Source organism: Sinohyriopsis cumingii, chromosome 9 (assembly GCF_028554795.1).
Source record: "Sinohyriopsis cumingii isolate HCF-2022 chromosome 9, ASM2855479v2, whole genome shotgun sequence".
Classification (NCBI taxonomy): domain Eukaryota; kingdom Metazoa; phylum Mollusca; class Bivalvia; order Unionida; family Unionidae; genus Sinohyriopsis; species Sinohyriopsis cumingii.
In genome coordinates, this window is record NC_142969.1 from 109,616,686 (window position 1) to 109,760,864 (window position 144,179).

General features: G+C 38.7%; 1 protein-coding gene across 3 annotated transcripts; it reads right to left on the reverse strand.

The window, feature by feature from the left end:
• Window positions 1-23,107: 23,107 nt before the first annotated feature.
• Window positions 23,108-98,608, reverse strand: LOC149792459 (uncharacterized). Of its 3 annotated transcripts, XR_016423571.1 has the most exons (4): window positions 97,468-98,608; window positions 78,988-79,113; window positions 77,944-78,117; window positions 26,699-26,834 (listed from the first exon to the last, which is right to left on the reverse strand). XR_016423571.1 is itself a non-coding variant. In XM_089971042.1 (2 exons), exons 1-2 carry the CDS (start codon window positions 98,450-98,452, stop codon window positions 26,617-26,619), a joined length of 1,203 nt encoding a protein of 400 aa, XP_089827168.1. In that variant the 5' UTR covers window positions 98,453-98,600; the 3' UTR covers window positions 23,108-26,616. The 3 variants fall into 3 exon arrangements, 1 of the variants encoding a protein (XP_089827168.1); XR_016423572.1 differs by lacking the exon at window positions 77,944-78,117 and having other exon boundaries at window positions 26,711-26,834; XM_089971042.1 differs by lacking the exons at window positions 77,944-78,117; window positions 78,988-79,113 and having other exon boundaries at window positions 23,108-26,834; window positions 97,468-98,600.
• Between the last annotated feature and the right edge of the window lie 45,571 nt (window positions 98,609-144,179).

Consider the following 144,179-nt stretch of genomic DNA (forward strand, 5'->3'; position numbering starts at 1 on the left):
TGATGTTTCCTTTGTGCCGTACTTGTGCCGAAACGTGCAACCAAGATCAACCTTGCCAGCACACCCAGGAAGAACGCGCCTTGACGGGGACGTGGGTCAGCGTAGAATTGTTCAAAGCTCTGGACATGGGATATCAACTGTTAGAAGTGTACGAAATTTGTCACTTTCCCAAGACACAACAATACCACAAAGGTGACCCCACGCAGAAAGGCATTTTCGCAGACTACGTGGATGCCTTTTTGAAACTGAAACAAGAAGCCAGCGGCTATCCTTCCTGGTGTCACACTCCCCAAGACCAAAAGACATTCAAAGAGAAATACTGGGCACAAGAAGGCATCTCTTTAGATCACATCGAGAAAAACGAAGGCAAGCGATCGTTTGCCAAAGTGATGTTAAATTGCTTGTGGGGAAAAATGGCACAACGACCGTGTTTACTCAAGACGGAATATTTGACCCAAACTTTCCGCTATTTCCAGATGATTCACGACAGAACCAAATTCATGAAACACGTGGACGTCGTTCGCGAGAATTTGATCTTGGTCAATTACGAAGAAGATCTGGACTTTGTACAAGACAACCCCTTTGGAAATGTCATTATTGCGGCTTACGTGACAGCTCATGCTCGCTTAAAATTGTACGAAGCTTTAGAACTGTTAGGGGAACGTGTCCTGTACTTTGACACGGACAGTTGCATTTACATCCATCACCCGAGTCAACAGCACCCTGACATCGAAGGAGACCGTTTAGGAGCCTGGACAGACGAGCATCCCGACGACAAGATTCTAAGTTTCGTCAGTGGTGGTCCCAAAAATTACGGCTACGAATACCGGGACAAACAAGGAGAAGTGCACACGACGTGTAAAGTGAAAGGATTAACTCTGAATTATCGTACCAGTCGTGTGGTCAACTTTGGGGTATTGAAAGAAGCCTTGCAGTCTAGAGAAGATGAACACTTTAAAGTGATCACCTATCAACCGAACAAGATTGTACGTTTAACCACTCACCACATCGTCAGTCGACCCTTGGAAAAAGTCTATCAAATCGTGTACCAGAAGCGAGTGCGACTTCCCAATCATTTTACCTTACCGTATGGACATGTCGGTATAAAACATTGGCTGTTAGAGGATAGCCACCAGAAGGATGACTTCACCACAGCAAGAATCCAGTGAGAACTCCAAGCTCAAACCCTACCATTTTCCGGTCTTCTTACCTGACTATTGTGATTGTGCCCGTCGATTGGACACGTTTCAAGCATGGCCTACGGATAGGGAAGGATTACCTTCTTCGCATGTTTTAGCTAGAACAGGATTTGTCTACTTGGGACCTGAGACTGGATTGGGATACGAAGTACAGTGTTTCGCTTGCGGACTGAAGTTACGAATGGATCTATGTATCTATAAAGATTCAGCTATTCTGGAACATACTCGATGGTCTCCGCACTGCCCCTACCTTTCTATGGCCTTTCCACCCATCACACTACGGTACAATTATGATGGTACCTTAGAGACGGTACCTTCCAAAACTAGACACAAAAAAGGAACGATGTACCAGCCTGAGACTGCATTGCGACTAGTATGAAAAGGGTTATGGTCAAGATCGATAGTTCATTGTGACTACCAAGACCAAGCGAACAGGATGAATACTTTCAGAGAAACACAAAACAAGTTTAGACAGGCACAATTCAAGTTTGGGGCTTCTGAAGTGGAATTTGATTGTGAGCCTTGCGATGGGAACGATGCTGTACGTTGTGACCTTAGCGATGCCGTAAAGCATCATGGGAACTTTGTTCTCACTACCCCTATAAAGGAGAGTGATGCTGTCGTGTCAAACCTGAGGGATGCGAAAGCGATGCCGCTCGTCCTCTTGGACACTTTACTGGGTTTCGTTTTAAAGGTGAATGTTTACCTTCACGTCTACCTCCCTACGGATGTCATCCAGCCCTGAGCAAACTCCTGTCCATGTCACCCAACCCTCATCGAAACGAACCTGTGAAAGACGAATATTCGTTTCCTGTGCGTTTGTCGGAATGCTGCGACTTTGAAAATCGTCTTCAATCGTTCAAAGGAAAATGGCCTAAGTATCTGGGAGGACCGACCCCCGAAGAATTAGCCAGAGCCGGATTTTTCTACTTGGGCGAAGGGGATAAAGTCAAGTGCTTCACTTGCGCTGTGTCACTTCACCACTGGGAACCGCAAGATTCGGCCTACCTAAAACATGCTCGTTGGTCACCGAATTGTCATTACTTACCCTTCGTGGGACCGAGACATTGATGGAACTTACCATGTCGTTGAAGAAGAAACCAGATTGGTTAGGAATCAAATGTTGGACATCACTGAGACCAGTATTTAAACTTCATTTCAAAAACGATATTGAATCATTACTTAAAGAACTGCAAGAGAAGATTTACAAGGAAGTTTGGCAGGGACTTGCCAGAGTGAAATCTCAATGGGTCACTGTAGAACGTTTGTGTCGAGAAATTCATAAGAGGAAAGTGAAAAAAGTCAACCAGTGTGTTAGATTTCTTTGGGTCAAGTGTTCATTCGTCTTATTATATTACTCTAGACCGTTTACATCAAAAGAGTTCAGTGAGATTCTTGGACGTTACCCTGAATGGCAGTGGTCAGAAATTACTTACTATGTGGATTACTTTTGCTCTAGGAGAAGATTGTGAATTGTACGGACTGACCTATTCATGCATACTTTACAAGAGAACATTCGTGCTTTGCCTGTGGAGTTGAGAGAACGCATTTACCGAGAACTGATGAAAATACAAGTGAAACGCAAACGCAAAGTTATTCATCCGTTTTTAAATTATGCTCTGTTCCAAAGTATAAGAAGACTGATTATGAGTGGATATTACATCAGGCACAAAGGTAAACGAGGCTATTGGCCACCACCCAAGGATTCCAAAAACAGTGTATATACTTATGGATACTTTACAAGAGAACATTTTGGGCTTGCCTGTGGAGTTGAGAGAACGCATTTACCGAGAGCTGGTCAAAATACAAGTCAAACGTAAAGAACAGTTGCATCCGTTACGTCACCGGTGTTTGAACCACTGGTACCTGAATGGTATAAAAGAACTGATTCGTCAGAAATTGTTTCAGTGGACAGACCTTGTTCAACACTTTCAGTTAGTGAATGAACTAAATGTTCGTAATTTTGGTTACTTCGAGATTCACCTAGAGCAACGTATTGAGGAAGACGTGTTAAAGGATTACCAACATATTTTACATGGAATCTGCTTAGCGGAAGATGAAACATCTAAACAAACTCTGAAGTGTAGGTTACAGTATGCAAGATTTAGATTCCCTACTGGAGAACAAAGATGTCTAGTTAGAAAGTACCTTTATTGCTTCCGAAATAAAGAGACTATAAAATCAGGAATCCATGCCACGGCTTATGTAACAAGTGATTGAACAGATTCCGTAGAAGGAACTCAATGACCATATTCAAACCGTAGATCATTACCATCAATTATTACAAGAACTGTATCCATTCAGTATGTGTCGACGCATAGCATGTGTCTTAGTGACTTGTTTTCTGGGATTTCGTTTACCAGCCGATTCCTTGTGGACTCTTTACGAACAGTACTTAAAACTCAAATGTCCTTAAATGGTCACGAGAGACTCCTTTTGCTCAAAGCCTTAGGTTTTCATCTGGATACTTCTCGACCTCTACGGGAAAAAAAGATTCGCCAACTTTTAGCTACCCAAGACGTGTATGACGATGTGTCTGTAGCTTGTGACTTACACTCCCACTGGACAGATGTCCATGACTGGAAAAATGGGGGTTTTGAGGCTTGGACCCAAGAAGTGGCCCAGTATGCACGAGAGTTGTTCAAGGAAAAAAGTTACTTTTCAACCTGTGTTAGTGACAGTGCCAGAAGAACCCGTCACCCAGGACAGGACTGTCGTGGACATGCCTGAAAGACCCTTTCGGGAGGACACTTGTGTGACCTTAACCCCTATAGAACTGGTCAGAACATTACCCAAAACATGTTGTACAGACACTTGTGTTTATTCCACGTTAATGGTTTTGATGTGCCTTTTATCGTTGTACTTAAGCGTTTGGTTTTTATGTATTTTTGTCTTTCGTGTTCATGTTTAAAACATTCAATAAACGTGTTCTGAAAAAGTATATAAACTCTTGTCTTGTGTGTTTTCGTGTCACAAGTGACATTCCTAACACTATGGCTACCTCTGCTGTCTCTGTTCCCTCTTCCTCCACTGTCAAAGTCATCGACGAACACTTAGATCGTGCCAGTTGGGAGGCTTTGTATCTTCGCCATCCCTCTAACATGCTCATTGCTGGACCTTAGCGGTTCAGGCAAAACCGAATTCGTCAAACGTTTGATCGAGCATAAACATCATTTGATCGATCGACCACCTCAGCGCATCGTGTGGTGTTACAAAGAGTGGCAATCGGGTTACAGCCTCTTGCGAGAAAGTCAAGGCGATTCCATCGTGTTTGAGGAAGGCATTCCTAAAGAAGACGACGGCATCGTCTCTGACTCCCGTCAAACCCATTTGGTCATTTTCGATGACATGTTAGGAGAAGACGAAGAAGAAATTAAACTGTGGTTCACGCGCAAAGGGCATCATCGTAATGCCAGTGTCGTTTACTTCACCCAAAATTTGTTTCAACAAAGTAAAGCCCATCGCACCATCAGTCTCAATGCGCATTACGTGGTCTTGTTTAAAAGCCCTCGAGATAAATCGCAAGTGCAAGTTTTAGCCAAACAGTTAGGAACGTCTTGGCTGGCTCAGGCGTACGACGATGTCACTCAAACTCCACACGCCTATTTACTCGTCGATTTGAAACCTACGACCCCCGATGATTTGCGATTTCGTACCCAATTGTTTCATCACTGGGGCCAAGACGGAGGGCCTGTCCTGTACACGTCTCCGTCCTCGACTTAACTTCACTCAACAAAAAAATCTATAAAACCTCAGACACTTTTCGTCTGTCTCACACAGTTTGAAGATGACGTCCATTCAGTCGCATCTTCCCGTCAAATTGATTCGTGCCTTGTATGGCATCAGTCGAGAAAAAAATCCACTAATACGAGCTCGTGTCCTAGAAGTTAGTCTCAAAGAAGTCTTACGATGGTTCACGGTGACTGCACGTCAATTACTGCAAGGGATCATTCAGATTCCTCATCAAATCAAACGCTTTTTTGATCGAAACAAAGTCGCTTTGACCCAACTGGCCGATCCTCGCATCGACACTCAAACCAAAAAACAAATCATTTTGAAACCTGGAGGGAGCGGTACTCTAGGAGGGGTCATCATTCGCTCGCTCTTAAGATGGGATCCTAATGCCCCCAAACTTCTCCCCAAGAAAAAAGTCAAACCAAGCTCCAAGAAGAAGAAGAAAAAGACCAGGTCCTCAAAGAGACCCCTGTCTGCAAGAACTTCTCCAGTGACGGGACCCTCCTCTTACCAGACACCACCCCGGAAAAAGAAAAGAAGCCCCCAGAAAAAGAAGCAGAGATAAAGTCCCCAGAAAAGTCCACAGAAGAAAACTATTCGCAAGAGAGGCACTTCAGCCAGGACGCAACCTTACACTCGCAAACCACGCCCTGCCACGGCGGTAACCGCATCTTCGTCAACCTCAAGTTCATCCACTTCCCCGTTGATGACACCAAGAACTGAAGAGTACTTGGAGACGTTGATCACACCAAGAACTTCTCCGTTGATGACCCCAAGAACTTCCCCAGTGGCAGGACCCTCCAATTTAGTGGCAATGGCTGCTGCTCACAAAGTACCTGCTCCCAAAATCAAAGTTCAAGAAAGATCGGGCATGTTACAAAGTTTACTGGATTTGTCCAAGGAAGAACTGGCTCGATTTAGTCCGTTGCGTACCCCTGCACGACGTGTCATGCCTGTCCTGAAGTTGATACGACGTCAAGACAATCAGTGGCGACGCGTTCCAGTATAAAAAAGGTGTGTGACCAAGTACGGTATCAGTGTTTTGGTACTCCTGAAGATGTCACCCTCCAGAAAACATCCCTATTCTAAACAACCCGAAGGAAAGAAAAGGAAAGGACTGCCACCACGTTTAGTCAAACATGGGGACATGTTATCTGTCCTGTCCAAAGCTTCTCCACCCCTACGAAAAAAACTCATTCAAACAGCCTCCAAAGAGGTCATCGATACCGTGTGCGAATGTTGTTTGAACGTCTTGAAAGGCACGATCCCTTTGTCCAAACACCAGAAACAATGCTTAGGCAAACATCATCACGTTCTTCGCCAAATGGTTCAAAAGAAAATCCCCCTTCATCAAAAGAAGAAGATGTTGGTCCAACGTGGAGGAATTTTACCCCTCTTGTTAGGCCCCATACTGAAAGGAGTCTTGGGAACCATGTTGGGAGGACTGATGGGGGCAAGATTAAAAGACCCTCTGAAGTCCCAAGATCTCAGAATCGACCCCTGACAACCCCATGGAAGGACGAAAACTAGCTTTAGTGCCTTACAAACGATGGATGGAATACCATCGTTGGCAAGAACAACGCACCCCGCATTTACCTCCCAATCCCCATTTGAGCGAAATGTCCCAGTTACAACACGAATTGCAGTCCTTGATGGATCGCCAAGATTTGTCCGAAACAGAAAAATCGCAAAAGTACGGTCAACTCTTGCAACGACTGCAACTCTTTCACCAGAAAGCTTTAGACGAAACAGCTCTTCCCACTCTGAAAGATTTTAAGACCTTGATGAAAAGTCCAGCACCATCACCAGTACCACTACCATCACTACCAGTGACCAAGACAGAAAAAGGAGAAGAAGAAGAAGGGTTTCAAACTCCACCAGAAAAAGTACGCAAGTTAACAACACCACCTACCTCCAGAATTGGATGGATTAAAAAGATGATGACCGCCCCTTCTTCATCAGAAGAGGAAAAGAAGGTGAAGACAGAAGTGAAACAAGAAAAAATATCCCCTGTTCAGACATCCTCCTCCTCCTCCTCCACACCTATTGCCGGTCGCACACTCAAAGCATTACAATCCAGGAAAATACCCCAAGAGAAAAAGAGTAGCATCTTCCAAGAGTGGGTGCCTTATTAATAAACCAGAAAAAATGGAGAAGGTGTTAGCCATCATTTACTACGATCCCTCCCATCCTGCAGGTCACGCAGGAGTTCAAAAAATGTATCGTGGTACCAAAACGCGACTGAAAAGTATCCGTTTACCTCAAGTTCAACGATGGTTACAAGAACAAGCTACGTATACTTTACACAAACCCATTCGACGCAAGTTTTCCAGACGTCGCACCCGAGTGGAAGGCATCCATCATCAATGGCAAGCCGATTTAGTCGATGTCTCTCATTTGGCCAGCTACAATCGCGGCTAGAAATATTTGTTTTGTGTCATTGACGTCTTTTCCAAATTTGCTTGGGTCGTACCCTTGACTTCCAAATCGAGCAGTGAGTTAGTGCGAGCCCTGCAACGAGTGTTGAAACGAAGCGGTCGTCACCCTCTTCGATGGCAAACGGACAAAGGCACCGAATTTCTGAACCAAGCTTTCCAAAAAGAATTAAAGAAACGTGACATTCATTTTTTTACCACCGAGAATCCCGAAACCAAAGCCAGCATCGTGGAACGTTTTCAACGCACTTTGAAAGAACGCATGTGGAAATATTTTACGCATCACCACACTCTGAAGTACATCGACATCTTACCGCACCTGGTGCAAGCGTACAACCAATCTTACCATCGAAACATCGGACATGCCCCGCAAGAAATGACTCCCGAGAACGAAGTGCTGGTGTTTGAGTGCCTGTTTGGTACGTCCCCGACGAGGGCTGCCCCCAAGAAAAGTGGAGTGTTCACCGTAGGAGATTGGGTGCGCATTGGCAAAACCAAACGCACTTTCGACAAAGGTTACTTACCTAACTGGACTACCGAATTGTTTCGTGTCACTGGACGAGTGCATGGCCGTCATCCTGCCGTCTATAAATTGGAAGACATGAACGGAGAAGTGCTCAAAGGAACCTTTTACTTACCCGAGTTACAACGTGTCACCAAAAGAAGAAGACGACGTGTACGACATCGAAAGCATTCTCGAACGCAGAACCCGTAAAGTGGGCAAACGACGTGTCAAAGAAGTCAAAGTACGTTGGAAAGGATATCCACCCAGTTTTGATTCTTGGATCGACGCTTCGCAAGTCATCGACTATAAAAAGAAGTGACCATCATGCCCTTTCACACAGACGCAGCTACGTCGACCACTCCTTCACCTAGTTCTTCTCTGCAAGATTTACAAAAACAACCTTTGTGGGTGTGGTGTGGAGAACGTGTGCCTAAAACGCAAATTGTCTTTTTCTGCCAAATCTTCGTGGTGTATTGTGTCATCGGGGCAGCCATCGCCAATTTAAGTTTGCAACAAGGAGACAAACAATTGTGGACCATTTTATTGAGCAGCTGCATCGGTTACCTGCTTCCCAATCCCTCCCTGAAATTCTCCTCGAACGGGAACAACGGGAACCTTGTGTCCAGTACCAGTATCAGTCACCACTCCAATAACAACAACAACAATCCCATTTTGGGCGGAGACACTCCTCTGACGTCCAGTAACCCCTCGGACAGCCACAGAACTCTGGAATTATGAGTCACCAAAACCAATTTTACTTAACCTTACCCAGTGACAGTTCCATGGAGGTGTTTCCCAAGAACACGTTGTGCTGTTACACGGCCAAATTACCTCAGACCATCCCATTAGATCACGAAGCCCTCGCCAATTTAAGTTTGCAACAAGGAGACAAACAATTGTGGACCATTTTATTGAGCAGCTGCATCGGTTACCTGCTTCCCAATCCCTCCCTGAAATTCTCCTCGAACGGGAACAACGGGAACCTTGTGTCCAGTACCAGTATCAGTCACCACTCCAATAACAACAACAACAATCCCATTTTGGGCGGAGACACTCCTCTGACGTCCAGTAACCCCTCGGACAGCCACAGAACTCTGGAATTATGAGTCACCAAAACCAATTTTACTTAACCTTACCCAGTGACAGTTCCATGGAGGTGTTTCCCAAGAACACGTTGTGCTGTTACACGGCCAAATTACCTCAGACCATCCCATTAGATCACGAAGCCCATTGGGAAGTGGCTTTAGTAGAAATCATTCACCCGACCCAAGTCCTCAATGTCCTTCCCAATCAAAACTTTTTTGATATGGAAGTTCATGACGAGCAAGTGCAACAGTACTTGGATACCCATGGCAAATATAACATAAAAACCCCTGGCACACAAAATCAAAAGTACACCACCTATCACTTGTTGATTTCCCCAGGCTACTATTTTAGTGGTCAACATTTGGTGAGCACAATAGCCTCCAGGTTTAATGTCGTGTTTCTGAAAGCTTTGGAAAGTGTCAAAAAAAGTCTTACCCTGGAATACCACAAATCAGCTCGTCGCTTCTTGATGAAATTTGACGAGAGTAAAATCGTGTCCATTTTATTTTGTCCTGAATTGTTTGACATGTTGGGCGGAGACATGGACATGAGAATGGCCATGCTCAAGAAAAACGAATTACCAATCATTTACGACAACGAGTCTTTTAGCAAGTTATTTCGTTCCCCGGTAGAACTGAACCAAGGACTGAATTTGATGTTTGTGTACTCCGATGTGGTGGAGTACAACGTGGTGGGACACACCTCTGTGCCGTTACTGTGTGTCATTCCTTTCAAAGTGGATTCTGCCACGACCGCTGACGAGGAAGGTGGAAACACTTACCATGTTCACCGCGAATTTGTACATCCTCACTATTTGCCTGTCAGTAAGTTGTATTTGGACACGGTCAACATTGCTATAAAAGGAGATCTGGGACAAAATATTCCATTCACCAAAGGAAAAGTCACGGTGAAACTCCATTTTCGAAAACGGTTCTCTCACGACTCGTAAGTCATGTATCCAGTGTACCGAGGGGTTGCTCGACAGCGAGGACACGGTTCAGGAGATATGCTGAAATCGGCCTTTCCTTCGGTGGCCCCGGTGTTGAAACCGATGGTGACACGCGGATTGCACGCCTTGAAAGATGCGGCATTGACGCAAGGCAAAGAATTTCTCCAAAATGTCATCATTGACAAACAAAACCCCAAAGAAGCTTTCTTGAGGGCAGGCAAAAATGTCTTGCTGCAAACGAGCAAAGACCTTTTGGGCCGACGGGAAACACCTATAATTGCCCTGCACGCTACCGAGTCAGGCATTCAGCAAGGACAAGGCAGAAAGAGACGATGAAGAAAACACCCTTTCACCAGACTTTACACGTCTAAAGCTAGAAAGGCAAAGAAAAGAAGAACCGTCCGAGACTTAGACGTTTTCGATTATTGAGACACAGAAAAAATGATGCACCGAGAGTCTTGCGCCTGTTCCAAGTCGGAACTGGATCTGTTTGTCATGCCCCCCACCATGATGACGATGCAAGAATCCCAATGGGTGGAATTTCACCCCGTCTCGTCTTTGACGGATTCCGCTCCCATCGAGTTTGAAATCAAAGGACAGCCCGAAGATTACATCGATCTGAATAGCAGTTACTTGTACTTGAAAGTGAAAGTAATCAAAACGGACAACACCAATCCAGGAGGCGATGCTAGAGTACGTCCTGTCAACAATTTCATGCATTCCTTGTTCAACGAAGTAGACTTGTACTTGAATAACAAATTGGTTAGCAGCAACATGGGTACTTACTCGTATCGTGCCTACTTGGAAAATCTCTTGACGTACGGAAAAGAAGCCAAGAATACTCATCTGCATGCTTGCGTGGTATGGAAACCTGACACGGAAGGTGTAGGCACGTTTATCGACACAGCCCTAACAGAAGATGACAATCCTCACAATGTGGGGTTTAACGACCGTCGTAAGAAAATTCTGCAAGGGCGAAGTTTAGAATTGATGGATCGTTTGCATTTGGACATGTGGTTACAAGAAACGTATTTGCTGAACGGGGTGGATATCCGTCTGAGACTGAATCGTAGCAGTGCCGCTTTCCATTTGATGGCCCATGCCAATGAATACAAAACTATCATTCAAGAAGCGCGACTTTACGTGCGTCGTGTGGAAGTGTTACCCAAAGTGGGAAACGACGTCAGTCAGACGTTGAGCAGAACGACCGCCAAGTATCCGATACGACGCGTATAAGTGAAAACGTTCACCATTCCTGCTGGACAGCGATCCATGATCGAAGATCATCTGTTCCAAGGACAGTTACCCAAACGTTTGATTGTTGGTATCGTCAGAAATTCAGCCTTCAACGGAATGTACAACGAAAACCCTTTTGAGTTTCAACATTTTGGCGTGTTCAAGATTGAAGTCAGTCGTGATGGCAAGACCTTGTGTACCCGACCCTTTGAACCTAACTTTGGTGCCGCGAAGAATTACTTGAGATCGTACTTGTCCCTGTACGAAGCCACGGGACAGTTAGGAACCAACACCAGTCACGGTATTCCGTACGACGATTATGCAGGAGGCTATGCTTTGTGGAGTTTTGATTTCACTCCAGACCAAGGCAGCGACGAGGGACATTTCCACCCTATAAAATCGGGTCAGATTCGTGTGGAAATTCAGTTTGCAAACCGAGACCCTGATGTAACAGTGAACGTCCTCCTGTATGCAGAATTCGACAATACCATAGAAATCAACAGTTTGAGAGAAGTCATTCTAGACTATTAGAAGCTATGGAAGACTGTTATCCCTCTTTACCTAGTGGAGAAACTTTAGAGATGGATGTAAGGAGACTGTGGAAGAAGAAGTTATCATGATGAAGTCAAGATGGCCAGAACAAGAAGCCCATTTAGTCTCCTGTTTTGCCAAACACTTGGTCGAAAAAATGACGGAATTGATCAAGAAAGATTGCTATGGATGTCAAAACGATCATCCCAGTCAAATTCAACACGATAAATGCCTGATGCTGAGTCAAGAAGAAAAATTCAACAAGTATCTGGACGAAGCTTGGAGTCTCATCTCGGACGAAGTCGTGTTGCATCAGTGGTATAAAGACTTGCGTGAACATTCTTGTCCACCATTAACCACTCAAGAGATCCATCGTATCGAAGCTCTCGTGAATCAGAGTGGGGAGACGAAGCGAAGAAACGGTTATTTGTCAGATATTTTCAAGCAAAAAGTCAGGATCGAATTGATCACTTATTATTACCTGTGAAGAAAAAAAAAAAAACACACAAAACATGCATACCTGGAAACTTTATTACCTTTTGAACCACAGCTCGTACACGGCTTCTTAGAATCCTGTCGTCTGTGCTAAAGATGAACTCCCTCATCGTAAACCTCAAGACCATCTAGCTCATGTGATCAACACGGACGACAGTCATCTCCCAGGAACCCAATGGGTAGCCGTCTACTTTCCTCAAGAAGGATGTGTGGAATATTTAGATTCGTATGGATTGCCTCCTTTGGAAGACGATATCATTGACTTTATGAGAAGAAATGCTCAGACCACCCGATTCAATAATGTGAAATTACAAGGCACAGATTCCTTGGTGTGTGGACAATATTGCGTGTATTTTCTGCATCATCGCAGCCTGGGTTATTCCTTAGAACACTTAGTGACTCATTTTGATCCTCGTTCTTCTTCTAGAAACGATGTGAAAGTAGATCAATGGTTTTGTGACCATTATGCTTATCTTTTGTCTCAAGCTAGGAAACGTAGTGTCCATCAATGGCCTAATAACTTCCAACAGTGGAAATCACAATTTCATTCACAACGTTGTCAGCCTTGTCCAAAATAATGTGTTAGTTGGAAAAAAAAATGTTTGTGTTTTGAAAAAAATGTTTGATGTTATATTGTTAAAAATGTTAGAGTTGTTTGTTAGTGTTAAGTGATTTTGAATAAAAAAATTGTTGTTTTGAAAAAAAAAGCCTTTGTCTTTTGTTTGGCTATAAGAATTTTGATTCATGCTCTTTGACCTTACTATCCCTCTCATGGCACTCATTGAACGTTCCGGCTCGAAAACCGTGGAGGGATGTTTTCCTTCGCGTCCGCGGTTTGACTTTAAAGCCGGGGGTAGCCTCCAGTCTAACCATCCATTGTCGACTCATCCTCCTACGAAGATGTGCTCCAGACTAGCTAAGCTAAACGAAGCCTACATGAATTTGCATAGGGTCAGACACAGTCTGATACCGAAGCCAGAAGAGATAGAGAATGTGAGAATGTTAAAAGTCACTGAAGACCTGATAGAAGAGCTTTTCAGAGAAGAAATGAACAGGGAGAAAGAAGAATGGACAGAGAAGTACAGACTTCAGAAACAACAGAGAGAGTGTCAACAGGAACAACAGCGGCAGCAACCTGACAGAGGCTTTGTCGATTGTCGTATCGACACCAAAGAGTTCTTCTTCTCTTTCCGAAGAAGCAGACCTATCGTCAGAAAGTCTATCGTCAGAGGACGTCGCATTCTTAGAAACTAAAAGATTGCCATAGCAAACAAAAAAAAAAAACAGCCCTTTTCAGGGCTACCCAATACTCTAGAAAAGAAATAACAATCGATTTACCAATGTGTGTATGTAGAGTAGTGTGAATATAAACACTGACTCTTTTGTGGTGTGAGTGTATGTGTTTGTGTGGATAGTAGATTATGATAATGTTGTTTTGTTTTTTTTTTTGCTGTTTGACGTGCGTGGAGAGTAGATTTGGGGTTTGATTGCTTTGCGTATGTGGATAGTATATTATTTGTTTAATTAAATGTTTTTAGAATAGTTATAGGTAGTATAAAAAAGTCAGTGAGTGTTTCTTTTAGGTCCGCGCGTTGTTTGGTCATGATCTAGGTAATATAACTTTTGTTTTAGGGGATGATTTCCTTCACGTCCGCGCTTTCACTATAAATTAAAAATCGCTCGGCAGTCTAGCTACCCTTGTTGATTGATCAAGAGAATGAACACCAGACTAGCAAAACTGCTTGAACTTCATGTACACCTGGAATATGCCAGGCGTATAGTGAATGAGCTGGCTGCAGAGGCCATAGTAGAAGAGGCAAGGATAAAGAAAGAAGAGGAGGAGAGAAGACAGAGAGAAGAGGAGGAAAATAATATAGGAGAGAGGATGACTTACAAGATACCAGAGACAGAGGATTGGGGTGCTGAAGCCAATCATCCCGCCTCTGCACTCCCAAGAAAAAAAGTAAAAGGAGACTGGGGAAGAAGATGTGTGTGTGGTGCCAGGCCTGGAAGGTGCCATCATTAACCAGGTGTCACTGGAGTTCAAAAAACAAACAGCCCTTTTCAGGGCTACCCAATACTCTAGAAAAGAAATAGTAATCGATTTGCCAATGTGTGTATGTAGAGTAGTGTGAATATAAACACTGACTCTTTTTTCTTGTGTTTGTGTGTTTGTGTGTTTGTAAGCGCTCACGTACGTTTGTGTGGATAGTAGATTATTGGGCTTTGTAAGTGATCACGTATGTTTGTGTGGTTAGTAGATTTGGGTTTCATTTTAATGCTTTGAGTGTGTGAATAGTAGATTTGGGTTTTGTTTATTGCTGCTTCACGTATGTGGATAGTAGATAATATGAAATGAGAAAAGTAGGGGATGTTTTCCTTCACGTCCGCGCGTTGTTTGGTTATGATCTAGGTAATATAACTTTTCTCTTAGGGGATGTTTTCCATCACGTCCGCGCTTTTCGTATAAGAACCCACAAAGTTCGTCGTTCGCACCATTCTAAGGAATAAAGAAAAGAAGATGGAAGTGTCCCAACTGTTTAATGATTTAAGGCATGTTTATTTTTGGATGGTGGATGGTGAATATGGAGTTGAAAGGATTGAAAGAGATTGGAGGTTAAGAACAAGTCTGCACTACGTGAACGAACTAAAATTAGCCAGGGAGATGATAGAGGGATTAATTGAAGAAGAAATGAAGAGATTGAGAGGGCTGATGAATCCCCCTTATGTCAGAGTGGGGACAATAAAAGTGGCCATGGAGAAGGTAAAAGAAGTAAGAAGGTTCTTGGAAGAGAAAGAAAAAAGGTCAGAGTGGCCCTTTGTCAAAAGGAGTGTTGAACAATTGAAAAAAGGGGAAGAAAAGATGAGAAAGGTGATAGATGAAGAAGTGGAGAAAATAAAGGACAGGTGGGCAAAAGATAGAAAAGAAGAAGAAAATAGAAAGAAAAAGGAAGAACTAGAGAAACTAAACGCTAACTGGATGAAAATCCAACAGAAGTTCCGAGCCATGGGTCACCCGGACTGGATACCGGAAACAGAAAAGAAGAAGAAGAAAGGAATGATGGAAAGAATAAGGGGATGGATAAAGAAGTTAAGGAGTTAGAAGAAGAAGAAGAAGAAGAAGAAGAAGAAGAAGAAGAAACCCAAAGGCCCTTTTCAGGGCCACCCACATTTCTCTAAAAGAGATAGACTTTCAATTGCCTACCCTATTTTTTATTTTTTTTTTGTTTAAAAAAAATAGAGACCCCTCCCTGTTTCAATTTTCGTATGTTCCATTTCCATACACCCATCAGGTCGGGACCTTATTAAAATAGGGTCCCGACCCTGTTCCATTTTCCCTTGTCGCTCAACAGACCCAAGATTTTTTTTTTCCATGTTCAATTCCCCTTGAGGCTAGAGTTGCCCATGATTTTTTCCCCATGTTCAATTCCCCTTGAGGCTAGAGTTGCCCATGATTTTTTCCCATGTTAAATTTCCCTTGAGGCTAGGTTTGCCCATGATTTTTTCCCATGTTAAATTTCTATTGAGGCTAGGTTTGCCGAAGGGGTCCTGTAATGCTAATTTCCATTGAGGCTAGGGTGCCCCACTTCACTACTGGTAATCCACATTCTATATTAATAGGTATCCCATATTCTATATTAATAGGTATCCCACATTATATATTAATAGGTATCCCACATTATATATTAATAGGTATCCCACATTCTATATTAATAGGTATCCCACATTCTATATTAATAGGTATCCCACATTATATATTAATAGGTATCCCACATTCTATATTAATAGGTATCCCACATTATATATTAATAGGTATCCCACATTCTATATTAATAGGTATCCCACATTCTATATTAATAGGTATCCCATATTCTATATTAATAGGTATCCCACATTCTATATTAATAGGTATCCCACATTCTATATTAATAGGTATCCCACATTCTAGAGTAATAAGTTAACATCTACTTTACCTTAGCTCAATATACTTTATGATTTTCAGTGTCTCCTGGAATTGAACAAGAGGCCATTAACGTTTGTTTTAGCGTATACGACTAATTCTGACGCAAAGAGCTTTTTCATTACTATAATTGCTCGAGTAATAATTCATAAACAATTCAAGACAATATCAATAAGCACTAACGTATACTATATGCAAGCTTATTTGGAGAATGCGTTGTTTGGCAAGCAGACATGCCGGTGATGTCAATAATTAATCAGGTATTTCAACTGCTTGGCTTGGTGACTAATTTTGATATTGTCAGAATGTTATACAGTGAATGTTATATTATGAGACCATCCTTTCTTCGCTAGGTTGACTCTTCGTTTTCAGGACAAAAATGCTAATCCTGCATGTGCAGTGTGGTATGTCGTCTAATCAGAGGAGGGAATCTTGTAATGGGGATTAAATGGTGCAGCATTGTGTGCCCACTCATCAGCAGGTGGATTCCTGAGAGAGGTACCTAGTAAGATTGTTGTTGTTGTTGTTGTGGGATTTAAGGCCATTTTTCAGCTCAAGATAGGTTATGTATGGCGGCCAGTATTAATGGTGGCGGAAGAACCCGGGAAAACCCCTGGAAGAACCACCGACCCACGAGAAGCTACTGGCAAGCTTTCTCACAAACCCACATTGGCCGAATCCGAGACTCGAACCCACGCTTACAGAGGTGAGATGGCAGTGATCCGTAACGGAGAGCACTTTAGACCACTCGGCCACTTGGGGCCCCACCTCGTAAGAAAAAGAATCACTTCATATGAATGACATCAACTGCATGCTTTTTTTTAGTAAGTCAATGCGTGGTTTTGAATAAGTCTGCTCGTGAAATCGATGTCCTCCATTTTGAAACATTTTTGAAATTATAACGGTGGAATTATTTAAAGAGTGTTTATGTTTGATATTTGCACGAACTAACATAAATAGGAATTATTCTGAGCAATGGGTTATGAGAGGGCAAAATATCAATTATGACCTTTATATAGCGGTGTCATAAACCATCTTCGCTAGCAAAGATTCCGATATGATAACCCTATCTACACTTTGACGGATCGAACAGGTATCTTGATGCTTTGTCCCAGGGACATCTATTTGTTTTCATAAGTTGACTTCCTTCGTATATAATGCCAACTAACCAATAGCGTGATGCATCGTACATCGGCAGAAAATTGTGGAGGCACTCAATCTAAAAAGGGTACTTTGTAGCAAAGATGCACATAGACTGCATACAGTTACCCAATGTAGAACAAATGCAACGTGGTATCATTTAAAAGAACGTTGTAAAGGCTATAGAAAGAAAAAAAACGTTCGGCAGAATTCTGACTTCTTCTTAATGGGCTTATGAATGGTCCAGTTTCAAGGTCATCCTCAGTACAATGAATGTTCACGTTCCATGGTATAAGACCGGTTTGAAACGTTCACCCATCACCCACACTTACAAAATAATGTGTAGAAGTTATGTTATGGACCTAACATTTTATAAACAGCCATGATTGCAATGATAAGCTGGATGGTAAAATATTTGTTGATAGCAATTTTTTCCACAAGATAAACCAATATAAATTGAGTGTACGATGCAGCCAAGACTTCATGCCTACCGCATTCTGAGATTATACATACACAACAAGATATTTTATAAGTGAAAAGAACATGGTTTTATGGGGGGGGGGGGGGGGTTAACATACAAATTTGTGAATTATTACTCGAGCAACACGGGTTCGTCATGGGAAATGTTGTAGTTTATTTTCGAATCTGAAGCCACAAAAAGACTAATTATTTCATTATTGTCCACATCTTTGTTATTGCAACCTCAACACTTGAAACAGATACGTCAACTCAGAAAATAGTTAATTTCCCATTTTTCTATGGTTGCTACGGAACTGTACGAGATTTGGAATGTCCACGGAACTTTCCTATAAAGACGTTCTAAAAATAGAACAAGAACTAAAAGGTTATCACACACATCTTATATATTAACTTGTAACTGTATTCTTCTTTGCTGCCCATGGAAAAGTGAGGTGGTTTTGCTCAGCATTTAAATGTCTCATTAAACCAATGCACTGCTTGTATCATCGTAACATCTTCATAACTCAAATCGCACAGCCATATTACAATGGAATCATCGTATGATAGCAGGGTCTTATCGATAAATTATTAAGTAAATTCGCACAATAATTTCGTTGTTCCTCTGCCAAGAGCCTATCAAAATACGAGTATAAATAATGTCTTTTTAATCTTCTATACTTTTTATACCAAATATTTTTTGTCACAAATAACAGAAAGCGTTCCTAAATACCTACTTACGGTGTAGTTCGGACAACTTTATCGTTTTGTTTCAGCCAGTAATTTATATGGTATAATCATTTATGGCTTTTAAGTTCCTGATCGTTTCGCTTTGTTTCTCCGTTCAGATCTCTCCGAAACTGTTACACATATTATTTCAAAGCGCTAAAAGGATACAGAGGATACGTTACTTCTCTGTCTCATAGGTATACATCTCACTCTTAGTAATATGCTACACTGGTTTTATAGAATGTTGAATATATTAGGTTTTGATGCTTGTACATCTGCTCTTTCTCTTTTTGCATTGTTTAAACGGTACTAAAAAAAGGTTCGGTATCCTGAGCATCGAAAATATTTGTTTTATACTCTCGAAAATCTATTTTAAGTCATTTTTGTTTGCTTTCAGTACCACTCTGTTCAGCGGTTGACAATTTGTTTCCTTCACGTCTTAATATATTTCCCTTATTGTCCTCAAATGTCAAGCTCATTTCAGTATCAACTTGTTTTGCATTCAAATCTATATCATATGTATCAATCTGTTTACCGGACCTATTCTACGGCTCTTGTTCATGTTTAAGTAATATAGAATGTCTTGACAGTATGACCTCTATTGTCTCTAATTTCGCCTCGTTGTCTAGATGAAAATCAAAGCCCTACATCTCTCTTTTGCTTTCCATGGAAGACATCTTACAGGTATACCATGAGTGTCTTGCATTTACATATTTTTATTTTATTCCTCTATTCAGTGTGTTAATTATTCCACTCTGTAATACTCTGTATTGATCATTAACATTGAAACAAGTCGGAGAAAACATTTTAACAGTATAGACTCTAGTAAATACAATAACAAACATTCAAGTAATTGTGATGCCGTTCATCTGATTAAGGAAAATGCATCTTTAGCATCAACAACCCATGCATTCTAACTGTATCAGTATATACATTCTTTGGCAAATGAATATAAGCAATTTCGGATTGTAGTTGGTAATATACACCGAGCAACTATTGCTCGGAGTTAGGAGAATTTTATAGTTGTCTACCACTACCAAGCATAGAACATACAAACATTCTTCACTGTTCCCATGTTTAGTCATTCTCCACCTTAATATTTTTTCATAAATATTTCTAGATTGTAATGTCCATGAGGAAAAGCAGTCATTGTTTCTCAGTTCATTGCAATATCCAAAGATAAACCTTAAAAATATTTTGCAGTAAATTCAATAATTTACTATTTCTCTTAATCAGTTTCATTTTAATCCATTTCTTGTGGGGGGCGGGGGAGAGATCTCGAATTGAGAGACCGTTGTTCGCAAAACATTAGAGGAGTTATTTCTTTAGGAAAATTGGTTGCTGGCAATAGAACTTTCCGTTTGTATAGCGGAACTTCCAACAGCAAAGAGTTGTGCCGAAGGCACATATTTCAGCTGCAAAATTTGTTTGCTTTAACCTATGTCTTTTAAAAGTATTTCTCTCTTAATTGTATTACCTTCGACGAGCTGTTTTATTTCTACGTAAAAAACTACGTACGTAACAATGGGACTCCGCAGCCTTGGATCTCTGCCCTCTATGTGAAAAACTACGTACGTAACAATGGGACTCAGCAGTCTTGGATCTCTGCCTTCTACGTGAAAAACTACATACGTAACAATGGGACTCAGCAGCCTTGGATCTCTGCCTTCTACGTGAAAAACTACGTACGTAACAATGGGACTCCGCAGTCTTGGATCTCTGCCTTCTACATGAAAAACTACGTACGTAACAATGGGACTCCGCAGTCTTGGATCTCTGCCTTGATTTAATGTCTCATCTTAATTTTTTTATATATCTCTAACTATTATGCTCGTCACGAAAAAAATACTCGTCTCTTGGTTGATTGTATTGTCCCTGATGGCACTGCTCATCGTGTCGTTCACATAGTTCAAGTTACTAATTTAAAAATTTGGTCGCGTTTTAAACATTGACTGTAAATCATTTCTCCTTAATGGCTTTTGCAATGATACGTAGGAGAGTTAAGCAAACGTTAAATGAACCAGTCCCGCTAAACCAAATCACAGCCTCCGCCCATTTTTAAACTGTGTCTTCATTTCTAACGAATATATAGTGTTCGATCTTTTTGAACAAACATTTTAATCTCGTTATCTTTAATGTTATTTATTTTCTTTTAATTTATTTTATTGAGGGGAGGGATGGATATCTGAAGCTGGTTCTATTGTATATATATATATATATATATATATATATATATATATATATATATATATATATATATATATATATATATATATATTGTATAGCCTCCACCATAGGTAGTGGCAGAGTAGGCTGTTGCATTAGGTTGTTATAGATTTAACGCCATTTTTCAGTTCATGATAAATGGCAGACAGTATCTTTGGTGGAGGAAAAATAGGGGTAAGAACCACTCGACCCAAGGGAAGCTTCTGGCAAGCTATCTCACATACCCACGTTGGCCGACTAGACTAGAACTCACGTGGAATGAGGTGAGACGTCAGTGATCTGTAAAGGTAAGCGCCTGTGACAACTCGGCCACCTAAGGCCCTGGCAGTGTAGGAAATGACTCGACCACCCAAGGCCCTGGCAGTGTAGAAAATGATTCAGCCACCCAAGGCCATGGCAGCGTAGGAAATGACTCGGTCACCCAAGGCCCTGGCAGTGTAGGAAATAATTCAGCCACCCAAGGTCATGGCAGCGTAGGAAATATCCAGCCACCCAAGGCCCTAGCAGCGTAGGAAATGACTCGGCCACGCAAGGCCCTGGCAGTGTAGGAAATGATTCGGCCACCCAAGGCCCTGGCAACGTAGGAAATGATTCGGCCACCTATGACCCTGAGTGTGTAGGAATAAAAGATCGATGGCGCACGTCATGCTTTTTTTCGATCATTTATCTTACAAAAAATGTTATTGATATAGAGGAAAGAGACATCTTAGACTGTGCTAGATGTGCACCGAATGTACAAAGATTCTATGTACATGTTCCAGAGGAGAGGTGTTCGTTGGTTATATTGTCTATGGACAAGATGTGTGTCTTGGACAAATCATACATTTAAATATATGTTTTCAGTTTTTTCCCAATTGTAAAACGATGCATCATATCACTACAATCTGACGAGAACATGCTTTTCACAGTTCTTACTATGTCTTAAAACTTGTATTCAACTTTGTTACCAAGTAATATAAAGTAGGGGTGAAACGATAGACCTGTGCAGAGTATAGATACATTCACGATCTACCGCATACGATACATTATCGATACACTTATGCAGAGTATCGATACGATTCACGATCCACCGCCTACGATACATTATCGATACACCTATGCTGATTATCGATACGATTCATGATCCACTGCATACGATACCGTTTCGATACACACATGAACTTGAAAGTCTTTCCACATTTAGAAGGTTTGTCAATTGGTAGGTGTTTCCATTTTAGGGTTGTTGTTGTTGTGGGGTTTAACGCCATTTTTCAGCACGATAGGCTATACATGGCGGCCAGTATTAATGGTGGAGGAAGAACCCGGAAAACCCCGAAAAGAACCACCGACCCACGAGAAGCTACAAGCTTTCTCACATGCCCACATTGGCTGAATCTTAGACTCGAACCGCTGCAGACAGAGGTGAGATGGCAGTGATCCGTAACGAAGAGCGCTTTAGACCACTCGGCCACTCGGGGCCCCCTCCATTTTAGGTCTGTCACTGGTACGTGATTCCGTCATTAGATGGTCTATCAATGGTACGTGTTTCCATTGTTATAAGGGCTGTCAATGGAAGGTGATTCCATCTTTAGAAGGTCTGTCGATAGTGACAGCGAAATCGGATAACAGATTTTTATCACATTCGATATGATCACCAAATCATATGAAGTCTTCTGGTAAAACTCCATGACAATATGCCCTTCCATTAAGAAGAAGCAGCGATTACAAAATTTAAAACATGACCGCTGTGGCGGCAGATCAGACAGTTTAATTTAGAACCAACAAGATATCACAAGAAACCCCTTGTTAATATACGCATCCATTCAGGAGTAGTGATAACAAGATTTTCAAAATGGCCACTGTGACAACCATATTGGATGTTCGATCAGCTCCATTTTCATATACATTAACCAGACTATATTCATTAATATGCACAAAACAGGGTTCTTCAGTGATACATGGCACTAAAGAAATGTGTGCGATGTACATGTAAATGAACTCCAGTGATACATGGCACTGAAAAAATGTGTGTAATGTACATGTAAATGAACTTCAGGGATACATGGCACTAAAGAAATGTGTGTAATGTACATGTAAATGAACTTCAGTGATACATGGCACTAACGAAATGTGTGTAATGTACATGTAAATGAACTTCAGTGATACACGGCACTGAAGAAATGTGTGTAATGTACATGTAAATGAACTTCAGTGATACATGGCACTAACGAAATGTGTGTAATGTACATGTAAATGAACTTCAGTGATACACGGCACTGAAGAAATGTGTGTAATGTACATGTAAATGAACTTCAGTAATACACGGCACTAAAGAAATGTGTGTAATGTATGTGTAAATGAACTTCAGTGATACACGGAACTAAAGAAATGTGTGTAATGTACATGTAAATGAACTTCAGTGATACATGGCACTAACGAAATGTGTGTGATGTACATGTAAATGAACGGAAACTTTATTAACATCCATGAACATAAAAAATTACATGTAAACAAATGTTTCATACACGCTCAAATAACTTAAGCAAAGAATTTATCACTGCATGCATACAAAGACTACCGTCAACTGGAAATGAGTATTTATGGAGCAATGAACCTTACAATACGTTCTGCAAATTACAGACTTTGATAATAATGTGTAGTTTTCAAAACAGTTTGACACTGGAATGTATCTTTCAACGTACAAAAAACATTTATTCAGTTTCCCGTCATATATAACGGATAATTCATATGTACATTTATACGAAGTAAAATGTGTAAATTTAATGAAATATAAAAATGCATAAAAGAAAATTAAACTACAAAGTTAAACGATTGCTTATTCATTTAACGTAATTATACATTGCAAAAGTCCTAACAGCTGTACATTTTCTTCATCACATGTTGCGACTTTTACAAAGGACTAATACATGCAGATATAGATTATATGTGTACACTGGTAACTATCTCGTAATACTGTCAATTTTCTCCAGAACAGAACCCACACAATTTTAAAAGTGGTGGTGTGGGTGGGATGGTAAGGGAAGAGCCAGCACCACCCTCTACGTCCTCCCTTAATCAAAATTGAGTGTAAAGAGTCCGAAAGGTTACCATGAGGTATTGTTGGGGTGGGGTGGGGTTTCTATTTTCTGTTAGACGGTTACGTTTATGCCTTGCAAATCCTTAAAATGAAATAGTTTCGTGAGGTGTTGCTCTACAGAGGGTTCTGTTTAACAAACCTTCACCTATTTCTTTAGCATTCGCTCCGCACGCAACTAATGCCTTAATGCCGGAAACACTAACATTGCAATGATGACCCGAGAAAAGAAAAACAAATCGTCATCACACCAACTTTACTAGTTGATATACGAAAAGGGGGGGGGGGGGGAAGCAGACACGCCCGAAATATAAATAATGAGGTATTTAAAAAGTTTAGTCCAATGATTATTATCGAATGGACATGATGATCACGTTGTAGTCATTGCATCAGGACATCCCTAAATAGTTTAATGTTGAAACATGGTAGCCTGTAGTGATGGGGTACTAATGGTAAATCTTTAATGAATACATGCAAGATGCTTATGTCCTTTTATCTAGACGATGGACTCTCATGATAGGACAGAAGGGTAACTCTGTTCTGAATATGTGCTTGAAACAATGTACACCCTCTCATGCGGGTGGGGCCCTCGTGATGGTTACTAAATGTTAACCCTATACTTACATCATGGCACGTCTTTTAATCAGTGGTGGGTGGGTACACCAGAAAAAGTATCTCATAAAACATGGGACACTGCATATAGATGATATCTGTTACAAGTTTATGAGCTTCTGTGTACATGTGTAAAATACTGTTGCCTTTTTCTTGACAGAAATAACTATTTATTTATATTATTATTATAAAATTATAATATATTATGATAACTATTTATTATTACTATTATTATTATAAAATAATTATGTTTTTCTTCACAGAAGTTTGGCTAAGAAATGTTTTGGTCAATTATGCTTAGTAATAAAACAAAAAAAACTATTTTTGGTGTCAGAAGCTTGGTTTCCTCCAAAAACAAATAGTCTATAAATATACATATATTTACTTTGTTGATATTAAGATTTAAACGTGGCAGAATAAAACACTTCTTTTTAACAGTTTCTATTTCCTCCGAATTTAAACGAACGAAGAAACGGACCAACGCACGAACAAGGCACGATAGTCACCAGAAAATACATTTTAAAAATTGAAATCAAACAGATCTCTGTGACCACAGCTGAAACAGCCGCATACACTCCATTATAAGTCAATTCCAACTGCACAGACCCAGATCTGAAACTGTCTAATCTGGATCTGGGTCTGTGCAGTTTTCTTGGAATAATTAGTAGAATAAACACAGAATTTAATCGTCTGGATCATTATGCAACTGCCGATCATGTTTTAAATTTTTTGCAGTTATATTCAACTTAAAAGCGAGTACAACGGTAGTAAGTGTGTGTGTGATTTGGATTTTTAACGTAGCTTTCAGTGATATCGCTACGATGTCTGCAGTGTGACAGTTTATAGTGATATCTAGCACTGGGGCATCATGCCGCAGACATGTAATATGCTGTCCGACCCAGTCACATTATCGTGACACCAGGCCGACCAGTCCTAACACTAACCTCTTAATGCTGAGCGCCAAGCGACGCAGCTGTTAGTACCAATTTTGTTAAGTCTTTGGTATGACTCGGCCGGGGATCAAACCCACGACCTCTGTAAAGAGAGAGAGAGAGAGAGAGAGAGAGAGAGAGAGAGAGAGAGAGAGAGAGGGGGGGGGGGAGGGAGAGAGGGGGGAGGGAGAGAGAGAGAGAGAACAGGAAACACAAAAAATTATACTAGATTTGTGTTTGGATAACATATATGCCACCACCTACTACAAAACAAAAACTCGACGTAAAAACCGTTAGAAAATTTAAGAAGTTGAAAACGTATTATAATTTCTTCAAAGTATATCAGTCACCTACATACAAACACATGGACGATTACCAACATGCATTTCTCTTCATCGAGTTATTTTTATTTGAGTGGAACAAATTTACAAGTGTCGTTAAGAAATTTTCATAATGCCCCGAAACGACAAGATCATCTAAATATAGATACACATAACCCTACCAAAATGTAATCTCGAGTGGGTGTTACGTAAACGTGCTAACATTGTTTTTGTAAATGAATTCTAAGTCCACAAATGTAAGAAAAAATATTGTATAAAATTATTATATAATAAAAAGAATGTAATGGCTACAAAACCTAACCAGGCCATCTACGTGTTTACAAATAAGCCAACTTATATTATTTGTCTTCCTTGAGTGGTTTTTCTTAATCGTGCCAATAGTTGTTTTGTGGAAAAAGCAGGGAAAGCAAATTGAAAAATAGGTATAATTTTTTTAAGTTAAATTGAAACAATATCATGGCCCGACAACCTAATCAGATCGTCTAGATATGGATACAAATATTCCAACAATTTTTCTCCAAGATTGGTTGGTTTCGCACAATCTTGCTAACAAGATTGTAGGTAGGATGTATGGAAGGACACGACCAATAGATGATGCCTAGAAATTGACAACGAGCACATAGATGAGTTTGAAATGAAACAAAAATATGGGCAACGACCCTAAATGATCGAATATCTAAAATATTTACGACAAAATGGACAATAGAAAAATAGAAATTTGCATTGTAATGGAGAATGAGTACTATACATGTATATAATAAATAAACAAAGTTTTGCTTCAGCAGAAAAGAAGCACATTATTGTTTTTACAACGTCACCCTTTTAACTGTACCAATTACAACTTGGCTGCACTATATCCAGGAGTCGGTGCATGTAGTCATCGCTCATGCGCGAAATTAAATGAGAAAGTTTCGCTGCCATTTTGAGCCCATCAAATGGAATCGTCCTCTTAATGAACGTGGTTTGATTCCTGATCTATTTCATCCAGGGCCATATAAACCCAGACCGTGAAGAACGCCGTTGTGATTCGGAATCCATCACATTTCCGTCCACGTCAATCTTGACCGGGTTCTCTGGCAGGTCTTCGTATTCGGGTTTCCATTTCAGCAGGAGAGGATCCTGCTTTTGTTCGTCTGACGTCGCCTTGTAGTGCAAACCAGGCTCTTTCCAGTTGATAGCCAGTCCCTGGTGATCTGCAAAGAAAAATACAAACTCGTTACTAATAATAGTAATACTAATAGTCAGCTAGTCATTTACATACCACTACGCACAAAACGATAATTCAGGTGGCCTAAATGGTTAGAGAGTCCGCCTCGGATGCGGGAGGTCGCCGGTTCGCGCCGCGGCCGAGATATACTAAAGACAAAAATGGTAACATCAACTGCCTCGCCTGATATTAAAAGGTTGGTGTTAGGACTAGTCGGTCTGGTGTCTGGATAATGTTACTCGGTGGGACATGCCACGATTATGCGGCATGACGTCCCAGTACTAGACATCCCTATAAACTGCCACAATGCAGACATCGTTGAAATAGGACTTACATTGCTAAAAATCCAACAAAAAAACCACGTTGTACTAAAACGCGGTAGAAGGTCAAGTAGAGTACCAGTCCCGAAACGATTGCCAGTTAAAATTTTGATCAAGAACCATTCTTGAGGAAAAAACATGATGGCACGGAAGATTACTGGCGTGATTGGCACATGAGTGTTCAACTTACTAGTACCTGGTGTGCTAACAGGAAACACATGATAAACCAAAAGGTTACTGGCGTGATTGACACACGTATGTTCAACTTATTAGCACCTGCTAAGTACAGTGTTTCGCTTTAACCTCATTTGCGCTTCAGAGACCCCGGATTTTTAATCTGACCCCCAGTTTTGATACTAAAGTTTGTTTTTTACTCAGTCTGACCCCAGTTTTGGCAACAAGGAGATTCATGGCTCACAGTCTTGCATCCCTGGGGGGATACACTGAGTACACGGTAAGTAAATTGAAAATCTGCAATCTTCAGAAGTCTGCACATGCGTATTTTAATCTTATTCCTAATGCAAGATCACTTCGTGATCAATGCGTTTTATTCTTCTGGAAGCTTCCAGGTAAAATACTAATTAAGTTCAAAACCAGAATACTTGAGTTCAAAACCAGAAAACAAGATTCTAAAAAAAACATAATAAAAAAGAATATATAATTGTCACAAAACTTCACTGAAAGAAAATAAACTATTTCTGAACGAGACCATACGCTCAAGAGATAAAATTAAATAAACAGATGTAACCGAAACAAAATATACATGTAAAAATTGAACTTTGTACAAACACGCCATTATATATACCGTAATGATGACTAATTTGTGTCTTAGTTTAAAAGCAAAATAAAATACTAATTTTCTAATAGTATATACAAAGTCATAGCACATAAAACGATGCAATGTTATAAGAATGTCATTAATAATATCAATGTACCACTCACTTGTCTATTTTTTTAATGTTTTTCTAATTTCATGGTGTTTGTTTTTGTAATAATATTATTATATGTTTTTTTATCTTATAGGTGTTGTCTGATGTTGTAAAGCGCTTAGAGCTTCTAAAGATTATGCGCTATACAAAGTCCTCATTATTATTATTATTATTATTATTATTATTATTATTATTCTGCATATTTTTCATATTCTGACACAAGCTGTACACATGTTTTCTCAATTCTGCATACATTTTACATACTAGTAGAAAAGGTACAAATTTCTTTCTCAGTTCTGTATAGGCTATCTTCTCTCTTCAATATCACATCACACAGTACACATTCAATATTCTGTTCCTGTAAAACATGCGACTGGAAAACGATCAGGTATTATATTGCTAACTTTCATGGAACATGTAGCTGGAAAGCGATCAGATTATGTTCCAGTCAAACATGCGACTGGAAAACGACCAGGTATTATATTACAAACTTGCATAGAACATGTAGCTGGAAAACGATCAGGTACTATTCCTGTTAAAAATCGAAGAATGTTCTGCACGTCACCGTCATTCGTTAATCATCGAAAGCCACTGAAGCCAATCCGCTACGCTCCTTTACCATTCCTGGCTGCCTGTGCGGAGATCTCGTTGTTCATGGGTTCACAATAACAAATATACGTCATCAACAGTACAATTTAACAATCTGCTACACATCAATGAAGTCTTATTCGTTAATCATCGAAAGCCACTGAAGCCAATCCGCTACGCTCCTTTACCATCCTTGGCTGCCTGTGCGGAGATCTCGTTGTTCATGGGGTCACAAATAACAAAGATACGTCATCAACAGTACAATTTAACAATCTCCTACACATCAATGAAGGTCTCCGTTTAATCAATCGTGTTTGAAAGAGAAATCCTGATTGACTTATTCAAACAGCGACAAAGCTCATACTGGGCCACAATGGATACAAGATTTTACTCGCCCTCGCAGTGTTTGGTTAAATAGTTTAATACATATTCGTGTGAAACGAGAAAATATCTTTTCTGGCAGCAAACTGTGATAAAACAAAAGTACAGCGTATTTTCTCCCGTAGCTTGCGAGGATGTCACACGATTAAGTAAACATTTTCTTCCATTTGCCATTCACGCAACTCCTCAGCTCCCCATCTGGCTCCCCCTTTACAACCCTACGCTCTCGACCGTTTGAAAATATGGTTACCATGTGTAGAAAACTGTTAATAAATTTGATCCAATTCAAAACCACATTAACCAAGTGTAGAAAACTGCTAATAAATTTAAGCCAATTCAAAACCACATTATCAAGTGTAGAAAACTGTTAATAAATTTGAGCCAAATCAAAACCACAATCTATCTCCATTTACTCTGCAAATTTTAAACTAGTAATCAAACAGGTGTTTAAGCAGGGGATGGACTATACTGGATGATGGACTATAATGGAGGATAGACTATAATGGAGGATGGACTATCCGTTGTTTTCACGTGAGGTCACAAAACGTGTGTACTTCCATATCAGCCATTTTGAGACCCTAGCCCCGCAACCGGCACCAATAACATTGTTCCTCTAGCATAATTACGAATGCAAGTCGCAATTTTGTGTGCAAAAATATAATAATACATCACATTATGTTGTGCATGTCAACCGCATGAGACCGAATGCGTGACGTTCCTACTTGCTTTCTTCAAGTAAAACATTTAAATTTCAACCATCATTGTTATTCCTTTATAAACGAATAGATCGATCGATAAACAAACGCATAAACAAATGGATACATAAACAAGTAGAAACATGTAATGATTTTCAGTCTTCATGGGCTGAAATCAATCATTTGGTTATCGTTCAATTTAAAAAGCAAATTGTAAAAGTATAATTTCATATTTCTAAAAGCATTTCAGGAATACTTCGTTTTGACATTCGACACAAAGTCATGTTCCGTTAGGTATGTGTTTCGTTTGAATACACTGAAGATGAAACTTCTTTAAACGGTTATCGCTTTCATTCGATATCATCCTACGGCCATCATCTCCATCACAAATATAATATTTGACCATACTAATTAAATTGGTTTGTCAACTGTCTCTGGCACAAACACCTGTTGTTGTGAAAAGTATTTGTACATAAAAGTTCTGACATAAAACACATGCTATGAAATTTTAATTCAGAACTGATATTTGCATCTCGAAAATCATCGTCTGGAAATGCTTTCTCAAGTTGACAAGCTTAGGGATATGACACGACACACTTTTTAAAAATGTCAATATTGTCTGTTTTCAAAAATAAAAAAAATGATTGCATTTTTATTTGATAGCAATATACACGCTAATGGTTCAAATTCACTATTCTGTCTTTCGATATAAGCAAGGGAACTTCCAGCTTTATTTTTATTTTCGTGCTATAGGGTACTTAATTTGAAGTATAATCTATGTATCGTTTCGATGAAGTAAATGTCCTTATCGACAGTTAAATCAGATTATTATCTTGAATATGCATGATGACTAATGTTGACAAAGGTTTTGTTAGGGACTCAAAATGGCGGCGAAAGGTGCGCGCGCGTTGCATTGTGGGTATTTGCGTACTCATTCGTGACGTCTGTGAAAACAACCCATAATCTGAATCATAACTGTTTATTAGTAAATGTAAACAACATGTCAGGGCATGAAAATTATCCAATTAATAATCAGTAAATGTTGTCATTAAGGCCACTGAGAACATCAATCATATTTATTTATAAAACATCAGTGTCATTAACAGTAAAATCGAAACCAGGTGGACCTACATGCATACGAAAAATACCATTATCCCAAGCAGTAGTCTGTTAGAATAACAAACACATAACTCCCACGCATTGTAAATATGTACTTTACTTCATCACGAAATGTCTTGTTTATAGGCACTGCCAGACAACCCGCGTTATGAATATGTATTTAATTACTCGTATTTCATTTGAGTATTGACAGAGATATTGCTGCAAATCCGAGTTAAGTTACTGCGGAAAAACATTGTGTCGTCCATGGCTTATGTATACGCATGCCAAGCGAGATAGTAATATATGTTACATATTGCAACCTGAGTATAATAAATTTGTCTCGGTAATCATAATGAACATTAAAACGTAAATCTGCGCGTTTGTTCATCCAAATTTATTTACCAGTAGGAGAACGTACACTGCAGCATTCCTTGTATTACTTGCATTCCACTAAATATCTCGTCTTCACTACATCACAGGCATACAATTTATTTGTCAAGTCAGTCCTAAACGTCTCGTCCTTGTTCAAATCATCCAGGAAAAAAGATTGTTTCGCTTGCCTCTTAACTTAGCCGAAAGGATACCTGTTACTCTCATCCGGGTACCTTTCAAAATTGCTAACTTTGCACATCCTTACTGGTATGTCCCTTAAAATGAGGTAATCTCAATAATAATATATTCTCCTTTGATCCGGTGATCTATTACACCTCTACACCAGATTCAACACGTTTTTTTTTTAAAAGACGTACATATCCATGCTTCCCCCTTCCTTCCTTATCCTTCAAGATATTAAATAAAATAAAATCAATTCTTCTGGGCTGATTTTCAAGACTGTCAACTTTATCCTCCAAAAGGGGCCCTGAGTGTCCGAGAGGTCTAAATCCCTAGTGTCTGACAGGTCTAAATCCTGGGTGGCCGAGAGGTCTAAATCATGGGTGGCCGACAGGTCTCAATCCCGGGTGGCGGAGTGGTCTAATGCGCTTGCCTTTACAGATCACACACACATCTCATCTAGGTCCGCGTGAGTTCGAGTCTCGGCTCTACCAACATGGGTATATGAGAAAGCTTACCAATAGCTTTCCGTGCGTTGGAGGTTCTTCCCGAGTACCTCCTCCACCAAATAAACTTGCTGCCTTGTATAAGCCAGCCAATCATCTCCTGAAAAATGGCGTTAAAACTCAGAAAAACAACCACTATCCTTAGATCAGAAGCCTAAACTTTCTCTTTTATTGAGGTCATCTGTATCTCATTAAAAAATATATAGGCGAATTTTATGAAACGTAAGGCATTAGCTCAATGCGAAATGGCTCATCGTGCCTCAAGGTGAAATGACTATCATGCTTCAATGTTAACATACTATCATGCTTCAATGTGAAATGACTACCATGTTTCAACGCGAACTATCATGCTTCAATGCGAAATGACTATCATGCTTCAATGCGAATAGACTATCATGCTTCAATGTGAACATACTATCATGCTTCAATGTGAAATGACTACCATGTTTCAACGCGAACTATCATGCTTCAATGCGAACTATCATGCTTCAATGCGAAATGGCTATCATGCTACAATGCGAAATGACTATCATGCTTCAACGCGAACTACCATGCTTCAACGCGAACTGTCATGCTTCAATGCGAAATGACTATCATGCTTCAATGTGAACAGACTATCATGCTTCAATGTGAACAGACTATCATGCTTCAATGCGAATAGACTATCATGCTTCAATGCGAAATGACTATCATGCTTCAATGTGAACATACTATCATGCTTCAATGTGAAATGACTACCATGTTTCAACGCGAACTATCATGCTTCAATGCGAACTATCATGCTTCAATGCGAAATGGCTATCATGCTTCAATGCGAAATGACTATCATGCTTCAACGCGTACTACCATGCTTCAACGCGAACTGCCATGCTTCAATGCGAAATGACTATCATGCTTCAATGTGAACAGACTATCATGCTTTAATGCGAATAGACTATCATGCTTCAATGCGAAATGGCTATCATGCTTAAATGCGAACTATCATGCTTCAACGCGAAATGGCTCATCGTGCCTCAAGGTGAAATGACTACAATGCTTCAATACGAAATGACTACCATGTTTCAAAGCGATCTCTCATGCTTCAATGCGAAATGACGATCATGTTTCAAAGCGGTCTATCATGCTTCAATGCGAAATGACTACCATGTTTCAAAGTTATCTATCATGCTTCAATGCGAAATGACGATCATGCTTTATTGACTATCATGCCTCAAGGTGAAATGACTACAATGCTTCACTACGAAATGACTATCACGCTACAATGCTAACTACTATCATGCTTCAATGAAAATTTTCATCTGTCAATGCGAACTACCAAGCTTCAATGTGAAATGACTACCATGCTTCAATGCGAAATGACTACCATCCTTCAATGCGAAATGACTGCAATGCTTCAATGCGAAATGACTACCATATTTCAATGCGAAATGACTATCATGCTTAAAATCTTAATTAAAGGATATTAACAAATACAATAATGCTAGCATATGGAGCCCACAATCAAATCACTGATATAAAACAAGTAACACTGACCTTAAGGCCAAAAGGTTGTGGGACCCTATCGTAGAATGGCTTATCTTCGCTTCCTAATGATACATACAAAAATTAGTAACAGGGGATCTAGAAAACATAAGAGGGGCCACAAGTAGCCGAGTGGTCTAACGCGCTCTTCGTTACGGATCACTGCCATCTCACCTCTGTCTGCGTGGGTTAGAGTCTCGGGTTCAGCCAATGTGGGTATGTTAGAAAGCTTGTCAGTAGCTTCTCGTGGGTCGGTGGTTCTTTCTGGGGTTTTCCCGGTTCTTCCTCCACCATTAATACTGGCCGCCATGTATAGCCTATCGTGTGCTGAAATATGGAGTTAAACCCCAAAACAACAACAACAACAAAAAGAAAACATAAGCAAATGAAATAGCAAAAATAATTAACCGAAAACACTAATGCAAAGTTTATGTTACTACGTCCTTGACACAAGTTGAAAGGGGCAAGCGAGCATGTCCTAAATTCATAATGATTCGTCATCTTAAGCATAAAATCGGGTGGTGGTGGTGGTGATATTGTTGTTATTAGGAAATACGAGCTGTAATCTTGACCGAAATTAAATGTTGCAAAATGATTTACGATAGGTTCTTAATGACTCATCTCAAATACGAACAAAAAACATCAATGGCTTTAGAAAATGTAAGAAAGAGCACAAATAAATACACGAACCAAAATTTTATATGACTGTAGGGGGCAGGGAGAGTGTCGTACAATGAATTGTCTGGTTGCAAAATGATTAGCGTCAAGTATAAGCAAAATATATAAAAGGCTTTAGGTTGTTGTTGTGGGCTTAATATCATTTTTGAGCATCAGTCAGGCTATAAATGGCGGCCAGTATAAATGATGGAAGAAGAACCAAGGAAAGCTACTGGCAAGCTTTCTTACATATCTACATAGGCCGACCCCTAGACTCGAACCCAGGCAGACTGAGGTAAGATGGCAGCGATCGTTAAGACGGGCGCTTTAGACCACTCAGCTACCCAGGGCCCCTCAAGAGCTTGAGGAAATGTATGTAAATGAACAACGTCAACCAATAACCGTAACACAAAGTGCTGACGCTGATGCTACCGCCAGCAACATGCCTGATATGTCTGACTTTTCCAATAATAGTAATGAATATGCTAATGAAATAAAGGAGATAAATGTCTTCTACGATAAGGTCAGTTGTCCTATCCGATTCAACTGAGAGTTGATTAGTCAAGTCCTTTGTGTGGCACCATATCCAGTACCTCGTATTCAAGTCCATATCTAGTAGCTCGCATTCACTAAAATCCAGCTGTGAACACGAACATCGTCAGTATGATCGTTAAGGCGAGCGCTTTAGACCACTGAGCTACCTAAGGCCCCTCAAGAGCTTGAGGAAATGTATGTACATGAACAACGTCAACCAATAACCGCAACAAATTGCTGACTACACAAAAAACTCAGCTGTGAACACGAACACCATCAGTATGATGTTCAGATCAGCTAACCCTTCCCTCCTCGTACCACTGAACAAGAGACCCCTGAAAAGACTGATGCTGAACTGCTTGAAAAGAGTATCCAGGAATCCAACACCGTTTCTTCTTTATAGCTGCCGGGTGTTTATACAATCTCTGATATTTTTCAGCGGTAAGCGAGTAAGCATATTTTCAATATGGCCTCTGTGACCGAAATACTGGATAAAAGATCGGCACCATTTTCATCTTGGACCAACTAGACATCAGTCTTTTTGCCAGAACCCTTTGTCAATAAGCGATTTTCAAAACAGTCACCATATTGTATGTAAAATCAGCAGTATTTTCATTCAGAACTGAATACTAGTTGACGTTAGAAGACTTTGTTTGTAAAATTCAACTATGATATGACCGTCCATTCCAGATGAGTAACGATAACAGTATTTTCAACACGGCACTTCGGTAGCCATATTGGAAGTCGGATTGACTTTCATCTAGGCCCGACAAGACTACATCAAGTCTTCTGGTTAAAACCGCACGTCTATATGACATTCTGTTGAAGAGGAGCAGCAACAACAAGGCTGCATTGGCGGACATATTTGATGTTAGATCGGCACCATTTTCAAGTAGGACAATCTATCTAGAAGAAGAAGAGATAATATTTTTAATATGACGCCATATTGGAGGTAAGGTCGGCACCATTTTCATGTAGGACAATTTATCTAGGAGAAGAAGTGATACTATTTTTAATATGACCATAATGGGACGCCATATTGGAGGTAAGGTCGGCACCATTTTCGTGTAGGACAATCTATCTAGGAGAACAAGAGATAATATTTTTTAAAAAGACCATAATGGACGACCTATTGGAGGTAAGGTCAGCACTATTTTCATTACTGACCAACTAGAAATCACCAGATCTTTTCTGGTAAAACCCCATTATCCATGTAACCGTCCATCTAGGAGTTGTAGGGATAACATTTTCAAGACTGATGCAGTGGTGGCTATACTGGATGTCATTTTGAACCACCAATTAGGCGTCTAAAAAACGTGAAATAAAACTGAAAAAATTCCAGCTTTGTCTCCGTTGAAGAATGTAGTGTCTGTAAATGGCACCAATTCCGGTAAATTTAACGGTAAGATCACAAGCAAATTAGTCTGCAATTCGTGAATGTCACACGAGACGTGCACAAATTTACCGGAATGTGACAATCACAAATTTGGAGATATGGCATTCATGAATTTACCGCCGACTCAGCTTGTAATGCATTTACTGATTACACCGGTAACATTAACGCCGTTAAAAAGGTCACACCAGGAAATTGTGACATTCACTGGCAGTACATCATTTAAAGTATCAAGATACCATCACAATGCCCTGTAATTTCATTACATATCATAAACATCTATGACACTGAAAAAGACAGACAAAAACTAGAAGATAAGTGGCCTGCATTACTCAAACGATACTGTCAATTTCATTTCCGTAACTCACTGTGATCAAGGCAAAATCCGCTTCTCAATTTCAAGCGAGAGACTGATGCCAGATTTAGTTAAAATTGTACAATTATAATGAGTTAGCTGTTTCATTGTTTTTATCACTTGTCGCTACCTTTGCTGACAGTTAAGTACACAAAAATAAAAAATACGCCATTTTGTCAATCGTGGTGTGACTGCGCTTGGACGAGAAGTTCAATCAAACCGTGAAGGAGCGCATCTAATTATCGCTCTTGGATTGTTACGATGTGACAGCATCTACCATTACAGTTTTTTTTAAAATGAATTCCAATACAAACGTTGTTTTCTGGAGATCTCAAATAGTTCAAATGATGAGATGAAATGAATTCGTTCAAAATTCCCCAAGCACTCAATAAGTAGTAGTAATGGGTACTTTGGTAGCAAGTAATGCTTGTCAAAAACATCGAACAGAAAAGATCGATACAATATACTATAGTGATATATATTATTTGTTTACAGCTGAATTCAAATGAATTAACTGTTGACTGAATCTGCAAAAAAGTACCTTTTTAAAAAAATCTCCTGCCTATCAAAGAATCGTGCATGGCATGTAGCATAGTACTGAGCAGTACTGGACCACACATTTAAAACAAATAATCTAATTTTCTCGAACACTGTCACAAGAACATTCGAATTCAGCTTAAAAAGTTACCAGACAAAATATATGGCGCAGACTCACCGATGATGGATCGGAGGATATATTTCACAAACTAAAACATAAAACGTACTGGACCTCAGACGAAATTGTTAATTGCACATAAAACAAGAACTGATCGTCCAGTTTAGCAACGTAGACAATCAGCAAACAATAATTCGAATCGCTGTTATCTGACACAATATAATACTTATCTTTGAAGCTGAACTTTACTGACAGCAATTGTAACTATCTGTGAAATTACAGTTGTAGAATAGATACTAAATGTTACATAATCGTCCAAGTACTGACAATGCTGCTTTCAGAGTCACCGATAAATTTAACATTTACCAGCGACTCCTCATGCGATTCTTTCGTTGTTGCTTGTGACAATCTACCAGCGTTTGTGAGATAAATTCTCTATGTCAATCGGAACGCACTCGGTCAGTAAAGTCGAGACAAAACATCGGATGTAATGTGTCACCGTCATGAACTGTATTCTGAACGACTTTGGTTCACGCTGAACTTTATGGCGGCGAAAGCAGTCACAATCGGAACAAAATCGTCCTTACAGTCGCAACATGTGGTGCACATCGCCCGAGGTTAATCAATAACCACATCAAACTGATGTGTATTCCTACAACCACTGCTGATGTTATTTCACCATCTGACGGAAATCTCTACGCGATGTTCAGAAAGCAAACGGCTTATCTGTCAATCCATATGGCCTGTAGCTTCGGACAGCTTCGGCCTGACAAAAAGGCGATTTCTAAAACAGAGGAAACTAAATCTAGTTGTTTCAAAAACTTTAATAACGAACACTCGTCGTTGGTGTTCATTAGAATTCACAAATTGTGTTGGAACTGCATTATGTATAAATAGTAAAGATGTTGTTGGACATTTTATACAGCTGTTGCTTTGAATCATTTCACTATCTGAACTCCTATGTCATAATGCATCAAACTATGTTATAATAAAAGCATACATACGTTATTCTCGTATTTGTTTTCATAAAAATTTATCCCTGCAATAATCGGAGAAATCTACACTCTGATACATTACGATTGAAACGGGAACGCCTGAAGGTTTACTATTATTTTTATTTTTTATATTATTTTTGGGGAGATATTTTTTTTTTTGGGGGGGGGGGACATGTATTAAGTTTTATAGATATAGACCAAAACATGTTTCGAGGTCCCTCTTCCGTATGTGCGGGCGCCCATGGATTAAAACGGCCTCTGCTTCACGTTTGTTGCTCCGCGCTTGCGCATCATGGTAGTAGTTAAATTTAATGGCTCTAGGTATAATGATACCTGTACACCTGTCTACCTGTTCTCTCAAACGTCACATTTCCAATATTTTCAAACAATAAAAAAAAGACTTGTACTCAGTGCACGTGAAGTATACGCAATAAACAATCCGATCCATTATCTTGAAATAAATTCGAGAAGAGTTCTAGCTGGTTGTATCCAATGAATTGGCGCGCGAATTTAACTCGCAGCCTACCTGTGATGTTTCCCAAATATAGAACAAGGTAAAAGACTGAAAGCTGTCCTCTTACAATAAACAACACAACGTGTTATCATTAGGTTATGCCACTGTGGCCAATGTACACTTGTGTTGACGATGTTCTACTTAGTGGTGATGACAGTGATTTGGATTTATAATAACTTGTTATGAATGTTTCACGTTTACTAGCACGATTGTTAGAGCACCTGATAACATCATCCTCTGAACTGAATTGCTTGTGTCGTTTGTTTCTAGCGCAAATCTCTCTCTCTCTCTCTCTCTCTCCTGAAAGAGCTAATGTAATTTTCCTATGGCGCATTTTATTTCATATTGTTGCCACGATGAAAACTCGATATATTTATTTACTTGTAAATTTGGAGCACCGTGCAAAATAATATGCATATCATCTCGACTGTTTTTAAGCCAATGCATTCAATCCTGATGTTCCTTGGTCAAACTGAAAGACTATAACGTATGACGGACAGCTCAATCCGATAAGTGGGCTCTTCACACTGGAAACATAAACCGTCTTAAGGACCGATCATTTAATTTTCGGTACGAAGGGGGCTAATAATTTTGGAAGAAACATTTCATTCTTCTGGTTTGAGAAATAATAATAATAACAATAATAATACTAATAATAATAATGCACAAATCACCTGTCTGTTGAAAAACATTTCCAGGTACAAGAAAAAATGACCTGGTTTGAAGAAAAAAACTAGAACCCCCCACAACAAAATTTAAATGGTCGGCCCTTGGTGTGGTTGATAAGACAGGGATAAATGAATTGCACAAAAAATAAGGAAATATACCCGTGTGTAAAATATCTTGCAGGCACCAACATTATCATGCTCCAGATTTCATGTTCCAACAGGAAGTAGAAACAAATATTATGGTCGCCACATGTAGTAGCAATGATGATAACGAAACTTTCATGTCAATAAATCAGGAATTACTGATAATTAATATATTGATATTATTATTATATCAAGACTTTACTGTTCGAGTCAATTATTTTATGATATTTTTCCCACTGTAAGCAAGTCTCGGATTTACTTTCCGTCTGAATATTTTTCCAGTAATGTTAGACCAAAATATTTTTGTCTAATTTACGAAGGCAGATCTGTTTCAATTACGCGTTGTTGCTTCCTTTTAACATTTTTATGCCAGGCAAACTCTGCCGACGACAATCATTGCATCTTCTCATTTGAGAGACAAAATGGGTCATGCGAAGGACAAAATATGTACATCTTTACCCAAGAGGCATTCCCATCTACCACCAAACCCCACCCTAACACGAAACCACTCCTTAACAAATGATTTGGAACGTGTATACTTTTGACACTTCATTTACAGCCCCAAGATGTGGAAGCAAACAGAGAAATATTTCCTCTGGCATTATCTCACGATGCGTGGGGAAACTTGATTACGAATTATGTTGTTCAATTCCACCCGTTCATGTACGAGACGAAAGTATGATAGATGGCGCACAAAAACAACTGTACAGACATGGGGGAATAGATGGTTGGACGGTCGGAAGTTTCCAAATACGCTTAAAGCCTCCACAAGAAATAATCAGTGTAGATGCAACTCATTCCATTTCGTATCGATCTTAAAATATTCCCCACCCACAACCGACTCACTCCAAGCGGAAGTTGGAACACTTCTAATCATTTAATCTGACAAGTGATGAATCAAATTGCTCATTTTCTACAATTGTGATCTGATCTATAATTACTGATCTGATGTACGTTTATTGATATGATAAATTATTATTGATATGATATATTATTATTGATATGATCTATTATTATTATTGATATGATCTATATGCTCTGATTGCATATCTTCATAAAAAATTAATGCAGATTCTCATGAGGGTTCTTACTGCAAATGGGTGACATTTGAATCTTCGCAAAAATACATTTTAACTATCCTTACAAGAGGCAATCTTTTAACCTGAAAATGCTTCAAATTGAAGAAATGTGATGCGGCTCTGCAATTCATAATAAAATGTGCATTTTGATCGCGATACACACGTTTAACGAGTCTTTTAAAGGACGATTACCATTCTATTATTATTGGGGGGGGGGTTACTTTTGAGGCACACATACTTCCTTGATTTCCTTGATAGAAGTGTGCGACAAAGTAAAATTGTTTGCCACAAGCCTGTCAGAAAATTAGTTCGACAATATGATGCTACAATCACTACACGACCATATAACTTTGTTACGAGTCTATGCTCTTAAAATAAGTAACAGAACAGAGTGAAGACAACAAGCTTTGCAAAATTTAACAAATAATTTATATCCCTAGGATACAAAGTGAAAAATGAAGAACAAAATGAACTTAAGGTTTTACGAATTAAATCCAAAAATAATCCAAAAATTATATAAAAAAACACAAGTCCTATTAATGAAAAGTTCTAAGTGAATCTCCGTTCAAATCCTGATGAAAATCCAAGATTGAAGGCGACGACGCCTGTAATAGTCAGCGTTGTACTTATGTGTCTCATATAAATACAAATTCCGCAAATCAGATTGTCCCGGCTTGAGTTTTTTTTTTTGTTTCATCATTTATAACCTGGAAGAGTAATTTTCGTCACCAAAATATCAAGGACCAATGTTAGTTTGATTTATTTTTGTTTGTCGTATTTTTTATTCTCATTACTGAACCAGTTCTGTTTCTATTTAAGTTGTTATTAATATTTAATATGATTTTTGATTTGTTTGTTTTTAATATTTTTATTTTGTATCTTTTTCATTTTCATTGATGAAACAAACAAACAAAACTAAGGCAGGCTGAAAATATAAACATAATGAAAACGAATGGAAGACATTTTATTTGCTTAAACACTCGAGGAAGATCGCAGTAATTAGTGTGCTTACATCTTACTGTATTTACCTGTGTTCTGATTACATATAATATCTGAAATTTATAAAATAGACGCAATTCTTGTCTTACCGTTTCATAGACAAAATATAATGGAGTCTTAAAACAATATATTCAAGGATGTCAGACAATATCAATACACAATATCAACACACAATATCAATACACAATATCAAACATATGAAACTGAAATTTTCGACATAGCAAATGGAACTTCCAACTAACACTGTTTAACTCGACAGACAACTCCTAAAACTTTTACATAGAAAGTATCACTTTTAACCACCGTTGTGTACTTGGATAGACACAGTCTAAGAACCCAACATATGAAAGGAATACCTTCAGTACAAACAATTTGATTCAACATGTGACTGGAAGAAGACCAATACGGAAAGCCAGTCAAGGGACCGGTTGACTGGAAGTTGTTGTTGTTGTGGGGTTTAACGCCATTTTTCAGGACACGATAAGCTATGCATGGTGGCCAGTATTAATGGCGGAAGAAGAACCCGGGGAAAACCTCAGAAAGAACCACCGACCCACGAGAAGCTACTGGCAAGCTTTCCCACATACCAACATTGGCCGAATCCAAGACTCGACCCCACGCAGACAGGGGTGAGATGGCAGTGATCCGTAACGGAGAGCGTTTTAGACCACTCGGCCACTCGGGGCCTCATGTTGACTGGAGGAAGACCAGTATGGAAAGCCAGTTAAGGGATCGGGTTGACTGGAAAAAGACCAATATGGAAGACACCAGTGCATGACACTGTGATGTTTGTCACGTGCATTGTATGCAAGGATTATTGTTTATGAAAAATGTAACGTTCGCTGCATATTGACTAGTCTTCGTAAAACAAGATAATTACACTGCAATAGCTCAATACTAACTTTATGCCGTGATCAGCTGCGCGTATATTACAATACCAAATTGCATATTTTGTCTCAAATAAATACATATTCCGCAAAATATTGTCCATGAACATTTAAATAACACTTTATTGGGTTATTAATTTATAAATGTTCACTCACTGCGTACTATATCTGGCAATACCACACACGCTGTTTCTCAACTGGACCTTTATAAGTCTCATTTGTTCAGGTCGAGTGGTATTGTCACTTCTGCACGTTTCACGAAACAGTACCCGCCCAAGATTTTCTAACTTTTTTATTTTTTATTTTTATTTTTTTTTACGTACGACATTCGTATGTAATTACAGACGTTTCACAAACGATTTTTTAGGTATCCTTTATTTTGTAAGTTTTCCATACATTTTTACATAACTTTACGGCAAGCACCAGGAAGGCTTAAGTGCAAAGTGTTTTCAGGTATATTTTTGGAGAGCGAATCATCGTTATTTTGAGATGCGAGCTGACATTCCAATATATACCGTATATGTACAGTGTGTGCGTGTGCGTGATTAGGAATTTTAACGTAGTTTTAACAATTGTTCAGTCATATCGCTACGACGTCTTAAGTGTGGCAGTTTAAATGGATGTCTAACACTGGGGCATCATGCCGCAGACATGTATCATGATGTCCATCCCAGTCACATTATCCTGACACAATTAGTGCCATTTTTAGTAAGTCTTTGGTATGACTCGGCCTGGGTTCGAACTCAAGACCTTCCGCTTCCGAGGCGGACGGTCTAACCACTAGGCCACCGGAACAGTCCGTATACGTATATAGTCTTTATCTAACAAAGCTATTTTTTAATATATTTGTCAACGTCCTGTATAAAACAAAATATGCAAACGTTAGTATGTGTATAATACATTTTACTTTGATGATTAACCTGAAATATTAAAAAGTCAGACAAACAAATCATCAATTTAAATAAAATTCTGTCCAGCGAAATTCTTTATGGTAACATCATCATAAGGCAAGACAATCATCAACATCATCACCATCATCAGATGGAATTAATAAATGTCTTTAATTGTTTTAATAATGGTTAACAACAAGCATCCTTCCTTTCATGCAGTACTTAGCTAAAACCTAAAACAAGAACCAATATAAAGGAACAACATGCGTTATTCAAGAATATTTAAAACGAAAAGTTTTTATAAAAAAAATATCTTGGCATTATCCACAATATCTGTACAAGTGTCTATCACACAAATTTAATTGTCATTTAATTCTAATTTCTATCGAGAGACTAATATAATATTCCTCCTAGTTTATTACGAGTCCGTGGTGAGATCAATAAACTATTCCCACCTGTATATGTTTCTACTGCCATTGAAATCGCGTATTTTGAATAATAATTCGTCAAAACTACAATCATTTTAATTAAAAAACATTGCTGCATCTATTCAAACATCACAATAAACTGCCATGCTGTATACAGCGAAGCAATATGACTAAAATTGTTAAAGCCAAGATAAAAAGTTTTTATTCCCCCCTCCCCAACCCCCCCAAATATGTATCTAAAGTTTAAGTCATGTGATTATTCAGAATTTTCAATACAGTGGATACAATAAATAGGCAGATAAAAATAAACCCTTATTATCGAATTGTATTTCTTTGCATCAAAGAAACATTATTTCTGAAAAACCTTTCTTTCTATTATTTAGTTAAACAATATTAGTCAGATACAGTGAATTACTTAAATGAATCATGTTTTGATAAAACTTATGGTGTGTGAGCATAAATATATACATATTTTGAGACGATCTCCGATCTAAATAAATTGATCAAATATCACGTTCCACTGTAAGCAATATACATTTTTAATTAAAGATTTTAGGAGCCAATAACCATGGAGGGGATGTTAAATAACGAATGTAATCTGTTGCATTTCTTCATGTTTTGGTCTTATAATCAAATAACTGAAGCAATGTGAAATTAAAACACACACTAAAAAACAACACTATATTATCAGTAGTGCAGAGACTGTCAAACAAGTTCTAAAGGTTGTATAGCTGACGTAAAGGATTGCAACATGCTCGCCTGGTTTTTCACTGGAAACGACGGTATGATGACCTTCACTTACGTTGATGTATTTGAAGGAAATTTATGTCGATAGGAATGGTGCAGTGATTATATAACTATAGATAAAGATAAAATGGCATATCCGTTTCCTTCATGTAAGTTGACTTGTGGTTATTTGTCGACTTGTAACTCGACAATCTCTCTCTCTCTCTCTCTCTCTCTCTCTCTCTCTCTCTCTCTTACTCTCTCTCTTCCTCTCTGTCTCACACACACACACACACACACACACACACACAAACACACACACATTTTTCTGACTAAGCAGACAAGGCAGCTGCATAACGCGGAACTATTCAGGGACGGCAGATTTCACAGTATGAAGAGCTAGCTTGATTTGCTTTTTTAAAAAAGTGTTTTTATTTTGTAAATAAAAAACCTCTAGGATAATATTTGGTACAGGCATACAGCTCTTTAAAAGCTCTAGTTTTAAGGCTTTATTTAGGTCAAGGGGGTGGGGTGCGGAAACTCTGACAGTGCCTAGGGGCGGCAAAATCATAAACCTGTCACAACAAACACATACACACGCACGCACGCAGAGGCACCCTACCTTCTTTAGTCAGAAATAATTCCTATGTCATTTAATATGACCAATAGGTAAAGGCATCTTTACACGACATTTTTTGTTTGGGAGGTGTTGTGTTGTGTTGTTATTGTCGTTCTCGTCGTCGCCGTATCTTGCTGGTGATCTATTACACTTTACCGCACTCTTATATACATACAAAGCAGCAACGTACGCAAAAGTATTTCTTAAACGTGCGAATAGCTCTTACGTATACATCCTTATGAATTCGTGAAAGGTGACCAAGGCATATTACATGTAAAGAAAAGAAGAAAAACAAGAGACCGGGGGGGGGGGGATTTGGGATCGCTAACTGGATGAACACTCTGCATGAGAGCCAAATACAAGAGCAGTTGGTCAAGATATTTGGTTCAGTATGACGGAAGGTTTCAATATAAATTTGTCCACAAGATGTTGAGGTTCTATATGCAACCGTTTCAAGATTTCTATTTAATTTGGATCTTTCGTAGTGTAGTATAATTTGGTCTGTACATTAAGGTCTTTATTTCGTTATGCTTTCTGTCAGAGTTGGTCAAATTTCGTTGCGCGGTTTTCGAGGATCACTTGTTTCAATCTGATTAAAATCAGATATCCAATGTCCTATGTGAAGATCTGTAAGCGACCGCTTAGGGGTTATGTCCTGGCGACCTTTGGATTAGCCAATAAAATTTCAGCAGCTTTCAGAAATCTGGAAGTAAGTCAAATCGTTCAACACACATCGATGCTCTTCAGCCTTACTGCTCAGTCTCCCAAAAGCGTAGATATGACTTCAGAATTATGTGATTGGTTGATAAAGTTTGCGATTATGACAATAACATAGGTCATCAGAATATGACCCTTAGCCAGTCGTTGTCAGATCTTCACAATAGACAGTGGAGCTAGCCAAGGTTCCGAAAACCCTATCTAAACCTTGGCGGATCGAACAGCTATATAGGTGCTTTGTCCTAGCGACATCTATTGGATTTCATGTGTTGCCTCCATTAGTATGTAATGCCAAATAACCAACAGCGTGGTGCATTGTACATCGGACGAAAATGGCGGTGGAATATGACCTAAAGAGGATAATTTGTAAGTTTAACATCAAACGTATGACTGTGTACAAGAGAGAAGCCATTACAGGTGTATTTGAGTGAAAGGTATTTGTGCAAACGCGGACCGGTACTGGACATTTTCTTATTCATCAGTCCATTCAAATAGTGTTCTCCACTTGTTTCGATCAAGTAGGAATAGTGTTCAAATTTGAACAACTTAATTTTGACTGGATACTGTGGCTTGCCGCCGCATCGAATGAAATTCACAGACTTGGCTAGCGAAGATGGTTTTAATCAGATTGCAGTTGTTTAAAAAAAAATTATATTTTTAGTAACGGATATTTTGCTACTTGGCTGTCTCTTCTGTATAAAGACGAAAGCTTTTCTTTCGCCAGGATGACATCTCTCAATTTGATCAATAACGCTCCGAAGTTTTTGAGAAGAACAGATTATAGGATCCGCTCAAAGTGGTGGTTGACAACACCAATCCCCCCTCCCTCAGATCACTCCGGTGGCGTAGTGTTTAGAGCGTCTGTCCCGGAAACTGGAGGTCGTGGGTTCGAAATCCGGCCGACTCGTACCAAAGACTTACAAATGGTACTAACAGCTGCATCGCTAGACACTCGGCATTAAGAAGGTCAATGTTAGGTCTGGTCGGCCTGCTGTCGGGATAATGTGAACAAGTGGGACATCATGCTACACGTCTGCTGCGTGATGCCCCAGTGCTAGACATCACTTTAAACTGCCGCATTACAGATGTCGTAGCGATATGGCTGGACAACTGTATAAGCTATGTTAAAAATCTAAATCACACACACACACTCCCCCTCCCTCATAAAACACCAATTCCCTCTCCCTCATATAGTAACAGTTATAAATGGATCTTAATGCATCCTGCCTAAAAGTTTATGCTACTATTATTTCGAGAGAACAACCTGGTCCCGATCTTCTGTCTTGCATAAATTTTCGCTATGGCAATAGCCTACATTTAAATAGAAACCCAATTTCTGCCCTCTATATGTATGAAATCACTGCATTCTTGTCATAGTCAAATCATCGTCCCGTTGTCCCTAAACCCAATACAACAAGCCAATTATTTCAGAAAAAAAAAATGGATGGATGGATGGATCAATGGATGGATGGATGGACGGACGTACTGACGGACGGATGGATGGATGGTATGTATGCAAGGTATGCATGTATGCACGTGTTATGTATATTTAATTTGTATTGTTAGTTGTCTTTTGCCCAAGATTCTGTCAAAAATCAAGGTAATGGTGTACCTGACAAATGACGCTTATTGTGTGTGTGCGTGTGTTTTGCATTTATAAAGTAGCTTTAAAAAATTTCAATCAAATCGCTACGATGTCTGCGGTGTCTGTCTGCGTGGGTTCGAGTCTCGGATTCGACCAATGTGGGTATGTGAGAAAGCTTGTCATTAGCTTCTCGTGTGTCGGTGGTTCTTTCCGGGGTTTACCGGGTTCTTCCTCCACCATTAATACTAGCTGCCATGTATAGCTTATCCTGTGCTGAACAATGGGGTTAAACCCTACAACAACAACAATGTCCGCGGTGACAGTTTATAGTGATGTCCCACCCATTCACATTATCCTGACACCAGGCCAACCAGTCCTAACACTAACCTCTTAAAGCTGAGCGCCAAGCGAGGCAGATGTTAGTAACATTTTTGTAAGTCTTTGGTATGACTCCGCTAGGGAACCCACGACCTCCCGCATCCGAGGCAGACGTTCTAACCGCTAGGCCACCGGAGCGGTCCACTTATTTTGTAAAAAGCATTATATACAGCAAATATCCCATATATAAGCAGACGTTGTTATCGCATGTCGCCTATTCGTAGCCTCTAATTTGAATACCAAATAATGGTTCTGTTCTATTAAAGCGCCGTTAAAACTAACAAACTGTTGGACACGCTTAACCTTCGGCATAAATAAACGTGCATAATTCGTACACTTGCAAGAAATGACAGCATTGACTGTGTTGTGCCCGGCATGTTGCAAAGAGCGGTAGGCATTATACTGACTGTATACAAAAGATCGGAATTTAATTTCGGGTCAAGTATGTACGGTCGAGTATTAATGTCATTGCCAGAAAAATGTCGTTATTTCGAACTGAATATTACTTAAATCAACAAACGTTGTATTGCCCATGAAACACCCACTATACGAAACACATTCACATACACATAGGCACGCACACACATAATCCAGTGAGTACTGACATCAACTGAAGTTATTCCACATTAAACACTTTGCCGGAAAGGATGCAAATTTATGTCGATCTATGAAGGCATCAATAACTTCTGGACAGAGAACAATTAGATTTATGGGGACAGGTGCTTGTTAAATCGCTATACTGCAATGATTTCTAATGTCTGTGTCGGTAGAGGAAGTGATTTTTAATCAAGCCTTCGTTTACTTAGCCGTTAGACGACTAGAAAGGGGACGTTTATCTTCGATTTTATATCGGAAATGTCAGATTTGAAATTTTCCAGATCTGTTATTTGGAATTATATAAGTCATGCTGACCGCAATTTTGGTGCCTTCTTTTAGGTAACTCTATTTAATCCTGATTGGTTATGCTAAATTAGGGGCGTAGTTTATACATGAAATTTCTTGGGATTAAATTCCTCATCGAAATAAATCCAGTCAGCAATCTTCCTGCAAGAGTGAAAATATAAGGGACTCCGAGAATGAATTTGTAAGAAATCCTCTCGTAAAACATTGGTCAAAAGGACCGGATGTCTAAAAAGTCAACGGACACAATCTTGGCGGTAAAAGCGAACGAAGCTTGAAAGCACAATGTATTTGCTTCAATTTCATGTAGTTCGTTGATACCAACATAATGACTTGCTTGAATTGAATTGTTTATATTTGCAGGAATTTGTGTGTTTAAATCCGTAGATCAGCTCTCTTGAAATGAGTGTAACTGTGTTTGAGTTAATATATCTGAATCCGTACAATGATCTTCTTTATCTACGTTTGATGAATTGTTTGAATTTGTCGTTTTGATTGTTATAGGTATATAAGAACATCATGCATTACTTTAGTAGATATGAGTTACGAGAAACCGTGTGAATTCACCGAGCTTAGTGGATTTCACGTATGCTAAAGAATGTGTGTAATCGCTGAAAATTCATTTGTGTAATTGAGACGAGAGCGGAGCCGTTATGTCTCATGTAATGTTAATGGGAATCATTAATGAAATAGTCAATAGGAAGTATTAATCTTGTGAACTATGTTTGTTTATGGTCTGCCATGTTTATCCTGACCAGACAGCCTTTGATCTGTTCGAATTCCGATGGAACGATATCCGACATAACGAGAGGGGGAGTAATAATTTGTTCCCAGTAGAACAACTGACATAATATTAAAGTTGCTTCTGTTTTATAGGGGAAGTATCTACTTGCGTATCCATCTACCCACACAAAGTCTGAGGGCTAAAATGAGGCGAGACAGTAGGGAGGTTGGAGAAGAAAAAAGTAAAAGGACCTAGAGGAACAACCACAGTGAAGTTGGAGTGTACCGGAATCAGCAGGTTACACGTTGTCCAAGGCAACGACTTCGATCGCTCACTCGATTGTATGAACTAAGTCTATCATTTAAAACAGATCGGCTATTTATATAAATATAGTTGTGTTTGAAATTCGGTGAAAGATTTATTCCAAAAAGTAGTGTATCTTCCTAATGTAATGTTTTATCCCATCTGTTTGAGTAACTGATTAAATTTTTTTTTTTTTTCAAGAACGGGGGCTCATGTCATTCTGTTCTATACATCTGCTCAGATCTCTGTTTATTCCATCTATAATTTCACACTTTATTTTAATATTTACTCGATCCGGGCAACAACAATTCCGAGGGCTATCACCCTCTAGAAAACGATAGTCAAAGAAAACGGACACCTGGTAGGAAGATATGACAGCATAATACCACACCATCAGTAGCAACCCCTACTGTGGCTATACGAACAGATTCCTCCTTTCAAGTGAACTTCTCTCTCTCTCTCTCTCTCTCTCTCTCTCTCTCTCTCTCTCTATATATATATATATATATATATATATATATATATATATATATATATATAAACAAAATGTTGTCTTTTCTAAACCCGGCGTCGGTGTATATTGTTGTATTATATGAACCAGAACCAGAATCACCGCTCCGGAAGCGGGAGGTCGTGGGTTTGATCCCCGGCCGAGTCATATACCAAAGACTTACAAAAATGGTACTAACAGCTGCCTCGCTTGACTGGGTGGGACATCATGCTACATGTCTGCGGCATGATGCCCCAGTGCTAGACATCACTATAAACTGTCACACTGCAGACATCGTAGCAATATGACTAAAAAAACTTTTAAAACATAAAACCAGAATCAACGTCTGTTTAAACTATTTTTAAAATCATTTTATTTAGTTTTTGTTTATTTGTTACTTGGCCCAATACAAAGCCGAGTCATATCTTCCGTGTTTGCATACTGAAGATAAAACATACATTGAGGATATCTACCTTTTGAGTAGATATAAGTAATTATTTCACGAGTGACAATACAAAATGTTTCCTCTTCACAAGTGAAATATTTCCTTACCTCTACTGAAAAGAATTGATTATTTATCTTTTATTAGATATTTTAAGGCAAAACTACTCGATCTGCATGGATAACTTATCCATGCTAATTGCGATTAGCAAAGCGATGAAAAAAGTCGAACAGTTTTTCCATAAATGTAAGGACAGCGATCTTGCGCAAATTTAGCTTGATCATACATTTAACTGTATTTAACTGTGTGTATCTAACTGTGTATATTTAACTGTGTGTATCTGTGTATTTAACTGTGTATTTTGTAAAATTATTTACTATTTTCAAAAGAAATTGAACATATCTTTTTTTTAAGCTGATACATTTCTTGTGCGGATTGACACAGAGAGTTGTTGGGGTTGGGAAAAACTAGAAATATCAGAGCGGATATCTGAGTGCAACATCTTTCAAACAAAACATTTTAATGAGTGCTATTTCACTTGTGTGGATTATGATCATTTATTTTGTTAATTTTTACATTCAAACATCAATGTTTGGTCTTGACAAGCTTGCATTTAGTTCGGGAACCGATGCTGCACCGGAATTCCGAATGTCACTTATATCATCAAGGTCAAGGACAGATTTTTCCATGTTTTCAAATATGACAGATTTTTCCATGTTTTTAAATATGACAGATTTTTCCATGTTTTTAAACATCTTTATGATTGTGCTGAAAGTTAAAATCCACATTTAAACAATTTACTACTATATTTAATCAAGATTTTTTTTCCTAACAGAATATGTCCGTTTGTGGTCGAGTGAAACAGGAATACTTTAATGTACTGGTGATAAAGAATATCGATTACCATCAGGCTAGGTTACAAAATCTGCAACATTCATGTATAAACTAATTTCGAAATGAGCTAATGCTCCAAGCATACTTTTTGCAATTCTTAATGGCGGTTCAGAATTGGTTACAGGGACTGTATACTTTACACATTTTAAGATCTGCTCATCCCGATGTACGTGTGTATATAGGAGAGAGAGAGAGAGAGAGAGAGAGAGAGATGGAAATACAGATTTGAATAGGATGCTGAAGGGCAGAAATATTTCCTAAATGGTAGTTCCTAAAGTAATACAATAAATGTGGCAAAATATGTTTTTGCTCATTGATATGTTTCGATATCTCATTATGAAATATAATAAAAAGAGATAACAAACCCGGCACAACCCTCTATACCTTTTACAACCCTTTATACCTTTTACAACCCTTTATACCTTTTACAACCCTTTATACCTTTTACAACCCTTTATACCTTTTACAACCCTTTATACATTTTGATATCCAAAGCCACAGTTTAAAACACAAGTTAAACACCGATTATTATTTGGGTCAAAATAACTGCTAATTTTTACAATCACTCCATGTGGAAAAAGTAAATTTTGAATTCATGTATGTACATATGATGTCCGTATGCATGGATGCGCGTAGTTTAACAACAAGCCAACTCAATCCTGGCTATGTACCGCCCATTAAAAGTAAATTCACACAAATATAAAGGGAAATATTGCTGAAACCGTTTGGAAGATAAACGATTCCAAATAAAAACAAAATATTTACTCCTACTAGATAAGTAGCAAAATGTGCGTGAAATATAATACACGGGTAAAAAAAAACAGCCCCGTAAAATGGCAAAATACCTCCGCCCTTAACAATGTTTGATTATATAGGGCCAATATATTATGATATATATAGATCGCACTCTTTTCTAAAGTCCAAGATATTCTTTTGCGGTGCACACATGGGCAAATCTGACCAAGAAGCCCTTAACTGGGACCACTTGTGATTGTATGTGTGTGTGTATGTGTTGGGGGAGGTGACCAAAGAGTAATACTCGTTCATGCGCATGCGTACCATATATATATATATATATGGTACGCATGCGCATAATGATAACTAACAAGGTATGTGGTGTAAATGTAGCAACGAGCATACGGACGGATACACGATATGTACTAAGGACACCAGAATGTTTAGAAGACGGACGGATTGACGGACCTACATGCTATGGGTGGTCAAAACATACATGTACAATTAGGGATTATATATAGATTTAGTTGGTTTCTATCCTACTTAGAAACGAATAAGCTAACACGATTTTCCATGCCTTGTTAAATGAAGGGAACGCGTGACAGTCAACTTAGTGTAAGAACGTTGACTAATTGAACATCTTTAATCAAGAGAAATACACGAGAATCCAATTATCAAGAGAAATACACGACAACCCAATTATCAAGAGAAATACACGACAACCCAATTATCAAGAGAAATACACGATAGCCCAATTATCAAGAGAAACACACGACAACCCAATTATCAAGAGAAATACACGACAACCCAATTATCAAGAGAAATACACGACAGCCCAATTATCAAGAGAAACACACGACAACCCAATTATCAAGAGAAATACACGACAACCCAATTATCAAGAGAAATACACGACAATCCAATTATCAAGAGAAATACACGAAAATCCAATTATGTTGCAAACAGGTTCTTCAAAATTATTCCGTTCATCAAGTCGACAGTTAAACGTAGGCGTTACAGTAATGATAACCAGTGGGTTTCAACTTCCACCTACTGTTCATCAACGTAGCTTTCAATATCGCAACCTTACACTGAAGTTTATGTCCACACTCAGATTATTCCACCATATTGTTCCATATAAAACTACAAATAACTACTGCTAAAGCGTATACATTGTACTTAATTCTGTCTCTCTTGATTATAGAATGGTACATTAGTAATCACTAACAGATACGAATATTTAAACTGACACAAGAATTGAATTGATTTACATCTGCTCTCCGTCTGCATTTACAGAATTTGTTTCAAAATACATGTAGCTTAAAAATGTTCAGGCTTTGAAAATTTTGAGTGCTTTTTTGGAGGGGGGATATGAATTGTTCAAGTGGCATTTTATTAAATATTTATATCCATTAGGAATTACAATAATGTCATCTACCAGATACTAGTTAGGGGCCCCGAGTGACCGAGTGGTATCACTGCCATCTCACCTCTGTCTGCCTGGGTTCGAGTCCATGGCTCGGCTAGCGTGGGTACGTGGGAAAGCCTGCCAATAGCTTCTCGTCGGTCGGTGTTTCTTCCTCCACCAGTTATACTGGCCGCCATGTATATACCTTTTTCAGGAAGTCGAATCTTGGTTTTTCCACGCCAATATTAAACGCATGCGCAATCAACGTAGGGCAACTTTTAAGTAATTGTTATGAACATAGTGTATGTTCGTGAAGAAAGTTTCAATCAAATTTGTAAAGGTTTGAGATCTTTACACCCTTCACAGAAATAGTGTTTAAAAATCACGAGTACATAGTTCAGTAACCTGAATAAAACAACAGAAAGTAGACATAAGCACAATAAGCATCAGAGAGGACCATGGAGTTAGCAAACTAAGGAGAGAGAGAGAGAGAGAGAGAGAGTAAACTTCTTAGCCAATTCAATTTATCATAAGCAGTTTTGGGATTCACATTCATTCCCATTTAATTTATTAACTAAATGGCACATTTTTGAGGAATCTGCTTAGTATGTTTTTCCTGTTTCAATTATTGTATCTTTTAATAATATTTTTTTTAATTTATTTTTTCAATTGAATATTTGATGGAACTATTCGAGGCATTTGTCGTCTTCTATGATGAAAGTTCTATTCATGTAATAAGTGTAGGTCACTGGAGTTGCCCTACGTCACATGCGCATGACCGTACCGGATGCGGCTATGGGATAGGTTTGGCCAGCTAAAAATAGTATCTGAAAATGATCTCTAGCCTATTTTGTGCTGAAAAATGGCGTTAACCCCTAGAACAACAACCAGATACTAGTTCGAATCACATACCATGTATATATACTTCTGCAAAGCCGAGCTGAAGTTACATGGCCAAAATACATTGTCTAATTGTAGCATGTGGGCACCGTCATTATACACGCCGATATCCGTGACACGTAAGCCCTGTCCGCATTGTTTTTAATCTGTACAGGAACTAAATGCCTCAAGCAACGACAAGCGAAAGTAAAGACTGTGTAGAGCGTGCCAGCCATTAAGGCACAATACAATTAACTAGGAACAGTCAAAATACACCGTGCCATCGAAGTTTCGAGTCGCTGCCACCAGATTCAGATCTGTTTGCGCTTCGCAGGTTGTACACAGTATGTGTTCAATTAGAATTCAATAAGAATTACAGCCGACTATTCGTCTTTAAATTTTATTTTAATTTCAAATTCTGATTCTGACTTTTCTTTTAGCACCATTATAGTATCCCTTTTTCTCTCAAAGTGTCCTTGTTGAATATCATGCGTCAGTAATGGGTGCATTTTGAAATCGACTGTAGCGTTTGTAAGCTGTGGGAATGACTGTCAGTCGCCTGCAAGTGAGGCGCCATAATGAGAACGAAAGACGTTGATTGTTTGCAGAAACGCGCCGTTAGCTGTAGTTGAATTTACTCGATTTTATCAAACATTGCAAATACAATAACAGTCTGGAGTCTAAAACTGTACTTCAACACATATGCATAGCTGACGCTAGTTTATTTACAAATATTACGATACTTGATGGTTATAACAACAGTATTGAAATATACATGTAAGTCATACGAAATTGTAATGGCCAAGAACAATAAACGAAGTCGGAGCTCACTCTTCCTCTCTCTCTCCCTCTGCTATGTACAACGCTAAAATAAAAAAAAAAAAAAACCACAGCGCCAGGAAAAATATGAATTCTATATTTGTTTACGATTTTAATTCTTGATGTCATTATTATTTGACGATGAAGCGCAATATGATTAAAATCAGATACTCCTGTCCTGCTTGAAGATCTGACAGCGACTGCGTAGGGATCATGTTCCGGTGACTTTTGAATTAGCCAATTGAAATACAGCTTTCATAAGTTTGAAAGCGAATCAAATCGTTCGGCAGTCATCGATGCAATCTGATTAAAAGTAGATCTCCACTGTTATACACGAAGATTTGACAGCGACCGCTTAGGGGCCATATTCTGGTAACCTATGTTATTACCGTAACCGTTAATTTTATCAACCAATCCGATGACATCATATATCTTCGCGTTTGGAGACTTGGCTGTGTGGATGAAGAGCATGAGTGTGTACCGAAACTGCTCATATCACATAATTAACCTGATCAATTTGTCATTTTGATAAAATTTGCACTTTTCTCAATTTGATTCACACTCTTGTTTTGCGGGACCAGCCCTCTCATACACTAGCGGAAACGCATACCGCAACTAGAAGTTCCCACAATTGCAATCACATTCAACAGAAATCCCATTTACGCATATACTTAATGTTTATTTATGATAAGTAGTTAGTGAAAAGTATTTTTCATTATCTCTATACGGGTATTAAGCACGAAAGACTCGTAATGCCTGAAGTTATAAACTTTGGCGGATTAATACATAGATCAGACGAAACGAAGTAAAATGTAAACAAGCAAGTATTTCATAAATGTTGTGCAATTCTGTTTGCTACTATCAGTACAAACCGTACCTTATTCTTTCAATATGGAAAGTTTCATAGCAATCGGATCACATGTGTGAGTGTATTATGAGACAGTTAAGGGGCCGTGTTTACTAGAGGGAGACAAATATGGTAGTCCCCATTATCTAACCGCGTGCATTGTACTCAAGGACCAATGTATATGAAAAATGTAACGCTCCTTGCATCATGATTAATCTTTATGCAACAAGATAATTACGATACAATAATTCAATCCCATTTATGTGGTCTATTGTGCGTTATGTACAATATTAAATTGCCCATTTCAGTGTCAACATAAATACTGCCCCTGCACATTTAAATGAGTTATCTACTAAACGTGACATCACACTATACCACACCAATCTGTATTACCAATAGCCCTTAAGTCAAACATGGGTAGTAATTACGAAAATATCTGCGTGTTATTGTGTTATTATGATTTTTTTACGTAGCTTTAACAATTTTTCAGTCATATCGCTACGATGTCTGCAGTGTGGCAGTTTATATTGCTGTCTAGCACTGGGGCATCATGCCGCAGACATGTAGCATGATGTCCCACCCAGTCACATTATCCTAACACCAGGTCGACCAGTCCTAACACTAACCTCTTAATGCTGAGTGCCAAGCGAGGCAGATGTTGGTACCATTTTTGTAAGTCTTTGGTATGACTCGGCCGGGGATCGAATCCACGACTCCCGCATGAGAGGTGGACGCTCTAACCACTAAGCCACCGGAGCGTTGGGGGTGGGGGTGGTAATGCCAATGTTAAGATGTGATATTTGTGGTCAATGCTTGATTAGAGGAACATTATTTGTAGTAGACGCGTTAGAACTTAAGATGACAACGACAGTTGTCTAGAAGTCCTTGGAAATACGGGAACACAAGGGACTTCCAACCCAGAACTCACGCGTATCTCTCTCTCTCTCTCTCTCTCTCTCTCTCTCTCACACACACACGCACGCACACACACACACACACAGAGTCAATGTATACAAAACCAAAACAGTTTTCTGAAATAATTTCTTTTTAAATTATTTTTTCAGATAAGGAAAGGTAATGATGTGAATTACATTAAATATTTATTACATGCCACAGGATCATGTACGTCAGCAAACATAGGGCATTCGACAAGTGCATACAACGTGTGACCATCTCTTGTTAGTATACTGTAAACTAATTACGATATATGTATACGTTGCTTTATCTCATGGAATACAAGCGGAAGAAGCGTCGTGTGGAATTAATCAAGAGTCCCACAATGAGTCCGATTATCAAATATGAGAAAATATAATGGAATTGGAATTCAAGATAACACAATTTTTTTTCCTTAAAATATAGAATCTATGATATTCTTCAGCAATAACAAGACTTTCAAAGTAGCTGCAGTCGTATAATACTGGACGTCAGCTTGGGACTATTTTCATTAAGAATAAAGAAGACATCATTAAAAGTCTTTTGGTGAAAACCCCGTGTCATAATGATCATCCATTCAGGGGGAGCAGTGACAACAAGAGGTTTAAGACAGACTTTTGGTGAAAACACATTCAGGGGGAGCAGTGACAACAAGAGGTTTAAGACAGACTTTTGGTGAAAACCCATTCAGGGGGAGCAGTGACACCAAGAGGTTTAAGACAGACTTTTGGTGAAAACCCCGTGTCATAATGATCATCCATTCAGGGGGAGCAGTGACAACAAGAGGTTTAAGACAGTCGTCGTGGCAACCGTACTACATCTCAGATCAGCACCAGTTTCATTTACGACCACATGGGTATTATAAGATTTTTGGCGAAAAACCCTACATCAATATGACTTTCTGTTCAAATAGGGTTGTTCTAACACAAAGTTTTAACATGGCTTGGCGGCCATATTGAATCTCAGATTGTCACAATTTGTGTTAAGGACCAGCTAGAGTCAGAGGTGGGCAAACTTTCCAGTGCAAGTGCCGCATACACAAATTTACACCTTGTCGCGGGCCGCATAGTTCATTAAGTAAAATAATTAATATTTGAAATTGCAAAAACAAAAGGGTTTTCTGAATAACACCTAATTAATTTTCAGTTGTTAATATGTTGTTAATATCTGAAAACTTAAACTTCAAAAGAAGCACATTTAGTTGATAAACAGAGTAATATAAACTGAGTCAGTGCGAATGATGACTTGTTCCTAGGCCGCATGAAAACCCTTGGCGGGCCGCATGAAAGCCCTTGGCGGGCCGCATGCGGCCCGCGGGCCGTAGTTTGCCCACCACTGAGCTAGACACTAAGCTAGATCCTGTATTTCAAACCCCATCCTTATTCCTTCATCAGGAGTAGTGAAAATATTTTCCAGATGGCTGCTATACCGACCGTATTGGATGCTAGATCGGCGCCATTTTGATTTTGGGTTCCACTAGAGATCATAAGAGGTTATTCAGTGTAAATCACATGTTGGAATGACGATACTTTGCAGAGTAGCGACAAGATTTTCAGTATAATGCCATTGCGGCCACAACGGACTTCAGATAGGCACCAATTGTCATTTAGGGCCAACAAGACATCCTGAAAGAAAGATCTAGTGAAACCCTTATTTTAAAATGACCATCCATTCTGAAGGAGCAGTGATAAAATTTGCAAGCTGCAGCGTCCATACTGTACGTCAGATAAGCATGGTCTTCATTTAGGAAAATCTAATCATCGTTGCAAATATCTTACACAATCTCCCGTGTTTCATGGGATGAATGCATGTAGCGATACTAATTGTTCTAACGGACGGACGACAAAAAACATGTCATCCTGTAAGCACTAATGACCTTTGACCAGTACAGCTAACACAAAGGAGTTGCTATATGAAACATCTGTACCTAAAAAGCATATAATTAAAAAAATAATAAAAAAAACACATTAGAAATATTACTTTATAACAAAGGTAAGACTTCCAAAATGAGAGAACTTTTCGTTCGGTTGTATTGTAATTCATTGATCCAGCAGGCAGTGCGATGGTACTCTGAACTTGAGTGTCTGTGGTTTTGCAGTGTAAATGTCAAGTGTACTCATGAATGCATGGATCAATACGTAACAGATGAAAATATTTCATCGGTTTATAAAGTCAACGAATTGTTCCAGGCAGAATATTTCAAATTACTCATTATAGTGCATTTCTTGTTCAATTCATTTAACTCGTGATTTGATGTGTGTGTGCGTGTGTGTGTGTGTGTGTCTGTGAGAGAGAGAGAGAGAGAGAGAGAGAGAGAGAGAGAGAGCGTTGAATTACATGACCTAAGGAACTGAAACTTTATAATGAGCCAAAGTCGCATATGATTTCTGTATCAAAAGGATTAGCTGAAAACCCACAGATATAGCCGTAAAATTTGAAATGACGATAGAAGGTAGGGTTGTTATTGCATGTTGATTTACAACTTGTCAAATATAAGATTTGATAATAAAAAATATGATGTGCAGATCGCTGAAAGGTCCATCCAACCGCCCCTAAGTCAATAGCCGCAAAAAGCAAGCACAAGTGTATAAAATGCACAATCATGTGTTGCGGACAGATTTGTCTGGAACAATTCCTTGATTTTATGAACCGATGAGATCAGACTCAAAACCGTCCATTCGTTTCTGGGCTGATTTATGGAACTACTGTATGCTTCAATCGTACATGACTGATTTAGTCTGGAATATTTCGCACCTTACATCGTAAAGGAAACAAGGTCAGTCATTGCATTTACTGTAATAAGTCTGACCTCTGGTATCTCGAATGTAAAGCAGTTATATTATTTCTAGTTTATTTCGAGCGAGGAAATGCGAGCGGAGACCGAAGGGTGCGACAGATTTCGTTAAGTACTTCATGTATTAATAATAAATATAATGATGACGATGATTACTGCCACTGTTTATTATTTTGTAGCACTAACATATCTACCATCTATCTTGGGGCCCCGAGTGGCCGAGTGGTCTAAAGCGCTCTCCGTCACGGATCACTGCCATCTCACCTCTGTCTGTGTGGGTTCAAGTCTCGGGCTCGACCAATGTGGATATGTGAGAAAACTTGCCGGTAGCTTCTCGTGGGCCAGTGGTTCTTTCCGGGGTTTTACCGTGGTCTTCCTCCACCATTAATACTGGCCGCCAGCCTATCTTGAGCTGAAAAAATGGCGTTAAACCCTATAACAACAACAACCATCTATCTTCATGTGAGTTTGGTTATCCCATCTTTAGTTTAGCTGGTACCTTAATATCAAGAATTATCTTTCTTGATATCATTCATTTCCAATAAACATATCACAATCTGACAGTTCTATCCAGTGTTACACAGAAGTGATATAATATATCACTAAAACTGCTTGTAAAAGCTGACAGATAAGCACTTACTAGTGCAGAGTACAATAATAAGCATGTCCTTAAGGTCTACATTGGGGCCCCGAGTGGCCGAGTGGTCTAAAGCGCTCTCCGTTACGGATCACTGCCATCTCACCTCTGTCTGCGTAGGTTCGAGTCTCGGATTCGGCCAATATGGGTATGTGAGAAAGCTTGCCAGTAGCTTCTCGAGGGTCGGTGGTTCTTTCCGGGGATTTCCTGGGTTCTTCCTCCACCATTAATACTGGCCGCCATGTATAGCCTATCTTGTGCTGAAAAATGGCGTTAAACCCTACAACAACAACAACAACAACAAGGTCTACATTACCTTGAAGTCATGGGGCCCCGAGTGGCCGAGTGGTCTAAAGCGCTCTCCGTTACGGATCACTGCCATCTCACCTCTGTCTGCGTGGGTTCGAGTCTCGGATTCAGCCAATGTGGGTATGTGAGAAAGCTTGCCAGTAGCTTCTCGTGGGTCGGTGGTTCTTTCCGGGGTTTTCCCTAGTTCTTCCTCCACCATTAATACTGGCCGCCATGTATAGCCTATCGTGTGCTGAAAAATGGCGTTAAACCCCTACAACAACAACAACAACCTTGAAGTCATTACACAATGTAGTCATACGCCTTCCAATGATTATATCAAAACCTATGCAATATAATTAATTGTAACTGACAGAAATACCCTGATTACATTATTGGAATTACAAAAGATACAAATGTTTAATTAACTACTAAAAGAACAAACAACTGAATTGTTTTTCATTTCATTAAGTTGACAAAAATGACAACGTTCAAAATATTAGATACATCTGTGGGTTTTCAGCTTATCCTTCACGGGAAGATACTGGTAAGCTTTCTCAGGTATGCACATTATTAACCCAGCCCGAAACTCGAATCCACGCAGACAGAAGTGAGATGGTAGTAATCTGGAACGGTGAGCGCTTTAGACCACTCGGGGCCCTACTGATTAGTTTTGAATTGAGCCCTCAAAAACCCATTTGCAAATTTGAGGTTACTCACTTGTAACATGGTGTGAAGACATATCTGGACATGAACTGTACGTTTACAAGGACTTTTTAGGACTACGTATCATAATTAGGCTATTGGGACTTGCTGAGTTATTGGCTAAAGAGTTGAAGAGAAATAAACTGCATATAAACAAATAAAAAAGAGCAAGCGTTCAATATTTTAGAAAATGAATTTAAACGTCACAAGCAAATATCAGATACATCGCTATCAAATTTGAGAGAACATAAAAATATTTAATCATGTTGGAATTAAAAATAAAACAAAAGATGACGAAATCGTAGAGGGTATATAAGTCTATTGATCGCCAAGAAGAAACAAACGAGTCCTTCGATGTGACGGACGCTTACTGGGCGAAAAATGTTTCCAGGAATTCAAGATAAGACCGTTCCTTTCTTTTAAGTGTCGAGTGTTGAAACCATCTCTGATATTCTTTTCCGATAACAAGATTTTAAATTCAGCTGATGTGCTGCGCATATTGGATGCAACTTAATACCAGTTTCATTTAGGACAAAGCAGACATCATTACAAGTCTTCTGGTGAAAACCCCAATTCATAATGAGCATCCATTCCGAGGGAGCAGTGGCTACAAGATTTGTAAGACAGTCGCTGTGGCAGATATATACTGGGTATACAACTAGCACCATTTTCCTTCCGGAACAGCTCGGCATCTGAAACGTCTATAGGTGAAAAGCTTATGTTGATACAGCCATCCATTTGGGAGCGGAGTAGAGATAACGTAATTTTTTCAAGATATGACATGCCAGTCCAAAGAAGTAGCAATTACAAGATTTTCGAGATGGCTGCTGTGAGAGCCATACTGAACGTCAGATTGGCACCATTTTCTTTAGGACCAACTGGACATCATAAGAAATATTTTGGTGAAAAACGTCAATCTTCGCTTTGTGCTCGTTTAGATTTGTGATAAAAACATTCTTAAGATGACGGCCATATTGGAAGTCATATCGGCACCATTTGTACTTAAGAACTAGACATCATAAGAAGTGTTCAAGTGAAAACCTGTTTTGTTTTGACCATCCATGTAGGGTGAACAGCGATAAAAAGACTATCCAGATGCCGCTGTGGCGGTCACATTGAACATCGATCAGATCGGCACCACTTTCATTTAGGACAAACTAGACATCACCAGAAATCTTTTAGTGAGAATCCTCTATTGATGAGGAGTAGCAATGACAGTTTTAAAGACGGCTGCCTTATTTGATATCCAAGCATCCGTCTTCATCTAGAACCAACTAGACCATGGGATGAATGTGTGTGTAAAGTGTCGAGTAATAGTCCAAACAGTTTAGGAGTAGCCATAACATACTTATGATAACGGACAGACGGACAGACGAACGACAAGCCATTCAATAAGCTCTACTGGACTATGACCAGTTGAGCCAGCAACAACACAAAGAACCCCCAAACCCCACCCCCCAACAAAACAGCAACAGTAGGTGTGTACCTGCAATACTGCTACTACTTCTCTGTGGTATTTTGTGTATACATTTTTCCAAGCCACGTATCAATTTGCCAAAAGAGAAATTTATTTATTTAAGAGTTTTGATTATCACAGATCAACTAAATTTAGAAAGCATCAGTAAAAATGTTTTTATGCTGAACAGGTGCATCAGTAACTTAAATCCCTGCCATCGTCCCCCTTCCCGCTCACTCCAAGAAGATTCAATGGTTGGTTCCCTACAGGTGTTGAAACGGGAATAAAAACACAAGGCCCACGTGAGCCTGATATCGACCGCCTGGCTCACGTCTTAACGACAACACCAATTAACAATTACAATTTTGTCCAAATTAAGGCTAGTTTTGTGTAGGCTGTAGATGAAAAACATTTGATTACAAAGCCTACTAATAGGCAATTTGTTTAACGGTTTGGATAAGGAAACACTTCGTTTAAAATGACAAATGAGTCCTGTGCAAATCACACCGGAAACATTTATTGTAGTTAAAGTTCTCAACATGTTTGTTGAATAAAAAAAAAGAAAGAAGCAAATGACTATTATGTCCATGAACAAAAAAGAAGCAAATGACTATTTTGTCCACGAACAAAAAAGAAGGAAATGACTATTTTGTCCACGAACAAAAAAGAAGCAAGTGACTATTTTGTCCACGAACAAAAACGAAGCAATTGATTATTTTGTCCATGATAAACCAAACATTCAATAGTTTTATTTGATATCGAAGTCCTACAAAATACATATAAAAGACTTGTTATCGTCCATTTGACTGAAATCTATGATACTAAATTACTTTTTAACAGCAGTATCGGAAATGGATTTCTGAGACATCTATGTTGTACAGGTTGTTTTAAAAAATTAACTTTTTTATTAAAAACAAAATAATGGTTTTGCAAGCAGTGTGCCGCAAAGGTCAGACAAGACATAAGTGTCCGGTCAGTCATCCGTCCGTATTTCTCACTGCCGACCATAGCACTCCCCCCCCCACCGTGATAACGATATTAATGTTGTTGTTTTTTTTAAATCACATACAAATATATACTAAATAAAAAGACCTGCTTACCCTAAGTTTAAAAGCAGTAAAAGTGGAAACATTTTTTGTTGTCTAAGCGGTGAAGCAGCTGTGAGAAAATGTAAAATGCATGTATTCTGTACCTGAATTTCTCTTTACATTGGTTTTTGAAAATCAGCACGAGGTCGTGATATCGCCCACCTGATTTTCATACTTGACATAGGACTATTCAAGCAGGCTTATGTAGTATTTTAAGAATAAATCATGGAAACTATCTTCCAAACCTTATATCGTGTAGACTGTACCCATATTACTATATTCTTATGAAACTTTGTTCCAAGGATAAAGGTATATTCAATACTTGTTACATACTCTTTTAATCTTACATGCCTGATATGGCCTTCGGTTTCAATTTGTGATTCCCCATCGCACACGTAAAATTTCAAAATCGCAGAACTGCTGTTATAACTTGAAATATTAAATAACAGTCCACTTGTAAAATATTGGGAACGATTTATACAGTCGAAATCATTCATAAATGCACGTTTGGGAGTTAAAGAATGCAGCCATATTGGGTGAAAATAACCATATTTGCCGCTGGGGATTATGGGAGAGTCCAGTAAGTAGCGACGAAACGTTTGTGTGCATTTCTGATATCTAGGCTGAGATCTTGTAGTTGAGGTGGAAAACAATACTGTGATGTTTTTTATTTGGATTTTTAACGTAGATTTAACAATTGTCCAGTCATATCGCTACGTTATATGCAGTGTTGTAGTTTATAGCGATGGGACATCTTTCCACAGACAAGTAGCATCGTGTCCCACGCAGTCACATGATCCTGACATCAGGCCAACCAGTTCTAACACTAACCTCTTTATGATGAGTGCCAAGCGAGGTAGCTGCTGATACAATTATCTTTATAAGTCTTTTAGTATGACTTGGCCAGGGTTCGAACCCGCGACCTCCCGCATAGGATATTGTGGACAGAATGTTTGACAATGAGTTCTCATAGGAGTTAGTGTACAAGATGACATCGAACAAGAGAACGAGAGTGAGTGGGTGAGGTTACACTGCCGCTGAAATATTGTCGTGAAATTTAAAGCAAAAATCATATGAAGTAAGAAAAACCCGGTGATTCATGTAAAAGATTCAAGGCATGGATAGAAATGCCACCCCAAACCCCCTTCCTGGAGAAATGTCAAGTCCGGATCATTTTTTTTTTTGGGTGTTTTTTTTGTTGTTTGTTTACATTCTACAATGTAAATCACATTTTAAAAAAAAACAAACTTAGCTGAAGTCCATTTCAGCCGCTGAGTTTCAAAAATAGGTTCTGCGGAATTATATATTTTAAAGAAGCAAGTTGAAGTAGAGGCACTTACAATTCAAAATTACTGAGGAATAGCATTTGTTAGTAGATCTGAAGATAAAACTGACAAACATCTGCAATATATAGAAAGACGAATCACAGAGAGTAGCATCTGTTTTCATTGAGATATATCAGATTTACATCCTGTTGCGATTTTTTTTCAACACTGGGGCACCTGAAGGGAACTGTATATTTACTCAATTCTTGCGACTGTTGGAGTAGAAAATAGAAGAAAACAGACCAATATTTGCAGCATTGTTTAGAATTTTCTCTTTAAAATATATCCAAATAAATATTAAAAATATCCAAATAAATATTATAAATATAGTCCGCATAATAGAGATAGAATCAGAGATTTCTTAAAATATATGCTTAAATTACTACTTTAAGTTTAACGCATCAGTAATTTCTTGTACTGAATGAAAACATAAAAACAGAGTTTGAATGAATAAAAAAGAATAAAATTTAATGTATTTAATTACTGTGAAATTTTGCCCTGATATATGCTTGGAAGTAAAGTGTCTATTTAGTAAGTAGAGCGTAAGAAAAAATGTCACTTTACTGATTACAACATACGTTCCATTCGAGAGGTAAGGAAAAAAATACAACTGGTCGTGATTAGCAGATTAAATCCATTATTATGTCACATAAAACATTTTAAAAAATGTAAAGCTAAAGAGTAAATCCATATCTGTAATTCAGATATGCCAATGACGCAACTGTACAGAATATATCGAGGCCTAACCACGATAACGTCCCTGTGAGATCCTTCACAAAACGCCAAATGCCAAGCTCATTTTTTTTCCAAGTTTGCATTAAAAACTTTTAAAAGAACGTTTGCTTCAAAGGGGGTTATGCAACACGTAAAAAAACACATAAGTGTTTTGAACCGATTCGGAGTAAAGAACTCGTTTGATATCTCGTATGAACATACGTTTCGGACTGACGACCTCGAAATTCAAACTCGTTCTTTCTGCCTACGGGGAACAAAATGCATATGTAGTTTTGTATACGTATAGTTGCTCGCTTATAATCATGCCATCAAAGATCGTGACGATTATCCCCCCTCCCGAAATAAAAAACAACCCGCAAATCATGTATGATCAGATACTGTACTTACACGAGATTTTGGTGATTTAAGCCTATTTGCCAAGTTTGATCAAAACTGGATCAGAAATACAGTACCTGGAGTAGTAGAAAGCATAGTTAATCACACACGAGATCCCGCGAATTGTCGAACTTATACGAGATTTTGATTATATAATCTATAGTTTTGATGTTTCTATCAACCGGTAAAATGCAAGATCATCTCATCAGCACGATCCAAGATCTTGATGATACAAGCCCACATTTAAAGTTTGATCAAAATCGATTCAGAAATCTGGGGTCCTGAGTGGTAACAATCTCAACCAATCAGAAACAACATCACCACATTAAATATGCGTGCATCTCCATCATTATATAACTTGTCTAATATATTGCGATATAAGCATATATTCTAGGTCCGATCAAAATGTTCATATGGATAACCTCCAGTGGCAACACGTTTAGCCAATCAACTGCAAGTCCAGCTCATCTGTATGCGTGGATTTCCCACATTATGGAACTCGCGCGAAATCTTGATCATACAAGCAGGTTTCAATACGTGACAGAACAGGTGCTCCTTATTATATTCTACGACAGCTTCTATAAAGACTGATTGATCATGTGAGAGAGAGAGAGAGAGAGAGAGAGCTAGCTTGCATTATGTGAGAAAGCTTATCTTCTTAAATAAAATGAAGGTCCATTTGATACTATCAAGCACATTTACATAAAATATAAGGGTGCAGTGAATGACTCACTCTGTACCTATATAAGGATTACGGTATTTGACATAAAGTACAAGTCACTAGACTATATTTTAATTAGAGTGTTAAATGTTTCTGAACACACGCCCACATGTAAATGCCTTATTTGGGCAAATAATAAATATAAAATTTTGGCATTTTAGCACTTTAAATCTATGTATTGTTAGTTTATCTTATCTAGGCATTATATGTACAGGAGTGTGCTGACGCCACACACACACACTCACGCACGCAAGCACACACACACACACACATACATACATGCCTACATACATACATACATACATACATACATACATACATACAATCAGACCCCCATATTCTCGAAACTTACCGAGCAAGAAATTCAAGTTCCATGTTCCAAAACATACAGTTTGTAAATTTAATTAGGACACAACTAAAATCACATAAGTCAATTTGTTTACAAACTTAGATCTTAATGTTACAAGTTCACATTTAAAGTTTGATCAAAATCGATTCAGAAATATGAGGTCCTGAGTGGCAACCAATCAGAAATAACATCACCACATTAAATATGCGTGCATCTCCATCATCATATAACTCGTCTAATATATATATATATATATATATATATATATATATATATATATATATATATATATATAGAGAGAGAGAGAGAGAGAGAGAGAGAGAGAGAGAGAGAGAGAACTAGCTTGCATTATGTGAGAAAGCTTATTTTCTTAAATAAAATGAAGGTCCATTTGATACTATCAAGCACATTTACATAAAATATAAGGGTGCAGTAAATGACTCTGTACCTATATAAGGATTACGGTGTTCGACATAAAGTACAAGTCACTAGACAATAGTTCAGTTAGAGTGTTAAATGTTTCTGAAGACACGACCACAGGTAAATGCCTTATTTGGGCATATAATAAATAGAACATTTTGGCACTTTAGCACTTTAAATCTTTGTATTGTTAGTTTATCTTAACTAGGCATTATATGTACAGGATTGTGCTGACGCCACACACACACACACACATACATACATGCCTACATACATACATACAATCAGACCCCCATATTCTCGAAACTTACCGAGCAAGAAATTCAAGTTCCATGTTCCAAAACATACAGTTTGTAAATTTAATTAGGACACAACTAAAATCACGTAAGTCAAATTGTTTTCAAACTTAAGTCTCTATCAGACTGCCAAATTTTGATGACGTATGGGCATCCCATACATGAAAATTAATTTATGGGTCTTTACAATGCTGGAGTTTCTTTTTCAAAAAGTTTCGAAAACAGTGCCAGTACTGCAAAATATGGATTTAAACCTGGCGACCGCCTGAAGGATAACGACTGTTTACATGTCAGCCAAAGGAAGTTAAACTTAAAAACACCCGGATGTAAATACCATCATTTAGTTAAAGCAGTTTCCTTAATCCTCGCGTGACTATCATACAAGATGAGCTAAAATCTAGTCAAGACCTGCACCAGTGATTATTGCCGATGGGTATCGCTCGTTTATCTTTTATTTTTATTTTCTTTATAAAATACACACATAAACCAGGCATGTGTAACCTAAGCGACCTGGTTTTAAACAATTATACTGAAAAAATCAGCATTAGACCCGCACCCTGCAGGTAAATGAATTTACCTGATCTAAACCGTTAAGGAAACACCTCGTGTGCAAAAAACTATACATGTATACGGATGTGACTGGTGTAAAGCAAGCAATGCATACCTTTGCGAGTTGTAAAATGTTCGTACGGAAGCAACAACCCAATATTACCTATATCTATTTCACCTGATCGGACTTAAAACCCCTCCCAACTGATAGTCTACAGTAACTATTATAAACAATACATGCTGGAAATACATTCAGATTCAAGTGGCTCCTTTTACAAGTACATTTTATTTGGAAATCTTTTATCATTACATCTAAACTTGTGATCATTTTAAAATTTGAAATCTGAACTTTTATTTGGTACGTCATGGCCAGTATTGTGAAAATATAATGTGAAACCACCAACCTGCCTACTGTGACAGAACATAAAAAAGCGGTATCAAACTGATAAATACTGCTCCGGTGGCCTAAGTGGTTAGAGCGTCTGCCTCGGATGCCGGTGGTCGCGGATTCGATCCTAGTCATATCAGAGACTTATAAAAATGGTACTAGCAGTTGTATCGCTTGGAGCTCAGCATTACGAGGTTAGTGTTTGGTCTGGTCGGCCTGGTGTCAGGATAATGTGACTGAATGGGACATGATACTACATATCTGTGTATGATGCCCCAGTGCTAGACATCACTATAAACTGCCACACTGCAGACATCGTAGCGATATTGAAATACTGTTAAAGCTATCTTAAAAATGGGAAGGTATTAAGCTGATAATGAACAAATTAAAGCCGCGGGTGACCAAGTGGTCTAAGGCCTCTGGTGACAGAGTGGTATAAGGCCCCAGTTTACCGAGTGGTCTAAGGCCCCAGGTGACCGGGCCGTCTAAGGCGCTTGCCTCTTCACATTTCACCACTGTCCGCGGGATTTTGTGTCTCGCCATGACCAGCTTGGATATGTGAGACACCTTGTCAGCAGTTCCGGATTCTTCCTCCAACAAATATACTGGCCGCCATGTATATCGTGTACTGAAAAATGGCGTTAAGAACAAACTTCAACATCATTGTTTATGAAATCTGCTTTACAAGTTATCATCGTTGTCCTCCTCTTGAACATACAGCCTGGCAAACTGTACAGGCTTCCAGCAATTCACAGGCTTCCATTGGTGAATGTCACAGGCTTCCAGCAATTCACAGGCTTCCATTGGTGAATGTCACAGGCTTCTAGCAAACCTAGGAGTGACGGACAGCAGTACACACTTCATGCATTCATGATTAACCGCAATCACACGAAAAGCATTATAATTATTTAATTCCTATACCCATTTACAATAAACCGATAACATGCCGAGCGTAACCTATCACAATGTATAGTCATTCATGTGGAAATTTTACCGTTGGAAGAAAATAAAAAAAATAAAAACAACCTTTATACCTACTTCCAACTGCATTGGTCACACGGGCCTTGGAAAATGGGTAGGTTGTTGTATTGTATATAGGTCAAGCAGTTGATGAATCAATGTGTTCATCAACATAAATACTTATGTTACCAATGCATAAAACGTAGGCCGTAGTGACCTCATTTGGTTATAAGGACGTTTCATTAACAGAACCATGCAATTAGTTTCATGACTGAAACAGCATCAAAGAAATGAACTTTCAACACAAAATGTGAACAAAGCCACTCAGCTAGAAATAAAGATCCCATTGACGAACTTGCCAAGATGCATTCACAAAAAACCTTCACAATTCGAAGTAGGTTAGTATTCATTTAACATACCAAAAACTGAGTGGCCATTAGCAATACAACATTCTGAACCAAAGCAAGTAAACGATGGAAAATAGGCCACAATGAGCCAGTTTTATTCTAAGAGTATTAGTAACTGAAACGAACATCACTGTCAATTTCATGATTACGGCATGAACAATAATGAGAAATGAACATAAAACACCAACTTGAAGCAAAGTTGGTGAAACATAAAATATAGTCGGTTTTGATCTACCGCTGAACTAAGGGAATAGTGCCAATACAACTCCATCGTTCATGATTTTTATATGCACAATGCATGCTTAAAATCGTCGTGATCTTGAGCTAAATACAATAACATAAACAACGCCAGTATATTGTCAAATATAGGTCACACTGATCTTAGGGTCGTACTCAGATTATGTATAAAAGCACTAAGTTTGAGGTGTACAGCAACTACTGGAAAAATGTCTCACTGAACCAAGGTTGGTGAAAAGAAAATGCTTATCACAGTGACCTATTTTTAATATAAGAGTGCAGTATATACCAAGACGCACCTTCCCACAATGGTTCATTGTTCCATGTATATCATTATTAAACAGTAGATAAAACACCAATGTGGTCCTGAGTACAATGCGAAAACAAGCCAGTAAAATGTTAAACATAGTTGACAAAGACGTTCTTTTCATGCAAGGGTATGGTACTAACATGAATACATATGTTTGTCTAGTTCGATTATTCTGGCACAAACAGTACTTGGGACTGAAACCAAGGCAGCGAATCATGGAAAATGGGTCATGGTGGCCTACTTCTGTGATGAAGGTGTAGTACTCATCAACATACATACCCTCAACAAATTGCACTAATCTTAGTATAACGTACGTGTACAGGGTGCTAAAATAAACTTTGGTTCTGATTTATTGTTGCTGTTGTTATTGTTATTGTGGGCTTTAACGTAATTTTTCAGCACACGATATGCTATACATGGCGGCCATTATTAATGGTGGAGGAAGAACCAGGGAAAACCCAGGAGAGAACCACCGACCCACGAGAAGCTACTGGCAAGCTTTCTCACATACACACATTGGCCGAATCCGAGATTCGAACCCATGCAGACAGAGGCGAGATGACGGTGATCCGAAACGGAGATCGTCTTAGACCACTCAGCCACTCGTCCCCCCCCTCCCCAATCCCAATCATATTTAGCACTGAGTATGTGGTTCTGATTTAAATTCCCAAAACTTAATATAAGCCCGTAAAATATGAAATGTAGGTCACATTTACTTTCTTTTGCCGTGCGAGTATGGTACTAATGGAGATGCATAAAATTGTCGATTTTGACTATCGTAGCATGAATGTAAGGCAGGAATATAGGGCACAGTGACCTACTTTTACGATGAAAGTGTATAACCTATCAAAATGCGTTCCCTCATCATGGTTAACGAATCTAGGTATAGCAGAAAATATGAAGGGTGAAAACTATTTGGCATAGACTCAATGTAAAAATAAGTTCCCAATTCAGTAACATGCAGGCCATAGCAGCAGTCTGTTGTGGTACTTGTAGATGCATACGATCATCCCAGTTTGATGAATCTAGCTTAAACAGAGATTGAGATATAAGCTTAAAACACAGATCAGTCGATAATGAAATATAGTGACCTACTTTTGTGAGTATATAGTATTACAATTGTTTGTATGCGTCATACGAATGACAATCCTATACAGTCGAGCTCATCAGTCAGACGAGGTCATGGATGAACGATATTATATTGTATAACACTCCCAACCCTCCACAACGGTGTGTGTGTGTGGGTGGGGTGGGGGGTGCATACATGTAGTACCCAGCTATTAACGATTTCTGATGTAGGCCAAAACATGTTTAGAGGTGCAATCGGGGCATGAGGGTGGAAGTGCCACCACCCCCACCCCCGTCCCTATGTGCGGGAGCCCATGCACCCAGGTCCCATAAACTGACACCCAATCTAAACACACTCCTAACCATAATGAAGCAATCTGCAAAACTGCGTGGACGCTGTTAATAGTATGTGACTATACATGCAGGAATGTGCTAGTTATGTACAAGTATGCTTGAATGTAGCTATACTGTGCTAGCTATGTACAAGTATGCATGAATGTAGCTATATTGTGCTACTTATGTACAAGTATGCAGGAATGTAGCTATAATGTGCCAGTTCTGTACAAGTATGCAGGAATGTAGCTATAATGTACCAGTTATGTACAAGTATACGGTTCAACTTGATGAAGGCATCAGTCATTGAATTCTCCGGAGGGGGTCATTTAATTCGGAGTTGAAATATATCTGTGCTCCTGAACAGAGATTCCTCTCAACTTGATAATGTACACACTGACTTCCTATGCGGAAAGGGGATGAGAGAAGGATAAAAATGAGAGATCTAAGTTTATGTTAATAGCTTAGAACGTCATTCGCCTACACACTAAGGCATCCCGATCAAATGGTCGGTTCCAAAGAGTTAAAAATAGACGAATCGATCGCACACAGTAAGATGTTAGATGAATGAATGGACCTGGTAAAATCAATCACAAAAACTCCCTGATAATGTGTTCCATTCCTCCATTAATTAATGCCCTTGGTTATATTTTCTTGCTTGACCTTGGATCTCTGAGTCACCCTGTAGCCGGTAATAGCTTTGTTTAAAGAGAATCCACGTGTGGTTATAAATGACCTATACACCGGTAAGCAGATCAGCTGTGTGTTTACGTACTATACAGGCGTTATGCAGACACTCCAGACCATTTGGCGTTTTCGTCTCTAACCGCATATTTATGCTACGCATGCATTTTTACAATCTGGCTGAGATTTTTTTTTTTCATTATTCGTCTGTGTAACCATGACAACGGCCAAGTAAAATAAGGACTACATAACTCTCAAGGAAGATGTACACGTTAAACCATTTCATGAAACTGGAGTGCGTGCTCGTTTAATACTGGTTCTAAGGGGGAGGGGGGAGGGGGAGGATACCAAAGCCGAGAACGTCATGAAAATAATCTTTAAACGGATATCTGTAACAAGATGCTACTCATAAATGCAAAGATAATATTTTATTTATAATGTACGCAAAGAGAAATAATACTTTCTTATACGCATGCAATGTGTAAAGTCGTTCCCATTCGTGACCATGGCAATCCGAAATGGATGCTTTTGTATTAAAATTGTGTCACGGTCCCGTTATCAATCATGTTTTAAGACACGTAGTTTGAACTAATAAAGGTAATAGTACATATGATTCAAATAATTATGTTGTTGTTTTTTATTTAATAAAAAATATTTTTAAAAACCATTTCATCTGCTCCTACCTAGTTGCGTTCATTCTCAAATTTTTCAATACAACTAATAGATGGTAAATAATTTTCTTCACTGGCATCAAAATTTACTGAATTTGACCTACTGAATTTGGCTTTGTAACGCTTTTCGTCAAATCAAATATTTAGTTCATTAAAAATGGGGGGGGGGGGGACGACTGCAGCCTCTGTTGGTGCACGTTACATGAAGCAAACTGGCCATTTTCTGTAGGTGAAATATACTAGTATAGTCCATGACCACAGAATGGTCATGCCAGTCGAATTTGTACTGAATATACATCCTGTCACAAAATTTCCACAATCAGGAATAAGCGACGCTCACACAGACCCCAACCAATAGCGGTTGTTACGACTCTGGCAATGGTCGCTCTGTAATTGCGGCTTCCACAGTAGATCTTTTCCACTCTGCATCCTAAATGATGGGTGTTACATGTCAAGTACGAAAAGGTAACGGTTAAACGAGGGGATACAATCCTCGTGTGCGAAGGGTTTACTTGCATAGCAGCGATATACAGTGAACGATTGGAGTACATTCTAGATTTGCAATGAAGACCGGGGGGGGGGGGGGGGATGCCCGAGGTCGCCGATAGGCAAAGACTGTCAAATTTTAGGAATTAAAAAGTTTGTGATAAGATACCCTTAATGATATTTTTTAATAGAACCAATAGGTCATTCGCTTTCGTATACATAACATAGGAACTTAATTGGGATTTTCAACAGCGATCATTTACCCTAGGAGGAAAAAGTAACTCAGTTCGAGTGAAGACTCGAGATATCGTTGCTTGCTTGACGCTATTGGTGCCACTCTACATTCAGTAATTATCACTATTACATATTTGTTAATGACAGCTTACTTGATATGATGCCTAGTTCTGTCCTAAATGAAACTGGTGCCGATCTAATATGACATCCATCTTCGAGAAGCAGCGATAACAAGATTTTCAAGATGGCACCATGGCAGTCATATTAAAAGTCAGATCTGCACCATTTTTATTTTCGATCAGCTTGACATCAACTATCGATCAACTAGGCATCAACTATCGATCAACTAGACATCCAAAGAGGTCACTCAGTGAAAATGGAGTGCTGATATGACCATTGTTTTCAAGACAAATAGTGATAAGATTTTCAAAATGGCCATTGTGTGCGGCAAACCGAGTGACTGAATGGCACCATTAGAACCAACTAAATATCATAAAAAGTTATTTAATAAAATCCCTATGATGATCAGATCCATCCATTGGGAGTGGATGGGTTGTGATACTATTTTCAAGACGGGTGCTGTTATGGCCACACAGGACAGAAGATCCGTACCATTTTCATTTAGGATGAACACATCATAATCATGTCTTCTAGTGAAAACCCATGTCAATATTACTTTTCATTCTGATGGATTAGCGATAATCAAATTCTTCAAGATGGTCACTGTGGCAGCCATATGGGATATCAGATCGGCACCAGTTTCATTAAGGAAACAACTAGGCATCATAACAAGTGTTCTGGTGAAACCCCCATGGCACAATTTTATACGGTTCTTGAGAAGCTAGAATAACAACATTTAATATATATTGGACATCAAATTGTAACTATTTTCATTTAGGAGCAGCTAGACATCACACGAAGTCATTTAATGAATGTTGATATGACCATTCATTCACGAGGAGTAACAACGACAGGATTTTTAGGATGGTCAATGTAGCGGTCATACTGGATGGTCAAGCAGCACCGTTCTCATTTATGACCAACTAGACTATGTGATGAATTTGTAAAAAAAATTAATGTCAATCCTCTTCTTAGTTCAGGAGAAGCGATAAACAACTTGTACTAACGGACGGACGGACGGGTAACAGACAAACGGACGATCCCATATGCTCTTCTGATCTATGAACAGAGCTAAAAACAAGAGTCCCTCAAAGGGAATGACACTCTAAACGGGCGAAAAGTGTTCAGGAATTGAAGATAAGACCATTTCTTCCTTTTAACTGTAGAGTGTTATCTCTGACATTCTTCAGCGATACAAGAGTTTCAAATCAGCTGCTGTGGAGGACATATGGGATGTCAGATTTACACCGTTTTCATTTAGAAAAAAGAAAACACCATTATGGGCATTTGGGTGAAAAAAACCCATGTCAAAATCATCCAGGGGTGGGGGTGGGGTGAGTAGTGGCAAGAATTTCAAGCCAGCCGTCTTGGCAACCATACTAGATGCAAGACTGGAAACGTTTTCACTTCGGACCAACTGGGTATCAAAAGAAATACTGGTAAAAACCCCATGGAAATAAAATCATCGATTTGGAAGGAGTAGACAACGCTATTTTCAAGATATGCTGGCCATACTGAGGGCTGATCATTTTAATTTTAGACCAACCCGACATAAAAGTAATCTCTGAATGAAAACCACTAGTCAAAATGAAAACCACTAGTCAAAATGAAAACCACTAAAATAAGAACCACTAGTCAAAATGAAAACCACTATAGTCAAAATGAAAACCACTAGTCAAAATGAAAACTACTAAAATGAAAACCATTAGTCAAAATGACTTTCTTTTTAAAAAGAGTAACGAACACAAGATTATATAGATGGCCATATGCTGCTGGTTCGATCAGCACCACTGTAATTGTGGTTCAACAAAACATTATAAGATGTCTTTTAGTGAAAACCCCATGTTGATATGACCATTGGTTCAGGACATGTAGTGTGTACAAGACATGATTCAAGCTGGCCATCGTGGCAGCCAAAATGGACATCTGCTCAGCATAATTTTTTTAGGACCAAATAATCATAACAGGATTCAAAGTCTTATGGTGAGAACAGCATGCCAAAATGGTTTTCCATCCAGAAAGGGCCGTGATACCAAACATTTTCAATATGACCTCATTTCGACACAATTTTCCCTTAGGACCAACATCAGAATTCCTTAAGTGAAAACCCCTAGTCATTATGATTTTCCGTTCAGGATGTGTAGCGATAACAAGATTTTCAAGAAAAAAAAGTAATCATACTGAATATCCCAACAGTCCCATTTCCACTGAGGACTTAGCAAACCATGAGACGAATATGTGTGTAAAGTTTCGTTAAAACGAATGTGTCAAGTTTCGTGGCGATCCTCCAATTAAGTTAGTAGAATTATCGAAATAATAAATTAAAAGTTTTCTTAACGCACGGACGTACGACGGACAAAAGACCATCCCATACACTTTTCTGGCCCATGACAAGCACAGCTAAAATATTTATCCTCGCCAGTCATGTGTCTGTCATCTGAAAACAGACGAATATTCAAAGGACATTTTCTTTCCCTACACCGGATACATTTCAATGTGTGATACTAACAATATATTAACGTGTGGCGAAGGCACGAGTTAAAATATATAGTTTTTGGTACCACCAGAAATATATCTGGTTATAACGAAGGAAAAGAAAATTGTTTCCTTAATTACTAAACCTGCTCCAGAATAGAGGTTTAGAAGATTAAATTTGCTCTTGGCAAACATTCACCCTCACCCCCTTTTCCAAAATTCATCTCACATTCATAACCTGACTATATAAATATACGTGACTTAATAAAGCGATATGATTGGGTTGACATAATCAAGCGATATGATTGGGTTGACATAATCAAGCGATATGATTGGGTTGACATAATAATAATAATAATAATAATGAGGACTTTGTATAGCGCCTAATTTTTAGAAGCTCTAAGCGCTTTACAACATTAGACAAGACATATAAGATAAAAAACATATAATGATATGATTACAAAAACAAACACTATGAAATTAGAAAAATATGATTACAAAAACAAACACTATGAAATTAGAAAACATAAAAAAAACATGCTGCGAATATTTAAGGTAGGAAACATTAGGTCTTTAAGTTTGTTCTTGCAGTCGAAATAAGTGAGTTTTGAGAGCACTTTTGAATGGGATCACCGTGTCTTTGTATCTAAGTTCAGTGGGCAATTCATTCCAAGTTGCTGGGCCCTTTATTGACATAATAAAGCGATATGACTTGGTTGACATAATAAAAGCGAGGGGCCACGAGTGGCCGAGTGGTCTAAAGCGCTCTCCGTTACGGATCACTGCCATCTCACCTCTGTAAGCGTGGGTTCGAGTCTAGGATTCGACCAATATGGGTATGTGAGAAAGCTTGCCAGTAGCTTCTCGTGGGTCAGTGGTTCTTCTTGGGGATTTCTCGGGTTCTTCCTTCACCATTAATGCTGGCCACCATACATAGCATATCGTGTGCTGGAAAATGGCGCTAAACCCTACAACAACACAATAAAGCGATATGATTGGGTTGACATAATCTGTCACAGTCAAAATTACATTTTTGTCATTTTGCAAACTATTTGACCCTATCAGAAAACCATGCAAGTTCGATTTAGCAATGCAACGGGCTTTTGTTATGTGGTCAAACGGGTAAAAGGAAAAAAAACTTCAGCGAAATGCTAACGGCTTCTGGTCAAATTTCATTACCAAAGATTAATTTACATGTCTGAAATTTAAAGTAATTCCTATTGATCTGTACTAGCTCACAATTAACTCTTTTTTTTCAGATACAAATTTTGAAGGCAATGAAATGTCGCATGACATTATGGAAAATTATAAGACTGCAAATTTGCTAAAGCTACGTTAAAAAAGTCAAACAAAAAAACCCAACCCACCCGCACACACTATGGGAAATCTTACATTTTCACATGTGAAAATGTAAAGATATAAATACTGGAATGAACAAATATGGAAATTATTTCGCCAATACATCTTTATATTTCACACATGAGTACATAAAAAAAAACATGGCGATTTATATTCTGGTGCATTAAGATCACTTTACTAATTGTCTTTTCAAATTGTCCAAGCATGTTCTACATAAATAGTAGAGAGGTTAATAACAAGGTCATTGTGACTTTTCCCTGTAAGGAGACATATCAGATGGCTGATGGCAGATTTTTCTTTTCCTCATAACATTTCTACGACATGAAATACCATTTCTACGACATGAAATACCATTTCTACGACATGAAAAAGCTCTTATCTCCCTTCAATGAAACTACCACTTTTTAAAATGTGATCAAGTATAATTTTGATCACAAACTTGCTGGTTAAATATATAGTTTGTATTAATATGCTTATACCTGTGACAATATAATCCCACTTGTATCTGTCGACTGAAGCAAGTCTGTGTTATACAATAATGGACTAGGGTGATCTCCGTTCTTGGGACAACAGTGAACGACTATCGTTAAATCGAGAACTTGTAGCTGTAGGAATAAAAATACAATTTATAGGTTTTTGTCGTTCGCTTCACATAAGAAGCCAAGCACATGCCATTGAAAGCCGATAACTGTGGAGAAATTCAAGATGGTGAAGCAATAGAAAATGCGTTGGCAATCAATAAATAGCATAAAATCACTTATTTCCAGCTGTGTCGCCACCGTTTTCTTTAACTGTGTTAGTCACAACCATGTCAACGAAAGAAGTCCCGAGTATTTTTTAAAGTTACACTATGTAGTACTGTAATTTACAGCTTTTATGTGTGGGAAGAGGGGTACAGTAAGTTATAGCGAAATCGTATTGTCAAGCTCTGTGTGTGTGTGTGTGTGTCCGTTCGTGATATATACTTTGCTTTAATGAAAGTTTGATCTTATCCTTTTTTACCGTTATTTTACATTTGTAATAAACTCGCTTTCATGTCGTTGAGCATACACCTATTTTAGACTGCATTTATATAACAGATAACGGGGTGGGGTGGGTGGAACTATAGTTGGTAATAAAATATACCTATTTATTAATCAGGCTTTAAATACCCAACACATTCTTAGTTTCAAAAACATTTATTTCCTACACGAGATACACCAAAGAGAGAAATTAAGGAACCTTACACATTCACTTGGTAGCAACGATGCTGAGTTGAGTTATAATTTGGTAAGATATGGGTATATTTGTTTACACTTTTTGCATGATATTTGTGTATACACGTAAACTGTCGCACCTGCAAAATTGTGCAAATGATTCCTGTAATTTGATTTTGATGACCTTGAAGTAGAATATCTAATGTCCATGTGCTGACAATAATGCTCCATCTGGGAGGAATAATGAACTGATAGCAATCAGATGTATTTAATACATCTATTTAACAGTAGTTTCATATATACATATTAAAATATTATTATTATATTAAAACAGGACAGGCTATATTAAAATATAGTGAACTGAGCGTTAGACACTAGTTGTAGGTCCGTGAAAATTCTCAGATTGGTACTATCGCATATTCTTGTTTTGGCACACTTTAAGCGGCAGTTCAAACAGGTCCCAGACAACCAAACCCCACGTTTATTGCACATTTGACAAGTTATACGTTTCAAGTTATAAGTAATCAGATGATAAACTTTTTTCTATTGCTCTACATCAAGCAATATCTATCCCGAAATCAAAATATCATCAACATTCGACTAAATTAAAAAGGAAAATATTACTCAATTCCAGGATGAGTTTTAAAACATATCTATAGATAGTCAGGCATACCAGGCATCTACTTTACAGCAGAACACATTTGTTGTTTCTTCTTCATGTTAGCATTGCTAAGTTAGTATCTACAATCATTTCTGTTTCAAAACGAATCCGAGATTTATGATAAAGACATTTTCTCCTAACATGTGTTTCATGTAGTGCTAATATTAACACATGAGCTTTCCAGATTTCCAGTCGTGGTCATAACAACGTAACTAGCAAAATGGTATTTGTATAAACAAGATAGATATAAATATCAAAACTGTACAGTTCAAAAAATTGCACTGCATAAATAGGCATCTATCATATTATCAACCGAACCAAACCCAGCCTTACCAAAGTATCCGTTCCATTAACGCATAGTAAAATACAAGTATGCTGCAGGACAGGAAATGTCGGCACGTTCGAAAATGTTTGAAACGTGATGTTATATAGCGGTAAAGTACAAAAGATCAATTTTTTATGTAAATAAAGCATCTCTGACACAATGAAAGTACAGCCATACAACTGAGCAATCTTTCAAAGCACCCCACCCAGCCCCATTGATATATAATGACTGAGAATGACAATAAAGCATAGCGACAATTTAAACAAGCACTCGTGACTTCTGTAATTGCCATAGTTGTGACTAATAAAACGAAAATACCGGTTACGACACTGCTAAAAAAAAAATTATTTTTCTTTATTGCCATTTTTTTAAATTAGATTTTAACTGTAGATGATAAGATCATTTAAATTTGGGGTTATTTTTAAATTACCATTATTTTTTTTAATTTTTTTTTTTGCATTTTGTTTTACTTCTGCCATTTTCTCACAGGTATGGCCATACAATGGTACGCGTCTGGCCTCGTGTGCAGCATCATGGGAGGCCAGAATACCAAGCTAGCGTTTTGCGGAGAGCATTTGAACAAAAGAGTCCGAGCGTAACTCAACGAAGTGGACAAAAGCAGTATTGAGTGTAGTTCCCAGTGGCTGCGAACTGCATCCAAAATGTATTTCATGACTTAACAGAAAAGGCCGAGGTTGTTTAGCTTGGTAGTGTGGTAAAATACTGTTCTATTGACTCTATCGTGAATTGAATCACGCACTATCATCCAGAAATAACACATTTGCAGCACAAGGAGTGCATAGTAAACTTAACTTAACCTTCATGTATATATCGGTGTCTTGAACGTCTAAAGTATGGAATTCATTACAATCTCCTCATGGCGGCAATTTCTATAGTTCAAACAACGTTTGAAAAAAATTAGATTATAACTACAGATGATTAGGGATCGATCGAGCTTGGGATGTTTTGAAAATAATTCAGGCCCTCATAAAGCTCCATGGAATAATTCCTGTTCTGACCCACATAACCTGTTAATATTAGCTAAAGAAAGGCAACAAGAAAATCTTTCGACAAAATATATTTTTTTTTTAAATCCAAGATCTAAAGAAAACACCACACCCACCCACTATTTTGAAAACAAAATGACCAGTCATTAAACATTATGAACTATTTTCTATATTCATATTTCAGTCTTTACTTTAATTTTGTCTACAGTAGTTTCATCAATGTTTTTTTTTTCTTTATCTTTATTTTCATATTTTTCTCTTGTGTTCTTTTATACTGCATCACTTTCTCAAAATATTTTTCCTTTTTTCTTCTTCATCTATTTATAGAAATGTACTGTTTTCTTCGCCTGTAAAAAAACACCACATATTGTTAGCTACGATGTCGTAGCCTCAACAGGATTTGTTTTATATATATATATATATATATATATATATATATATATATATATATATATATATATATATATATATATATTATTTGCATTGTTTGTGAGTTTTATTTTATCTTTTTTGATATTACATTATATGGTATGGACGACTGTATTTGGACTTGGCCTTGTCCACAATCGAGTTCCTTTTCGATCTGACCCGAATCTGTACACATCTAATGCATACCAACTTTTGTTTCTCTATGGGCATGGTTTACAGTATTAGGACTGCATTCTTTGCCCGAGTCACTGACATTGTGTTTACCATGTTCTTTATTATACCTTTAGAAATACACTTCATGATATTAACTAAGATCTTATCTTGTAAACATTTGGTATGAATTATTATTTTCATAAAATGCTTATTGTGACATGAGGTCATGTAGATGACTATATAATACTGTTTTTCCATACAGAATCTATTCGTGCTTTAAGAGCTTAAGGCAGAAACATTGTTGTGTCCAGTGTTTCATTCAGGCTGGAATTTATTTATTCTAATTATGTATTCGCTGGAAATAAATAGCGATCATCATCTAAACTTATATTCTGGGAAAGATACATTAATTGAAAATTATGATGTATAAATAAAGATTTATTCTCGGACTGTATTATTCTGACTCTTCAAAAGACTGTTGGCACATCACCACGGCACGGGCAACCACAGACACATCAACACTTTCATCGTTGAATTTATTTTGTTAAAAGTTTATTCAGATTTTTAATAATTAGGAGAGAGCGAGAGAGAGAGAGTATACACATGAATATGACCCTCGGGTCTGTAATCATACTGTTCGGCCCTCGAGTCTGTAATCATACTATTCGGCCCTCGGGTCTGTAAATTAGACTATTCGGCCCTCGGGTCTGTAATTAGACTATACGACCCTCACAGTGTTACGAACTGATGAATATTATATATAATGAAAATAAGTATGTGATATGAAATAATTACTATCTGAAACAGATATTTCTTTAGAGGGATATCTTGCGCAGAGATTTTTCTTTGGAATTTAGAATGTAAACAGGAGCAAGTGACCTTTATATAACGAGTCTATAATCAAGAGCGATTTCTCGATATTGGCAACTAAATCATGCAATAATTTTTTTTCCCCAAAACTTTGTTTTATTGTCAATTAGTATATATTGCATGAGTAAACTCGGTAAAGCTGGGGGGGGGGGGGGGGGGGAGAGGGGTGCACGGAATGTATTGCTACGCCACTGTCTCTGGACGCATCACTGATGCTCATCTATAATGTGAAGGTTGCTTATTTATACTTGTTTACAAGAAGTTCTGAAATGACAATTTGTTGGGACCGAACCGGTGGCCTAAGTAGTTAGCGCGTCCGTCTCGGATGCAGCAGATCGAAGGTTCGAACCCCCAGCCGAGTGATATCGAAGACTTACAAAAATGATACCAGCAGCTGTCTCTATTGGCGCTCAGCACTAAGAGGTTAGTTTTAGAACTGTTCGGCCTGGTGTCGGGATAATGTGACTGGGTGGGAGATGATGCTACATGTCTACGGCATGATGCCCCAGTGCTAGACATCTCTATAAATTGCCCACTGCAGACATCTTAGCGATATGACTTAAAAGTTGCTAAAGCGACGTTAAAAATCTAAATCACACACACACACACTTTGCCAGTGTTATATCGAGAACAGTCGGTGCACACAGGTATGCCATAGTGAAAAGCCGCAATTTTCTTTTGTGTGCATTTGTTTTATTTATCGTTACGAAATCAATATAGCCGACGCCTCAATTAGGTAGCGGGTAGTAGTTTCATAAAAAAAACCACCTTTTATGTGACTTGTTCAACAATTATTGATAATAATTAAATATGTGCATTTAACTGCTAATTAAGTGTATCCGACTTGTTTTGTTCTTGTCAGGTATGTCAACTTCCCATATGTTCAACTCTGCAGTTCTTTCTTATTTTGGAAGCAGTGTCATGCATAAGATGAGACATTTTCTATTTGCAGTATGCACGCTGCAAAGTGTTGGCATACCAAAATGCTACTTTCATGTACTGTGACATTTCTATGCATGTGGTTTTATAGAAATCTGATAGCTGATCAAAATGGCGTCTCCATTATACTCGAAACATGTGCCATAACTAGTCCAAAACACACTAACTCTAGCAGTTATTAGAATGAATAAAGAACACTAATTATGGCAGCACTGGCAAAACCAGGTTCTGAACGTAGGGAAAAAAAATGTTATAAAAGTAAAAACAGCTATCGGCTCGTCTTGCCTGCTTCCAATTTACCATATCAGTCCATCAATTTAAAATGACCAAACATACATGCGCATCTGGGAAACAAAACCCAAACAGTGTGCGCTACAACCCAAATTACACCTATCATGCTTGCCAGTGATGAAGATCTGGGAATATCGTTTAATCCAACCCTATACGAAGTTCGAAACTAGGGAGCGGCAATGCAAGTAAAATGTATCTAAAAATGACAACTATTTGCAATTGCATCAAGCTGTTTAATACACAATACTTTTTCAAAACTTTCACAAAGAGTTGTGATGTGATTTTTATTTTTAACGTAGCTTTAACAATTTTTCAGTCATATCGCTACGATGTCTGCAATATGGCAGTTTATAGTGATGTCAAGCACTGGGGCATCATGCCGCAGACATGTAGCATGATGTCCCACCCAGTCACATTATCCTGACACCAGGCCGACCAGTCCTAACACTAACCTCTAAATGCTGAACGCCAAGCGAGGCAGCTGTTAGTACCATTTTTTAAGTCTCTGGTATGACTCGGCCGGGGATCGAACCCACGACCTCCCGCATCCGTTCACAAAGAGAAAGAGCAAGCATCTGTACTGTAGGCATGATTGTCTTAAATGACATTTGGACACGACAAATGAATGTGTAATTTAGGGCTCCGGTGCATACCATTCCTGTACTATTTGTTTCCATTAACGTGTCAAGTCATTAATGATATTCGTCTGTTTTAATTTATTGTAGCTATCCAGAATTATTTTCCTTTTTGACCTCACTGGTGTGCGCTCTTTCTTTCAGTGTTAATATTTGACAGGTTGTGATGCGGCATCAAATTTGTGCATAAAACCTGACCCCTTCCACACTTAAGCTATGACTTACCCTCACTCGACCTCCTTCGGCTATTTCTGCGAGTCAAGAGGATGCCTCGGATGATTGCCGGCGCAGTAATTTACAGAAAGAAAAAATCATTCATTTGCTCGGCACTTATTTCTCTGCAAACAAGAAACTCACTCTATTCTAACTATCTCGGCTATTTCTACAACTGGGTTGACTGTACGACTAACCTAGAAATAACGAATATAAAAACAAAAAGTTCAATAGTTCGTAACTTCTTTGTCAACCTTGTTTCGTAAATAGCCGAAGTATTCTGAATGGTTGCTACTGATACAAATTCAAGGTATGCGCCTTATGACGGACCTCGAATGTGTAGGATTGATCGACAGGTTACAAATGCAAAAGAATTTGTAACTTCTCTCTCAATCCTTGTTTCTTAAATATCCGAAATAAATCGAATAACAGCTACTGGCACACATTCGATGAGGACTGACCTCGAACTTGAGAATGGAGCGGACTATTACGTCTACTGATGTAACCACCCCGTTTTAAAATCCCGTATTTGATTCAACATCACTTTTTATCCACCGGAGAAGATAGCGTCATATAAGATTTTCCCCATATAATCATATACAATTGTTAAATACAGGTGTACTTTAAGTATACTGATAAAGATGCAAATAATTGTTGTCGTAGGGTTTAACGCCATTTTTCAGCACACGATAGGTTATACATGGCGGCCAGTATTAATGGTGGAGGAAGAACCCGGGAAATCTCCGGAAAGAACCACCGACCCTCGAGAAGCTACTGGCAAGCTTTCTCACATATCCACAATGGCCGAATCCGAGACTCGAACCCATGCAGACAGAGGTGAGATGGCAGTGATCCGTAACGGAAAGCGCCTTAGACCACTCGGCCACTCGGGGCCCCAAGATGCAAATAAAATGATACACCACCACCACCACCCAAAAAAGAAAAAATGGATGAAATAAAGCAAAAGGAGATATAATTATAAGGTTGTATTTTATATTTCACATTATACAACAGCGTCAATGTGAGCCACCGTGGTTAGAGAGGGGTACATTTTACATATACATATGCGTGCTTCGATAATGAAACAAACAAACTGCACGACCACATACGGGAACATCCGATGTAGCATTCCATTTACAATCAGCAGGTTTCAGTTGTATGGGTTTGACGCTGTTAATTAACTTATGCTATCAGGAGAAAAGACATGTTGCCTCGTATATAAAAGAGCGCCACAACTATACTGGATGTCATGACGACCGATTATTTTTCATGCAGGGCTTTTTTCATTTCAAAAAACGTGTTTTTCATAAGTGTAACTAATTTGCAAACTGGCTACCGTATAGTTGCTATGTGGACGCTGCTCTTTTAACCTGACGGATCAAACCGTAAGAATGAAAATCAAGACTATTATTGTAAACGGGACATTCTACAACCGCATTATATTTAATAGCCCTCAATGCAGACAATATACCATTTACGGAAATCAATTTTCTCATTTCAGCCTGAGTGAAATTGACCTTTCACCTTTTAAACCGCAAAATTGGATTATTTCTCACCCGAATGTGGCGAAATGTAAGCCATCCATTAAGTTCGGTCAAAGTCTGTGTCGTAATCTTATTGTACAGAAACTAGTGATTCACATAGACCTTATCATTTGACCCCAAAATCGATATAATCTATTCCCAATAACTTGTCTTCTTTGTCACAGTTACCATAATCCTTGACAGTTTGGCCTAAAAAAAATTAACAGGGTTTTTCCCCGACCCAAAGACATGCCATCCACAAAATTCTTAAGCTGCAGATGGTTAAGAACTTTTTATTGTAAAGAAACAAAAATATTTATTATTTCATCCACAGTGACCTTAACCGTTAACCTTTTGACTGAAATTGGATTTTTTCCTTACCTGTACAAGCTACTCACAATGACTGAAATGGGTTTTTTCCTTACCCCACGTACAAGCTACCCACAATGACTGGAATCAGTTCATGGTGGACAACACAAGTTATTGTACAGAAACAAAACTTGTAAAATAGACAAAACGGACATCATAAAAAATACGCCCGCCTTATGACGAATATACAAAAACACAACTTTGACACAAATGGCACGTGCCCTATATACATGTGCCCTATAAGCTGTATGATAACTCAAGCATAAAACAACTATTTTTGTTTTGTTTTGTTTTCCTTTCTTAATTTTTATTTTGAAATTCAATGAGTTTTGTATCTAAGAATCATCTTCTATCTTGCTTCAAAACGAGACGCCCCAATCATTATAAATGAGATCTATATATCCCTGGACACCTGTCCCTCTGGTCCGAAGCTGGAGATGACAGGAAGCACAGTTAATACGTGCACACTGTATCCTATTTCACTCCACTTGTATGCCCCAACACCCTCTAATATATTTAGTTTGGACTCTGCGATGGAGGACGTCTTCGTAAATTGGCTCGTGTCTGATTTATTAACTGAATGGTATGGTACGACTTTTTCAGATATTATTGTGTAATAAATAGAGATATATGTGTGTGTGAATTAGCTGTTTCGGAATTGTGTTGTTCTTAAACCCAATGTGAGGCATGTACACCTCCTATAGTTACTTGGAAGGATGTAGACAGTGAAATATTGAAGGAAAGCTAGCAACAACTGCAGTAAACAAGCGTGTTCAAGGCAAGTAGAATATCTCAAAAACTGACTAGATGGCAACTACTCTGAATTGCATCAAGCCGTTTCACAAAATTATCATCCAGGGGAGAGGGCATGTGTTTGCAGTGAGTATCACTTGGTGTCAAAATGACCTTCGGACGTAAAAATGCAGGTATAGAAATTTGTGTTCGAGTGCACAAACTACATTTGCTATGAATTGCCATCGACTTCTTGGGTCAAGTGAACGATATTATTGGGCTGTATTTTAATATGGCAACTCCAACATGAGGGGAAGAAACTGCGTTTCGCACCTCTACGACAGAACTATTTCCGCCGTGATATGGTAGCATAATGTGGGCTTACCTTACCAGATATGGGAATATAAAGTTAAAATGAGAAGGAAAAATAGAATATGTTTCCCATTTGCAAAGTTTTAAAATTAGAGCAGGCAGGTAGTTTGTTTTAAAAATCTTTAAATATATTTAACGTGACGTTTCTGATTTTGTTTTTTACCATTGGGGGAAAAAGGCGTCAAGGTCGGCAATGATAAACCGGGAGAGTCGGCCAACTGGAAACTTTTTTCGGGGGGGGGGGGGGGGTTGGGGGTTGGTTGGTTGGTTGGCCTAATGGGGATTATTATGGTGATTATGATGCATTTTCTTGCACTTTCTGTATGTGTCAATCCCGGACTTTCATATTAGTAGCTATACACAAGCATGGTGGGCATAACTCTTAAAATGCTTTTGAAAATTAACATTGGGCCCGGAGATCAAAAGTTTTTTGTTTTTGCTTTTTGCTCCATACTCTGTGTGAATGTGATAACATCTTTTATCGAATTATTGGTTTTTGTATCAAGCAGAAACCCTAAATCTTACGTACCTGGCATTATCTGAATACCAGCAAGCATTTTAAGATGAGTAAAAGCACGAATGAATATTTAAATTGCATTTTATTCTCTTTTTCGGCCAAATAAGTGCTCTTTAAATTTTTATAAAGAGCAACGATTTTACCATTTCTGAAGATATTTGTGAAAATTTAAGCTGATGTGCATTGCCTGAAATTGAATTTTGAATGAAGGGAGTCACGCATATAATCCAAACCAGAAGATGCATTGCCAACATGACGGAAGTAGTACAGATACTTAGTGACGTCATTAACATGGCTCGAAAATATGTTACACTGAAGAAAAACTTTATGAACAAAATCGGCACACCATATAGCAAATTCATGGCTTTTCAAACGCTATATACGTAATTTTAGGTATAAACTTATGAACTGCTTACTCTGTCGATTTTTAGCGTAAACATACATTTTGTTATAAATACGACTTAAGAATTCATATTTCAGTAATACTAAGAAATGTATTAATGTTATACATAGAAATTGAAAATTCTATGACCAGTTATCAATGGGGAAGAATAACTGTTAGAGTGCTAAATGCATTCTATGAAGTAAATATTCAGTGGGTTGATTCCATACGTATCTTTATTGTTTGTTTATGGTTCAGCAGTGGATACAATTTCCTGTTACTCTGCGTCTTTTGTCTTATCAACCCGGGGTTGGGGTTGGGTTTGTTGGGGGTGGGGTGGGATTGTGGGCTGTTGGGGGTGTACCAAACTTTCCTTCCTCAAAGCAATGTATCAACAAATCTCTTGAAATCTAAATTGCAAGTTGTCAAAAGAGTGTATCATTCTTTCCTCTTGGCATACCGATCCCACCCCCACCCCCAGTCAAAATCAAAATTACTCTGCTTTTATCAACTGATGGTAAAGGTACAAGCCTTGTCTTTCACGTATGTTCACAACAAGAAAAAACATTTTCATTTTTACGGGACTGAAACATTCTAATTAGTTCAGAAAGTTGGCTTAAGTCAAGAATATTATTTTTTCCAACGAGTATAAAAGTGCATTGGCATGTGTGTGTGTGTGTGTGTGTGTGTGTGTGTGTGTGTTGTTTGAATATGAACAGTATTACGATTAATTTGACAAATCACTATGATAAAAACACTAGCCTGAATCTCATCCTACATTTAGATCAAAAGGCACAATAGATGACTTCTGCAAGAGTTGCGTTTCTGTAGTATGCACATTTTAACAGTCAAACAATTCCTGTCTTGAATTTAATTTTCCATTTAGTAACTCCCGAACATTATTATTGTCAGCTGTAAGTAAATGGGATTTTGAGAAGAAATTATGTCAAACTGTAAAGAATATTTATATACGTATGGTCAATCTCAGTGGCTATGCATCAGTGGATTTATTTTGTTACTTTGTAAGCTTACGTCGGTATATTACTGTCCCAACATGCTCTAACGTTTGTTGATTACATTTGTATCTCTCAATTTCCTAGACTTGTGACTTCTCCACCCGCTAGCACACACACACACACACACACACACACACACACACACACACACACACTGGTGCTGTTATTATCACGCACAAAACAAAACTTAAAGCATAGGAACTAATTTTTTATATCAGACTAAAGGTATATTATTTACTATATTGTCTGGTTCCTTTCTGTTAAGATAGCTAGAATAGTTTAGAAAACTTTTTCAGTTTTGTCCCTAACAACATTTCCGTCATTCACTCATAAAATGTGTAACTCTAAAATCGCTTATCAGCATTCAATCAGAGCTGTACCGGAATTTTGTTCAGTGCTGATGCTACCGCGTGGCTTTCTTTATAACATGATGCAAAATTTATTATCACTTGAGGACCATCATCGCCTGCAGCATCTTGCACGTAGGAAATCGTTTCGTCAACAACAAAAAAACCCCACTATCAATATGTTTGAAATTGCGAAAGAGCATATTATGTGCTTCCTAATAAAGAATTAATGCCCGTGTTGAGCTTGCACAAGCAACTTCTGAGTTGCCCGAACGTGGCAAGCCTTGATCGATCAAGATCGACCGGGAAAATCGTCAACAGAAGGCATGGCTGATAGAATGTCAATTTTAAATGTACACACTCTGACAGGGTGTACGACTAATGTGTGGATAGCGAGCAATATGTGTGCATATATGTATTGGCTTTCACGGCACATCTGCACTCTATTGACTAATTAGTTCAGAACTAAACACTGATAGCAGAATTGGTAAATATAACAACTTGCCAACATCTCCAGGAAGAACAGAGGAATCAGAAGATCAAAAGTCACTATATACCATGTGACAAAAAGGAAAAAAGCTACAAAAACGTCACAAGAGACATACAAACAATCAATGCTATAATGTCAAACGGAGCTAAACTCTTTACAATAAAAGGCGTTTCTCTTTTTCATTTTAAATCGCTCGTTTCAATGTCGTTCCACGTTTAATATCCCCTATGTAATCAGACGTGGCACTAAATGTACTGTTCTTAACATACTCGTAATTACCATGACATATCGATGGCATGCAATTCTGATAATAAAAGAACCCCACAAATTCTAGCTGGTCACATGCCACCCACAAAATATGATCAAAGAAGTGACTCTAAATCAAAATATATTTTCGACAATTAGGTTTTAGAGCCAAAACGACATGGTCCCCAAAATCAACATGTCCATTTTTTGAGCTAAAACCACATTGACCCAAAATCAATAGATCCGCTTTTAAAGCCAAAACGACATTGACCTCGGACCCCAATATAACGTTATGATGCACAACACATCTGTCTATTTTCTGTCAAAGTAACCTTGACCTTAAAACTCGCGACCCCTTCCCGACTGAAAAAAAACGACTTCTTTATCCCCAATTTTGTATCGAGCTGTGGTGTATAAACAACCATTGTTATTCTTTCAGTAACAGTGAACTTACATTTCAACTATAATGAGCAGGAATACTCCTTATCCAATGTGCAAGCCATCCTCAAAGTTCAATCCAGGTATGTGAGGTAACACCAACGTTATTGAGCAGAAACCAAGCTTCTTTATTTCATTACATGACCTTGACCTTTTGACCCTACAACAGACAGGGTTCGTTCTTATCCATGTACAAACTATTCAAAGCTTTCTGTAACATTATATACGGAGGACTCGACTTATTGTATATCAATCATTTTTCGTCAGTGACCGTGACCACTACCCGTTAGCCGCCATAAATTATAGGGCCTTATGTAATGCGCAAGCCTTCCAGAAAATTTTGTAACCGCAGATGGTGGAAAACGGAGTTAATATGCAGAAACAGATGTTCTTTTATTATGCATATTTTTTGTTGTTGTTCTTCAAGTCAGTGACCTTCGTGTTTGAGCTTTTGACTCCGAGGTCGACAGGGTTGTTACTTTACACAAGCGCAAGCTATCCAGTGTGTGTGATTTTGATTTGTAACGTTGCCTTAACAATGTTTCAGTCATATCGCTACGATGTCTGCAGTGTGACAGTTTATAGTGATGTCTAGCACTGGGGCGTCATGCCGCAGACATGTAGCATGATGTCCCACCCAGTCATATTATCCTGACACCAGGCCGACCAGTCCTAACACTAACATCTTAATGCTGAGCGCCAAGCGAGACAGCTGTTAGCACAATTTTTTACAAGTCTTTGGTATGACTTAGCCAGGTCGAACCCACGACCTTCCGCATCCGAGGCGGACGCTCTAATCACTAGGCCACCGGAGCGGTCGAAATCTACCCAGTGTGTGTGTGTGTGTGTGCTTTGGATTTTTAAAGTAGCTTTAACAATTTTTCAGTCATATCGCTACGATGTCTGCTATGTCGCAGTTTATAGCGAGTGCCAACAGTTGGGCATCATGCCGCAGACATGCATCATGATATTGCACCCAGTCACATTATCATGTCATCAGGCCGACCATTCCTAATACTAACCTCTTAATACTGAGCGCCTACCGAGGTAGCTGTTGGTACCAATTTTCTTTTTTGTCTTTGGTGCTCCAGTGGGCTAGTGGTTAGAGCGTCCGCCTCGGATGCGGGTGGTCGTGGGTTAAATCCCCGGCCGAATCATACCAAAGACTTATAAGACCAGACGAACTGCAAACTGCAGAGAGTAAGATCTACCGTCGTATAATGTGCCGGCAAATCAAGGTGTTTGCAGTTTATTTCGAGTAATCAACAGAGCGAGCAACTTTGACCCTGATTTGCAGGTGCATTATGCTACGGCAGATCAATATCTTTGTTATTTACATTTTGACTCGACTTGTAAGTTAGTAGAAATGGTACGAATTATAGCGGGCTACACATTTTTTTTAACACCTTTCCAGTTTGGACATGATCATTTGACGCATCACATAGTAAATAGGAAGCCTCCATTAGAAGTCTCATACGACATGCAGTACGGAGCATCGGACCCAGGGTTCACAGGCTTATTGCCACCAAATTTAGGTCGACTCTGGATTAGACCTGGGGTAACTGTAACCATCTGTAACTGATTACGAACTTGTACATGGAAAAACAGTTTTCCAGATAATTGTAATTTAATCCATTACAGCCACAAAATAGCATGTAATCAATGTTACACAATGATTGCATTATTATATTTTCGAGAACACGTGCTTACTACGTTTACTGGTTTAAAATTACTTCAAAACTTAATGACAACCAGGAATAATATACAGTAAACGTTAGATAACTAGAATATCGGTTACTCAAATACTTGGCATAACTCGAATGACTCGCTTTGTCTCTGCAACAGATTCTTATGAGGAAACATTACAATTGTCTGTAGGAGCAGGAAAAAATTCATAAAATTAATGCAAATTTCTTCACGAGAAGACACCCTTACAAACGAGAAGACACCCTTACAAGCCGATTCCAACGTTTTTCATAAGTTACTCCCTTAACGAAATTTTATTTAAACGCATCGATACAAATACAGAATGAAAACTATTTTACTTTCACAAGGAAAGGGTAACTTATTTCCTGAAAACGGTGCAATTTTATTGATGGGCGTCACTTCTTCTAATTGCTTTTACACGTTGTGACTATTTTTAGAACAAAGTTGGTTTTCTTTTCCTTAAACAAAACTACAACTGCCAAGATTTAATGAACTTTCTTCTAGAAAATTGATGCCCACAAAAATCGATACAATTCTTGGATTCTTTTTGCAAACACAGTATGAACATTAATGAAGAAAGATTAAAATAAGTTACTTAATGAAAAATCTACAGACCCATTTACGCGAAAAAGGCACATTTTGAACATTAATTTACACGAATGTTCGTGACGAAATGTTGGGTTTTTGTTAATGTAATCAAAAATACATTTTCACGAGAAAACTATTATATTAGGTGTGCAGACCTATGACCTAGCTTATTAGCAAACCTTGCTTCAATTTTTCATAATATGTGCGACAAGTAAGCAACTTTTTCTATACAACCTAATAAGAATCTATAATCATAATGCAACCTAATAAAAACCTAAACGGTCATAATGTAACCTAACAAAAACATATACAGTCCTAATGGAACCTAATATGATTCGTTAGTCTTAATGCAACCTAATAGGGGCCCCGAGTGGCAGAGTGGTCTAAAGCGACATCCGTTACGGATCACTGCCATCTCACCTCTGTCTGCGTGGGTTCGAGTCTCGGATTCGGCCAATGTGGCTATGTGAGAAAGCTTGCCAGTAGCTTCTCGAGGGTCAGTGGTTCTTTCTGGGGATTTCTCGGGTTCTACCTCCACAATTAATACTGGCCGCCATGTATAGCATATCGTGTGCTGAAAAATGGCGTTAAACCCTACAACAACAACAACAACAGCAACCTAATAAGACTAGTCAAAATGCAACCGTACAAAATCCCATACGGTCATGATGCAACCTAATACGAGTCTAGAGACAATCCAACCTAATACGAGTCTATTATACAGACATAATGCAACCTAATACGAGTCTAAAGATACATAATGCAACCTAATACGATTATCTATTCCTATTGCAACCTAATACGAGTCTATATAGACATAATGCACCATAATACGACTCTCTAGTCCTAATGCAACCTAATACGAGTCTATAGAGACATAACGCAACCTAATACGATTCTCTTGTCCTAATGCATCCTAATACGAGTCTAAAGAATTATAATGCATCCTAATAAAAGCCTATACAGTCACAATGCTGCCTAACAAGAACCTGTACAGTCGTAATGCAACCTAATAACAGCCTACAATAACAATCAGTAACAATTTGCGTCCTGTAAAAATCGATATCGTATTCGTTTCTGTAAATCCAAAACCTTGAATTCCTTCTCCATTTTAGGCCAAAACAATAATTAAAAACATTCTTTTTCTCCCCACATATTATATGCACCTTCTTTTTCATCTCGGCTGCCTTTTCTCGCCTATTAACAGTCCACCTGACGGGTGTGTTATTCAAATACTATTACTGTTTTCTTACACTGAAATACTATATGATATGTACCAGTCTGTCACACTAGAATTGTCTCCACATCTGTGTCCACTTATAAACCTATTTTCAAAACTGTATTTTGTTTACCTGGAATATCTTCATTATCATTCGGAATGCACAATGTTTACCAAAAATTCATGATTATATAATAATGACTGCCTGATATTGATCGTGTTTGTACATTATATTTACAACATCAAGCCGACAGTGTGTTGACATGAACTCGTCATTTGTTACGTGAGGACAGGAAAATAAGAATGCATAACGAAGTGAAAATGGAAACGTTGAAAGGTCAAGTAGACAATCTATTGTGTCATTGTTAGTATATATAATACGTGTATATAATCCCATTCCTGGCGTCGAGGTTTGGTTGCGTATATGGGGTTTAACGCCATTTTGTTCAGAACACTAGAAGTTACTTACATCCGTAAATCTGGTGGAGAAAGACACCGGAATGAACCTCAAACCCACAAAAAGCTACTGGCAAGCTTTCCAGTATACCCACATTGGTTAAGCGGAGAATCGAACTCGCGTGGACAGAGTCGAGATATTATTACCAAGGCCCAAAAGAAAAACTGTTCCAGTCGGCTGATCGTCTATGTGTCTCATTGGCGACATTAGCACACATACACCCCACCAACGTAAAAAAAATAATAATCCCGAAGCTGATGTGTGCATCTGCGTCGGTTTTGCCCAGCACTTTGAAGTGCTCAGTACGTCATATTTTCTAATCATTATAATACACATACTGTTTAATATTTATAAATAAAATAAACTACCGACCTACCATGACTTTAAAAGAAGTGCAATAGGAAACATTTCTTTTTATGGTGCCTGATATTAGTACCCCTAGATATCATGTTATCTGGGCCCTCTTGGTGTAGCAGGGAACAAAATTGAAACCACAACATTATGTTGGTTGATCGTTCAACTGTACGCTTCAAACCTGGTTATGCAACTAAAATGAATCTGAAAATCTGTCAGATATTCACATACCTTGAAAAAATTATGAGGTGCTGGGGCTATGGATGGGGGTTTGGTAGATCCGGTTCCTCCAAGTAGCTTCCAACCCCCTTCTTGCACAGATTTGTAGCATAAAGGATTCTGCCCACCACCGCTTCGGTGTCCTAGTGGTTAGTGCGGGAGGTCGTGGGTTCGATCCCTGGCCTAGTCATACCAAAGACATAAAAATGGTACTAACAACTGCCTCGCTTGGCGCACAGTATTAACAGGTTAGTGTTAGGACTGGTCGGCCTGGTGTCAGGATAATGTGACTGGGTGAGACATCATGCGACATGTTGCCCCAGTGCTAGACATCACTATAAAATTGTTAAAGCTACACAACAAAAATTCAGATCACATACACATTCTTCCCACCACATTAGTGGGACATGAACTGTCGAGAGACAACAAAAGGAAGAAAAAAAACATGCACTGGTTAGGAAAGAAAATCACAGCCTCCCCCCCCCCCCTTCCGCATGCATAATGTACATGTTTACTCTCTAATGGGCTACGTTTCAACAGCAGTAAATATCGCTGGCAAAGGTCGGAGTGTTTACTCTATGAATGACCCGCGCTTTTAAAGCGGTACTAAAAGTCAGTAAGGACCAAAACTGAGCATCTTTTTGGTGCAGTTAGACGGGGGGTGGGGTTTAGTGAGGAGATCAAGGCTTCGTAAACTAGCCAATGTTGCGGTGACCTCACGCATGTTCCCCGACCACACCATTATAGTTCTTCAGAACATTTTCTACATGAAACCTCCAGTATATCGATCAAAATATTCAAATGTGATCAGTTATATTCCTTGCCGACAGCGATGACAAGATAAATGTCTAGAATGCAACGGGGTGAATTTCTGTAAATAAATATTCATCACTGTCACTTGGTCTCTCTCAGTTAAACAAAACTGAAATCAAAATAAACTAGGCTGAGTGGGAAGTATTTTTAACAATGCTTAACAAGAAGCCAATAAATTTCAACGTGTGACCATAAACAAGGCGGAGTTGGCCTGCGAGTAAGAATTCACTTAAGCAGGAAAATCCGGTTTCACGCATCACAGCCATATAGCCCGAGCTCTTAAAACACTCTGAAAGGCATGTATACACCACAACACTGGTACTAGCAAGCCGTAAATCACGCTAAAGAGAAATGCACGACGTTTATAATATGCGCTCAATAACACAGAATATGACTCGAATGAGTATTTCAGTAGACAAAAGAGGGCGCGCAATGTATGAGAAAGTCTTACCTTCATAATTAGTATACAGTGTGTAATATCGGTTGATCCAGGCGTGGTATATATGCCACATTTCCCACATTCCATCTATTTTTCCTTTCCCTGTAAATTCTGACCACCATCGGCTCGGTAAAATCCCTGGAATGATTGGTTGAAATTCAGGGTCCCTAAGGGCATCTTTGTACCATTCCAAAAACTGGGACCAGTGTTTACCTTTCGGGGAAAAGCCCCAAGTTCCTAGGATTGGAAATAAGAATGTCTTGTGTTTTGTATCAACTTCAATCATTCCATCGCTGAATTTTCCGTGTTTCATGCTGACTCCCTGAAGTGCATACCCATTTATATCGTCCCTATGACTGTATTTTTTATATACAAGTTTAAGCCATTTATAAAAATACGGGGACACGGATATATCGTCTTCCAAAATTACCGCCTTTTCCGAGCTTCCATTAAGTGGATTCCAAGTCCCCATCCACTGACCATATATTCCTACGTGACATGTCTGATTATGGATGTAATAACGACCATGGCGAAAAACAAACCGTTTGGCGACACGGTAAGTTTCCGCATCTATCATTCCCGTCCTCGATCTATCAATCCAAACATGAATTGCCACTTTATCCCCGAAATATAGGGCACTGTTAAGGGATTCAAGAAGCCGGAGTAAGGACTGGGCACGGTTGTACACAATAACAATAATTCTCAAATCCACTTCTTCCTGATAAATGGACTCGTCTCTAATTGGTACCCTCTCTAACTGCATTGTTATTCTGCACAGCTCATAGTCCCGGAATAGCGCGTTTATTTCTGTTGAACACAAGCTATCCCTGTCTGTAGTCCAAACCACTTGTTCAATCCATACCATTAACATGGAATTCACAAGAATCACACTGAACAGAAGCAAAAGCGATTTTTTCCAGTTATTCGATGTACAAGCTTTCCTCAGTCGTTTAAATGGCATCGTGGTAAACAAACACACGCACATGGTTAGTCCCATCTACCTGTGAACTACATTCGCTCTACGCATCTCTCCACACACTGAGAACACATCGTCGTTTTCTACCTACATAGCGTGATTGATTATAGTCCTCACTGGATACGGCTGAACTTCACTGCCCGTATGCCCCAGCAGGCCAGTCATCAGTTGAGTGGTTTAGCAACCCAGCCTGCTTGTTTGTCGATCGGGGAGTGGTCGTTATTCATTCAGGGATCAGCAACATTGTGATAATGATTATAATGTTAGTGACACTATCCAATTTGTATATATTTTTTAAAGATGCTTGGATGGATAAGTATAATATATATATATATATATATATATATATATATATATATATATATATATATATATATATATATATATATATATATATATAATGGTTTACAAATTTTATACAGGTCAGCTTGCCTCAGGCCAGTTGACTGACAAATTTCAACTTGCCCTGTTTGCCCCAGGTATAAAAATTCAACTTGCCCTGTTGAACTCTAAGTTTGCCCAATATATATTATCCTAACGTGAACAAACGGGCTAAGAAGACAAAATATGGCATATTTTAAGCAAATGGCGCTTTAAGAATGTGAAATTTGTGTTTCCTTGTTATATCTGTCGGCACCTTACAGCCATATGTCGATAGTGAATCTTATTATATATATATATATATATATATATATATATATATATATATATATATATATATATATGCAAAGAATACACGTATATATTTATGTAGATTAGAAAGAGGTCTAATGTAGACAGTAAAAGAATACACGTATATATTTATGTAGATTAGAAAGAGGTCTAATGTAGACAGTAAAAACAGACGTGTACATGCACATAGACAGATACATGGATAGATAGAATATATTTTGGAAATAGATGCATTTGAGAGAGAGAGAGAGAGAGAGAGAGAGAGAGATTAAAGCACCACTGTGTGTAATGATTAATTTATTTCTTTTGTCCATTTATTTTACAATTATCATATAGTCACCTTCAATTCAGCGACATACCTTCACATATCTGAGAATTCCACTTCTGAGACTGATTTGAGAACACATTTTTTTTTTGTTCATTTAATTGTTTGCAAAGCACTGATTATCGAATCTTCTATAAGCATTGCGTAAACAGCACATCGTAAACGCCGCCTGTGGGTGCTACATTTTCTTAATATTATCACGCTTTGAACGAACTCCGCCGGGTGTTACGTTAGACACGAGTGCATTTGATTTAAAACACACTTGTTAAAGAAACCGTATGAGTTGTACTTTGAGGATTAACAGAGTCGCCATAAAAATTGCGACATGGATAAATACTACCTTTGAAAATCTCAGACAATCTGCCCGAGGCTAACTTAGAACCTGAAGGTCGGCAAATCCATGGTAGGTACAACTATCACAATTACTATTTAAATGATCAGTTAAAATACCAATATTTATTCCTTTTTTTGTCAAAACTTGCTTTAAATAGTTGATATTCTTATCACTTGACGGGCTAGAAGATTCATTTTTACACAGACACAAGGTATGGTGATTTTTGAAAACACAATCACAAGCCTTGGCCGATAAATCGGCCCCTCGTCTATAATACTACTGAATGGTGCTTTAGGGGTTGATAGCGTCTATTAAGTAAAACCTGCAGAACTCTGTTGTCACTCTTGTCTGCACACATCGATATACATTTTATGAACTTACCGGTATTTCTCGTAGCTGTTTAGTTACCGTCCACTGAAGGGTTCTTTTGGCGATATGTACATAATATTTCCGGATCAAATCCTATGTTTGACGACTTGTAAATATACTTAGAATAACACAACCCTCTGTCATGTGAGTTACCGTTGAGTTACCGTCGACTGAAGGGTTCTTTTGGCGATATGTACATAATATTTCCGGATCAAATCCTATGTTTGACGACTTGTAAATATACTTAGAATAACATAACCCTCTGTCATGTGGCCATTTTGAATCCCGCTTGATATGTATGTTACCAATTACAGGTAAATGTCTAAACTGTACGCAGGTGTGTTCTGGAAAGATTTACATTCAGCAAAATCGCACAGTTTAATAAACAGGTGACATCATACCCACATGTCGTCCATCACTATCAGCACAGATTTGGGGATCTGATTTATCGGACTATCACAAGACCTCACTTAAATTCCACAAACCAGGACTATAATTTTTATATGCCCAAAATCCAAAATTTCCTCCTTTTTAATATCATTTACCACACAACATTGCAATTGCTGCTGTCAAAATAAAAAATTCAATACGGGGTTTGAAGGTATAGCAAGTGTCATTAGTGTTCATCACTACATTCACCAGAGACTGGATTGAACTGGTGTTCAAACTTGTCTGCTGAATTCTCTGAGCCAGTCATGGTCAGAACCAAGTTGATTATGTCAGTATGATGATGTTTGCAGTATGTGCAAAGAATTCGTTGCCTTTCCTTCACTTTTCTTTCTTTTATTTTTCTGGTACGTTTTACAATGTAAAAATCCGTCGACCATTTTAAAAAAAATAAAAAATTTTTCGTTGGGCTTTATCCTCACGTAGACATCTATGTTAAAAAAAGGGTCCCAGCACTATATAGCCTCAAGATTTATCGCGTCACATAGACTTCTATGTTAAAAAAGAGTCCCGGCACTATAGCCTCAGACTGGACTTGAACATTGGCCTGTTTAGACTCAGTAGGACTTGAAGTTACGGTAGTGGACACTGGCAACAATTTTGACAGTGGCTGACCTCAATTGGGCGGAAGACTGGCAACACTGTTGCAAGTGGCTGACCTGAATATGCGCTACCCAAGGTAGAGACAAATACAGTAGAGACAAAGACATATATAACACATTGACATAGATTAACAAACCTTTAGACAAGAAAGAAGAACTTTTCCAGGCATATGCTTGGTCTGTAAAAAGGGCCTTTGGGTTTCTTCTATTTTCATACAAATCTGAAATATACTATCCACACAAACATACGTGCACGCCTACAAACGCACACTCTACTATCCACACAGAAGGGAATGGCAAAAAACCCAATATCTACTATCAAAAATACGCCATTATTTACTACAACAAAAACCTAATATCAACTATCCACACAAACGTACGCGCACGCATACAAATACACACTCTACTATCCACATAGAAGGGATGGTTAAAAACCCCAACCTCTACTATCGAAAATACCCGTATATTTACAATCAAACCCCCCAATATCAACTATCCACACAAACGTACCCGCACGCGTACAAACACAATATTATCCACTAGAAGGGAAGGGTATGAAACCCAATATCTACTTACAAAAATACCCAATATCTACTATCAAAGACCCCAATATCTACCATCCACACAAACACTCTATTATCAACATAGAAGGGAAGGGTTAAAAACCCAATATCTATTATCAAAAATATCCCAATATTTACTATCCACACAAATGTACGCGTACGCATACAAATACAATATATATTACCCACACAAACGTACACAAATGCATATAAGCACAATATCCACTATCCACACAAACTTACGTGCACGCATACATACACACACTCTAGTATCCACACAGAAGGGAAGGATACCCCCCAGTACCTACTATAAAAATACCCCAATATTTACTATAAAAAGCTAATATATACTATGCACACCAACGTACGCTCACGCACACAAACACACACTCTACTATCCACACAGAAGGGAAGGGAAAAACCCAATGTCTACTATAAAAAAACACCCCAATATTTACTATAAAAACCAATAAATACCACACACCACAGAGGGAAGGAGAAAAAACAAACCCAAAATATACAATCTACACAGAAGGTAGGGAAAACAAACCCCCAAAAATACTATGCACACAAAAGAAAGGGAAAACACACCCCACCGAATATACTATCCACACACGGGAAGAAGAAGAAAAAAAAAACACACCCAAATATACTATCAACACTAACGTTCACGAACTCTTACAAACGCACAAATACACACACACATACATAACTACACCACACCACACAGAATATAGAAGAAAAACAATTGCCTAAATATCTGGAGGGGGGGGGGACCTACGCCAGAAGAGTAAGCCAGAGCCGGAATTTTCTACTTGGGCGAAGGAGATAAAGTCAAGTGCTTCCGTTGTGGCGTGTCACTTCACGAGTGGGACCAGAAGATTCGGCTTACCTGGAACATGCTCGATGATCTCCGTATTGTCCCTACCTACCTTTAGTGGGAAGACCTCAGTAATCTCTGGATAGATGCTTCACAAGAAAACAGTGATGGTTTGCCTCTGGAGTTGAGAGAACGCATTTACCGAGAGTTGGTCAAAATACAAGTGAAACGCAAACTCGGGATCATTTAACCACTTTTCAAATATGTTCGTTTCCAAAGTAAATAAAGGCTGATTATGGGAGGACACTAAAAGATTGTAAGAACATTACACACTGTCCCTAGGACACTTTTTAAAAAAACAACAAAAAACATGCCGTACAGTGACTTGTTTTTATTCCACTTTGATCTTGTTGATGTTTATTTTACCGCTGAACGTAACCATTTGGTTTTTATGTATTTTGTCTTTCGTATATTTCCATTTTAAAATAATCAATAAACGTGTCCTGAAAACAGTATAAAAAATCTTGTTTTGTCTGTCTTCATGCTAAAAGTGACATTCCCTGCACTAGGGCTACCTCTGCTGTCTCTGCTCCATCTTTTTCTACTTTCAAAGTCATCGACGAACACTTTGATCGTGCTAGTTGGGAGGCCTTGTATCTTTGTCATCCCTTTAACACGTTAATTGCTGGACACAGCAGTTCAGGCAAAACCGATTTATTTCAAACGTTTGATCATTCACATCATTTAATCGATCGTCCACCTCAATGGATCGTATGGTGTTACAGAGAGTGGCAATCGGCGTACAGACTTTTGCCGGCAAAGTCAAGGCGATTCCATCGTGTTTGTGGAAGGCATTCCTGGCGAAGATGACGGGATCGTGTCTGACCCCAGTTAAACCCATCTGGTCATCTTCGACGACATTTTAGGAGAAGATGAAGAAGAAATTAAACTGATTTACGCGTATAGGTAATCATCGTAATGCCAGTGTCATTTACATCACCCAAAAGTTGTTTCAACAACGTAAAGAACATTGTATTACCAGTCTCAATGCTCATTACGTAGTCTTGTTTAAAAGCACTAAAATAAATCGCAAGTACAAGTCTTAGCCAAATAGTTAGGAACGCACTGGCTGACCCATGCGTACGATGATGCCACTCAAACCTCACACGCCTATTTACTCGTCGATTTAAAACCCACCCACCCCGATTACTTTCAATTTTGTACCCATCTGTTTCACCACTAGTGCCAAGACGGAGTGACTGTTGTGTACACATCCCCTTCATCGACATAACATCTACAACATAAACAAGCTATAAAAAAACCTTTGACACTTTGATTCGGTCTAACACAGCATCAACATAACGTCCCTTCAACCTCATCATCCCGTCAAACTGATTCGTGCCTTATACGGCATCATTCGCGAACAAAATCCACAAATGAGTGCTCGTGTCTTAGAAGATCCCAATGCCCCATAGTCCTCCCCAAGAAAAGGCCACTCCCAAGAAAGCCAAACAGACCCAGAAGAAGAAAAAGAGCAGTGGTGTCAAGACCAGGTCACAGCAACATAAAACAGATAGCCTACAGAAAAAGAAAAGACCCCAGAAAAGACCACAAAAAACAGCTTCTTTTCGCAAGAGGCCACGATGACCACGTATCCAGTGCCCTCAGGTTCTACAACTGCTCCGTTGCTAGTGATGTCAGCCAACCCCAATTTGACACCCTTTCTTCCTCATATGATGCAACAAGGGAAACCCGCGTCTTTAAGAACTTCTCCTCCAGCAGTGGCAGCCTCCTCCTCTTTAGTTGCAGTGGCAGCTGCTAACAACGTACCTGCCCCCAAAATCAAAGTTCAAGAGAGACTGTGCATGTTACAGGGTTTGTTGGATTTGTCTAAGCAAGAACTGTCCCGATTTATTTCGTTGCAAACCCCTCCACGACGTGTGACGTCTGTCATCAAGTTGATACGACGCAAATGTAAAATCAGTGGGGACGCATTCCAGTATAAAGAAAGACCCGTGGTAAAAAGATGGGGATTAGTGTTTTTGTGATCCGGAACTCCAAAAGATGTCCCATGAAAGAAGTGCACACCACTCTCTGGCGAAGAAAGGAAAGAAAAGGAAAGGACTTCCTCCTCGTTTAGGCAAACATTGGGACATGTCTTTCCTGTGCAAAGCTCCTTCAGCTATGCGGAAACAACTCATTTAAACACTCTTTATTAGTGCTTAGATCTGTTCCAAAAAAGAAAAAAAAAAAAAGAAACGAAACAATTTTGAAAAAAAATTGATTTTGAGTTCAGGTTTCTCTCTGTTTATAATTTTTTTCAAGTTGATGGTGCATGGCAGATTACATTCGCCTACCTTCCCAAAGTGAGAGGCATTTCTTCACATGTCATTGCCTTTGTTAAATTCAGGTTTGCTGGTTAGTCATCGTTTATCTTTAATTCTATTTTTTATGTATTTCTTTTTGCTAGAAGATTTAAAGCTTTCTATTGTTGTAACAGTATTTATGCTATATATAGTCTGTTGCTGCAAAAGGAAATATCTAGAGCAAAGTTCTTAAGTTTGTTCAGTTTTTTATTTCAAGCTCTACAAAAGCTACCAAGTTTGTCTTGCAAAGGGATTGAAACTTTAAGTTACGTGGATGTGAAGGAAAACATCTTTGTTACTACAGTTTGCTGTCTTTGTGTTCGTTCTAATCATGCTTGTCTTATATCTTTGTGTTTTAGAGATCATATTACTTCTGATGTAAATACATGCATCAAAGGACAGACAGCTTGGGTTATCATCCTTGAGGTTCATTGTACTTTAGTTTATTTACTTCATAAAAATCCCAGAGTCACAATTTTTAAAAACAAAAACAAACAAAAACCATGCCACTCAATACTGGAACACTTCTGACTCTACCGATGTGAGTGTCTATGTCAAAATGTTTAAGTGAGGTAAAAAAGAAATTGACAGTTTCAGAACGTGAACCAGTACTGTGACCTTTCAGTAGTTGATGTAAGAAGAAATGGTACAATACACAACACAGGCTTGCCAGTTCACACTCCAATCAGTCTGCATGGTAACAACGCAAGAGCGTAGGCATTATTTTGCCACACTAACTTGGAACAAAACAATGCATCATTCATCATAAACGATTTCATTGGCTAGACTTATTTTCTGACCGCGTTCACTACGAATCAGAGTTGCCAGATACGCGGTTTTTTCGCCCAGTTGGGCTCCTTTTGAAATTTGGTTGCGTGAAAAATTTTGAGATTGCGGGTTGCGGTTTTTTGGGCTGGTTTCTGATTTGTGTCGCCGTAATTTGGGCTGCATCAAATTACTACTAAATTCTCCGCATTCAATTTCAAATTGGCGCTAGTGACGATAATATCTAAAAATCTTAATGAATCCATTATTCTGGATGTATCTCCATATATGTTATCTCACATACTTAAAAAATTTTTTAAAAAATTTTAATTCCGGAACCGGAAGAACGAAGCGCGCTTCTAATTCCAACCAGATTTCCGTCGAGGGGAGCAATAATAGCGTTTGATCTAGAGAACAGGTCTAACCATTTACCTTTAGCAGCGAGCGATCAACTTTGGCATTGAATTCAACTTGCTGCTGCACGATTCCAAAATTGAGTGCTCTTTGGCAGACCAAATAAAAGAGCGCTGTCGTCATGATCTGTTGGAAGTACTATGGGAACTGCGTCAGAGATCGCCGGCAAATGTTGAGCATCTTGAATCCATGGCTGATCTCTCACCTTCTGTCGTCTTTGGAGCACAGAAGCCGCAGTTGTCAAAGTTGTCCTTTTTACCTCTGTACAAGGGAAATTTGGGAAACCTGGAGCAGCAGTGGATGCGAATAAGTGTAACCTCTTGGCCACACTATAGTGATAACGAAGTTGAGCAGTTTGGATAACTGTAGCAAATCATACGGATGCTTGCGGAGTTTTGACTTTCTACAACTGGGACATTTCGCCTTATGTGTGTTGGCGTTGCCTTACAGTAATACAGTCGTCGAAAGAACTTTCTCTCAAATGAATCTGTTTAAAACGAAAGTAAGAAACAGGATGGGGCAAGGCATGATGGAAGCTTTGTTACGCATTCGAAGCTATATGAAGCGCAACGAGATCTGTTGCAACGGATTTGTCCCATCTACAGCAATGCTGAGTAATTTCAATTCGAAAATTTATGAGACAACTCAATCTGCTCTTTACGACGAGGACGTTCTACCTGAGGAATACTTTCAAGTTACAGATGAATAAATGTTTGTAGTGATGCTTAATTTATGGTATTTGGTTCTTATTTACTCTTCAGATTTTAATATATAAATTGGGCGGTTTTTGGGCTGCTTTTTAAAGGTACACGTGCGGGAATTGAAAAAAGTATCTGGCAACCCTGCTACGAATTGACTTCAGTACCTTTTAACACAGTGTCGAGATAAGTCGTGTCTCACTGCTAGGCGATTTATAAAATAATTAAGAAAGTAAATCGTACCCTGGGCGATCCCACATAAATTGTGTCAGTTTTATAGTCAAATACATCACAGCATATTTGGATGAACTATTCTGTGAGAACTTTACATCCACGTTATCAAAAAAGGAGGAATTTTTAGTTTCCATAATCTTCAGTTCACTTTGGTGATATTTAATAATGGTGTATTTTTTCTATGGCTGTGACTATCTAAGTGGAATATGTGTTTCTTTGAATCTTTCTTAAGGAAAATATACTGTAAAAACAAACATAAGGGTCGTGATATGTTCTACAGTAGGAATAACACTCTCTCTCCGTCATAGTCGTTTTGATTGAAATACTAATGGTATCTGTGCCTGTTTGAAGATACCTCTCCAAAATTGTGATCAGTAGTCACCCTATTTCTGTGAACTGTTCCGTTTGTCATGTAATTGTTTTTTAGACACTTACATCCTTACAAATTGTAAATCAGTAAATCGTTGGATGAAATAAAATTTTGAGTTGACGAGCTTGTACAATTCATGTATCGTAGCTTTCTCTATTTTGGCACTGCAATGTATCACGGAAAAAAAAATTCTAACATTAGATCTACCGTTTTTCAAGAAAGGAAACAAACAGAAGGCTTTTTCAAGAATGACGCAAGTGACATTGCACTGTTATAACCCTGCCTATGGTTAGCTCTGAAATCTAAAACCAAAACACACGTTCGGAAAAAATGTAACAATGTTCAAGAATAACGCGAGTGGCATTGCACTGTATAACCCTACCCATGGTTAACTCTGAATTTTAAAACCAAAACACGTTCAGAAAATATGTAACAATATTCGACCTATTTTCTCTCAGTTTAGACTGTGGATAGAACAAGGAGCGTTATGGTGCTGTTTTTTTTTTTTTTATTCCCGCCCTTAGATTTGTGAAAACATTGCAACATTGTTGGTAACGTGTGCTGCGAAACACAGGACATATCTTAAATCTGAGATATGTTAAGCAGTCAGTCGACAATAAATATCACATTACCTTTTTATGAAATTGATGAATGAACGTATGATCAGGACAGTGCCGAAATGCCCTTTATGTAAAACAGCGAACTTTACCAAACTACATACGATTGCCCAATGTGATAAAACTAAACATAATAGGTCAAAGTTAATAATGGAAATATGTAAAAAAATATAAGTATAACAAAAATAACATTTTATTCATAGATGTAGACTACGAAAACAAAATCGTTCTAAAAATTATAGACTATATAGTAACTACGATGATATCCTGTGGACAGGTGATAAAGATTTTTAAATAAGATACGTGGTACAAATAAGAATATTAACCACAAAAAGAACTCAGTACGTCTTACGACGAACAGATACTTACCGTCAGGCTGATACAACGCAATTTATGCTGGAATTGGGGGAGAGAGGGGAAGGGAGGAATCGGTATTACAGACTGAATGATCGAGTAGCGCAAATGCGAGCCGATGCCATACCCATACCCCATCCTCTCATCCCACAACAGCCATATTTCAAAGAAAATTTCAAATTATATTTCAAATATTTTTTTTTATAAAAAAGAAAAAAACTTTTTATTTCTCTTTTTTTTTTGTTTGAAAGAAAATTCTAAAGACATATAGTAAGGGATACAGGGAAACTATATGGGGGAAGTAAAAGGCGATGACATCATGGGGGTAAGTCACATGGCGCTACGCGAAGTGGACATGCCCATGAACGTCTTTGAAAACACCCCATGTAGAAGATAAATAGACAAAACAGAGACAAATACATACTGTATAACACTTAGTTTAAAACCCTACTAAATTCTTCTATATCTTAAAAGCCATACGGCTCCCGCACTGTATGGTTGACCACTATACAGAAATGTGGTCGAATTAAACAGTTTTGGATCTTTCAATGAAGAATAATCAGATAAACTAAATAAAGGAGGCCTAACTCGACCAGGAGAAACACGTAGAGAATAAAAGAAGTGTGGACCTTGGATCGAGCGTAACCTACCTATCAACATCTTTAAAAACTATTACGAGGAACGACACATATTATCACTCGAATAATACAATATGAATTTTTTTTTATAACTAAATCTAAATAGTACACCGTTCCATCGTCAAAATTCGAAAACCATAAAACAAATTAAAAGATAAAATATAATATATCATAACGGATCTTAAATCCAAATTAGGAAGAAATATAACTGGGAAAGATATTTGATTTATACTTGCTGTCTCAAACATACAGAAAATATAGCATACACACTATTACTATACCACCACTACATATAGCAAACACTGAGACCTAGGCGACCTATAACAAAGGAACTTCGAGCAAGGTAAGGGAAACCAGGCTCGGAAGAACAACCCTTTAGATAACACTGAGGAAATATAAATACCCTATCAAAAATTCTAAAAACTAAATTTTTGATATAAAATTCTGTTTTAAATAAAACATACAACACATCTGAGGGGGAAAAACACAAACATAAAATACTTTTAATTTTTGGAAATGGGGGGGGGGCATCTGTCTGGTGCCCCCCCCCCCCAAAAAAAAATGAAAACAAGGAACATATTTCACATAGAATGTATGGTTGTCTCAATAATTATTTGTCCTATAATACCGCAAGAATAAGGGAACCAAAAATGGTGTCCTACGTTTGTTTCCTCTTTACCATTCTTTGTTTCTTTCTCTCCACTGTAATGTTAAGTCTATCTGTCCATCTCTCAAAACACTCCAGACTAAAGTACTGTCCCGTTCTACTGTCACCCAAGGCAGTAACACTTGTATGCGTGTGCGTGCGTATGTGTTAGCTTTCGCTTACACACATATCGTTTGTACGAACATTTAATAACAAAGAATAGCAACCATTGACGTAAACCATTTAATGTAACCGTGTAGGTGTATGTCATCGTTCTAAATTTTTTCTACAAGTCACTTTTGGGTCTACTAGATTGTAAAAAATAATCTTCATGAGGTATCAAACAAATTTATTTCTTCCCTGGTCGTGTTGGTTCTGTAATCCTACTGGATTTACAACTCTTGTTCTCTCAATCTCTCGATCTCACTGAGTGATGCATTGTTTTTTCAAAGGTAGTGTGGCAAACTAATGCCAACGCAAGAGCGTTGTTACCATTTCAGTGCAGACAGACTGGAGTGTAAACTTACAATCCCTTTGTTGCGTATTGTACCATTTCTTCTTGCCACATCAAATATTAAACGGATAGTAAATGTGTGTTTAGTTGTTTGCTTCTCCGCGTGTGTGGATGGTAGATTTTGGGTTTGATTTGGCTTCTTCGTGCGTGTGGATAGTAGATTATTGGGTTTTGTAAGCGCTCAAGTACGTTTGTGTGGATAGTAGAGTGTGTGGTTATTTAATCTTCCCTTCTGTGTGGATGGTAGATTTTGGGTTTGATTTGGCTTCTTCGCGCGTGTGGATAGTAGATTTGGTTATGTTTTTGCTGCTTCACGTGTGGGATAGTAGATTATTGACTTTTGTAAGCGCTCACGTACGTTTGTGTGGATAGTAGATTATTGGGTTTTGTAAGCGCTCAAGTACGTTTGTGTGGATAGTAGAGTGTGTGGTTATTTAACCTTCCCTTCTGTGTGGATGGTAGATTTTGAGTTTGATTTGGCTTCTTCGCGCGTGTGGATAGTAGATTATGGTTATGTTTTTGCTGCTTCAGGTGTGTGATAGTATATTATTGGGTTTTGTAAGCGCTCAAGTACGTTTGTGTGGATAGTAGAGTGCGTGATTATTTAACCTTCCCTTCTGTGTGGATGGTAGATTTTGGGTTTGATTTGGCTTCCCCGCGTGTGTGAATAGTAGATGAGTGTTTAGTTTTGGCTCCTTCGCGTGTGTGGATAGTACATAACTGGGTGTGTGGATAGTAAAGTAAGAGTTTGTTTTGCTGCTTCCCGTGTGTGGATAGTAGATTTGGGTTTGATTTAGCTGCTTTGCGTCTGTGGATAGTAGATTATGGCTTTGTTTTTTGCTGCTTCGGGGTATCTGGATAGTATATTTTGGTTATGTTTATGCTGCTTCCGTGTGTGAATAGTATAGTATGGTTATGTTATTTGTCTAGTCATTACTGTGTGGATAGTAGATAATATCAGAAGAGAAAAGTAGGGGATGTTTTCCTTCACGTCCGCGCTTTTCATATAAGAACGCATAGCGTTCGTCGTTCGCGCCATTCTACGGAATAACCGATACAAAATGGTGCAAGTGTCTGCTTTATTCAATCTATTGAGAGACATCTACTTCTGGATGATGGATGTAGAATATGTGACAGAAAGGATAGAAAATGAATGGAGGAATGAAGATACCAAAGACTTGGTAACCAGTCAAGTTACAGGTCAAAAGGTAGCCAGTAATCTGATTGCAGGGATGATAGAAGAAGAAGTCAATAAGTCGAGAGGATTCATTGACCCACCTTATGGCAGAGTGGGAAGTTTGAAGGAAGCACTGGATCATGTCATCCAAGTCTGGTGCTTCCTAGAAAACATATCGTATTGGCCGGAGTGGCGGAACGTAAAATGGGGGTTGGACAAGCTGAAGAAAGCGGAACATCTTATGAGAAAAGTGATGGAGGAAGAAGTCAAGAAGATCAAAGAAAAATGGAGTAAAGAAAGAAGGAATAAGGAAAACTTAAAGAAACAGGAAGAGTTTGAGAGGTTGAATAATAATTGGATCAAGATACAGGAGAAGTTCAGGTCTATGGGTCATCCTGACTGGTTACCAGAAAATGAAAAGAGGAAGAAGAAAGGAATTTCTGGAAAGGTCTGGGGATGGATGAAGAAATGGAGAAAATAGAAGAAGAAGAAGCAGAAGAAGAACCCAAAGGCCCTATTCAGGGCCATTCATATGCCTCGAAAAGAAATTAACTTTCATGCCTAATTTCTTTTTTCCTTTTTTTAAATGTCTGTTTTCTATTGTCTGTGTTCTATCTATTTCCCATGTTCAATTTCCATTGTCCCTAGACAGTCCCACCATGTTCAATTTCCCCATGTTAAATTCCCCTTGTCGCTATAGTGCCGGTCCTGTATTCCCCATGTTCAATTCCCCTTGTCGCTATAATGCCTATCCTGTGCTCCCCATGTTAAATTCCCCTTGTCGCTATATTCTATATAAAATTTCCCCATGTTAAATTTCCCTTGACGCCAAAAGCCATAAAAAAATTTCCCCATGTTAAATTTCCATTGTCGCCAAAGGGCAAACCCCCTCTTTTAACATTAAAGTCCTCTTGTCGCTGAATCATCCCTATACACTACTGGTCTGTTATTGGGCCTGTTCTCTTAATTCTATACACTCAGCCGCTCTCAAGTGTCAGAGATCATCATCCAGTGTTTTACAATTGTACGCTGACGACACCCAAATATACAAATCTAGCCACCCAACTGAATGTTGATGCTACCATCCAAGGTGTAGAGAGGTGCATTTCTGATGTGAAATCATGGATGACATGTAACAAGCTGCAGATGAATGATGATAAAACTGAGGCCATTCTGATCACAACACAAAGACTTTCTCATTCACATCCTTTACCTCAAACAATAAATATCAGCAACACCAACATTAAATTCACACAATTAGTACGAAACCTAGGTGTCACTCTGAACATTACTTTCACGTTGCACCAACATGTCATGAACATATGCAAGGCTGCATATCTTGAGCTGAGACGCATCTGCTCCATTCGCTAATATCTTTCAGTTGATGCCACTAAAACACTTGAATGTTCATTAGTACTTTCAAGACTGGACTATTGTAACTCAGTTATGTCTGATTCATCTCAATATCTACTTCAGAAACTTCAGAATGTTCAAAACACAGCTGCTCGGATCATACTCAGAGTACCACGATCAGAGCACACCTTCCCGCTGCTCTGTACCCTACACTGGCTATCCATTCGATCCAGAATCAAACACAAAAATTGTTCTCTATACTACGTTTCATTGGCGGACTCCAGTCCAACATACCTATCCGACCTCAAACGGGTGTACACACCAGTAAGATACTTACGCTCCTCTTCTGACAATCGGTTATTCATTATTCCCACTACGTAAACGAAGTCATATGGACAACGTTATTTTGCATACCAGGGCCCAGCAACGCGGAATGAATTATCCACTGAACTTAGACACAAAGACACAGTGATCAGTAGTGAATGGGGTCACCCTAGCCTCAATGGGAATTAGCATTACAGAGACCCCTGGGTCACTCTAGCCTCAATGGAAATTTAACATGGAGAAAAATCGTGGGTCACTCTAGGCTCAAGGGGAATTTAACATGGGAAAAAGTCTTGGGTGACTCTAGCCTCAAGGCGAATTGAACATGGGAAATAGTCTTGGGTCACTCTAGCCTCAAGGGGAATTGAACATGGAGAAATAGTCTTGGGTCACTCTACCCTCAAGGGGAATTCAACATGGGGGAATAAAGTGTGGGTCTATTTAGGGACAAGGGGAATTGAACATGGTGGGATTGTCTAGGGACAATGATGGTAGAGGGTCAAACACAACAGAGACAGAGACATACATGCACTAGTACAAGCGAGAGATTTATATATAAAGCATTACCAAGACCTGAAATCTTGCTGGGGTGTTCAAAAATTTGCATAATTGTAATGATGCTATAAATAGCTATAATCAAGGAAATGCTCAACGACAAAATGGATGTAACTAAAAGTAACGCTAAAATGACGAAATTGTCCCAGAATTTAAAGGAAAATAAACACATCCCCGAAAATTAAGTTACAATGGTTTAGACTAAAATGGATAAAATTAGTAACTACTTACAATATCAACTTCTGTGACGATCGTGGATAAATACCTATGTATCTATAATCAGCTGAAATTCCTATGAAATCCCACTATCTATTTATAGCTCCAACTTGTGGGGTTTTCCTTTGGAAAATCCCACTATCTTTTTATAGCCTCAGCTTGAGTGACGTTCCTGTTTATGAATTCTAGTATATATGTATAGCTACAAAATGTGGAAATCCCCAAGTCGATATTTATAGTCTCAAAATTTCCAGCGTCAGTGACGTCACTGTACTGAACACTAGGGGATAAATGGCAACAGTGTTGCAAGTGGCTGACCTGAATACGCGATACTGTAGGTAGGTAGGTAGAGTGTATCTGATAGGGAAAAAGTGAGTTTTATAGGGACAAACAGAGACCAACACACACACACACACACACACACACACACACACGCGCGCGCGCGCGCGCACACAACATACCCGCGCAGACATACTCACACACAGACACACACAGAGAAGAGGAAAAAACAAACCCCAAATATACTATCCACACTCGGGAGGAAGAAAAAAAAAACAACCAAATATACGATCTAAACAACGTACGCGAACACACACACACACACACACACACACACACACACACACACACACACACACACACACACACACACACACACACAGACACACACAGGGAAGAGGAAAAAACAAAATCCAAATATACTATCAACACAGAAGGGAGATAATACAAACCCCAAATAAACTATCCACACAAACGTACGCGAACGCATACAAACCCCAAATAAACTATCCACACAAACGTACGCGAACGCATACAAACCCCAAATATACTATCCACACTCGGGAGGAAGAAGAAAAAACAACCAAATATACGATCTACACAACGTACGCTAACACACACACACACACACACACACACACACACACACACACACACGCACACCACAGAGGGAAGAAGAAAACCATTATACACTATCCACACGGAGTGAAGAAATAACCCTTTATATATATACTATCAACAGAAAGTGAAGAAAATAACCCATTATATTCCATCAACACAGAGTGAAGAAGAAAAAGTTTTTTGAAAGCACTTAAGCCCTCACCTGCAATGACCAACTCTGCCAAACACCTACACCCCACCCCACCCCCACTCCCAACACTACAAAACCCATTTAACCCGTTATTTTATGGCATCAGTGTGTGCTTTAGGAAACATCAAGACACAAAATGATGGATGAATAGACTGACTATTGTTTACCGACTTGCATGCCTAAAGAGCGTGCGTGAAGGAAAACATCCTTCCATTTCAATTCTAACTAAAACATGATCCAGAGGGATAGAGAGGTGAAAGAGCACAATTTCATAAAGTGTGAGTAAAAACAAAACACGCCATCCTTATTATACAATGTCAAGACCAAGAGACACTTACGTTTTCTTTCTGGTCTATTCTCTTTTAGAAGGTAGTATGAAATTTCACATCAGGGCCAACGGATCGGCTCACATTGTCAATTTTTCCATTTCCATGTCTTTACTGGCACAAGTTCTTCATCATCTTCAATTTCTTCTTCTTCTTCTTCTGAATCCCTCTTCTCTGTTTCGTCTTGTTTTTTTTTTCTTTTCTCTTTTCTCGTAGGGCACTCTGAATTCCAGTGTCCTTTCCCCTGGCAACGATATTAGGTATCTTGACTTTTGTCTCTCTTTCTTAGACGAAGCAGGTATTTTGGAGACAAATACCCATTTACCTTTGCAGATATAGCAAACTTCATTAGCACACACTTTCGTATGACTCTCATCAAATCAACGACCAAAAGAGTAAGTTTTGTTGCCACTTTCGCCTGTGAATTATGCTTTCGTATGACTTTTAGCAAATATTTGACCAGCAGGTCGATCTGTGCTGACTCTTCCATCTTCGTGATCGTTTGAGAGCGGAATGAATACTCTGACGCTAAGACACTCTCCTTATATACAGGGACCTGCTGCGTATGAAACCTAGTCAAATGTAATTTTGCAATAAGATGAAACGATTTCATTGAGGAAGTAAAAGGCAATGATGCACCGTATCGCCTCACACAAAACCTGAAGTGTTAGCTTAGATCCGTGTCAGCAATTTCGAAGACATAACTGAGCTTTCATCAATGCTCTCCATTTATACCACAAAACCACGAGTCCTGATTCACGCCAAAAGAAATTTCGTTCGGTCCATAAAAAATAGTATCACATCCGAGAAACGCAAAAACGAACTTCCAGAAAACTGAGAACGACGGCTTACACCTACAACGTGAAATGTATGAGTTGAAGTAGTGCGTAAAACTTAGTCAAATTAAATTTTTATAGTCAAGACGAAACGATCTCTTTTCGAACAAGAAAGCAGACACCAAGCGACAATGGCGATCCGTGTCACACAACACTTTTCAAAATGTATATGATCAGAGGTTTGTTCTAGCGATCTGCACGGTTAAATTAAATGTTGATGTATTTTGCAATAAGACGGACACAATTTCCATGGGATCGCCCATGGAACCATTGTTCGTGCATTAGTTTAATTTTTTTAAATATTTTTTTTACATAAATCGCCTATAGGATAGACCCAGTAAAGCATGGCCATTCTCGTCACTGTCTGAATAGCTACTCAAGTCAATTCGAAGTGAACGCGGTAAGAAAATAAGTATAGCCAATGAAATGGCTTACAACGGGTGATGCATTGTTTTGTTCTAGGACTGTGTGGCATAATAATCCCTATGTTCTTGCGTTGTTACCATTACAGTGCAGACAGACTGAAATGTGAACTTACAAGCCCTCTTTGTGTGTGTGTGTTGTACCATTTCTTCTTACCGCATCAAAATACTGAGCGTCACAGTATTGGTTCGCGTTTTCAAGCTGACCATTTTTTTATATCTCACTTAAACATTTTAACATAAACACTCACACTCACATCGGTAGAGTCAGAACAGACGTGTTACAGTACTGAGGGGCATGTTATCTTTTTTTTTCAAACTAATAAATTTGGGGTTTGTATGAAGTAAAGAACCGAAAGTACAGTGAAACTCAAGGATGATGACCCAATCTGTCTGTCTATTGATGCGTGTATTTACTTAAGAAGAAATATGACCTCTAAAACACAAAGAGATACGGCAAGCATGATTAGAATGAACATAACGATGTTTTCCTTCACGTCCGTGTAATTTAGAGTTTCAATCCTCTTTGAAAACAAACTTGGTCTCCTTTTGGAGGGCTTGAAATAATAAAAAACCTGAAAAAATCTTAAGCACTTTGCTATAGATAATTTCATCAACAGACTAAACAACATAAATGCCGTTACAACACTAGAAAGCCTTAAATCTTCTATCAAAAAGAAATGCATCAAAAAATTAAAGATTAACGATAACTAACCAATGAAACCGAATTTAACAAAGGCAGTGACATGTGAAGAAATGTCTCTCACTTTGGAAAGGTAGGCGAATGTACTCTGTCATGCACCATCAACTTGAAAAAAAAAATATAAACAGAGAGAAACCTGAATTCAAAATTCAGTTGTTTTTTTTTTTTCTTCAAAATTGTTTCGTTTCTTTTTTCTTTTTTTGGAACAAATCTAAGCACTAATATAGAGTGGAAAAGGGAAAATGCACATACAAGCTTTGATATTTCTGAAAAAATGAGGGGATATTCCTAACGTTCATAACCACCTATGGACTTGGACTTGTCTGTGACTTATCCACAAAACAAGATGTACATATTTCTGGTCAAGCTGCAAGTGTGTGCGTGTTTTTGAAAATGGTAAAAATGGGATATACAATTTTCTCGTGATACTTATAAAGTGAAGAGTCTGTGCAAGTGTCAAAAGCCAAAGTCATATAAGTTTTGTATTTTGTACGGCTTGTAAAGATTTCCACTTTAGAAAATGTGAAGTATCACAAGTTATTATCACAAACAGAAGTGGAACATAGGGGCTTGCAAGAAAGAAAATAACCCAGACAGTTGGTGTCATCAAGAGTGCTAGAGACGGTACCCGAACTTGCTTGCTTGCTTACTTGAATTAAAGTGATTTTCGCCCTAATGGAGCATATATCACTGGTTTAATAACGCACCGCGTGATTTTTAATTACTCCTAGGGAAGGAAAGAGAGCCTCATCTCCCAGGCTTTTATGTACTCACAGACTACTTTTAAATTTAGCCACTCAGGCGTAGGACTAACTAGTCCTTAACAACCTGACTGAAAGGCTTTAAACATGAGTGGGAATAGTCTCACCACACACTCATATTTCTGTCCGAGCGTGGTAAAGGAGGAAAAAGGTGCTCAAAAAGACAGCCATGGGTGTTAAGTACTCAACAAAACGCTAGCCCGTACTTATTTCAAATCAAGTCCCGTTTTTTGCTAATGGACAGTAAAAAGTACCAATAATGTGTTAACCACTTGTGCAATTAGTTCAAATCTAACGAGTCTGTTAAATTTCCTACTTCCTAACATATCTATCTAATATTAGTACTTAGTGTACATAAAAATAGCCATACTGATCTTATTTAAATTATTATGTCTAAGAGACATATACCAGTTTGGTCACTGTTAGGTTTAAAAAGTTAAATTTGTTGCGGTGTTCCAATGGGTCAAGTTTGTTTCGAGAATAGTTTAGTCAAGGAGGGATACCAAGCCAAATATGGTTCCCTATTTAATAAAAAGCAATCTTTTGGAGCCCTAAAAAAGTTTGTTTTTTCTATTAGAAGGTAACACGTCTCTCTTTTGCTTTCACGTTCTTTCCTGCACTCCTAGTCTCATGATTCTTGATATCAGGAAATGCGTAGCCATGATGGGCGGCAATGTAAGCAGCGGCTTCTACCAGTTGACTGAGGGGGTATCCAGTGTAGGTTTGTCTGTAGAATTGGGGAAGAACTCTGACCCTAATCCCCATTGAGAAGGTCTTGGTTTAAAGGTGTCTAGAGATTTGTAGGCAACGTATTGTATGGCTCTAATAAACTGCCCTGCTTTGTTGACGTCATACAATGCTTGATCTAGTCCCATTTCGGTGTACTTCTCAACGAGGGTCAGCGTCCCCCTCTTCCTCCTCAACCGCCTCAATTTCCTCTTCTGGTTCTGATACTAATTCTTTAGTTGAGGTAGATAGTTTCAAATCCGCTGCTATGGTGTCTGTCGCTGTTATTGTTGTTGTGGTTGTTCTTTCAGCTGAGATTGCCTGTAGTATCGCAGTGAGAAAAGAACGTTGTTGTTGTTGTAGGGTTTAACGCCATTTTTCAGCACGCGATAGGCTATAGATGGCGGCCAGCATTAATGGTGGAGGAAGAACCCGGGAAAAACCCGGAAAGAACCACCGACCCACGAGAAGCTACTGGCAAGTTTTCTCACATACCCACATTAGCCGAATCCGAGACTCAAACCCACGCAGACAAAGGTGAGATGACAGTGATCCGTAACGGAGAGCGCTTTAGACCACTCGGCCACTCGGGGCCCCAGAAAAGAACGTAGTGCCTCCGATAATTACATTTGAGTTTGCCATACCGTTTGTCTAACATAATTGGCCCTTTGTTTTGCCACCACTCTTTCCGGGGCAGGTTGTTTGTTAGGTATAGTCGGCTGTTGACTAGATGTTATTTGTGTTCTCGAGGTGGGTGGAGTGCTAACTGGCTAGGTCTGCATTTCTTGCTCCCGCTACTGTTGCGTATATTTCTTCCCTCCACACCGAGTTCTGGGCCTAATTCTTTAAATTTCGTTGTACCCGAACTTACATTATCCATTATATCATCAACAAAAAAAAACAAAAACGCACAAACCTAAAAGAAACACTCACTCACTTTTTTACAGAACATTACTATTTTTAAAATTTTGATAAGCGACGGAAATGAAGGACTTAGAGTCGCACTTTCTAACCAAGATAAAGAAATCATGTGCTGATAGACTCACTTCTGTATTTTTTCTTCTAACTGACTAACATATCATAGGCAATGGAATGTTATTTCTTTTCGAGAGTATGGGGTAGCCCTGAAATTTTTTTTTGAACTTGAAGCTATGGCGATCGCTTAGGTTATAAGATGGCGGCCTCCTCTGACGACAGGCTTTCTCACAGGATAAGGTCTGCTTCTTCGGAAAAGAGAAGAAGAACTCTTTGGTGTCGATACAACTGTTGACAAAGCCTCTGTTAGGTTCATGCTGCTGCTGTTGCTGCTCTCTCTGCTGTTTATGAAGTCTGTACTTCTCCATCCATTCTTCTTTCTCCTTCTTGAATTCCTCCTTGAAGAGCTCTTCTTTCAGGTCTTCAGTGACTTTTAGCATTCTCACATTTTCTATCTCTTCTGGCTTCGGTATCAGACTGTGTCTGACCCTATGTAAATTCACGTAGGCTTCGTTTAGCTTAGCTAGTTTGGAGCACATCTTCGTAGGAGGATGAGTTAACAATGCATGGGCAGACTGGAAACTTCCCCGGTTCTTAAAGTCAAAGCGCGGACGTGAAGGAAAACATTACTACACGGTTTTCTAGCCGGAACGTTCAAATAGTGTTATGGGAGGGATAGAGAGAAGTCAAAGAGCATGAATCAAGATTCCTATAGCCAAATAAACTACAAAGGCATTTTTTTCTTCAAAACACAACATTTTTTATTCATACTAACAAACAACTCTAACATTTTTTTTAACAATAATCCAACACTATAACATCAAACATTTTTTTTCAAATGCCAAACATTTTTTTTTCAATTCACACTCTACTTTAAACAGGGCTGACAACGTTGTGAATGAAATTGTGATTTCCACTGTCGGAAGTCATTAGGCCATTGATGGACACTACGTTTTCTAGTTAGAGGCAAAAGATAAGCATACTGGTCACAAAACCATCGATGTATTTTCACATCGTTTCTAGAAGAATGACGAGCATCAAAATGAGTCACTAAATGTTCTAAAGAATAGCCCAGGCTGCAATCATGCAGAAAATACACACAGTACTGTCCACACACCAAGGAATATGTGCCTTGTTATTTCACATTATTGAATCGTGTGGTCTGAGCATTTCTTCTCATAAAGTCAATGATATCGTCTTCCAAAGGGGGCAGTCCATAGGAATCAAAGTATTCCACACATCCTTCTTGAGGAAAGTAGACGGCTACCCAGTGGGTTCCTGGGAGATGACTATCGTCCGTGTTGATCACATAAGCTTGATGGTTTTGAGGTGTGGAATGAGGGAGTTCATCTTTAGCACAGACGACAGGATTCCAAGAAGCAGTGTACAAACTGTGGTTCAAAAGGTAATAAAGTTCTCAGGTATCCATTTTTTTGTTTTTTTTCTTCTTCACAGGTAATGATAAGTGGTCAATTCGATCCTGACTTTTTGCTTGAAAATGTCTGACGAATAAACGGTTATTCGTTCTGTTTCCTCACTCTGATTCAGGAGAGCTTCGATGCGATGGATCTCTTGTGTGGTTAATGGTGGACAAGAATGTTCACGCAAGTCTTTATACCACTGGTGCAACACGTCTTTGTTCGAGATGAGACTCCAAGCTTCGTCCAGATACTCGTCCAATTTTTCTTCTTGACTTAACATCAGGCATTTATCGTGTTGAATTTGACTGGGATGATCGTTTTGACATCCATAACAATTTTTCTTGATCAATTCCTTAATTTTTTTCTGTCAAGACTATAGCATAACAGGAAACTAAATGTGATTCTTGTTCTGGCGATCTAGACTTCATCATGATGACTTCTTCGTCTTTGTCTTGGGATTCTCCTTCCTCAGGGATCTTCACATTCCATGTCCAAAGAATCCCTACTATACAAACATTGATAAAAATCCTCCATGACTTCTAATAGTGTAGAATGACTTCTCTCAAACTGTTGGTTTATATCGTATTGTCCAATTCAGCATACAGGATGACGTTCACCGTATTATCTGCGCGTAGATTTTCTGCAAACTGAAATTCCACACGCATCTGGCCGGATTTTATAGGGTGAAAATGTCCCTCCTCGCTGTCTTGACTTACAATTCGTTAGAGAACCTTTTTCGAAAATGGAGTTTCACTGTAACTTTCCCTTTGGAGAATGGAATATTTTGTCCCAGATCTCCTTTTATAGCAATGTTGACAGTGTCTAAATACGACTTACTGACGGGCAAATAGTGAGGATGTACAAATTCACGGTGTACGTGATAGGTGTTTGCACCTTCCTGGTCATTGTTTGTGGTACTATCCACTTTGAAAGGAATGACACGCAGTAACGGAACAGAGGTGTGTCCCACCACGTTGTACTCCACCACATCGGAATACACAAAGATCAAATTAAGTCCTTGGTTCAGTTCTACCGGGTTTCCAAAAGCTCTGTAAAAATCCATATTACTTTTGATCTTGGGGCTCATATTGTTTGCGACCATTTCTGCATGTCCTCCCAAAATTTCAAACAAACTACCATTGAACCTGAGGGACAATGTGTCCGTATCTTGAAATTAGATCACGAGACGATGAGCCACTTTATTGTACTCAATCTTCACACTTTTTTTGGCTCTGTTCAGTGCTTTGCCAAAGGCTAAGTTGAACCTGTCCGCAATAGTGTCCACCAAATGTTCACCACTAAAAAAATAACCTGAAGGAATTTTCAAGGTGTAGATAATGAAGACTGGATTGCTGGCTGGTCTTGTGTCCCCTAAAAACCCTATTTTGTTGATTTCTTCCTCCAATTGGGCAATCAGGATTTCCACCTCGAAAGTGTCTTGGTTTTCGGTGATGTTTTTGATTTGTGTTGGGTGAATGATTTCCACTAAAGCCACTTCCCAATGGGTTTCGTGATCTAACTGGATGGTCTGAGGTAATTTGACCGTGTAACAGCATAACGTGTTCTTGGGAAACACCTCCATGGAACTGGGTAAGGTTAAGTAAAATTGGTTGTTATTGCTCATAATTCCAGAGTTTTGTGGCTCTCCGAGGCCATACTGGAAGTTAGAGGAGTGTCTCCGCCCAAAATGGGGTTGTTGTTGGAGTGGTGACTGGCACTGACACTGGACACAAGGTTCCCGTTGTTCCCGTTCGAGGAGAATTTCAGGGAGGGATTGGGAAGCAGGTAACCGATGTAACTACTCAATACAATGGTCCACAATTGTTTGTCTCCTTGTTGCAAACTCAAATTGGCAATGGCTGCACCGATGACACAATACACCACGAAGGTTTGGCAGAAAAAGACGATTTGCGTTTTAGGCACACGTTTTCCATACCACACCCACAAGGGTTGTGTTTGTAAATCTTGCAGAGAAGAATTGGGTGAAGGAGTGATCGCAGTAGCTGAATCTGTGTGAAAGGGCATGATGGTCACTTCTTTCTATAGTGCGAAGCGTCTATGCAAGAATGAAAACTGGATGGATATCCTTTCCAACGTACTTTGACTTCTTTGACACGTCGTTTGCCCACTTTACGGTTTCTGCGTTTGACAATGCCTTTGATGTCGTACACGTCGTCTTTTTTGGTGACACGACTTGATTTGAAATAAGTACGGGCTAGCGTTTTGTTGAGTACTTAACACCCATGGCTGTCTTTTTGAGCACCTTTTTCCTCCTTTACCACGCTCGGACAGAAATATGAGTGTGTGGTGAGACTATTCCCACTCATGTTTAAAGCCTTTCAGTCAGGTTGTTAAGGACTAGTTAGTCCTACACCTGAGTGGCTAAATTTAAAAGTAGTCTGTGAGTACATAAAAGCCTGGGAGATGAGGCTCTCTTTCCTTCCCTAGGAGTAATTAAAAATTAAAAATCACGCGGTGCGTTATTAAACCAGTGATATATGCTCCATTAGGGCGAAAATCACTTTAATTCAAGTAAGCAAGCAAGCAAGTTCGGGTACCGTCTCTAGCACTCTTGATGACACCAACTGTCTGGGTTATTTTCTTTCTTGCAAGCCCCTATGTTCCACTTCTGTTTGTGATAATAACTTGTGATACTTCACATTTTCTAAAGTGGAAATCTTTACAAGCCGTACAAAATACAAAACTTATATGACTTTGGCTTTTGACACTTGCACAGACTCTTCACTTTATAAGTATCACGAGAAAATTGTATATCCCATTTTTACCATTTTCAAAAACACGCACACACTTGCAGCTTGACCAGAAATATGTACATCTTGTTTTGTGGATAAGTCACAGACAAGTCCAAGTCCATAGGTGGTTATGAACGTTAGGAATATCCCCTCATTTTTTCAGAAATATCAAAGCTTGTATGTGCATTTTCCCTTTTCCACTCTATATTAGTGCTTAGATTTGTTCCAAAAAAAGAAAAAAGAAACGAAACAATTTTGAAGAAAAAAAACAACAGAATTTTGAAATCAGGTTTCTCTCTGTTTATAATTTTTTTTTTCAAGTTGATGGTGCATGACAGAGTACATTCGCCTACCTTTCCAAAGTGAGAGACATTTCTTCACATGTCACTGCCTTTGTTAAATTCGGTTTCATTGGTTAGTTATTGTTAATCTTTAATTTTTTGATGCATTTCTTTTTGATAGAAGATTTAAGGCTTTCTAGTGTTGTAACGGCATTTATGTTGTTTAGTCTGTTGATGAAATTATCTATAGCAAAGTGCTTAAGATTTTTTCAGGTTTTTTATTATTTCAAGCCCTCCAAAAGGAGACCAAGTTTGTTTTCAAAGAGGATTGAAACTCTAAATTACACGGACGTGAAGGAAAACATCGTTATGTTCATTCTAATCATGCTTGCCGTATCTCTTTGTGTTTTAGAGGTCATATTTCTTCTTAAGTAAATACACGCATCAATAGACAGACAGATTGGGTCATCATCCTTGAGTTTCACTGTACTTTCGGTTCTTTACTTCATACAAACCCCAAATTTATTAGTTTGAAAAAAAAAGATAACATGCCCCTCAGTACTGTAACACGTCTGTTCTGACTCTACCGATGTGAGTGTGAGTGTTTATGTTAAAATGTTTAAGTGAGATATAAAAAAATGGTCAGCTTGAAAACGCGAACCAATACTGTGACGCTCAGTATTTTGATGTGGTAAGAAGAAATGGTACAACACACACACACACAAAGAGGGCTTGTAAGTTCACATTTCAGTCTGTCTGCACTGTAATGGTAACAACGCAAGAACATAGGGATTATTATGCCACACAGTCCTAGAACAAAACAATGCATCACCCGTTGTAAGCCATTTCATTGGCTATACTTATTTTCTTACCGCGTTCACTTCGAATTGACTTGAGTAGCTATTCAGACAGTGACGAGAATGGCCATGCTTTACTGGGTCTATCCTACAGGCGATTTATGTAAAAAAAATATTTTAAAAAATTAAACTAATGCACGAACAATGGTTCCATGGGCGATCCCATGGAAATTGTGTCCGTCTTATTGCAAAATACATCAACATTTAATTTAACCGTGCAGATCGCTAGAACAAACCTCTGATCATATACATTTTGAAAAGTGTTGTGTGACACGGATCGCCATTGTCGCTTGGTGTCTGCTTTCTTGTTCGAAAAGAGATCGTTTCGTCTTGACTATAAAAATTTAATTTGACTAAGTTTTACGCACTACTTCAACTCATACATTTCACGTTGTAGGTGTAAGCCGTCGTTCTCAGTTTTCTGGAAGTTCGTTTTTGCGTTTCTCGGATGTGATACTATTTTTTATGGACCGAACGAAATTTCTTTTGGCGTGAATCAGGACTCGTGGTTTTGTGGTATAAATGGAGAGCATTGATGAAAGCTCAGTTATGTCTTCGAAATTGCTGACACGGATCTAAGCTAACACTTCAGGTTTTGTGTGAGGCGATACGGTGCATCATTGCCTTTTACTTCCTCAATGAAATATTTTCATCTTATTGCAAAATTACATTTGACTAGGTTTCATACGCAGCAGGTCCCTGTATATAAGGAGAGTGTCTTAGCGTCAGAGTATTCATTCCGCTCTCAAACGATCACGAAGATGGAAGAGTCAGCACAGATCGACCTGCTGGTCAAATATTTGCTAAAAGTCATACGAAAGCATAATTCACAGGCGAAAGTGGCAACAAAACTTACTCTTTGGTCGTTGATTTGATGAGAGTCATACGAAAGTGTGTGCTAATGAAGTTTGCTATATCTGCAAAGGTAAATGGGTATTTGTCTCCAAAATACCTGCTTCGTCTAAGAAAGAGAGACAAAAGTCAAGATACCTAATATCGTTGCCAGGGGAGAGGACACTGGAATTCAGAGTGCCCTACGAGAAAAGAGAAAAGAAAAAAAAAACAAGACGAAACAGAGAAGAGGGATTCAGAAGAAGAAGAAGAAGAAATTGAAGATGATGAAGAACTTGTGCCAGTAAAGACATGGAAATGGAAAAATTGACAATGTGAGCCGATCCGTTGGCCCTGATGTGAAATTTCATACTACCTTCTAAAAGAGAATAGACCAGAAAGAAAACGTAAGTGTCTCTTGGTCTTGACATTGTATAATAAGGATGGCGTGTTTTGTTTTTACTCACACTTTATGAAATTGTGCTCTTTCACCTCTCTATCCCTCTGGATCATGTTTTAGTTAGAATTGAAATGGAAGGATGTTTTCCTTCACGCACGCTCTTTAGGCATGCAAGTCGGTAAACAATAGTCAGTCTATTCAAGCAGCAGAGGGGGCGAATCGGACATTTTGTCCAATCGTTATTTTGCTTAATTATTACTTTCTGCACTCAACGATCTAGTGTCGTCGGCGCCTGGTAAAAAAAAAACGACGACGTCGTTGGGGGATCGTCCAAACGTCATTTGGTTTAATTAACACCTTCTGCGCGCCGATCCCCAGCGTCGTCAGCGTCCGGTAAGCACATCGACGACCGTGTCGATGTCATCGCCCCCTCTGCTCTTGAATATTTGCCTGATTTATATGAATTCATGTGTGACATTTCCTCATAACTCCGTCATGGACACCATCGTGGATGATTCTGTCATTGATGACTTGTCATGGGCCATGATGAAATCATGGGGAAACTGTCATATTTTCTATATAATAATAATTATGACACTTTCCCCACTATCTGGGCTGACATTTCCCCATAACTCTGTCCATGACTCTGTCATGGGGGTCATTGTTGTTGTTGTTGTTGTTGCAAAATAAAAAATTTTTTTATTAAATAATGCCCCATCGTCGGATATTAACCGACGATGATACCAATGAAATAATAAGACTCCGTGGGAAAACACCAATATCGGAAATAGCAGATCGATACAAAATCAGTTACCAGCGGATATACAAAATATGGAAAAATGAACCCCATAACTCCGTTATCAACAATAGTGTCAATGATAAAATCACCATGACAAGTCATGGTGACAGAGTCGACAACGATATCAGAATGATGGATCTCAGTATCGACGATGAAATAAACCAGATTGTTGATGCACCCAGTAATGCGAATTCATCCATGGACGCCATCGTGGATAAACAGACCATTCAGGATTTGCAATGGCGGCTGAATAATTTAATCAACGAGAATAAATCATTGCAACGACAACTCAAGCACGCGTCAAGCACGGCCGATTATAATCGTATACAACGGCGTTATGATTATTTGCAACAGCGTTATGATGATTTACAACAGCGCCACTATGACATGCAACGGCGTCACGATGATGTGCAACGGCGTCACGATGATGCGCAACGGCGTCACGATGATATGCGACGCACCGTTAGTGGGCTTCAACATGAACTCGGAAATGTTCGGAAGGAATTGAATGAAGTGCAACACGATAATGCGCTACTGATTCAGCGAATCACCGAAATGACCGTAGTTTCCCCCCATGACAGAGTTATGAATAACTCCGTCATGGACACCATCGTGGATGATTTTATCATTGATGACTCTGTCCATGACAAAGTCACCATGACTTGTCATGGGCCTGAAATAATCAGAAAAAAGAATAAAAACCCCAAGAATAATTCTCCCGAGAAATCTCGGGGGGAGAATAAATTTACGATCAACGAAATTCCCGGTGTGGTATCTCGCAGCGATATTAGGTTTGTGAACCGCATGGACAAGGTGCTTCAAAATAGCGACTAGGGTTTTCGTTCGGTAATTACCCATACTGTACCAAATCGTTTGACATCGTGGTTTGGAAACATTTTTTCATATTCTCGTTGGTAATATTTGTCGCGGAGACACAACCGGGCTTTTGCTGAACGGCTTTCAAATACCATACAATCGTATTTATCCCCGCTGGGGGATTTCTGAACTGCATGATACTTTCCGTTTTTGAATTTGACACTGATCGGCGTTTTCGGGTAGGATTTTTTATACTCGCTGATGACACTGTCGAATTTCACCGGGTGATATTCCAGCAGTGACATTATAATTAAAGCCGTTATTTAATTAAATATTAAAATGATATCAGAATAGTATGGGGGGATATTGTGATGTTCCTCATGATGGAATAAATTGGATTGATCGCAGTAATAATGATTTACCTCCTGCTGCTCCACCACGGCAATTTCGATATGATAAAACCCGAAAAACAACACCCGATTACTGGAAAATAAATACTATCTGTTTGAATATTTCAAAGAGAGAAATTATCGAGTTTGATTCGGCGCCAGAGACCGCTAGACATTTTGGTATTCGCCAAGTCCACAATGATGACCTCCCCTATTATTTCGTTGATAAAATCGGAGATATTTGGATCGTACTCCGCGGGGATATTCCCGACGAAAAATGCGCTTGGTTTGACAACCTCGAAACGTTATTCGATAACGCCGTTAATGATCTTCCGTTGTGGCAACGCAACGAGGTAGCGCGAATGCTCCGACGGTCGCCGTTGAAACCATCGTGATAGCGTCATGACTCTGTCATGGCATCCATAACGGAGTTATCCATAACGGAGTTATGGGGTGATTTATTCAAAACCAATCGTGATTTGCCGTGGTCGTAGAAGCCTTATTTCGTCGTAAGAACGACTTATTGATGGGGAAAGTGTCATATTTTCTATAATAATAATAATTATGACACTTTCCCCATGATTTCATCATGGCCCATGACTCTGTCATGGTGATAAAATCATGGGCGGGAAAACCATCCATTGACCGACCACACATGAAATCGTAACATTGCAGTATGTTCGTCCGTCGCGGTAACATCTCCCCCGGCGAATCCAACATCATCAATGACCTCGTTGATCCACGCCGGATCGTCCACAAAATCAGATTTGGGCCACTCAGGATAATACAGCACATAGTCGGATCGATCAGCGTGTATTATTATTATTGTTGTTGTTGTTGTTGTTATTCCTTCCATTTTTTTCACACTAAACCAGGCTGCTGCATCACTTAATAATTTTTTATTTTAATTAATTGATTGATTGTTGTTTAAAGGTACTGATTTTGATATATGTTGGTAGGGATCTGCACTCTCTGCTGGGCTTCTTTTGAGTTTAAGATTTCTTCTTCCCTTATTTCCTCAACTTCTGTGTCAATTTCACTTTCTGTTTCATTGTTCCTGTCTTGCTTGTTTTCACTTTTCATTTCATTTTCGCATTCAATTTCCTTTTCAGAATCTATGTTATTGTAGATTGTTTGCGTCTCAGTGTTGTCATTCCGTTTTTGTTTTTCTTTGTTTTCTTGTATAGTATCGTTGTCTTCACTGGAGGAATTATTGTTTGGTTTGTTTTATTTCCCTCACCTATCTCCTGTGAGCTTAATTCTCCAATTGGGGAGGAGCTTTGTGGAGATACTGTATGTTTTCTTTTGTTATGGTCCGGTGTTGACGTTAGTGGCTTTATTCCAATAAGATTCACCGATCCCTCTTCTGTTTGAATCTCTTACTCATCGTTTTCCGATGAGACGTCTTCTTGTCATAAATTTTTACAGATAGAAAGGGGTGCGTGTTAGTGAATCACCATCCTTGTCGCTTTGAACGGGCTTTCCCATTTTCTTTTAGCGTGAAAAAGCCTTCCCATTCAAGATCATTGGCAAATAAAATCCCCGTCAAGACACTACTTCGTGATTGTGCACTGTATATTCATATCGTGTCCATATTATTATCTGCCATGGAGGAACAGGCTTGGTTTGGGATGGGATCATGATTTTCTTTGCACCCCTCCCCCGATTGGAGTCTTTATTCATCTTTTCCTCCGTTTAAGTGTATTTTGCCCCCACTGCGTCCACATATGTGCGAGGTGCTACTGGATGTTTGCACTGTCATTTTGCATCTAGGGCAGGCACGTTCCTGTTCACATTCCTTGTACCGGGATTTCAACAAAAGCTCCAGGACATCGAAGAAGGCTGGAATTTTTTTAGAATCTTCCTTGGCGATGATTACTATTCTAACTCCAGTTTTTACTGTTTTGTACCCCCCCCCCCAACAATAGACATCCTTTGCCATTTAACCTTTATGTTAAATTTCTTCTCTATCTTTTCAGATAGAACGTCAATGTCTACTTCAAGAGGGAACCTTTAGATCAAGATATCTCCTGTTTTGGGCTCTATCACTTTTGTAATGGGTGGCACGTTTGAAACCGTCGCCTTTAGACCTCTAATCTCTATCTCCGTGGCTTCTCAGATTGGTGCGTTATAATCCCTAGGTATTAAAGTATTTATTTATTTCTACCCCGAATCAAGTAAATGTTCACCCCTTTCAATTTTAGAGCTGTAATAATTTCTGACTGCCTGGGGCAGTCATTGACTTGACGAAAGTCCAATTGTTGGCATCCTTTAGGCTGTGAAGTTATTATAATCTCTTGTCCATCTCCATTTTCAACTTTGACATCAAAGTATTGTTGTAGTTTTGCAGCTCTGTATGCTTGTTTCTGTGCAGTCATATCCATTTCTCCTTGAGAAGGGATTAACCAAAGTAGTTATTGATGTTTACAACTATTTTTGTCCTATTTATGTTTAGTCAAATCTAAACACTGTAGTTGTGATTTACACAATCAGTAAACAAATAACCTTCCTATTGTATTGCAATTGCAGCAATAAAAGATTGGAAACTTATATCCACAAAAAACAGCGGGAAAACTAATTTTGTCAGTAATACAATTAAATTGCAGCGTTAGTAGTATATGCGGGCGACATAGCCTCACGTATAATTCTATGTTAAATATGGTCGTTTACACTATAGCCTCAAGATTTATAGCCTCGCGTAGATTTCCGTGATAAAATATGTGGTTTGCACGTTGGGGACAATGGGAATTTAAGATGGGAGTATCACCTGAAGGTCAATGTGAATTGAACATGGGTGACGTAATCGGGTTTATAGGGTCAAAGTATGTATAGGGTGAAATGTATTTATAGGGACAAAGGGTTGATAGGGACAAACATAAACATACAGAAAGAAACAAATACACATCCAAGCACACCGAAAAAAGCACATATATGTTCCAAAGAAAGTCTAACAGACAGAAGAGGGACTCTAAAAAGAAAAGTCTATTGTATGGGTACAAAACATTTTTTCGAATATATACATAGGCTCTATGGCATGTGATGTGTTCTAAGCACTATCCATTTAATACATACATATTTGGACATGGAACAAAGCTATTCAGTTATCTATTTAATGGATCTGGAAAACTACTTTTAAAAATTAAAGTTCATGCCTTGAAAGAAAAACATACAATGTGTATACATTTCATGAAATGACATTTTTCATAACACAATTAATGTCTATGTTTGAGGAAAAGCTAAAGAAAAGAAACAAACGATTAAATAAGACAAAGTTCGTGCTTTTCTTTTAAGCAGTCACGCATGTTTAAATCTTGTCAGCTACCACTTGTGTCTCAGCGTATATGTTTCCCATAGCGTATTCCGTTTTATCTGTAGATCTGTTGATACATTCATCGTGCTAGGTACATTCATCGTGCTAGGTACATGCATCGTGCTAGGTACATTCATCGATAAGCAGATCAATAGCGGATATTGTCTTCTTTCCATGGAGGTACAACATATACGATATGAATGGTCACTTTTCCATCGGTGATGTCAAATATTTCTCTCATCGTCTGCACCTCTTCAATAGCTCTCAATACTTTGGAAGAAGTTAATTCTGCCGGGAGTACTAAACCCGAGACATACTGGAGAGTTCAAAATGTCGTGATACATAGATAGGCTCAAACGATCTCGACCTCTGACTTTACATTGACGTTTTAATGCCTTTAACAGTGTCAAATAATTCGTAACGAAACCTCTGAATCCTCGGCTGCAACCTCAGACGCAAAGTCTTTAAACATCACCGTGTAGGTGTAAATTGTCATCCTCAATTTTCTCGAAGTCACTGTCTGGGTCATTTGGATGCTAAAATGCTCCTTTAGGTCTACTGTATCGGACGCACTATACTGTGGCGGTGTGATGGCGAAAGAGGTAAGTGATGTTTGTTCCCTTAAATATTTCATCTGCGTAGCGTGAATAATTTTTCTCAGCATTTGTCCTCGCAACGAAATGTCGTTCTTGGAAGTCGTTACTTTTAATACTGGGTGATATCAGCGTGTCCATAACGTAAAGCCTTGAAGTCTGGAAGTCCCATTGGTTGCATATAGTTTCCATGACGTTAGTAAATAAACAGCTTAGATTTGATACTGAAATGGTGATATGATCATGCGGCACAGCATCGCATTCGAGTTTTCTCTCGCTTGAGACTTGCTGTGTGAAATTATTCATCTTTCTCGGTTTGCTATTGTAGTCACAATGAACTATCGGTCTTGGACGTTTCCCCCCTTTATATGCTTGCCAATATCGGTGTGTCCGTACGGTAAAGTGAAGTGGTTGGGAAGTATTTGGTGTTTTCGTGAATCATCTGGAAATAGCAGGCTGGTTCTATCTTGGGTAAAAACGGGCGTTGTGCTATTTTGCACCATAAGCAATTTAACATCACTATAGCAAACGATTACCTTCTTTCGTTTTTCTTCACGTGGTCTAAAGTAATGCCTTCCTGCTTCCAATATTTCTCGTTAAATTTCTTATGGTCTTCGAGAGTGTGGCACCAGGAAGAATAGACGCTGACTTCTTGTTTCGGTTTCAAAAAGGCATCTACGTAGTTTGTGAAAATACCTTCCTGAGTCTCGTCGCCCTTGTGGTATTTTTCTGTCTTGGGAAAGTGGTAGATGTGGTACACTTCTAACAGTTGGTATCCCAGGTCCACAGCTTTGATCAATTCCGCGCTGACACACGTTCCTGTCAATGCGCATTCTTCCTGTCTGTGCTGACAAGGTCGGTCTCGGATGCACGTTTCAGCACATGTACGGCACAAAGGAAACGTCAATTTTCCTTGGCAATGGTGAGGTAAAAATGGATGGCAAAAGTCCATGGGAGGCAAGAGTAGTGAATGGGGATACCGTAGCCTCAATGGGAATTAACATTACAGACCCCCCTGGGAACATATAGCCTCAATGGAAATTTAACATGGAGAAAAATCGTGGGAACATATAGCCACAAGGGAATTTAACATGGAGAAAAATCGTGGGAACATATAGCCTCAAGGGAATTTAACATGGAGAAAAATCGTGGGAACATATAGCCTCAAGGGAATTTAACATGGAGAAAAATCGTGGGACGATATAGCCTCAAGAGGAATTGAACATGGGAATAGGGGGTCTGTATAGCGTCAAAGGAATTTAAACAGGGTGGGACTGTATAGCGTCAAGGGAAATTTAACATGGGAAAAATTGCTGGGTCACTCTAGGGACAAGGGGAATTGAACATGGGAATAGAGTGTGGGTCTGTCTAGGGACTAGGGGAATTTAGCATATGGAAATTGAACATGGTGGGTCTGTATAGCGTCAAGGGGAATTGAACATGGTGGGATTGTCTAGGGACAATGATGGTAGAGGGTCAAACACAACAGAGACAGAGACATACATACACTAGTACAAGCGTGAGATTTATATATAAAGCATTACCAAGACCTGAAATCTTGCTGGGATGTTAAAAAATTTGAATAATTGTAATGATGCTATAAATAGCTATAATCAAGGAAATGCGCAACGACAAAATGGATGTGACTAAAAGTAACGCTAAAATGACGAAATTGTCCCAGAATTTAAAGGAAAATAAACATATCCCCGAAAATTCAGTTCCAATGGTTTAGACTAAAATGGATACAATTAGTAACTACTTACAATATCAACTTGTGTGACGATCGTGGATAAACACCCATGTACCTATTTATAGCTATAATCAGCTGAAATTCCTATGAAATCCCACTATCTATTTAAACTACAACTTGTGGGTTATTCCTTTGGAAAATCCCACTATCTTTTTATAGCCTCAGCTTGAGTGACGTTCCTATTTATGAACTCTAGTACATATGTATAGCTACAACCTGTGGAAATCCCCAAGTCCATATTTATAGTCTCGAAATTTCTAGCGTCAGTGACGTCACTGTACTGAACACTAGGGGATGAATGTCAACAGTGTTGCAAGTGGCTGACCTGAATACACGCTACTGCAGGTAGGTAGGTAGAGTGTATCTGATAGGAATAAAGTGAGTTTTATAGGGACAAACAGAGACCAATACACACACACCCCCACACACCCACACACACACAACGTACGCGCGCAGACATACGCACACACACACACACATACACACACACAGAGAGGGAAGAGGAAAAAACAAACCCCAAATATACTATCAACACAGAAGGGAGATAATACAAACCCCAAATAAACTATCCACACAAATGTACGCGAACGTATACAAACCCCAAATATACTATCAACACAGAAGGGAGATAATACAAACCCCAAATAAACTATCCACACAAATGTACGTGAACGCATACAAACCCCAAATATACTATCCACACAACGTCGCTAACGCATACAAACCCCAAATATACGATCCACTCTCGGGAGGAAGAAGAAAAAAAACAACCAAATATACGATCTACACAACGTACGCGAACACACACACATGCACACACACACACACACACACACACAGAGGGAAGAGGAAAAAACAAACCCCAAATATACTATCAACACAGAAGGGAGATAATACAAACCCCAAATAAACTAGCCACACAAACGTACGCGAACGCATACAAACCCCAAATATACTATCAACACAGAAGGGAGATAATACAAACCCCAAATAAACTATCCACACAAACGTACGCGAACGCATACAAACCCCAAATATACTATCCACACAACGTCGCTAACGCATACAAACCCCAAATATACTATCCACACTCGGGAGGAAGAAGAAAAAAACAACCAAATATACGATCTACACAACGTACGCGAACACACACACACACACACACACACACACACACACACACACACCACATAGGGAAGGAGAAGAAAACCATTATACACTATCCACACGGAGTGAAGAAATAACCCTTTATATATACTATCAACAGAGAGTGAAGAAAATAACCCATTATATTCCATCAACACAGAGTGAAGAAGAAAAAGTTTTTTGAAAGCACCTAAGCCCTCACCTTCAATGACCAACTCTGCCAAACACCTACACCCCACCCCACCCACTCCCAACGCAACAAAACCCATTTAACCCGTTATTTTGTGGCATCAGTGTGTGATTTAGGAAACATCAAGACACAAAAAGATGGATGAATAGACTGACTATTGTTTACCGACTTGCATGCCTAAAGAGCGTGCGTGAAGGAAAACATCCTTCCATTTCAATTCTAACTAAAACATGATCCAGAGGGATAGAGAGAGGTGAAAGAGCACAATTTCATAAAGTGTGAGTAAAAACAAAACACGCCATCCTTATTATACAATGTCAAGACCAAGAGACACTTACGTTTTCTTTCTGGTCTATTCTCTTTTAGAAGGTAGTATGAAATTTTACATCAGGGCCAACGCATCGGCTCACATTGTCAATTTTTCCATTTCCATGTCTTTACTGGCACAAGTTCTTCATCATCTTCAATTTCTTCTTCTTCTGTATCAATCTTCTCTGGTTCGTCTTGTTTTTGTTTCTTCTCTTTTCTCGTACGGCACTCTGAATTCCAGTGTCCTTTCTCCTGACAATGATATTAGGTATCTTGACTTTTGTCTCTCTTTCTTACACGAAGAAGGTATTCTAGAGACAAATACCCATTTACCTTTGCAGATATAGCAAACTTCATTAGCACTTACACACTTTCGTATGACTCTCATCAAATCAACGACCAAAAGAGTAAGTTTTGTTGCCACTTTCGCATGTGAATTATGCTTTCGTATGACTTTTAGCAAATATTTGACCAGCAGGTCGATCTGTGCTGACTCTTCCATCTCCTTGATCGTTTGAGAGCGGAATGAATACTCTGACGCTAAGACACTCTCCTTATATACAGGGACCTGCTGCGTATGAAACCTAGTCAAATGTAATTTTGCAATAAGATGAAACGGTTTCATTGAGGAAGTAAAAGGCAATGATGTACCGTATCGCCTCACACAAAACCTGAAGTGTTAGTTCAAATCCGTGTCAGCGATTTCGAAGACGACATAACTGAGCTTTAATCAATGCTCTCCAATTATGCCACAAAACCACGAGTCCTGATTCACGCCAAAAGAAATTTCGTTCGGTCCATAAAAAATAGTTTCACATCTGAGAAACGCAAAAACGAACTTCCAGAAAACTGAGAACGACGGCTTACACCTACAACGTAAATGTATGAGTTCAAGTAGTGCGTAAAACTTAGTCAAATTAAATTTTTATAGTCAAGACGAAACGATCTCTTTTCGAACAAGAAAGCAGACACCAAGCGACAATGGTGATCCGTGTCACACAATACTTTTCAAAATGTATATTATCAGAGGTTTGTTCTAGCGATCTGCACGGTTAAATTAAATGTTGATGTATTTTGCAATAAGACGGACACAATTTCCATGGGATCGCCCATGGTACCATTGTTCGTGCATTAGTTTAATTTTTAAAAATATTTTTTTATATAAATCGCCTATAGGATAGACCCAGTAAAGCATGGCCATTCTCGTCACTGTCTGAATAGCTACTCAAGTCAATTCGAAGCGAACGCGGTAAGAAAATAAGTATAGCCAATGAAATGGCTTACAACGGGTGATGCATTGTTTTGTTCTAGGACTGTGTGGCATAATAATCCCTATGTTCTTGCGTTGTTACCATTACAGTGCAGACACTGAAATGTGAACTTACAAGCCCTCTTTGTGTGTGTTGTACCATTTCCTCTTACCACATCAAAATACTGAGCGTCACAGTATTGGTTCGCGTTTTCAAGCTGACCATTTTTTTATATCTCACTTAAACATTTCGACATAAACACTCACACTCACATCGGTAGAGTCAGAACAGACGTGTTACAGTATTGAGGGGCATGTTATCTTTCTTTTTTTGAAACTAATAAATTTGGGGTTTGTATGAAGTAAAAAACCGAAAGTACAGTGAAACTCGAGGATGATGACCCAATCTGTCTGTCTATTGATGCGTGTATTTACTTAAGAAGAAATATGACCTCTAAAACACAAAGAGATACGGCAAGCATGATTAGATTAAACACAACTATGTTTTCCTAAACGCCCGTGTAATTTAGAGTTTCAATCGTCTTTGAAGACAAACTTGGTTTCTTTTTGTAGGGCTTGTAATAATAAAAAAAACTGAAAAATCTTAAGCACTTTGCTATAGATAATTTCATCAACAGACTAAACAACATAAATACCGTTACAACAATAGAAAGCCTTAAATCTTCTATCAAAAAGAAATGCATGAAAAAAATTAAAGATTAACGATAACTAACCAATGAAACCGAATTTAACAAAGGCAATGACATGTGAAGAAATGCCTCTCACTTTGGAAAGGTAGGCGAATGTACTCTGTCATGCACCATCAACTTGAAAAAAATTATAAACAGAGAGAAACCTGAATTCAAAATTCAGTTGTTTTTCTTCAAAATTATTTCGTTTCTTTTTTCTTTTTTTTGGAAGAAATCTAAGCACTAATATAGAGTGGAAAAGGGAAAATGCACATACAAGCTTTGATATTTCTGAAAAAATGAGGGGATATTCCTAACGTTCATAACCACCTATATATGCTTGGACTTGTCTGTGACTTATCCACAAAACAAGATGTACATATTTCTGGTCAAGCTGCAAGTGTGTGCGTGTTTTTGAAAATGGTAAAAATTGGATATACAATTTTCTCGTGACACTTATAAAGTGAAGAGTCTGTGCAAGTGTCAAAAGCCAAAGTCATATGAGTTTTGTATTTTGTACGGCTTGTAAAGATTTCCACTTTAGGAAATGTGAAGTATCACAAGTTATTATCACAAACAGAAGTGGAACATAGGGGCTTGCAAGAAAGAAAATAACCCAGACAGTTGGTGTCATCAAGAGTGCTAGAGACGGTACCCGAACTTGCTTGCTTGCTTACTTGAATTAAAGTGATTTTCGCTATAATGGAGTATGTATCACTGGTTTAATAACGCACCGCGTGATTTTTAATTACTCCTGGGGAAGGAAAGAGAGCCTCATCCCCCAGGCTTTTATGTACTCACAGACTATTTTTAAATTTAGCCACTCAGGTGTAGGACTAACTAGTCCTTAGCAACCTGACTGATAGGATTTAAACATGAGTGGGAATTGTCTCACCATACACTCATTTTTCTGTCCGAGCGTGGTAAAGGAGGAAAAAGGTGTTCAGCAAGACAGTCATGGATGTTAAGTACTCACCAAAACGCTAGCCCGTACTTATTTCAAATCAAGTCCCGTTTTTGCTAACGGACAATAAAAAGTACCAATAATGTGTTAACCACCTGTGCAATTAGTTCAAATCTAACGAGTCTGTTAAATTTCCTGACATATCTGTCTAATGTTTGTACTTAGTGTACATAAAAATAGCCATACTGATCTTATTTAAATTATTATGTCTAAGCGACATATACCAGTTTGGTCACTGTTAGGTTTAAAAAGTTAAGTTTGTTGCGGTGTTCCAATGGGTCAAGTTTGTTTCGAGAATAGTTTAGTCAAGGAAGGATACCAAGCCAAATATGGTTCCCTATTTAATAAAAAGCAATCTTTTGGAGCCCTAAAAAAAGTCTGTTTTTTCTGTTACAAGGTAACACGTCTCTCTTTTGCTTTCACGTTCTTTACCGCACTCCTAGTCTCATGATTCTTGATATCAGGAAATGCGTAGTCATGATGGGCGGTAATGTAAGCAGCGGCTTCTACCAGTTGACTGAGGAGGTATCCAGTGTAGGCTTGTCTGTAGAATTGGGGAAGAACTCTGACCCCTAATCCCCATTGAGAAGGTCTTGGTTTTAAGGTGTCTAGAGATTTGTAGGCAACGTATTGTATGGCTCTAATAAACTGCCCTGCTATGTTGACGTCATACAATGCTTGATCTAGCCCCATTTCGGTGTACTTTTCAACGAGGGTCAGCGTCCCCCTCCTCCTCCTCAACCGCCTCAATTTCCTCTTCTGGTTCTGATACTAATTCTTCAGTTGAGGTAGATAGTTTCAAATCCGCTGCTATGGTGTCTGTCGCTGTTATTGTTGTTGTGGTTGTTCTTTCAGCTGAGATTGCCTGTAGCATCGGAGTGAGAAAAGAACGTAGTGCCTCCGATAATTACATTTGAGTTTGCCATACCTTTTGTCTAACATAATTGGACCTTTGTTTTGCCACCACTCTTTCCGGGACGGGTTGTTTGTTAGGTATAGTCGGCTGTTGACTAGATGTTATTTGTGTTCTCGAGGTGGGTGGAGTGCTAACTGGCTAGGTCTGCATTTCTTGCTCCGGCTGCTGTTGCGTATATTTCTTCCCTCTACACCGAGTTCTGGGCCTAATTCTTTAAATTTCGTTGTACCCGAACTTACATTATCCATATTATCACCAACAAAAAAAAACAAAAACGCACAGACCTAAAAGAAACACTCACTCACCTTTTACAGAACATTACTATTTTTAAAATTTTGATAAGCGACGGAAACGAACAGCTTAGAGTCACACTTTCTAACCAAGATAAAGAAATCATGTGCTGATAGACTCACTTCTGTATGTTTTCTTCTAACTGACAAACATATCATAGGCAATGGAATGTTATTTCTTTTCGAGAGTATGGGGTAGCCCTGAAATTTTTTGGGGGAACTTGAAGTTATGGCGATCGCTTAGGTTATAAGATGACGACCTCCTCTGACGATAGGCTTTCTCACAGGATAAGGTCTGCTTCTTCGGAAAAGAGAAGAAGAACTCTTTGGTGTCGATACAACTGTTGACAAAGCCTCTGTCAGGTTCATGCTGCTGCTGTTGCTGCTCTCTCTGCTGTTTATGAAGTTTGTACTTCTCCATCCATTCTTCTTTCTCCTTCTTGAATTCCTCCTTGAAGAGCTCTTCTTTCAGGTCTTCAGTGACTTTCAACATTATGATATTGTCTATCTCTTCAGGTCTCGGTATCAGACTTGTCACGACCCTATGCAAATTCACATAGGCTTCGTTCAACTTCGCTAATCTTGAGCACATCTTCGTAGGAAGATAAGTTAACAATGGATGGGCAGACTGGAGACTATCTGGTTTTTATTGTCAAAGCGCGGAAGTGAAGGAAAACATTACTACACGGTTTTCGAGCCGGAACGTTCAAATAGTGTTATGGGAGGGATAGAGAGAAGTCAAAGAGCATGAATCAAGATTCCTATAGCCAAACAAACCACAAAGGCATTTTTTTCTTCAAAACACAACATTTTTTTATTCATACTAACAAACAACTCTAACATTTTTAACAATAATCCAACAATATAACATCAAACATTTTTTCAAATACCAAACATTTTTTTTCAACTAACACATTATTTTGGACAGGGCTGACAACGTTGTGAATGAAATTGTGATTTCCACTGTTGGAAGTCATTAGGCCATTGATGGACACTACGTTTCCTAGTTAGAGACAAAAGATAAGCATACTGGTCACAAAACCATCGATGTACTTTCACATAGTTTTTAGAAGAATGACGAGGATCAAAATGAGTCACTAAATGTTCTAAAGAATAGCCCAGGCTGCAATGATGCAGAAAATACACACAGTACTGTCCACACACCAAGGAATATGTGCCTTGTTATTTCACATTATTGAATCGTGTGGCCTGAGCATTTCTTCTCATAAAGTCAATGATATCGTCTTCCAAAGGGGGCAGTCCAAAGGAATCAAAATATTCCACACATCCTTCTTGAGGAAAGTAGACGGCTACCCAGTGGGTTCCTGGGAGATGACTGTCGTCCGTGTTGATCACATAAGCTTGATGGTTTTGAGGTGTGGAATGAGGGAGTTCATCTTTAGCACAGACGACAGGATTCCAAGAAGCAGTGTACAAACTGTGGTTCAAAAGGTAATAAAGTTCTCAGGTATCCATTTTTTGTTTTTTATTCTTCTTCACAGGTAATGATAAGTGATCAATTCGATCCTGACTTTTTGCTTGAAAATGTCTGACAAGTAACCGTTTCTTCGCCTTGTCTCCCAACTCTGATCCAACAGAGCTTCGATGCGATGGATCTCTTGAGTTGTTAATGGAGGACAATAATGTTCACTCAAGCCTTTATACCACTGTTGTAACACGTCTTCTTCCGAGATGAGACTCCAAGCTTCGTCCAGATATTCGTCCAATTTTTCTTCTTGACTCAGCATCAGGCATTTATCGTGTTGAATTTGACTGGGATGATCGTTATGACATCCATAGCAATCTTTCTTGATCAATTCCTTAATTTTTTTCTGTCAAGACTATAGCATAACAGGAAACTAAATGTGATTCTTGTTCTGGCCATCTAGACTTCATCATGATGACTTTTTCGTCTTTGTCTTGGGGTTCTCCTTCCTCAGGATCTTCACATTCTATATCCAAAGAATCCCTACTATATAAACATTGATAAAAGTCTTCCATGACTTCTAATAGTGTAGAATGACTTCTCTCAAACTGTTGGTTTATATCGTATTGTCAAATTCAGCATACAGGAGGACGTTCACCGTATTATCTGCGCGTAGATTTTCTGCAAACTGAAATTCCACACGCATCTGGCCGGATTTTATAGGGTGAAAATGTCACTCGTCGCTGTCTTGACTTACAATTCGTTAGAGAACCGTTTTCGAAAATGGAGTTTCACTGTAACTTTCCCTTTGAAGAATGGAATATTTTGTCCCAGATCTCCTTTTATAGCAGTGTTGACAGTGTCTAAATACGACTTACTGACGGGCAAATAGTGAGGATGTACAAATTCACGGTGTACGTGATAGATGTTTGCACCTTCCTAGTCAATGTTTGTGGTACTATCCACTTTGAAAGGAATGACACGCAGTAACGGCACAGAGGTGTGTCCCACCACGTTGTACTCCACCACATCGGAATACACAAAGATCAAATTATGTCCTTGGTTCAGTTCTACCGGGTTTCCAAAAGCTCTGTAAAAATCCATATTACTTTTGATCTTGGAGCTCAAATTGTTTGCGACCATTTCTGCATGTCCGCCCAAAATTTCAAACAAACTACCATTGAACCTGAGGGACAATGTGTCCGAATCTTGAAATTTGATCATGAGACGATGAGCCACTTTATGGTAGTCAATCTTCACACTTTTTTTGCCTCTGTTCAGTGCTTTGCCAAAGGCTAAGTTGAACCTGTCCGCAATAGTGTCCACCAAATGTTCACCACTAAAATAATAACCTGAAAGAATTTTCAAGGTATAGATAATGAAGGCTGGATTGCTGGCTGGTCTTGTGTCCCCTAAAAACCCGATTTTATTGATTTCTTCCTCCAATTGGGCATTCAGGATTTCCACATCGAAAGTGTTTTGCTTTTCGGTCATGTTTTTGATTTGTGTTGGGTAAATGATTTCCACTAAAGCCACTTCCCAATGGGCTTCGTGATCTAAGTGAATGGTCTGAGGTAATTTGACCGTGTAACAGCACAACGTGTTCTTGGGAAACACCTCCATGGAACTGTCACTGGGTAAGGTTAAGTAAAATTGGTTGTTATTGCTCATAATTCCAGAGTTCTGTGGCTCTCCGAGGTGTTACTGGAAGTCAGAGGAGTGTCTCCGCCCAAAATGGAGTTGTTGTTGGAGTGGTGGTTGGCACTGACACTGGACACAAAGTTCCCGTTCGAGGAGAATTTCAGGGAGGGATTAGGAAGCAGGTAACCGATGCAACTGCTCAATACAATGGTCCACAATTGTTTGTCTCCTTGTTGCGAATTCAAATTGGCAATGGCTGCCCCGATGACACAATACACCACGAAGATTTGGCAGAAAAAGACGATTTGCGTCTTAGGCACACGTTCTCCGCACCACACCCACAAGGGTTGTTTTCTTAAATCTTGCACAGAAGAACTGGGTGAAGGAGTGGTCGACGTAGCTGCGTCTGTGTGAAAGGGCATGATGGTCACTTCTTTTTATAGTCGATGACTTGCGAAGCGTCGATCCAAGAATCAAAACTGGGTGGATATCCTTTCCAACGTACTTTGACTTCTTTGACACGTCGTTTGCCCACTTTACGGGTTCTGCGTTCGAGAATGCTTCTGATGTCGTACACGTCGTCTTCTTTTTTGGTGACACGACTTGATTTGAAATAAGTACGGGCTAGCGTTTTGGTGAGTACTTAACATCCATGGCTGTCTTGCTGAACACCTTTATCCTCCTTTACCACGCTCGGACAGAAAAATGAGTGTGTGGTGAGACAATTCCCACTCATGTTTAAATCCTATCAGTCAGGTTGCTAAGGACTAGTTAGTCCTACACCTGAGTGGCTAAATTTAAAAATAGTCTGTGAGTACATAAAAGCCTGGGGGATGAGGCTCTCTTTCCTTCCCCAGGAGTAATTAAAAATCACGCGGTGCGTTATTAAACCAGTGATACATACTCCATTATAGCGAAAATCACTTTAATTCAAGTAAGCAAGCAAGCAAGTTCGGGTACCGTCTCTAGCACTCTTGATGACACCAACTGTCTGGGTTATTTTCTTTCTTGCAAGCCCTTATGTTCCACTTCTGTTTGTGATAATAACTTGTGATACTTCACATTTCCTAAAGTGGAAATCTTTACAAGCCGTACAAAATACAAAACTCATATGACTTTGGCTTTTGACACTTGCACAGACTCTTCACTTTATAAGTGTCACGAGAAAATTGTATATCCAATTTTTACCATTTTCAAAAACACGCACACACTTGCAGCTTGACCAGAAATATGTACATCTTGTTTTGTGGATAAGTCACAGACAAGTCCAAGCATATATAGGTGGTTATGAACGTTAGGAATATCCCCTCATTTTTTCAGAAATATCAAAGCTTGTATGTGCATTTTCCCTTTTCCACTCTATATTAGTGCTTAGATTTCTTCCAAAAAAAAAAGAAAAAAGAAACGAAATAATTTTGAAGAAAAACAACTGAATTTTGAATTCAGGTTTCTCTCTGTTTATAATTTTTTTCAAGTTGATGGTGCATGACAGAGTACATTCGCCTACCTTTCCAAA

Coding starts and splice junctions, on each gene's coding strand:
- LOC149792459 (XM_089971042.1), bottom strand. CDS start 98,452: ATGGGACTAACCATGTGCGTGTGTTTGTTTACCACGATGCCATTTAAA. Junction 26,835..97,467: donor ACTGTATACTAATTATGAAG/GTAAGACTTTCT, acceptor TTTTCTTTGCAG/ATCACCAGGGACTGGCTATC.